The 121,896-nt window shown below is 47.1% G+C and overlaps 1 protein-coding gene across 1 annotated transcript; it reads right to left on the bottom strand.

The window, feature by feature from the left end:
• Window positions 1–272: 272 nt before the first annotated feature.
• Window positions 273–94,390, bottom strand: RALGAPA2 (Ral GTPase activating protein catalytic subunit alpha 2). The gene is made up of 41 exons (XM_058802672.1): window positions 94,280–94,390; window positions 89,222–89,332; window positions 88,710–88,759; window positions 81,680–81,737; window positions 80,384–80,427; window positions 79,745–79,919; window positions 78,348–78,463; window positions 77,014–77,152; window positions 76,386–76,585; window positions 74,088–74,324; window positions 73,194–73,367; window positions 72,230–72,367; window positions 71,495–71,643; window positions 71,204–71,315; window positions 70,318–70,555; window positions 69,639–69,803; window positions 68,355–68,495; window positions 66,957–67,094; window positions 66,365–66,447; window positions 65,448–65,538; window positions 65,146–65,325; window positions 62,927–63,120; window positions 62,363–62,461; window positions 61,972–62,127; window positions 54,086–54,214; window positions 53,145–53,273; window positions 52,414–52,472; window positions 52,007–52,115; window positions 51,542–51,652; window positions 51,136–51,204; window positions 50,843–50,980; window positions 50,207–50,393; window positions 48,690–49,461; window positions 48,360–48,431; window positions 47,281–47,404; window positions 46,303–46,458; window positions 39,844–40,002; window positions 35,606–35,733; window positions 11,107–11,228; window positions 4,135–4,173; window positions 273–1,984 (listed from the first exon to the last, which is right to left on the bottom strand). Exons 1-40 carry the CDS (start codon window positions 94,383–94,385, stop codon window positions 4,169–4,171), a joined length of 5,763 nt encoding a protein of 1,920 aa, XP_058658655.1. The 5' UTR covers window positions 94,386–94,390; the 3' UTR covers window positions 273–1,984; window positions 4,135–4,168.
• Between the last annotated feature and the right edge of the window lie 27,506 nt (window positions 94,391–121,896).

Raw genomic sequence — 121,896 nt, 5'->3', positions numbered from 1 at the left:
ATGAGCGTGGGTGCCCCTGTGCCAGTCGCAGCATGGTGAGAACTCCTCAAGAGCACTCCAGTCTGGGAGCACCACTGCCTGCTGCACACCTGGCAGCTGTTCCTGCAGAGAGGGACAGAACCACGTCCAGCAGGGACTGTCCCTGTCCCTGTGAGCCAGCCTGCACACCCATGGCACCTGCAGCACCACCAGTGTCGTCGAGTTCCAGCCCCAGCAGCTCCCACCGCTGCCACACACCACACAGGTACTGCCTTTTATTGCTCTGGGGAGAATTTTATTGTGAGCAAAGATTTATTCACTTTGTGATGGGGAACAGAGTGGCTTTGTCATCCAGTTCAGGGTGCAAAACCACAGTGGAGTTTGTACAAATTAACAGTTTTTTGACATCAGGAAAACATGATTTTCATTGATGTCTTAATTCTTCCCTGAATTAGAGGTACATATTGCTCTAAGGAGAAAGGGCTCCTTACTCAGAAGGATGCCTTTGAAATTGTTTCAGACCAGCTATTAGACAACTAAGTGCCAGACAGCCTTGCCTGTCCGGCCCTGAATGTAAAATAAATTAAAATACATGTTTTATTTTCTAGGTTCCTTCACTGACAGAAAATCAACAGAAAGCAAAACCCAACTGTGGGTTGAGGCAGAAAATCAAGCCAATTGTCCAAGCCCTCAGTGACAGAGGCTCCTTCCAGCAGCTGCACCAGGTGAGTTCCTGTCGGGCACTGAGGCTGAGCTGCTGCCCCTTGGGCACAGAGCACACTGGCATCACTGGCCATGGCTGGAATGTGCCCCACAGGCACAGGGTGGCCTCTGGCCAGGTGCTGGCACTCAGACGGTCAGACAGACAGATGGCTGTAACACCAAGTGTAAGTGCAAAAACAGATGGGGGCCCAACGGCACATTTCCCAAAAATGCAATCCCTTTGCTTAAAGCAGCTCCCATTCTGCTGGGAGATGTGTGTGTGTGTGTGTGTGTGTGTGCCCAGGAGCAACCAAGCAGCAGCAGGACAGGGCTCTGGGGCTGCTGCATCTCAGATTTCTGCTGCTTTAAAATACCTGGGATTTACTATAACAATTTTCACCCCATCAGCCTACGAAATGTGTAAACCCAAACAGATCAGCTACTGCCAACAGGAGCTCTGCTCACTACAGCAGGTGCCAGGAGGGCACACAGAGTCTTCAGAAGCCTTCAGCTGTGCTGTACTCTGGCTGGAGACAAGTCACAGCCTGCTGGGACAAGGTGAGGAGGTTACCCACTTGTTCACACTGTGCTGGGAAGGGGTCATGGCAGGAGTGTGGGTTTTGTTCTTCTAAAAGGGATTTGCTTGTTTTTGTTTCTCTAGGGAGCAGTTCCAGTGCACAGCCATTGCACACAGCACAGAAAGGCCATGGCACTCCCACAGTGGGACAGCACCAACTGGAGAGCTCCTCCCTCATCCACCTGTGCTCCAGCAGGGAACATCTGCTACCTGGCCAGTCACAGGAAAGCCTCTTTTTAGAAGAAATTCCCTGATGCACAGGTAAGTGCTGCCTGGAATGACTAAAGCAATGCTCTAAGGGTACATTAAATAACTACTTTCAGTGCTGGTTCACCTCTGGCTGCAGCACCTGCACCCAGGGGCTTGGGGCCCTTGCTCACCTGGTGCCAGTGCAGTGGTGATGGTGACACAGGTGACATCCAGTCCCCAGCCATGTCTGACCAGACTGGGGAAGTGCCATTTCACAGAGCAAACCCCTCACCCAGCCCCTTCAAGACGTATTCACCCAGACCGTTCTGATCTGTGCTCGGGTGCTGTGGGCTGCTCCAGCCACAGCTCTGTTATCCAGGGTCTCAGGTGGACACCTCAGATGGACACCTTGCTGAGGGTGCTGGCAGAGCTTCCCAGAGACCCTGCTCCTGGAGGCACGTGGCAGCAGGGGCAGCTCCACCAGCTCGACGCCAGCGGTGTCAGCGAGGTCGGCGCTTGCACTTGTGGTGAGGCAGCCTGGAAAACAGAGCAGGCAAGGAAAACCCAGTCAGGAAAACCAGCTGTGTCCTCAGAATAACTGTGTGGCACAGCTCAGCCCCTCCCCTGGGATCACTCAGGTGAACTTGACCTCCAGAGGAGGAATTTGCTGTAGGCAGCTGAAGAACTGCCCTACTGCGCTTCCCAGAGAAAGCAGGGATTTCTCTTTGCCAGATTGCTCCTCCCAGAAGTGAGGAGCCCTGAGAAGCCATGGAGTGTTCAGGTGAGCACTGAGCCCCCCAGCATCACCCCCTTTTGGTCTGCTCAGCCCCCAGTGGCTCTCAGGGCCCAAACAGCCCCATGGGAAGGAGGTGGGAAGCTCCAATCCTCCACAGTTGAAGCTCCAACATAAAATAGTTCTGTGTGGGTGATACAAAACTGTTTATTGCTGTGTGTCATTAAACTGTTCTTGTGTGTTTGGACTGTTACAGAGAGCTGGAAACAAGCATTCCCAGCATGAGGGCTGGCACAGAATTCTCCCTGGAAGGTGCCTTAACCTTTGGAAAAATTCTAGAGAATCACAATTTCTTCCACTACATAACAGGTACCCTTGTTACTGGTGCTCATGGTCACCACTGGGAAAGAGTCTTGGGGAGCTGTGGGTATGGGGGGTTATGCTTTGTTGTTGAGTGGAGTCACCTGTTGGTTATTCCCTGGAGGCCAGGCTGGCTGAGGGGGAACAGGTGAGCACATGGTCATTAAATTAGGCACTAATGACCAAATCCAGGTGCAGCTTCTGTAAGGGACACGCCCTGCTCTGCTCCTGAGGGCTCGACCTGTCCCAAGGCATTTCCCAGGGAGAGTGTTTCATCAGCTCCCTAAGGAAACAGTATTTTTTAAACCGGCAATTCTGTCCCAAAGTGTAAACACAAGTTTTTTATTACAGGTAGGAGGGAGGAACAGCCTTGGCACCAGGCAGGGAGAGCACAGGAATGTTCTGAACCTTCTCTGAAGGCTGGCACCTTTGGCATCCCTTCTGAACCTCCTCGAGGGATGGCTGTGTTTTGAAGCACAGACCCACTTCCAGTGCAGCAACTGACTCCATTCTCAGCTGTGCCTGGACAGGCCACAGCTCTTCATTCCTCCCTTCAACTTCCTAGCCCAGGTAAATCTCAAACGTGTAGAAAATGCCCCAAAATGCAGCAGGGCCTTGGCTGAGCTGGCCCTCGGGTACTGGTGAGCAGGGCACTGTGCTTGCAGGACAGGTGGGGCCATGGCCACAGGTCAGTGTGGCAGCAGGATGAGCCCTCAGCTGCTGCCTGAGGACAAAGACTCACCCTGGCTCTGGGCTGCACTTCCAGGGTGAGGTGTAACCTGTGCTGGTGCTTGAGCAGCTCTGGGTGCTTGAGTGACTGAAAGCAGGCGTGGAACAGCAGCAGCACAGCCCGAAGTGTGAACCCCCTCAGCCTGCCTGCAGCCCTGCGTTTGCATCTCAAAGACAGCCCTTACTTACCAGATTGGTTCTTTGAGAAAACTGACTGAGGGGAAATGGCACATTTTAAAAAGGTGGAAAGTGTGACTTAGCCTGTAAAGGCATTTTCTGTGAAAAATGGAGAGCTGTCAACTTTGGATTAAAACAAAACCTGTGGTGCTATTGGCTGGGGAGAAAAGCGTGGGGGAGGGAAGGGCTTCGAGGGAGGTGTTGTGCTTGACATTCCTGCAGTGAGGCAGAATGGCAGATGGTCAAAATAATAGTTTTCTCCAAATGGACAAGCTGAAGCAGCTTAGAAGTAAAAAATAATTACCAGGCACATATCGTGGGACGTATTACCCTGTGTGGATCATGGGAGGCATTACCTGGCACATAGAGAGTTTGTACTGTTCACAGATCATGAGATGGCATTACTGTACACATATTGTGGACATTAATGTACAGGAGGCATTACTGTGGTGTTTGTAGGAGGCAGAACTGCACCCTAGAGGCAGAACCACGTGGGGAGCGCAGGAGGCAGAACTGCATGCGGAGTTGAACACAAAGCGTGGGAGGCTGAGCAGAGGAGGTGTGAGCTGAGCATGGAGCACAGGAGATAGAGCTGAGCATGGAGCAGAGGCAGCAAGGGAGGAGGAAGGCAAGGAGAGTGTTCTTGATGAACCACAGCAGAGGGGCCTGCGGGAAGCGTCGCTCTTACCTGTGGATGTTACTGTACCGAGAGCATTAACACGCTAATCTAAAGGGAGAGAACAAAACCACATCAGTGCAGGACCAGAATGGGGGAACAAAACCATGTCAGTGCAGGACCAAAGGGAGAGAATAAAACCATGTCAGTGCAGGACCAGCACCCCGTGACTGCTGTGGTTGCATCAACCTGACACAGCACACCCCATTAAAGGCAGGAAGGGGAGCTCCTCTCAGGGATCTGCAGAAACACACACCCATGCACTTTCTTCTGGGGTCTGAGAATTAAATAACCAAGGAGGGAATGTTGGCAAAAATTGGAATGAATATTCATTGTGCTTCTGTCAAACGTGCTGCTGTGGGATGGTGGCGTGCAGCTCCTTCATGCCTCAGCTCCACATCCAGCATTGTTGCTGGTCACACCATTTAAAACTGACTAAAATTTGAGGCTTCATGGAGACCTAGATATCTGCGACACTATAGCCAGGTTAAAACTCCAGGAATTGAGCAGTGTAGCCATCCTGGTGTCAGAAGAGAAGTCCTTGAATGCATAAAACCTGTCCATGAGCAGTCACACACCTGCACTAAGGCACACACAGTGGAGGGCCTCTCACAGGTGATGCTGCTTAGAGAGCATTAAGCTTTTAAAATTCATTTCTTACAGGAGGGATTAAAAACAGAATTAAAATATAGATGATGGCACTTTAAATGCAAGGTTACCTTGCAGGAAGCCAGAGAGAGATGGTGTATTGCATCTTAAATCCAGTCCATAAAATAAACCTGGTTCCTTCCCCAGGGCATGTGCTCTAGGAATGGCATTTTAGCCATTGCTCATGAAGCAGCTGAACACCCCTGAAAGCAAGGGTGGGTAAGAGCATAACCTGTAAGGATGCTGAAGATTGGTACTTGAGAAGAACCATGAAGTTTTCACATGGGCTGTGAACTGTTCCAATCCCCTATTAACCTTTCAGCCAGGACAGGTCTGTGGAAATCTTTGTTTTCCTTCCTAGTAAATGCAAAGGTAATAAAATTCCAGAGAGAATCGTTGTCATAACTCTGCACAGTATTCCTGCTTCCAACTCCCAAAGACAGGCTTCAAGCACACTGTAAGCAGCATCCTGAGCCTGTGTAGAAAAACCCATGGATAATTGAAACTGGGTTAAAGCCACACACTTCCTCCAGTGCCCTGGAAAGCTGTAAGTGACACAGTAAAGAGAATCTGACACTACAAGTTAATAACTGGGGCAGAATGGGCCTTAAAACAGCACCCACAGCTCCCAGCTCAGGTGGGAGTGCCTGGCACCACTGTGGGCCTCCAGGGTTTGAGCACCTCAGAAATAAGCCTGAAATGTACACATTGAAGTTTAATGACTCTCAAGTTGGAGCAGCTGCTGATTAGTTTTGCAAGGCTCAGCCTCAGGCAGGGGGACCCCAAGTGCTGGGGGCTATGTGGGTGTCACAGGTGGGGCAGCCCAAGCCCTGCAGGACAGCTCTGCCCCATTTCTGCTCTGCCTCTGCTGCAGGTCTCTGCCAGCCCCTCAGTGCAGAGGGAAAATGCAAAGGGGCCACATTGCCTGGAGCCTTCTGCGAGCTGACAGCTCGAGCAGCTGGAGCTGTCACTGGGCAGAAGAGATGGCCCATCAAGCTCATATTTCTGCCCATCCCAGCCCTGATTGCTGGGATAAACCCTCCCTCAGCACCTCCTCTCCTGGAGAGCCTAGCTGGGGGAGCACCCTGTGAGCCAATTAATTCCATGGGAAAGGCAGGGGGCCAGGCTGAGAACCCTGATGTGGCTCTCACACCCCCCTGCACTGTTGGAGATCCCGAGGGGAGCATCAGGCTGGAGGGGGAAGCAGGCCCAGCACCTGCCCAGCCTCGGGGGACAAGTTCAGACTGTCCACCCTCAGTGGGGGCACAAGGGACAGCCCCAGCACACCGGGCAGGCAGCCACTTCCTTGGGGCTCTGCAGGATCGGGGCTCCTGGGCATACCCTGCATCAATCAGCCTGGGAGCCGGAGGGGGCAGAGCTGCTGCCCCAGCACTTTGTGGCACCTGTGACCCTGCCCTGCTTAATGCCAGAACATGCCTGACCCTCACAGGGACACTAAGGCAGGAAAATGATGGGAGAGCACTGATAAGCAAGAGCACACAGGCAGGGAGCAGCTCCCACCTCTGCCGGTGCACTGCAGGAACTTCCCAAGGGCAGCCCGGCCGTGGCAGGCTCCAGTCGGCTGAGGATGAGGAACTACCTGGACTGAACAGATGGAGAGGTCTCTGTGCCTCATCCTGAATGGTCCTCACAGGAAAGGAGGAACAAGAGAAAGCCCTTGAGTCCTGCCTCTTGTGATAACTGTCCTGGCTCCTCTGCTCCACTTCCCTCAGCTTTTCCTCTTTGTTCACTGCCTGGACAACCTGCACCACCATGGTGGCACCAACGCTGCACAGTGTCCCACCTCAGCCATGCTCCATGCTAGCAGCCATTCCCTGTTCTGCCAGTAACCAGGACAGTCAGGAATTTCCTAAATCCCATATATCAGGAACAAATTGTTCCGTTTCAGGCAAGGCTGACGCACGGGTTAAACCCAACCACTGGCACACACTGCACGTGCTCTGATACCATGGCACAGCTACTCAGTTTCAGATGTGTATGTTTTTAAAATTCCCAGGAAAACGGGCAAAAATCCTACATATCTATATATATATGTGTATATGTATATATATATATATATACACACACACACACAGGACATGGACACAGATCTGACAAAACACTTACAGAGCTTCAAGGAAAAAGACAAAATAACAAAAACCCCAAAGTAGTAAAAAAAAACCCAGAAAAACCAAATTAAAGCAAAATGAATCCTTAGCTCAATTACTGTTACTAAAAGCATCAGTCCTGTTTAAAACAAGAATTACTCTCTGGGTTTGGTTTTGTTTCTGTCAAAAATCTATTTTAAATCTGCATGTCCAATTCAAATAATCCTTTTGCTTTAAAGTAGGAAAGATAAAGCTCAGCACTGAACAAAAAGTGGTTTAAAATAAGCCAGATCTTGTTTGCTGTACATTCAAATATTTTCTACAAGAACTTTATGCATGCAAAAGTCCAGACACAAAAGGAAAGCATGTGTCACCTTTGCAACAAAAAGGCTGCAAAATCTCGGTTTTATGTAAATCAGCAGGCACAGCTCCCGGGGCTTTAAAACCAGGGAATGCTGAAAACCTCAATAGTTCCTCGACTCAAGTGTTGCGCTTGGGCAATGCCATAATATTCATTTAAGAATCCATTTATCAACAGATACCACATGTCCAAGTTTTCCAGCACAGCTCTTCTGATGATCTACTGAAAAGGATTCTTTAAAAACACTAAGCTGGAGAATCCAAGATGCTTTCTCTGCCCGTTCCACACTAGCCATTAGCAACTAAAAAAGCCAAGATTTACACTATATCCTCCCTGATAACGCTGAGCATTGTGCTTTATTTTCCAAGTCATTAGCATGCACAAGAATGACCTCATGGTGAACAGATGCACTTGGATATGGCAGTGATTAGATCAGTCCTCTCAGCAGTCAAGTGTGCCCGTTCCCATTAACCCCTGAGGCGCCGGCGGCGGCAGCGCTCCGCTAGGGGGTTCCCTGGAACGCAGGGACCGGCCCTGGCCACACAGACCCCTCGCACAGGATCCTCTGTGACTGCAGAGTTCTCCTGGAATACACTTCCAAAGGTTCACACCCTGCTTCTGGCTGCTGATCTTACACTAAAGCACACCAAAGCCCCAAGGAGCCACTGAGGCAGATGAAGTCGAGGTGCTGCTCTGCCCACTTCAGCTTCACCAATTTTTTTAAAGAACACACAAGTATTTTGTTGAATAATTATTTCTGGTTTTGGCTGAGAGAGCGAGAGCAGCAGCTTAAAGCCTGTCCACTAAAAGGAGAGAAATCTGCAGAGGGAAAGAATGAGAATAATTCAATAGTGTTGGATTATGGAGGATTTCCTGGGCTGCCTCTCAAACCCTGCCTAATTAAAATACAGCATGTAATGCACCAGTTTAACAACAAAGGGCCGTATTCCCAGCTTTTGTTCCTAATCTGCACATCCCCTGCATGAGTTTGGGGATGGCCATTCTGCCTGTGAGGCTGAAGGTATCAGGGCTATCTGTAATCCACACAGGGAGTATAAGGCTCTGCTCCACAAAACAGCAAAGGACACCAACTAGACAATTTTCCTGCAGAAAACGCAGCACCTGCAAGACTGGTGACAGGGAGACTAAGCCAGGGCAGGAAAACCACATCCCACATGAGTCTGGGGATGCATCCCCAGGGGCAGCATCAGAAAACACAAAAACATCCAGTTCCAAGAATTATCTCATAATCAGCGAGACCCCAGTGTGTCACTGAGAGCTGAGTTTGATTTCTCCCTGTGCTGGGGTAACTGCTGCGAACACTGCACTGGGATAAGCAGCACCCTTGCTCCCTGACCCTCTCTGCTGCACACATGCATTTGCAGCACTGAGGGGCATTACAAGAATCAGGTCAGATGAGAATTAATCTTAAATTTACCTGAGCAGTTCATGCTCAGCAGAGTCAGCGGTACCAGCTGGCTTGTACTGCCACCTGTGCCAGCTCCATGCATCCCACAGAATCATCAAGGCTGGAAGAGATCAACAAGTCCAGTGGCCAACCCAGCACCACCATCATCAAGATCATCTCCTGACATCTCCTGATACTTCCAGATATGGGAACCCAGTGCCTCCCTGGGCAGCCTGTGTCAGTGCCTGACCACTCCTTCAGGGAAAAGTGCTTCTTTTTACTAACTGCTCCCTGACTCCTTTTTTCTGTTTCAGAATAGAAAAATGCCCCCTGCATTCCTAAGTGGCAGACAGGTGATTCCTGCAGGTGCAGGACAGGTGGATCTATGCTTGGAGCAGGCCTGGCTGGGGAACAGTGGAGCTGCTGGGACTGCATCCAGCCTCCCTGCTGACTGCTGAGGGGCATCTGATGGAAAAAACATCCCCATGGCCACAGCTGACACTGCCCCTGCTCATCACTGACTAAATATGCAGGAGAATCAGCAGGTAATGTGAGGAGACTCTCTGAAGCAGAGATTCTGACACCAGAAGTGATGGCCAGCCTCCAGTTCATGAGCAGGAAATTAATTCTGAGGTTCACAAGTCTGAAAATTGGGATCTGACTGGGGGAGGCTTTGCACTTAAAAGCAATTAAAATAATGAAATCATACCCGGATACTCCTGATTTAACAGTGTTCTGAAATCCTGAGCTACTGGGAAACAGTTTAAATGTGTTTGGCACACACAGCTTATCCTTCAGAAAGTGGGGCTGGGGAGGGGTCTGCCCTGTCAAACCACATGTGACACAACACCATGTGCTAAGAACAACATGAAAATGAATCACAGCTATGCACAGAGCAAAAACAAATCACTATATCTACATTTCTATTTGCTGATACTTCGACAGATAAACGATTCAAGTGCTAACAACCAGCCCTGGGCACGCGCCGCACTCCTATTGAAATGGGCGATTTTTTTTGTCTCAGACTTTTGGCAGGGTGTATAAAAGAATTTAATGCACAGCTGTTCTACTTTTTAATGTAGGAAACATTAATCAAAGCTTTAAGTTATAAGCGTTCCTAGCGTTGTTTAGTATTCCAGTTGAGCAGAGATCAATAGATCCATCCCGTGTTCCCTGACGCCTCTCCAGGACGAGGAGGTGCGATTATGTAAATGGCCCCGGCTTCCTCCCCCCTCCTGCCAGTGCTTATCTCCAAAGCCTTCTGCCTGCTGCTCCTGGCCACCACTGCCCGGCCAGCACAGGCCTCTTATCTCCTCACAAAGCTCCAAGCACGCCAGGATTGGAGCCAGCAACGCCAGACAATGCTGCACGGCTGGTTTTATTCCTAAGTGATTTATGTGAGCAAATTTAATTTCTTCCTTCAGTGTTTCAGTCTAGATGGAAGATACCTGCTAACAAGTCAGGCTAAAGAGAAATAGAGCAGATGTCCTGCAACGTTTATACAGGTTGGAAATAATCTATTCAGCAATCCAAAAGAGAAGCAGGGAATGAGGAGAAAGTGCCAGTGTCACCCTAGCAGTGTCAACGACAGATTAAGGAATCTTTGTTAGAGAGTCCAGCACATGGTGACCACATACATGCTGGATGCTGGAAAAAAACACATTGTGAAGGCACTAGAAATGTGCATTTCAGAGCCAAAGCTCCCTTTCAGGAGAGGTTCACTTAAACTTAATCAAACCAGCCGGACAGTGACAGTGACTGCACACTAACCTAACCCTCCACAAAGCACACGAGGAGTAAATTCCCCGAGTTGGGCACGCTGCTGTCACCTCTCAGCAGGCAGATGACTGATGAGCACCGATGTGCATGCACACACACAGAGACACCACACAGCCCCTCACACTCACACCCCATCACAAACCCTGCTGCAGAGGCTCCAGGCCAGGTGCTGCAGGGCAGCCCGCAGCGCACTCGGTGCCTGCATCCCGCACGCCGCCGCGATTCCCCAGCAGCACCGATCCTGCGCTTCTTGTGCATTAATCCCTGACCCTGGTAGCTCAGCAGCATAATCCCCATTTAGCATTAACAGCAGCTTCCCCTGCGAGGAACTATTTCTGATAAGTGAGCCCCGATTCAGGCCTCACTTTTGAACAACATATTCCCAGCTCAGCAAGAACCTGGAGTCCTGAATGAGCCCGAGCCCATCACTGTGAGAAAGTTCATTAACCTTGCTGGAGTTGGAGGTTAACAGGATAGCTGAAGAAAGGAGCAGTGTGAATAGCTCTGATGCAAAACAAATTAAAATGAATGTCATCATTCCTTTTGATATTCATTAGTTGATTCAGGGGAAGAATAGTCGTCTTAAATTTGCAAGCATTTATCTACAAAAAACAGGTGTACATCTGCTGCTCAAGTGCCTCTTTGGGCTACAGAGAAGAAGAATAATGCACAGAACTCACCAGTTCCACCGAGGGAGTAGCTGGGAGAGGGAGAGAAGACCTGAGCTGCGAAATCCTCAAACGTCATCACTTCTTTATGGTTCTGGATGATGGCCTCGAGGTACAGAGCTCTCTCCTCGTAGCTGCAATGCCCCGTTAAGGAAAGGTGTGTGCAGAGCTCAAGGCTGTCCCATGGCATCCCAGCCCCAGCCCCACATCCACACTGACCAGGCTGGAATGGGCAGGGAGCCAGACAACTGCCCAGTGGTTCTGAATGGGAGCAACAAGCAGGGGATACATTCAGGGCTGGAAATTCAGGATAATACCTCTTGAGCTTCCTGACTGGGAACTGCTGAGTACAGGAGCAAAGCCCCAGATCAAAACCCTCCATCACAGACAGGCTGTGGCACTATGGGAAGATCCTGGCACTCAATATTCCTGTTCCAATGACCAGAAAAGTAACTAGATTGGAGAAAAAATGCTACAGGACAGAGGGATAACACCCCCCTCCCTCCACATTCATTTGATCACTGGACTTCTTGGAAGAAATTAAGCACAATAAACCAATTCCAAAAGCGTGACGGTTGTATTTAGGGCAGGTGCTAGAAGGTGCAACCTTATGTATCCCAAATAAATGATGCACAGTGGACAAACCCAGCCCACAACTTGCATGCATTATGGCCTGAATAATGCAGACAACAAAGCGAGCTAACATCGAGACTATTGCCTTTTAATTAAAACTCGGCAACCTGGAACACACAGCATTCAAATGTGTAATCAAAAACCAGTCACCAATAAAACTTACAAGCGTAACAAGCTGAAGCAACTTTCCAGCTGTCTTAATAGGACCCCTGCTTGCGGCAGCCTTTCACAGCGGAGAAAGCAAATCTTCCCCTTTTGTGTGCAGCTTCTGTCTGCTCAGAAGGTGAATCATACACTTCCAATAACAGGATAACGCCTGGGACAAACCTACAATGGGCTGGAGAGCCTCATGTATGACTTTATGAATTAGGGCTCGCAGGAGCCAGGATGACATCTCATTCTCCGTTTCCTCAGTGAAAACAAAAGTTTTCAGCGCCTCATTGTGTTTCTGTTATGGGGAAATGCACTCGAACTCCGCAAGGCTGTTCGGTGGGAGCAAAGGCCAAGCTGAATTTAGAAATTAGAAGCAGAAGAATAACACCAGTGACAACAGAATGCAGGTGAGGGTATTTAGAATTGAAAAGCATTACTAATTAATATTGAAGTGCCATTTGTGACTTGCAGTACATTAACAAAACCACTCTGAAACACTATTAAAAAAATCAGAAAAAAGCAGTGCTTAAAACCAGGAGACAGTGGTCTAGTGTCGACCTCGAAGGGAATAAGCAAAGCACTTTCTCATTGCAGGGCGAGTTCCTGCAGGCGTGGTGGCAACAAAGGGAAGAGAAAGAAAGGAAGAATTTTGCATTTAACGCTCGCAGAGGACGATTGATATGTGATAAATCTTCTTATAAACTTCCCGTGGAAGCCTAAAGAAAGAAAATCAATAGCCAGCATTTCAGCGTTTGCACCTGCTGACAGCGTTATTTGCTCAGTTTTCCTGCCTTGCCCGAAGCCGGGGAGAGAAGGCATTCCTGACAGCGCCAGCCCGCAGCGTGCGGGGCTGCCTCCCCTTTATGGGCTGAACTCCTGATGACTCTTGTTAATGAATAGGCTGCCAAACTTCCTCGGAGAGGAGGCACACGCCTGGGCCCAATTCTAAAGGGACTGATGGATGCCATTCACTCCTCATTATGGAGATGCCGATTCCTCGGCGCTGGGCTGTTGCCAGGGCCGTGCGGAGCCGCTGCTGCGGCCGGGCGGGCGCTGTCCGGGGGTGTCGGGCCCGTCTGGCAGCGGCCCCCGTGACACGGAGCTGGCACGTGCTGCCGCAACGGGAGCGGAGCCGGCCGTGACAAATCGCTGAAAGGGCTCGGCGACACCGGGGGACAGCGGCCACCTGAGCCTGCGGCCGGCCGGCAGCGCGCTCGATTCATCGCTCGGCCCCAGCCGGGGATGCTCCCAACCAGGAAACGGCTCTGCCTGATAATGCCCTGCTGGGTACAGAACGGCTCGGCACAGCTCGCATCGCTGCCTGCTTCAGATAAACGCTGCACGGAAACGCTGCCCAGGTTTGCTCTGCACCTGGTAAAATCCTATTGATGAGCCGGAGGATGCTGCTCGTATCCCACACAAAAGACTGGGAAAAACCGCCTGGACAAACAGCTGAGCAGCTACGGGAGAGGCAGCTGAGGAAGGACACTCCAAGGTGGGGAGAGCCCTGCAGATCCACCAGCGCTTTGGAGGCACGCAAGGAAGAGCCCAGCTCAGCACCTTCTCCTGCAGGCTGAAAAGGCAGAAGAGTGGGTGCAGACACCCCCAGTGCAGCGAGGCCTCTCCTGGCACCCCATTTCCACCCACCCGCCTTGGCTTGGCACTCCCCCTGTGCCCTCCTGGGCTCCCTGGAGCAGCAGAGCACAGCAGCTTCTGCCATACGGGCAGCGAGCGCGATGCCCCTGCTTGTTTGTGCTCACAGCTTAATCAGAAGGGAGTTAAGTGACTGCAGCAAAGTGAAATTAAACTCCCTGCTATCTCTGCCTCAGTATACACGCACATTTGGGATTCATTAAAAAAAGAAAAAGTCAACTGAAATTTTACTGAAATTTAGGAATTTGAATGCGGAGGTATCATGAACAAGCTGTAAAAAAACACACCTCCATTCTGTAAAAAAGCATCGCAAGGTTTCCTATTTATTGCCCTGTAGGAATGAGTCTATCCCGAAAATCTCTGGAGCAATACTTCTGTCGGGGCTGCCCTATAGAAACACGTTGTGCCTTCAGCCCAAGAGCCAACCACAAACTATCACTGAGTTACAAACATTCGAACCTCACTCTGAACCTCTTTAACCAGACCTTTGTGTCACAGCTCTCCTGCAAGCTCTGTCACCAAGGTGCCCTCAACACCAAGCAGGATTTAGATCAAGTGCCACACAAACACTGGTTTGATCAGCAACCCCTCAGCTCAAAGCCGAGCTGGGAGGGAGCCCCAAGTGCCTGCCTGGCTTTCCTAGAGCAGCCTGGGGCTGGAGCGCTGCAGGGAACACACAAATCCACGGCTGCAGCAGGCCTGGATGCGCAGGATGGGCTGTGAGCTTGAACCCTACCCCGGTGGAAAGCTGGACAGCTGGCTGCCCTGATTAACTAAGTCCCCCATTATCTGGGGGCTCGGAGCGTCCCCTGAGATCTGCAGATAAATGGAGTTATACCAGACCCTCAAAGAAGCTGATCAAAAGCTCCTCTTTTAATATGTACGGCAATTTGACCCACCCCTCCATGGCTTCATTATTTTACATTTTGCTTCTGCCAAGGCAAAACTCCAGAGCAAAATGTTTTAGACACAAACAGGTTTGGTTTTTTTTCATTTCATATGAAATAATGACATTGAGAGCCATGACAAGGTGTGAATTATTGATATATATTGACATATAAAACTGTGGGAGAGCAGGAATTTAGGTCCTATTTGAATACAGCAATCAAATCTCATTATTTGAATATTATGAGCTTCTAGTAGTGTTTTATCAGCACACCAATTATTTTAACATTTCAACCACACATTGAAGGCTGTTTGAAAAAAAACCCCAACATATTAAAATGTAAACATCAGCTATTTGCAAAAAACCACAACATCTTATTGTAGCAGCAGGATGACCTGCAAAGTGAAACACACAGGACATCCTTCCAGATGGAGGATGCAAAGGAAGACAAAAGGCAGAAGCTTTTGAAAATTCACTGGAGGGGCAGATACCAGCCACCACCAGCATCACTTCCAGGTTTAACCTCTACAACACAGAGCCAATTTCAGACACACAGTTTAAAACATAATGACCTTGAAAACCCTTCAAAGTCCTCAAAATCTGGGTTCTGCAGGTGACCTGAGCCATCCCAGGGCCAGGATCTTCCCACTGTTTCCCTCCCTACACACAAACACAGCACTAAACCATACCAAACTGCCATGTTGAGAAACTCAAGCAGATCCTGAAAATACAGAACTTTTGCTTATTAACCTGAACTCCATGCTGACCTCAAGCAAAGCTCTCAGGGCCCCATTCCTGCTGATGGTAATGGCCAGCCCATCCTGCCCCATGCTACTGTTTGAAAATAAAAACATTTTGGCAGCATTTATATACTGTCACTAACACATGGAAGGAACAGTGCACTCTGCTGAGGCAGCAGGCAAGTAAAAGACAGGACTGTTAGTGGGTTTGTGCCCAGGCTGGGGAGAAATGCCTGGCTGCTCTCCATGCCCACAGGTTGTGCCAACACCACAGGGCACCAGTGCCATGACTGGCACCCAGGACACCGCCAGGGTCTACGGGAGCTGCAACGCCTGTTCCTGCGGCTCCAGAGGGACCCTAATGCGGCCTGCTGGCATGGACCTGCTGCAACTCCCATCTGCGACGTGCAGCCCACCCAGAGAAGGGCTTTTGGGGCATCAGGCCAGTGGAGAAGCTCAAAGTATAGAGGGAGACAGCTCTTTCCAGCCCATCGGACATCAAGGCTGGATATACATCAACAATGCCAATTCCTTCTTTATCCAATTAGAGACCTGCAGAAAATCTTTGAATTTACTGTTAAATGCAAGAAATATATATTTCAGTTTCCTCCTGATTGTATCATGGTTCACAAAAAGGGTTTGCTCCTGACACTGCGACAGCAGTTTGACAAAAACAACAACATAAATGTTTGGGACTTACCAAAGCCAGGACCATGAAACTGAGGTTAGCAGAGATGTGTTGGCTGATGACCTTTCTGCACCTAATTGTCCTCCCCAGCTCTGAAGAGGATGGAGTTACTGTGCTTTTAAAATGTGGTATTAGGCAGTCTTGGTGTGAAACTCAATCTGCTTGATTGGGCTCGCCATCGTTTACGGTCTAGTGACCACCACCGCCGCACGAATTTCACCGAGAACTTTTGGGGGAATTTTAGTAACGTATATCCCTCACTAAACAGGTGCAATCAAACTGTACCTGTCAGCCACCACAGACTTGTGTGCTTTTTATAAACCAAAGCATCTGAGATGGAAACTTTCCAGCGATGCCTGCCTTGAATCGGTCCATGTAACACACGAGATACATGAGAGCAGAGGCTCTGTGACCGAGGGGCTCTGTGGGCCCCTGTCCCCATGGCCAGCCCCCATCACGGCCATCTGTCCCCACTGCAGTCAGGGGAGCCAGGGCTCCCTTGGCGGAGCAGGGCTGGCCGGTGCCAGGGCTGCTGTTCCTCCTCCTTATCCAAAACGGGCAGATGATTCTCTGCTGCCAAAACCAAGAGCTCATCCTCTCTGCAGCACAATTTTCTGCTGCTGTGCCACCAATCACGCTGACAGGCAGCCCTCTGTGCTGGGGGGGATGGCTGGAGCCCAGAACACCCTGGTGTGGAAGAGACATGACTGTCCCTGAGACCCACAGGCACAGAGAGGCCTGCAAATGGATTCCTCATTTGTGGAGCGTTTGTTTTCCCAGCGCCTCAGCATGATGCCCATAGCTCTGTCACCTTCCACCCCACAGTGGGACCTGGGTCCATCACAAAGATCACCAAAGAACCTTGGTGCTGACTGATGGAGGTGGGCCTCAGGTCTCAGGGAACCTGTGAGTGCTCCGAGTCACAGGGAGCATTTCCCAGCCTGCACGGTGTGAAACGGCGGCTCCCACGCAGACGGTTGCCACTAATTGCTTTAAGGGGGAAACTGCAGCAAAACAACAACAGGAACACGTTTCACACGGGTTCAGAGCATCTCTGAGGAAATCAAGCAGTGTAACAGCAAAGCCATACTGAAAGTGCCCTGAGGCTAAAGGCTCCAGCACATGCTTGCCTGTGGGGAGCTCCATGCTGGCGCCTGGCTCCTGATGCTGCTGGCCAGCGCGGGGCCCAAGGTGTGCTGTGAGCACCTGTCTGGCAGAAGCACTCGCCTGCTGCTCTGGGATAGCAAGAATATGTGGCACATTAGTCATGCCAAGTGCTTCAGGGGAGAACCTTGCATTTATTATGCATAAGGCAGAAAAGAAGCTTTCATCTTAATTTCCAAGCACTCCTGCAGGCAGGGAGCCCTCGGGAGCAGACACACGTACCACGACAGACCAACTGCCCTGCAGCAGGAACAAAGGGACACCGGGTCACCCCCTGCTCCCATACCACTCTGTACTGTGACAGCACCAGAGCTCATCCCTACCCAAAGCTCTGTAATTCTACCAGAGTCCTTGCCATGCTCTCCTCCCAGCTAGAGCTGTGCTTGTACCTGCTCTGTTGAAAAAAAAGCTGGGCTGGCACCTCATTCCCTTTATTAACTTTGTTCCCATTAAGCATGTTCCTCATGTGCTACAGAGGTGACAAACCACACACAACTGTGCCTGAAACATGGCACTCTACATTTTGTATGGTGCAACCAGCCCTCTGCCCATCCAAGGTCCAGTTGGCCACTGCATTCCATGCTTACCACTGTACTAACACGGCTTGGATGAAAATATTTCAATTACAATGATGACATAAAGGCCTGTTAGCAGTTCAGAGCTGCAGGAGCCCTCACTGGTAACTCATTCTGCAGGGCACACCAAGATCTAACCACCAAGAGGCTGCTTATGAAAGAGGTCTGTATTGTGACACCTGGCACAAGGTTTTAATCAGCAAATTAGTGGGGCATGATTCCCCCCAAATATACTTTCTCTGGAAATAGCCATACAGTTCCCTACTCAATTCTGAGAGATAAAGGGACAGGAGTTGCCCAGGTCCAATTGGAAACCACCTTCCTAATGCCCCAGAGCAGTGATGCTGAGCTCCTCTCTCCTGAGGGCACCGGGGAGAGCAAGAAGCCATGCTAGGACCACAGCAAGCCATTCAGCCAGGATGCACACTAGCTCCACTGTGAAATCCAGGTGGAGCTCATAGGGATCCAGACAAACTCCAGATCCCAAGGTGGTGCAGCCAGGAGAGCTGGGCAATGAGATTCTCCCACTATAAATGAAGAGGAGCTGCTGGCAGGGGACGCTGGGCCAGCTACACCTTCCTGTCCTGTACCCAGACATGTAGGAAAGGCACAGACTTGCCCACAAGGTTTGTGAGTTTATTTTATGAATTATATCCATTGATGAAAAAATGCTGTTGGTGTTCACTTATATCTTAAAATTTTATAATAATTATTTTATATAATTATTTTAAAAATTATATAATTTAAAAGAAACCCAAAACAGAGGGTTATAAAGGTTTTTGCACTGGTGCTGTTATGCTATGGTCATTGCACATACACAAACACACAGACTTGAAGTATCTCCAATTTAACAGCCATATGTATTTAACATTCCTACATTTGTTGCCACTCCTCTCCCTAAACACAAGGATATTCTTGTCCAGAAGAGTTCACATGCCTCATGAGATCTGCTCCATAGTGCACCTGGAGACAAGGAACAGGTCAAGCTCCATCACAGCAGTACTCAGGTGAAAGTACAGTTGGGAATCTCCTGAGATAATGCCATACTCCAAACCATTCAGAACCTGAAGGTGCCAGCCTCTGGAATTCCCAGCTTTGAACCTAAATTGCCAGAGACAGGGGGAGGGGAGATAATGCCAGACTCTTTCTAAATGAGAATATGCCACAAAATTGTTTACATTCAGTCTAGAACAAAATTATCTGCGCTGCCATTCATGGGGTGTGATTCCCACCCCATGGAACAACTGCAGTGACACTAAGGTGGCTTTGTGTGCTCAGGAGACCAGCCTCACTGAGCTGCTGCTGAGCAGCACACTGATAGAGGGATTCCTGGAATTATATGGAATATCAATGCACATGCCAAATGAATTTGTTGCTAAAAGAAGCTCAATTAATTTAGTTTTAACTGAATCACAGCCTGTGGAACGACATCTCAGAAAGAGGCACCTCTGTGCCTTGGATATAACTGATTGACTGTCAAAGCTCACTCATTAAGGAACAAGTCTTTTCAATTTATGAATATATTTTATCACCTACTAAATGTTACCAAACCCTGTCAGTTTGATAAGGGTACGATGATCGGGCAGCTACAAGCAGAACAAAATACAATTACACAAAGTAATTTTGCCCCTTCTAGTTTATTACAGACCTTTTCATTATTTCTGGGTCTAGCACTAAATGGCTCAGTTTCAGGTCTATTATAGGTCTATATATTACATTTATTACAATCAGGGACAAGTAACTGGGGCTTATTATCACATCCATTATGAGTGACACCATTTGCAAGATGCTTAACACGAAACAGACTTGTTGCTGTGGTGAGACAAGCTTGGAAATTGCTCGATGTTAGAGGGTAGGAAGGAAGAACAAATCAGAGAAAGCCAGCCAAGAAACAGCAGGGATTTCCCAATTTTAAACTAAAACCACTGTAAGGAGCATGGAGGTTTAAAATTATCACCTGAGACATTTGTGGACATTCCAAAGCAGGGAATGAGCGTGGGCTGCCCTGAGCACAGGGCTGTGGGTGGCACAGACAAACACCTCCCAGGGCTGAACAAGGGCTTAGCGAGGGCTCCATTTTTAGTGTCCCTTTCCCTGCTGTACCTGTGTCCCACAGAGGGTTCCTCTGGCCACCCTGACCAGTGGCTGGTCACATCTATTATGAGTGACACCATTTGGAAGACACTTAACACAAAACAGATTTATTGCTGTGGTGATACAAGCTGGGAAACTGCTCGATGTAGGAAGAACAAATAAGAGAAAGCCAAGCAAGGAACAGCAGCGATTTCCCAACTTTAAACTAAAACCAATATAAGGAGGATGGAATATGAAAATTATCACCTGATGCATTTGTGGATATTCCAAAGCAGGCTCTGAGCATGGGCTGCCCTGGGGATGGGGCTGTGGGTGGCACAGACAAACACCTCCCAGGGCTGACCAAGGGCTCAGTCAGGGCTCCATTTTTAGTGTCCCTTTCCCTGCTGTACCTGTGGCCCCAGCAGGTCCCTCTGGCCACCCTGGGCACGCTGACCAGTGGCTGGCACTGCACAGCAACACCTGGTGCTGCCTCCAGCCAGGCCCTGCAGCAGCTGAAGCCAGAGCGCCCTGCCAGGTGGCTGCACTTCAATGACACTGACTGTCATTGTAGGGTTAACAAGGAGCACGGGGAAATCTTTTATTCATATAACACAGAATGCCTTCTGTTGATCTTTGAATAATGTTGCTTAAAATCCATTAAATGAACATACCCTTCCAATAGACAGCCCACAACAGGTAGAGCAGCACGCACTCACTGCCGGCTGCCTCGGCCAAACAGCATCCCCAAAAGCAGATGATTAAGTCAGCATTTAAAATAACTTTTTTTTTTTCCCCTGAAAGTGATCTCCCAGTAGGGAAACTGGATTCCACTCCTACAGCACAGCTCAGCCAGTGTGTATGCTGTGATGGCTCCCCATTTTCCCAGAGGAGTAATTAAAATTCTGGTGCATAATTATAAAATCTGCTTTTTTTAAACTTCTGAGGTGGGATGTTTAAACTTATGAGAGTGGAGAGGGAGCAAAGTTGAAAATATAAGTGACTCCTTCACAAAAAGGCAACTCAGTGCATTGCTTTCACTGCTGTTAACTTCCTCTAAATGTTCTATTGTTTCTGAAAAAAATTTCCTGTAAGTTTCTAGTAATTCAGGATGGCCATGAAGTCTTAGCATTACAGTTAATTACAGGATAAGTTCCTGAGTGAGCAGTGCTATACACTATTAAACAACCAAGTTCTAAATCCAAGCACAAGAGAAATGATGGTGGAAGTGGAGAGAGGGCAGCCAGTGTGCTTGGCTGGCTGCACACCTGAGCTGCCAGCCTGCTTCAGCACCAGGACTGGCCATGTTCACACCAGCTCTGAAAAGGAGTGAGAATGAGACCAGCAACCAGACTGTGGTATACAGGTACATATTGGATATACAGGTACATATTGGATATACAGGTACATATTGGATACAGGTATTAACACACAGGGGAAGGGGAAAGGACGTGTCAAACCCCAGAACAGTGCAAAAGAAAAACTCCTGACTATTGGAATAAATATGGCAGAAACAAGAAGTGACAAATCACAGGGCAGTCTCAAAGAAAAGCTCAGATGCTGCTGGAGCCCTTCCCAGCTGGGGGCATTCTGTGTATTCAGGTTAAAAGCTTCTGAAGAGCAGTGCAGGAGCAGAGCAGGCTGGGGCTGGGCCCTGCACGTCACCAAGTGAGATGTGCAATGGCCTGTGCCCATGTGAGACCCCCAGGTGGGTGGGCCTGTGGGGATCACACAGGTACACACCAGGGAAGAGCATCAGTGAGCAACAGTGCTGTGCAAGCACTGGGCTCTGCACTCCTGCATCCCCGAGGTGTCTGGGTTATGGAGCACCCACTTCCACCCCGATGAGATTACGGCCGGCTCGCAGAGCGGCAGCACTTTGTTAAAATGGACAATTAATCTGATTTGAGATGGCAAATGAGCGAGGCAGTGCCGCTGCACAGACAGCTCTGATGGGAGGGGGGGAATCCTGCAGGAAAGTCACCGGTCCCTGCAAGCCAGCGCAGGCAGGAGAGGTGGATGGCAACTGGTGACATGTGAGCTGCTCCAGTCATTTTTCCAAGGCTACCAAAAAGCTGCCCCGGAGCCCCTGGCGACAGGCACTCTGCTCCGCACAGCCCCTTCCATCTGCTTCCTGCCAGGCCCCTGTGACACGTCTCATTCTGCAGCCAGCACAGAGCCGCTCCTTTGTGAGGGCACCACAAATCACAGCACAGGCCGACCCTTCCCCGGCACGTGCCTCCCAGCACCGTCTGCAGCTCCACAGAGCCCAGAAAGGACCCTGGGGCAGCAGCCTGTGTGTGTGCCCAGCAGCTCCATCCTGCTGCCACCTGGGCACTGCCTCCACGCAGAGCCAGCCCGAGCACAAACCTGGGAAGCTCATCACTGCCTCAGTGTTATCACTGCTGCTTCCAGCCAGTGCCCTTTAAGCTAAACTTCTGAAGCTCTGTGACATCCTTAACTGCTGAGTCATGTTGGGTATAAAAGGAGATCGTGAGCATCCCAGAGAGAAGGCTCGGAGCACAGGATGAATTTTTAATGAAGCATCAAAGTTGGTGGAAGAGGAGAAGGGGGATACGCAGGGACAGCGACCCAGGGAAGAACCTACACAGCAGGAACACTGCATGCTGCTGTCAGGTTTTCCTGTATTCAAGTTTTATTCCAGGTTTTGTTTAACTTACTGTCTCAAATTTCACCCAGTTTGAAAAGAAAGGCTTTTATCATTCAAATACCAACTAATCCGTCTTTTGCTGGACACAACCAGCACTCACTCACTCCTGCCCAGTTACACACTGTCCCTTCCCATTCTTACATTCTGAGGAACTCGGGAAATCATTCCTTCCCAGTCAATTACAAAAGGAGAATTGGTTTCTTTTGGCATTAGAAAGGCAGTTCATAGCTGCTCATTCTCCACACACCTTTGTCACTATGACTGTCACCACTCACATGAGGCCCCTGCTACATCAGCTCAAGCTGGCCCTGTGAGCAGCCTGCAGGATTTCATCCATTAGCTGGAAAATGCCCATTGCAACCCAAGATGAGCCCATCCAAATAATTTCACTTGCCAAGTAACTTTGGAAATACATGACAGCCTTGTCTTGGGTGTGATTTCAGAGCCTACAGTGAGCGCCTCTTGCACTGCCAAGCTTTCCAGTTTGGGCTTGCGGCGTGTGACTCGGTGTAACAGCAGGAACACTGGCACACAGAAGTGGGATATTGGATATTAAATATTTGGCTGTTTTGGCACCACCTCTCCTCACTGCCTGCCCTGGTGTTTATCTGAGCAGGCACACTGCTATCTGATCCCTGGACAATGCCAGCAGACAGTCTCCCTGCAGATGCTGCTACCTTGCAAGGTTGGGCTCTGGGGCGTTCGAATCTGCCTCTCTGAGGCAGACACTGCTCTGCAGCCCGAAACAATGCCCAGCACTTCGCCATGAAAAGAGAGAAAGTGAACATTAGCACATCAAAGGCCCCTTTCTGAAAGAGGAAAAATTGCACGATGCACACTTTAATCTTTCTGACAATCTATGCATAGCCTGAGCTGAATTCTATTTTTCACACAAATGGGAATGCTCCATACGAGCACTTCTGTACCAACAGCAACAAGAACAGAGAAGCATGAGCTAGCACAGACTTTGAACTTTTAAAATATGGATTAACATGCAATAATATTTAACAGCTGATAGAACAACATCCCTCTTATCTCTCTTAATAAACCCAAATAACATCAAACATTTTAAAGGCAACCTAAAATAGCAGAAAGGCTGCTAAAATATTTTAATCTTTTTAATCTAAAAATAAAAATAAGTTTGTATTAAACAAAATACAGGCAATATTAAAATCTTAATGTAAATGCCTATTGTATAAAACCAGTTACCTGACAGAGAACAGCCTTAAGTGTAATTCCCTTAATTAGCACTTCCATTCCAGGGAATGCAACCCCTGCTTACAGATATAAAAGAAAATATTGCTAAAATACAAATGCAGCATCTAAACTCATTCTGTTGCATTAAAGCAGAGATTTGTGCCTGTAGGTGTCCTTGCAGTGGGAACAACATCCATCAGCCCCAAGAAGTAAACACTGGGGACATCTCTGCACATCCAGAAAATCAGAGCACAGGCAACAGCAGGATCCCACCAGAGAGGGGCAAGAGGTCCTGCTCTCATTCCTTCACCTGGATGCCCCGTTTGCTGCTCAAACCTTACCAAGATTGCCTGCACATTTTTTCATCTGAAAATGTGTTAAACAGAGTGCAAATGCTTGTGGAGAGCAGGAGAGGGACTGCCCAGGAAGAACATCCCAGTTTTCTTCATGTAAACAGAAGTGCACCCCCTAGAATATCAGCTGTAATGGAGTGGTATGATTTAAAAACACACCTTGGTAAATGCACACGCTGAATGGATTTGTTTCTGACTAAATATCAGCCAGAAGAAGAACATGTTGGAAAAGCTTCAACAAGATCCCAGCCTTGGACTTGCAGAACATCAGCAATGGAGCAGAGGCAGCACCATGACTGAGCCCCACACACCTGACACTGCACACAAGCCAGCACATTTCCAGACAAAACACCTGCACTTCCCAAAATGCTTAAGAGAGAAATCCATTTTTCTTGCAGATCTGCCAGTCACTTAAAACACTTCAGTCCTAAAAGGGAGCAGGGGAGCACACATGGATTTGCCAAGCAGACTGTTTGAAATGTGGGGATCAGTGGTGAGATGAGGATCTGGCACACAGAAATACTGGAAGAGGAATTAAAGTAGCTGTTCTGGAAATCTCTTCACAGAGAAACCTGCCTGTGCCTTGGACACCCACCATGCCACAGACCAGCACACTGAATACCACAGAACCAGGGGCTCTCTGCACTTGTTTCACAAAAATTATCTGCAATTTACAGGGTTTGCATTGCTAAACATGGCCCCAGGCCCAAGACCTTTATTTCCCTTCATATTTTGCTTGTTCAGGATACAGCCTTGCTCAAAGCACTGGCTAAAACTCATACTGGGGGAGGAAAGAATGGCTGCACTGGACAGATGGTTGGCCTTTGGATGCTGAAAAGGGATTTTGAGGGAGTTGAGCAGTATGACTTAATTCTTGTCCTGAATATTGAAGGTAAACACAGATCAATCCAAATGAGGCAGAGCACAGCTACAGCCCTGCACTACAGTCCTGTGCGTAAAAACCAGCAGCAGATCACAAACACAACTATGCACAAAACCCCCAGCATTTTCTTTAAACTCCTGCCACTGGAAATGCTGCCTCTCCTGTCTGCTCAGAAAACAGAAATGGAATGAATTTTTTTAAAATGCAATGATTTATTCTCTGCACACAGATCACTGACTCAGCATTTACTGCACAGTCAGAATGCACAGAGGTGAAGCAGAGAAACTCTCAGAAGCTTGGCTCCTGCTGATTTCTCCCAGTCCTGGACCACAGCAATCTCTCTGACAACTCCAGCAGCAGTGCTGGATTCTGCTCCATCCTAAAAATCTCCTTGTAATGAATGCTACATAAAACTAGCAAAGCTGTCTCGGGCCTGATGCTCAAAATGTAACAAAAGGATGAAATATGAGGGCAGGAAAATCTGTGTCTGTAGGTATCACGTTTCTAATGTTCTTCCAGTAAGTACTGCCATGAAAAATGAAACATTTGGTTTACTGATGTCTGTGTATTCTCTTTAGCAATACAGCAGAAGATTCAAACCCGTTGGTTTGGGCAGTAAAGAACACTGGAGACCCTGTGAGGCATTTGTTTGCAAACTCCAGTTTCACAGATACTGTAATTGATGCACAAAGTGGGAACAGAAAGTAAAATCTCTCCACTTTGCTTTCCGAGATCCTGGGACTTCGTGTGTTGACTTTTGGGATTCCAAACTGCACGTTGCTGTGGTATTTGAAACAAACGGAAATGCTGGCATGCAAATCCTATTCAGCAACTTGAGAATACTGAGGGCTTTTACAAGGCAAAGAACACGTTAAAAGTTCATTAATTAACCAGTGCTTGGGAACAGATGGAATGGCTATCTGGGCTCTAATTACTGCAAGTTGGGACAGAGGTTCACAGACCTTAATGAGGTTCAATAAAATGAATGATTACACATCAATCACAATTAGAGAAACCTGTAAGATGAGCTGAATTATCATGGCAACAAGTCATAAAACACGGGAGCACAAAACCCAACAGGTTCTGCAAAAGCCTAGAAAGGAAAGGTTTCTGAATTCAAAGAGTTCTCCTGGGGTGGAACAATCCCTCTCTCCTGCCAGGCTTGGGGAGTTAACAATGAGGGTTGTGCTCTCCCTCAATCACTCAGCCTGGCACATGTGGGTGTAACTGCTGTTCCTACAACCTGAAACATTCAGATAATACAGACTTGTATTTAACAGTTAAGGACAGAAAAATCTTCTATTTCTTACCACCAGAGCTGCATGTGGGAAAAGGTGTTTTCAGAGCCTCACATTCCCCAGCTTTGAGAGAGGCTTGCAGTAGGGAGAGGAAGGTGGTGGGCTGGACACAGAAATTCAAAGTGCAGAGCCCTCTTCACTTATGATCTGGGGGCTGTCTGAGCATCAGCCTCAGGGCTTGTGCTCCAAAGTGCTCTGGGCCTCTGTGATCCTGCCTGCCCTGCCACACGGCCTGAAGGGTGCCACTGTGGCAAGCACAGTCCTCACACGTCCCTTTCAATACCAAGAAGCCAGTCAGGGTCATAGGGATGGCACAAGTTCAGGAAAGAGCTTCCAGAAACACAGGGAAAGGGCTGGGAGCTTGAGCTCTCTCCCTAAGCTGCAATGGATTCACTGTCACAGCACATTTTGGTGTCAAGGCTTTGCAGGACTGAGACGCTGAGAAATAACTGCTCCCCAAACAGCCCTTCAGGGGTTTCCAGCTGGAAGGTGTGCAGGGGAAGGCCAGTTTTACTTCAGGAAGCCACAAACCATAGGCCAGCAAGGTGTTAGATAATCCACACTGTCTCACAGGTGAAAATCAGCCAGATGGAGGACCCTAAAGAGGTGCTATAAATCCAGCTGTTCAGCACAAGTTATAGATACAGTTCTCCAAAAAACTGGCCCAGGCCAATTCAGAGAAGTACTAAAACCCAGAAAATTACCTGAGACTTTGTTTAACAGGAAATACTGTACATGCAGCACTAGATTGTTCTTAAACATAAGTTTAAGAAATCATTAAAAGCCATCTGCTCCTGTTTATACAGTAGAACCTGACAGTTAAAAGCACTGGGAAATACACACAAAACTACAATGCTGAGGAGAAAAACCCCATAAATTGAATATGCCAGCCAGAAAGCCTGCTACAAAAAGTAGCTTTCTCCTATTCCTCTCAGTTGATGTCACCATGTTCATGTCCCCAGTAACAGGATGGCTTTCAAAGCTTTTCAGATGCAGGTGGAGGGGAAGCCTTCCTTCTCTAAAGGACGATGTAGGATTATGGTGCTGCCCATCAAAGTATGTTTTATATAGCAGGCACAAAAATTTCTGTGCCTGCCTCATTTTGGTATCAGCTGCACAGAGCCAGTCAGGCTGGAAGGGAGTCAGATCTGTCTCACCTCCTCAAAGCATGGCCAGCACTCAACTCAGCCACTCATTTTCAATAACAGAGAAACAAAGTCATAACGAAAATACAACTCTAAGCCTAAAAATGTTTTTCCTGTTTAGAAAGTTATTCCTTAACTTTTCATTAAGCAATTTCAGCATGCATGGCTGATGAGAACCACACACTGAAGTCAGGGTCTCTTCAAAAGAGAAGTTTGAAAAATGACACAAACCTGTACTGGTGATTGCATGTTTGTGTTACCACCAGTCCCTGGAGTGCTGGGAAGTACCCATGGAAATGCCCACACGTGGATCTGCTCTCCTGCAGCCTTTGAGCCTTCCCACCGCTGCTCCTGGGACGAGGGAACAGCCCTGCTGGATGGAAACCACCTTTCCAAGGCCAGCACGTGGGCTTTGGCCTGCCTAGAACACAGTGCATCCCACCACAGGCCACCATGGAGCCCACCAGGAGCCCTCAAACCGTTCCCTAGCAAAGACCCTTCCTAAATCCTGCCGGCAGGAGCCTTCACCTGCTGCAGCGCTGCCCGCGGGGGACCCTGTAACAAGTGGCTCCCGGGGAGCCTGAGCACCAAGCCCGGCCACCTCGGAGCCTGGCCACAGGTCCCTTTGTTCCTTTGTTCCGCCGGAGGGAGCGGAGCGGGCGCTTCCCGCACTCCTGCTTCCCGCACGCTTTTTGTCTCGGAGCCTTTTCATGACCTATATAATTCTACAAAAAGCAACGAGGATCTGCTTCAGTTTGCCTCGAACTTCGCAGTTTAATTTGATGATTGCGCTGCAAGAACTGAGAGGCAGCCTTTTAATCTAAACGACTCGGGGTAATTTAACTTGATTTTATTAAAACATCGGAACGATCGCCATACGTTCCGCACAAAGGAATTAGACTGGGAGGTTAAGAATCAGCATCAGGGATACCAGCAGCTCCCTCTAGTTAGAAAGTGCATTATTATTGTCCCTGAAGAGCCAGTAAATAGCAAAGATCCCCAAATACTACAAACTGCTTACACAGAGCGGCTTGGGAACTTGTGCTGGAATACGTAATCCTTGTAGATCCACTGGGTACCGTGCTTGGATTCCCTCCTCTTAAATGAAAATAACCTTTTATTATCTGTGGTGGCAATTTCAGATTATTTTTTTAATACGTTAACTACCGAAAAATTTAAAAACCCCAGCATTTGACATCGAATCCACTTTGGAACAAAAAAACCTGCCGCACGTTGTAGTGGCAATTTGCAAACCGGCTTTCACAGAAATTTAAAATACGCGTTAGAGCGTGCATATGCTTTAAATAAATATAGGGTTTCAGATATTGATCCAGAAGCCACCTCCTTACATTTCCATGGCTTTGAAACTAAAGAAGAGGCTTTTTAGCCTGAGGGGTTAAAAGTGTGGGTGTGGAAGTGGGCTTTTGTTGGAAAAATTAGCAATGCTATGAGTCATTGTGCATTAGCGGCAGAATAGTTTTGCATCTTGTATGAATCCAGACACCATATGCCATGCGAGGCCGGCCGGCGCTGCGGTGCCACGTGGGCATCCCCAGCGGAAAGGCTGTTGGAGCGCAGCGGCGGCCGCGCAGCGCGGCCAGCCCGGCCCGCCGGACATTGTCGGGAGCAGCAGGAACAGCTGGTAAGCCAGCAGAGCCCCGCTCGCCCGGCCCGCATGCTAATGAGCCGGCCCGGCCGCACAAAGCCCCGCTCGCCCGGGGGAGCGACCCCGGGGCCCGCGGGAGCCCTGCGAGGGCTCGGCCCGCGGCCCCGCCGCCCGCTCCGGCTGCGGCACCGACAGCGGCACCGCTCCTGCCAGCGCCCCTCGCTCAGCCCGGCCACAGAAACACAACTCTGCTTTTCACCGACCCGTCTGTGACAAAACCCGGGCGGGAATTCACAGTAAAGTTCCTGAAAGACACAATGGAGCTTTAGCTACGCGCATCCCTTCAAAGTTAATGGGGGGGGAAACGGCAAAAATTGCTTTGCAAAGACACAGAATGTGAAGCCCTCGCAAACCGGCAAGAACTACCACAACTACTTCATCCCGTCTTGTTAGTAACCCAAATATACCAATTTTGCTTCGGTCAAAGAACCAAAGAATGAGCGCCTCTCATGAAACACAAATTGGAGGCTCTTTGTGTAACCCAGGAGAAAACACTGAGCACCGTGGTAGGACAGGTGTTTGCACCTCTGTGTACACCTTCTCGTGAAAGGGATATTTACTGCTCATAAACAAAGCCCTGTCCCGCATTGTGTGCTCCTGCAAGCTGCCTGCAAGGCATCCCCATCCCGGGCTCCTGGACAGGGCACAATTACACCACCCAAACCACGCCATTTCCAGCAAGATCAGAACTTCCCAGTCTCTGGCAGGGCTTAAAGAGGCATGGCTGTGTGGTTCAGGACCCTTGTTTGCAACCAGCACACACATACGAGTACACATGTCATTTAGAAATCCAGCATTAACTTTGTTTTGTTGGGTTTTTCCCCCTGACACAGTGAACTCACTTTTCATTTAAAAACACGTTACATTCTCAATGTCACTTAATTCCAGGTTTGTCTTTGGAACTCTCCATTATATCAGCCAGCAAAGAAGTGCCTCTACTACTGCTGGGGTTTATTTAGTGCTACTGAAGAGCACAGAAACTCCGTGCCAGAATCAGCCTGGGACTTTCTCAACATCCCTCAGCAAACTTGGCAGCTCCCAGCCATGGGGGAGGATATGGCAGCTCCCAGCCATGTTATAGTGACAAAATAAAGCGCACCTTTGCCGTGCAGCCCCCCTGGCTGCTCCCTGCTCCCCCAGCAATGCGGGTACAAGCTGTGTGTCTAACAAGGGCCTGCCAGCAGGTTCAGGAATGGACACGAAACAGAAAATAGAGAAATGTGATCCCATTGTGTGTGCATAGTGCAGCAGCATGTGGAGTTTAGACCTGCAGAAGCATTTCATACTCTTTAGATATGCACCGAGGGGACGCAGTGGATTCTCTGTGAGTCCATGAAGAGCTCTATGAATGAGAGCTGAGGAGCCGCCTCCACAATCCCATGTAATGCCACCTAAAAGCTTTGCCTCGCATGACTTATTACAGGCTGGAGCAGATTAGAGGCATCGATCGCTGCCTGGAGAAGGTTCTGGCTGTGAGGAGGGAAGGCAGAGCACACAGCCAGCCCGGCCATTGATCGGCTGCAGCAGGGGCCGTGCAGGATGAAGGGCAGAGCTGCCAGTGCCTGACCCCCCTCGGGTCTGGGCACCCCTGGCCAAGGGCAGGGAGAGGGACCTGCTGCTGCCCACAGACACTGGGCACTGACAGGCACTCCTGCCAGCCAGGGCTGGCCGCTCGCAGCACACCGTCAGGTGCCATGTCACATAAATTGTCACAGCTCCTGTGACACATGCTTTAGAATTTCATAGCCATTCCTATCAGCATCGATATAGCTGGAGGGCACCACTGCTTGGGATGAAATAAAGGGGACAAACTGTGAACCCTCTCTGAAAGGAGTAACAGGCTTTCCATCTCATTTCCCTGGCAGGATCAAACGCTGCCTTGTACCCACAGCAGAGGTCCAAATGCCAGTGCCACGAAACACACACTGAGAGGGACACAAAACGTGTCTGACACCACACGAGCCTCCAGAACATCTGACAGCCATTCACACAATTAAGTCCATCATAGCAAATACCTTTCTTTCACAGATAAAGCAGGTAAGCAGATTGGGCACTCTCTATTAGGTTAATCAGAAATTGGCTTAAGCCAAGAAAGGGATTTAATTCAGAATTTGAAGCTGATGTTCTTTGCTTAATCTTCTTGGTTCCAGATATTAACACATCTAGGATATATTAGTATGTCAATATCTGGATGAGTTGTAATGAATTAAAGTTATGAATGTCTTTTTGTTATGTGTTTAGATGGAGTTTTGGCTTTAGCCCAGTGAGCTGCTGGCTGGCACAGGTCAGGAGGCACACCACTGCCACTACAGTGGAGAAAACAGTGAGAGAGTTACTCATGTATCAAATTACTTCTCCAGGGTAAGGGCTGTGTTTTCCTCAGGTCCTCAAAAAGGAGTGCAAACTGTGAGCTGGGAAATGGTGACATCCAGTGCTCAGACATTACATAAGGAGCTCTCATCCCCACCATGCTAATTTGTGCCTGTCCTGATGCACGGACACCTCCAGAGCCCGATGTCACAGCAAAGTGGAGTGCAGGAGTCAACAGGCAGCATGAGATCAAACCCCTCTGCTGCCCATAAGAACAAACAACTCATCCCAAAACTGAGATTGTGCACAGAGATAATTTTATAATCAGTGCCTTAATAAACCCCAACAAGAACTAGCTCCCTATTTACCCATTCACAGGAAGTGCATGTAGTAGCTTGAATTGCTAAGAACATAACTTGAAGACTACCAGAAGTCACTGAAAAACACACACAGGGAAGAAGCCCACTGGCACTGGCACACAGGACACATTCCACTCTCCCCAGGGCAGATTACAAAGAGTACCTCAAAGCTGAGGTAATGTTTCAGACACATTGAGGTATTTCCTACTTTTCTCTAAATTCACTTAGCATCCCAGTCAGGAAGGACTGAGAGTACAAGAGTTATTTGAAATGGTGGAGGAAATAAAAAACCAAAGCTGTAAGATACTCAAAATAACACTGAAACAATTTTTAAATTAAGCCAATTCAATCCAAGGAGAAAAGAAATGGCTCCATTTGGAAAGATAACCTGGGCAATGAGAACTGCATTTCCCTGGGCGTTCTAAGAGGATCTTTTTGCTCAGACATCGCCACCTCCAAATCCCAGTGTCTTTCTGGAGACCAGGACTGAATTGTGGGCCAACCAAAAGGCCTGATACCTGCCAAACCAGCTACATTTTCATGTCTGAAGGCTGACAAGCACCTGAGCTTAGGAACTGTCAGCTTAGACAGCAGCTGCCAATCAGAGCTGTAATACTTAAATCCAAACCCTGTTTCACCCCAGTATTTATCCTCAGACGAGAGCAGCTCCCAGAGAGGAGCTCTGCTGCAGCTGAGTGCCATGGCACTCCAGATCACACAAGTGTTCAGAAATCCTTCCCAGCACACAGCTTGTTTCACACAAGCTGGAAGAGCATTCAGAGATGCACTTTTACAGCCCCACTCCCACCAGGTTTTGAAAAATTCAGCATTGCTAGAAACAGAACAGACCCTTGCTTAGTTATGACAAGTAATTAATTGTTTGCAAGAGAGGTTGTTCCTTCCTTTCCCCAACACATGCAAAAGAGGCATGGATGCACTCAAAAACCTGCATAAATATATTCCTTTCAATACAACAATTATAGTAAGCTTAAATATTATTTATTGTTATTGTAAAATTTAAGTAATCTTATTTCTTATGATTTCTCTAAGTCCCAGTCACATTAAAAGTCAGACACTGCCTGAAAAAAGCAGCCTGGAGAGGCTGCTGGAGCACATTGCCTCATGCTCAGCAGTTACTCAAGGATGGCAAGAGTCCCAATTAGCAGGGGCTGCAGCCACTCAGCCGCTCTGCTCCATGGCACCAAGGAGGAATAAAATGGGAATTTGGAACATAAACTGATGCACAATCATCCCCGCCCATGTAAGCACTGCAGCAGCAGCAGAGACAGCACAGCTCCAAAGACAACTGAGCTGTGCATGCAGCACCCTGGGAGTGCCATCATGTGCCCTTCCATGGACACAAAGAACCTGTAGCCACAATGGCTCTAAACTGAAGTTTAAATATAGTTAATTGTTTTTTAACTAATCTCTTGCCCTACTGAATTCCTTAAAACCAAAAGCGTTACATAAACGTAAAAAAAGAGATTAAAAAAAAAATCTGATGTGGTCTGCTGTAGTTACCTTCCTAATTTTCGAAGAGATTTCCAACAGAAATGTGTATTTGGGCACGGCAGTGGAATTTGTGTCATCGTGACCAAGCGGCTGCGGGCAGCGCGATGCTCCCGCGGCTCTGCGGTCCCGGTCCCCATGGAAACCAGACTCCGATATTGTCCTCCGCTCGATGGAGCACCAAGTCGGGAGCCTTTTGTGCCTGATGAGATTTCTTCCACAACCTTCCAGCAACAGACCCTACAGCTTCCTCCTGACTCTTTCCTAATTGAGATGCAAATTAATCTCTGTGGCTGATTACACTTCCCTTACAGCCCCTGACAAGTGCAGCTGTAGCTGGAGTTTACAGACTTTCCAACAAGTGACTTCAGCTGTCACTGCTGGCAAGACGCTGCCCCGGCTTCCCAGCACCACCAGGGCAGAACAGGGATGACTCCCTGCAGGTACTTCACACCCTGCCACTGCTCCAGCACGGATGCAGCACCTCATGGAACCCACACGGACACCAGATGAAGGGCTTGTTCCGTTTGTGACCACACCAGAGTCCAAACAGCTTCAGCCACTGACCCTTAGCAGGGATGTTGCCTTTTACCATGACCCATGAGCCAAAGGGAAGCTGCAGATCCTCCTCAGCTCTGCCTCACTCCAGCCTGCAGCCCTCATTCCAACTGCAGGTATGACTGGTGTGTGCCAAACATCATCCTCACTGTGCCAGGGACATTGCTTTCTATTTCTCCCTCTCACTGATATTTTTTGAGTTATTTCCATCTCCAGCCTGACCATGGCACTTCCATTTACTGTTTGCACTGCTGGGTCTGCTTGCCTCGTGTCCTGCTCACAGCAGCTGGCACAGCAAACACCAGACCTGAGTCACTCACCCTTTGGGAGCTGCACTGGACAGGCCCAACACCACCTTTACACATCTACACAGACTCACATTCCAGCTGCTGGCTGTAGTGCATCTCAGAGTCTGCACTATCTGGGGAATGAATTACAGATAGCTTTCTCTCCTGCTCCAGTATGGCCCCAGAGGGACCTGCCCACCACATCCCTTTGTGCCATTTCAGGAGTTTCTCAATCCACTCCCATTTATCAGACAGACAAGTGGCGGTTGATTCACTATGGACAGCACAGGTGCAAAAGCAGACGCAGAAAAAGGCGGAAAAGAACGTGGGGACAGATGCTGCCTCGGACCTGTGCAGAGCAGTGCCCTGTGCTGCAGGGTCTGTGCAGCTCTGTCCCCCCAGGGATGCACAGGGACCCTCGGGGACACCCCCCTGGACAGCAGGAGCACGGCCAGCTGGTGAGTGCTGCTCACTCACAAAATGCTCAGTGCCAAAACATGGGAGGGCTCCAGCTGGGAGTGAGAGGATGGGACAGCTTCCTTCCTATAACTACTGCTACTTATATCTATTTTAATACACTGTTACTTTACTATTAAATACTGAGAAACAGATTAAGATAAATTCTGCACAGCACAGTTTCAGGAATTTGTTAGATTTCTCTCAAGAAACAGAAAAAAACAGAGCGAGCCTTGACTCACCTGTCAGGCATTGCCACAGTCTGCACAACCACCACCATTTGCTTTACAATGAGTAAACAATTAGTTATTAACACAAATCTATTTAACTGCAATGGTACTTTTAATTTCTGATGACTTTTGCAAAGCATACTGGATAAAATTTATTTATTTCAGTTTAATTTTTTAAAACAAAACCCTAGCAAGTACTTTGAGGATATTCCATGTTTAAAAAATATGCATCTTAAACTAATTCCTCAAGGTTCTTTCAGAGATCAAAACATTTCACAAACTCTTTCTCAAAGTCATGTGATTAGAAAAATACTCAAATCAAATGCTGCCCAGAGAAAGCAAAGTGCAGTGAGTGTTTGTCCTGAGGTAAGTGACGTGATTAGCAAAACAAGCTATGAAATCTATGATGGCATTAGGAGAAGACCCCAGCATGGGTGAACACCAGTGCTATCACTGTGGGTCTGTGTAGCACCCAAGAACCACAGTCTGTGTCACAACTCCTGTCCTAGAGAAGCACATCTCCAGCTGCCTTCCAGCCACTGGTGGAAAGCAGGTTCTGAAAATGCCCAAACACGGGCGTGACTGTAAAGAAACAGGAATTTGGGACCTGAAACATCTGTATCTGAGGACAAATCCCATCTGCCTTATTAATGTAATGACTCCAAGTAAAGTTAATTGGATAGGATAAGAACATGGCTGAGCTCTGGCTACCAGCCTGACATACACAGTCCACAACTTCTATCAGTGTGAAAGCAACCTTTCCTCACAGATCAAAGCCCAAGCCCACCAGCAGCGAGGTGGAAGCTGCTGGTGAGACTCCAGTGCTGCTACCACTCCATTTTGAAAACACCGGATGGCACCTGCGTGTGAGCCACTGAGAACATCCAGCTGGCATGCAAAGAAAGCTCTGACCTTTCCCAATGAAATCAAACAGGAGGATTTTCATCCCAGCCTACCTCTCTGCAGGATGATGCTCCAAGTGAGAACCCTACCAAGGGCAGCCTTGCCCTGTGGAAAAGGATACAAGCTCTGGTAGAGTGGGATGAGGGACTTGACGGCTCTGCTGGCGTTGATGCACGTGGCACAGATCAGGCTGGGCAGCAGCTTCGCCGTCACGATGGCGCCGTCGAAGAGGGGACCAAAGAACGGCACCTGGGCGCCCAAAAGAGAAAAGCAGGATTCAGAACCACTGCAGGAGACTGGTACAACATTTTGCTACAAAAACAGTGTGACCACATTGTTTCTCACACTGAGACTTGCAGTGTGACATTCGTCTTCCAAGCTGGTGAGTGTTTAAATTCCCCATGACTGCCCTCAGCACACCACACAGACACACACAGGACTCAGAACATTCTGCTGGGTAAGCACAGGCTTGCTACACGTAGAAACTGGGGCCATCTATGAATTTGCAATCAATATGCCTTTGGCAGTGAATGTCAGGAGCTGTTTTCCATCTGGGATCCCAACAGGAGACCCCGATTCACTGGCTGACTTCAGCATTGGCAGGAGGATTTGCAAAGACGTATTTACTTCAGATAATCCTCTATAAACTCCTTCCATGGACTTCATAGAAGAGAAAAAAACCTTGAGCTGGTGCAAGATCAGGCGTGTGGAAGGCAGAGGCGATGGCAGAGCAGGGGCTCTGCTCTGAGCAGGGTGGGGACAGGCACAAACGGGCCCAGTGGGTCAAGGTGCCCAAATGCTGCTCCTTCAGGGCCACCATCACAGGAAACCCCTGTGTGACATCCTCTGGTGACCTGAGGCTCTGCAGATAAAGACAACACTACAAACAAGAGATTCTTTCTAAAAATAAACCTTCTCCACAACTGCAGACACAAAACAGACCTGAGCCTGCCCAACCCAGAAAATTTTGATGTTTAAATGCATAACTTTCAGTACTTGCAGGTACTCAAATTCATTTCCCTCTCAGAGACTCAAAATGAAAAAAACAACCGCCCAACTAAAGCCCTAGACAGAAGCCAGCAACAATTATCAATATTTAAGCTACGGATTTTTTCCATCTGTACAGAGGCTTATCACATAAATAAATACCCTCTATTATTCTTCTCCAACTGCTTGTGGGTGACTGTGACAGTCATTCAATAAATGGACAAAGGGAATAATATAAATCCCCTGCATCTAGGGAATTCCTCTAATTAGAAGTGGCAATGAATTACAGAAGAAATTTTGGTTTAATGTAACATCTGGAAATGACAGCTGTCTCTGCGCACACTTATTCTGTCATTCCTTTACTTCAAATAATTACCCACCCCCAATAAAACAGAAAAGTGTAAAATGTTTCCATAGTGGTTTTGCCTTCTTTTCATTTTTTTTTAATTTACTGCTGGCATGACTACCCAGGCAGTTGGAAGGAAAGGGGACAGAGGAAAATCAATGCCACCAAAATGATAACATTATGGGGCGTCAAGTTTTGTCTCTCTAGGCAGTAATGTTTTTAAGTGAAATTTTTATCCCATGCACTGTCTAGAAGCACTGACAGCAAGAGAAAAGAATGCAAAAGTACAGATAAGGAGGTTAAGTACATAGTAGTATTAAAGTGATAGCACCACACAAATACCAGATATGTAAAGTCAGATCAGCAGATGCTACTGGGGCAGGGAAATTCCCTGCTGGGCTTTTTGGACAAGTAGGTTTTGCTTACAGCACTTGCATTCACAGTTCACACTCACCAGGAGCTGGGGAGCGGGGCAGACTTTCTCACCACTGCCCCACAGAATTTACAGATGTAACCCAGGGACAGGGTGAGAGTACCCTGGCTAGGGAGAGCAGCAGCAGAGCCGAGGGCTTCGGAGCCCGCCGCGATCCGAGCCGGTGCACGCAGGGCTCGGAATTATTCATTCCCCAGCACACACAGTGGCCTCGCCAAGGGTCATTAAAGTCACTGGAGCTGCTTCTCCTCAGCTTCCATCTGCACAGGGGCCCTGCCCTAACAAGGGTTGGGGGGAGGCCAGTGGAACGTGCAGGGCGCGCTCCCCGCTCGGCTCCGCTCCCAGTCCGGCACCCAACACCCTGCCAGCAAAGCAGGGCTTCAGTGGCCACCACAGACAAACAGCCTGCTTTGACAGGAATCAATTAAAAAAAAATAGAGGGAAAGATCCCCTTCTGTGAGTACTCCAAATGTCACTGCAAGTTATCCGTGAAGCAAAAATTAATATTCAGCCCACTGCAAACACCTGCTTCGTTCCAATTTCCAACAGCAAAATCATTATTTCTGTTGCCTGCAGTAAAAGTAGGCAAGGTTAAATAAACCTTCTGAGCACAAAGACTTCCCCTCTACAGCAAGCAGCACTAGTTAAAAGAGTGGGGAATGGGTAAATTATTGTACCAAATGGCTGAGAATTAATCTCTGATGACGAGCTGCAATCTAACGAGGCATCTGTGTCCCAGGGAACCCGCAGCATGTCCCTGGCGGTATGTGCAGTGCGGAGCTTGCCTGGCACGCTTTGTCCCCTCTCGCAGGCAGCTTTTCCTCTCATTGTTCCCAATATCCTCGTGCATCTGTGACGCGTGGAATGCATTCACACTAACAGACTTACTATTGTCTTCCCTCCCAAGCTTTGTCGGGCAAAGACTGCAGCACAGTTCCTGATAATTATATTGCTTAATTAATCAAGACAAAAAAATTTGCAAATCATTGCCGGGTTGCCAAGCAGGGAGATCAAAAATGAAAACAATACAAGCTGAAGCAATATAACAAAAGTAACAGCTATCTGATCAGAAATTCTTCTATAATGAAGCTATTAATGCTAAAGCGGTTAATGTTAACATTGCTCCAGGTGTCTCTACTTGGCTGCAAACAAAAAGGCTAACATTATGGATATAAAAGGCCAAATGTTGCCATGGATTCTGTAACCTGATAGAGAGGACAGCCTTTTCATTCGATTAGGGAATGCAATTTAAATGCCAGGGACTGAAGCCAAACAACAGACATTTCTCTCTGCAAGGCTCGTTCATTCACCCCGGGGTCAGTAGCTGGTGAACAAAAGGTCAGCCACACTTGCCCTGGAAATGTCTGGATTAATTTTATTACATTGTAATGGTTTGTACTTTAAATGTAGGGATAACACTAAATTTCCAGTTAGCTCTTATTCTGGCTGCCCGTTGGGTGGTTTTGACTAATATGTAAGATGACACAGCTTTTCTCCATTGCTCCAGAGAAGTCTCAAGCGTGTTCCTAACGCTAAATTCTCATTTCCCTGATGGAACATGAAAAAAAGCTAAAAGCGAAAACGCTCAAAAACCAAACCGCACAGCTCAACATTGAGCGTAAAAAAACCCCAGCAACCCACTATTATAAAATTTTCAAGTTTGAAATGTCTACTGACAAAGCACTGTTGTATCAAACAACTCCATCACGCAACTCAAAAAATAGTGTCTACACCTGGTCAATATGGGATATGATGGAGGCATTTACCACAGTTGGCTACCCCTTTGGACAAATATTGTCCCTCCTCTAAGGCAAAGGGAATTTATCACAATGACTACTTTCACAAAGTATATTTTACACGTATTTTTGCATCCACAATGTACCAGACGAGCATTGACTGCAGTGGCTTTTTCACACACATGCACAGATGTACATACACACACCTCTGACATTTTGCAAAAAAATGCATTTTTTTCCAAAAAACGTCTCAGCTGTGAACCTCCCATACTTTGTTTGATGACAGGATGCCCAATGTCTGCATCATCCCACCCAGTCAGGTGACAATGACAGTGCCACAGACGTGTGAGGTTCTGCGTGGTGCCGTGTGTACAGCAGCGATCCAACACCACACAAGGAGCTCAAATCGTGAATGGTTTGCCTTCACTGCCTCAGAGGACATTCACAGTGGCTTAAATACTGTTCTTTGCCCAGTAACTTCTGTAGGTTGATTATTCTGGAGTGTTTCACTCAGTGCTAAGTATGGCTATAAAATGAATGAGCAATCACTCCGATCACCATGAGTAAAGCCAGTTTTAAAGTCAGCTCATTGCTCAGCTTTTCACCTGACATGCACAGACTGATTTGGGCAAAAACAGTTCTCAAACTCTAAATCCTGAGCCCTGCTGAAAGCAGCAGAACTGCTGCTCAGTGGCACAGTAGAGTCAGCAAGGCACTTTGCTCAGCTTATCCTTCACCTGACATGGACAGGCTGATTTGGGAAAAAAACAGTTTCAAGCTCTAAACCACTGAGCCTTGGTGAAAGCAACACAACTGTGGCACAGCACAGCAGGGCCAGGGAGGCACCCAGAACGTACCTCGGGTTTCTTCATGATCTCAATGAAGAACATGTGGTTCTTCATGGGGTAGATGACGATGAGGACGTCGCCGAAGTCGGTGGGGATGATGCCCCTGCGGTAGTTGCGCGTGTGCTCGGACCACACGATGTGCACCTCGTCATTCCCCAAGTGACGGAGCTGCAACAGCAAATTGGCTCTTTATTAATCCCTGTGATAACCACGCTGCACCAGGGGTCACGGCTCACAAATTGAATTACAATGCTCGATAGCAGGAATATTTCATTACGGAAAAGTTAAAATATTGTTTTTCTCCAGTTGCTCATGAAAGCATCGGCTCAATAATTTGCTTCATTTAGAACTCATTGTTGTCTGATGGCTTAATTAAGTCATTATCAAACTAGCCATTAGCATGATATGTAAATGTACATTACCTACAGTGATTTAAGATGGAAAACTGAATTACTGGAACAAAAAGCATTAACCAACAGAGCATTGTATTCCAGCTAAAATAAGGCAGCTGTCACAGAAATATGAAAATGCCTTGACTCAGAATGTCAAGAAACTGCCTGTCATGAACCACTATAACAGAATTTATTATCCACAAACATCTCCTCACTGACTCTGTCTGGAGGGGTCTCCTGCCTGAAACGTCAGCAAAATATCTGGGCAGTGTGAAGTACAGGAGAATGGGAAATACTGTGGGAGTTACACCTTTTCATTTGGAGCAGAGCTGCATGAAATACAGAAAAAAATGAAACATGACATACACAGAAAGCCTCTGAGAGCCTGTGTGTGTGTGTGTTTGCTCTGCTGCTGGAGGAGCTGGAGGTGATCTAACAGATGGCAAAAACTATTTGGCAATCACGTACAAGCCTCACACAATGGTTTCAACTGTAAGCTTTAAAGTTAAAATGTAATCCACACACACAATGCCAGCTCCAAGCATAAAGAGACTTAAAGTCCCACTTAAAGCTTAAAAGACACTCCCCCCCCTCCAATTTGGTGCTACCCCCAGAACAATGTGCACAACAGAGCGAACAAAGAAGCCAAAACGAAGCTCTGCTACTTCACTCTGTGTAGGGGGAGAGAAAAAAGGGAAAAGAAGGTGGTGATTTTCACTGGTAAATAACAACTAACCCCAACACGCTTTGGATCAGCCCACACTGTGCTGATGAGGCTTCCCTAGTCAGAGCCAGGCAGAGCCTTCAGAAGGAAAAACTTTCACTCCTACGTATTGGTGACAAACTGGACCCCTCAGTCACGAGAGAAATATGGCAAAACCAACACACTGTGAAAACATTTTAAAAGTTACAACTGTGAACTTGGCTTACAGTTCATGCTCCAGCAGAATGAAGTAAAGCTCAGTTCCCAGAAGGGCTTAGATTCTCAGTTTATTTTAAATTAAATAGAAGATAATAATGCTGTTTTATTTACACCCATGAATAAAGGTAATTTTAGCTCTGTTTGAAGAAAACATGAACCATTTTTATCTTGGAAAAACATGGGAACATGAACAATACTATTACTAGAGCTTCTTATATGTACAAAGCAAACAGAAATTGCTGTTCTTGTGGTCACCTTGATATCTGTGCAGAAGCTTAGTAAAAACAAAGCAACACACAAGAAAACACTCACATTGGGAATGTCACAAACTGACACATACCAAAGGCAGCAGGAATTCACCCACAGGACAAAACCCTGATCTCACTCTCTGTGACCAGCTGCAGCCAGGTCACCTCCAAAGTGATCAGAAGGGAGATGTCAGGTTTAGTCAGATACACCCCAAAACCCATCTGGGTGAGCAGACCTTGTGCACAGCAGGTCCCAGATGCTGAGGATGCCTGGCCAGGCTGTCCCGCTCCAGGATGGGCCCAGCTCAGCCCAGCTGAGCTCAGGGAACTCCCGCCAGGGATTTGGAAGTGCCCACGTTTGCCAGGCTGAGCCCAAGCCAGCTCTGGCACTGGATCCCCTGCACAGAGAGCCTGCAATGGTGGCACCCAGCAAACCTTCCTCTGCTGAAGGAAACCCAAAAAATAAACATGGAATAAATTCCATAAGGCAATTTTGTTGCCCAGGTGTGGAGAGCAGCTCACAAACGCAGCTCAGCTCTTCTGAAGAAAAGGCTCTGTACTGTTGTGCCTCCTATGGCTTCTGGGGTGAGAAACAACACATATTGCTATAAAAACAGCCATGAAAATATGTCCAAATACTGCTTGAGGGACCCTTTGTAAAATCCCAAGGAACTGTTCTGATAATAAACAGTTTTTACTGATATTGTACTGATATTGCACCCTTCAGAACAAAATTCAGTGAAGAAGGGAACTTAGCTGAACCAACACTTGCTGTGCTCATGATTCTGCCACAATCCCCAGTGCATGACAGCAACTTGTTTCAGAGCTTGAGTTACTGCCCTTGTTTTGAAGCCACACATCCTTAAGCATCACAGTCTCAAGGTATAATGTTATAAGGAAAAAACTGGCATTAATAAAAAATATTTGTTACTGAGAGGTAACTCCATTGATAAAAAAGCCGTTACAATAATCTCATCAGTGACAATAAGCCAGCTGCTATTTTCCTGGGTTGTTTATTCAAAACAGCAGCTGTGGGGCAAACTCAGTGCCCTGAAGGACTTCAGCAAGAAATGTCGAAAGCCCCATGGTTGATGTGTGCGGAGCCAGAGCTCCAGGCTGTGCTCCCATCCAGTTTAGGGGTGGGGGGAATAAAGAGATAAACTACATTAAAAAAATCCCAAAGCAGACATGAAATCAGATTGGCTTTAGAAGCAAACCCCAACAGCAGTGTGGAGTGATGTGCACACTGAGGGAAGGCAGTGTGGCACTGGCAGTGTCCTCCCCTGTGCACAGGAATTCTTGGTGGGCGCGGGAATTGGCCCTGGTTTGGTAATCAGGGTGCTGGGACACAGCCCCAGCCGCAGGCATGGGTCAGCCCTGCTGTTCCTGCCCGGGGCTGCACTCTCCAGCTCTGGGAGGGCAGGGGCAGCTCCAGCTCCAGTTCCAGCCCCAGCCCCAGCCCTGGGCTCTGTGGGTGACACTGGTCACGGTGCACACCTCCGGCATGACCTCCTTTCCCTCCTAATTGCATTACACAGCCAGCTGGCTCCAGAGAGGAGTCGTCTGTTTGACTGAAGAATTCCTGCTTTTGGGGAGGCATGGCTGCTACTTTTGCTAAGTAACAGTGGGGCCTGACATCCCCATTGTCTGGCTGACTGTGTGCCCATCCTAAAATCTAAGTTTTATTTGTAAATTAAGCAAGAAACTTCCTGCCAGAGCAGGGCTGCCTGGAGACTGATAATGTGTGCCTTTCATTCCCTTTCACTCTCACTGTATCACTGCCAATTTGTTTTTCTGCTGCTCGCCAGCCCGAGGCCATAAAAGCCTTGTAAGACATAAGTGCAATTATAGTCCTGGAGTCAAATGAATTGGACAAATCCAATAGCACAGCTCTGTCCCCACTCTGCAAACCCCTACAGCAGTCAGATTAGCTGCTAAAAATCTAATCTAGCCCCAGCTAACAAATTTCTGCAGCAAAGGAGCAAGAGTTCAGTATGGGGTTGCAACCAGATTTCTGAATTGAAAAAGTTCTGCTCTGACAATGGAGAAGATGAAATAAATCACTGGGAAATTCGGCAGCACATCTTTAAAGTGTTAAGCACAATTTGAGCAGAATGAGACAGGGACTGTAGGATGCCATTCCTGGAATTGATTTTCACTCTTGCCACAAGACAGGCAGATAAAGTTTGGAACCAATGATGCTGAGCCCTACAGCAGCAAAAGAGACCAGCTGAATTTTGTTTACTCCACTAGGAAAGATTTCTGTCAGGCCCAAGACTTATTTGGAGAGGGGTTTTTCTTTCTTCTTTTTTTTCCTTTTTTTTTTTTTTTTTCTTCCCTCCTGAATTAGCAATATAATGTCAGCATTTACCTCCAATAAAAAAATGCAGACTGCAAATCACAGCTCTACTGCACAAAAACAAGGGGCCAAGCTCATCCCCAGTGGAAATGCACTTATTCTGGGAAATTCATACCAGAACTTAATTTATCCTTGAGTTCAGTAAAAAAAAAAGAACCACAATAACATATTTAAGTAAAATTACTACATCTGCTGAATTCCCCAGCCCCCAGAATTTATGGCTTTGCTGTGGCTCCCCAGGGCAGCAGGTGGTCAGTCCTTCTGTTCAGCTGGGAGTGTGCTGACAGGGATGAAGCCTCTCTTGGTCTGAAGCAAAATAAGCAGAGAAGAAACCTCAGCAATCACAAAGATTTCAGAGATTAGAGGGACCTTAGATCCCAGAGTGAGGGCAAGAAAAAAGAAGCTGTGGCCCCCATTGCATCCTGATGAACTTTTGTCTTCCCAGCACCACTGTCCTGGATCACCAGGTACAGTTCAGCTGTAGGAGCAGGAACTGAATGAATACCATGGGCTTCCATCTTTCTCTCCACACTCCCATAAAACAAAAGCATTGATGGCAAGAAGTAATAAATATGAAGTTAGAAATAATCTTTGTAACCTGGCCATTCTGCCCCAACAATGTGAGGCAAGGACCTAAGCCCAGAGAGTTGTCCACCTTCCAGAAAGTGCAGTGCTTCTGAAATGCACCTTTTCTCCACTCACAGCTGCAGGTCTGCAAAATCTGTCAACAATCCTTGCTGATCTGCACAGAACTGCATGTGTGCTCACAACAGAAGCTGTGACAAACTGCACGAAACTGTTGTGAGTGGAACCATGGATGAGTACACACTGAAAAGTCCTCTGGAAGTAATCTGATGTGAGCCACTCCTCAGGTCCATGAGCCTGCTCAGAGATTTGTCCTTCACTGGAATTCCCAGTCTGATCCCTGCAGGGTTCCATTCCTAGAGCAGACCTCAGGTTTTCTGAAAAGGTCCCAGAGCAATTCCTTTGCAGTTATTTTCTGCAGACAGCATGTGCTGGAGCTGGCCTGGTTTCCTGGCACTACAAAACTTGGAGACTGACAGCTACTAAATGCTTTTGGTTTCTGTTTCTCAGAGAAAGAATTCTCTTAGAGCAAACACAGGGAAGACAAAGAGAATAACGAGACCCTCAGTGCCTGTGATAACCCATAACATAGATGAAAATAAGGAGAGTAAGTGGACTGTTTGCAGCTAAATCCCTTTCTTCTCCTTGTGGTAGCCCTGCCACACTATGCTCTCCTCTCCCAGGTGATGAATTACTCAACAGCCAGACCATATCCCAGTGCCTTTGCCAGGCTTCCACAAAACCCAGGACTTGCAAGGGAAGGTTGGACTAAACAAATGGCCATGGTTTGTGTAGGAAAACTAAGTCTGGGAAAGACATGGCAGCAGTTCTCAGACATGCACAAGTGTGCTGCAAAATAATCTGCCCTTCATATCCATGTGCAACAGGATAAGAATCAATGGACTTAAATTGAAGCAAAATAGGCACTACCAGAGATTTTTTTGTGGTACAAGAAGTGGAGCACAGGAATATGGAAATATGTTGCCTAGGGCAACTGTAAATCATTCATTTTGGTCTAGCAGCTGGACAAATACTGGTCAGGAATAATGAAAATACAAACAGTTCTACACTGGTATGGTCACAGAGACTCTACAGCCCAGTCCTACACACCACTACCTCACTGCTCCTTCCCGAAGCACTCAGAATACTTTACTCCATAGCCTTGCATCCATGAAGAAGAACATGTCATTTTGTTGATTTTCCTTTTTTTTAGTGACAGATATCAGAATAAAAAAGACAAGGTCTGACTTCAGTACAAAACGCCAGGCAATTTTTCAGAACCAGTAATCAGAGATTCCACCTTTATATTTCAAAGAAAAGCACACATCATTCTGAAACCAACTGGATGGCTGCTGCAGCATTACTGATGCATGCTAACAACCTCTGCAGGACAAGTTACCCATCCTAATTAAAAAGGTAGAGATTTTATTTGCCCCAAAAATCTTTGAGTCTAAGCAGCAGCTGGCAAACAGCATAACCTGAAACTGCTCCTCGCTAGGAAAGATGAACAATTAAGTACCAATACCAACAGACTTTTGGGCTGAGTTCTGGCTGTCTGAAGCAGAGGCTGCCTGTCAGACTTGTGCCTAACTGGCTGCTGCCTTGAACTCTGAGCTGGCTGCCTGGGCTCCTGAGCCTGTCAGCCCTCTTTCCCTTCACTGTTCCCCATAGGACAGTTTGATGATGCTGCATTTGGTTGCTTTGTTCTACCAACCTACAGCAGTTTTGGCAGGCAGACAATGTACAAATGAAATTATTGCTAATATTATTACCCACGGTGGCATTTGAGGCTACCATGGAAATGTTAATTGTGTTTCAGAACCCAGAATTTAGATGCCATTTAATTCAGCCAGCCCAGCTGCAGAAGCACCACGTGGCAACGCAGGCACAGCCTGCCAGGACCAGTCAGCTAAGGCTGCTTCCAGCCCAGATTTTGATGGAAACACACTGCAAAGCCTTTACCTTTTTGGTCAGTGAGTCATCTGAGTCGGAGGGCATCCTGGTGGACACGTGGAAGATGATCTCCACGGTGGAGGTGGCGTAGTAGGGCGCGGTCTGCCCCGTGCTGCCGTTGCGCTGCAGGCCGCCCATGAACCCGCCGTGCGTGGACAGGTCGACCTGAGGGAGCCAAAGGCACAAACAGCAGCCACCTGAAAGCACTGACACATCACCAGGATTTGCTTCTCTATCAAGGTTAATGAAATCACCACCCTAGGTTTCTGTAGCCAGACAAAAAGAAGTCTTTCCATCCCAGACAAAAAGAAGCCTTCCCCTACAGCTCGGCGATCTTTCCGTTAGATTTGTCTTTCCCGTGCCTGTATTTGACATTTACTGAAAGCAAATCTCTCTGAACTAGGTTCTGAGTCATTATCTATCCAGCTATTTTACCTTCCTCCAGCAAACAGCAGCAAGGAAATAACAGCATTCTGCCACAGACTGCTGGCTAAGGGCTCTGTGGGGCTGGCAGCTCCCACTGCCAGGAGCATCACAAAAGGCAGAGAGAAAAAACCAGAAAAACTGCAAAAGAAACTGAAGATTTGTACAGAAAAAACACCCTTAGAATAAATTATTCCAGAAGTTCATTCAGAAGAAACACCTCTCTGAAGTCAAGCCTGAGTCCAAAGGTTTGTTTGTTTTCCCAACAGCACCAGCCTGAGGATGCTGCATCTCGCTGTGGCACTTGGATCCTTAAATGTGACATGCAGCTACTCTGGATTTCCCAAACACCAAAACGTCCATGGCATTTAGATTATGACACACCATTCTGACAAAGCAAATTAAACTCACACATGTCATAAAGAACTCCTGTGCTGAGTGTGCTCTGACCATGGCAAAAGCTAAAAGCAGCTAAGCATCAGTGTGTAGCAAATTTTTTTTTTAATTAAAAACTGCATAAGTGTCCTCAGCAACAAGGTAGCTTGTCTAAATTATGGCTGTTACCTCCCAGCCCAGCCCAGCCACAAAATCTTCATAGGCCTGGCTTCCCCTGGCGTTGGCCAGGATGGAACACTTGTCCTCCTGTCCCTCAGCGATGTAGAACACGGCGATCTTGTGAGTCTCACGACTGCCACAGGGTAGAAAAAGAAATCAAAATTAAACAAGCTTCAACTCAAAACTATTTTTCAGATCCCCCAGCACTCCAAACAAACATATGACCCACATTTAGCTCTGTGTGTCAATTTCTTTTATGCACACAAATACATCAGTCACTTTCAGATTTCCTCCCCCTTTTTGCCACCAAAACCTCACTGCAGAGACACCCCAGCTTAGAGAGCAGAGTCAAGCCTGGTCCTCCTGTACATCAGCCACAGAACTGGTGGCCAAATTGTAATTGCAGGGTTAATGACTCAGATCTGTGCAGCATTGCAGAGACAGTGAGGTGGCACAGGTGTTAATGGGAGCATAATTTGACTTACAGAATTTTAATTACAGGGTGATGACATACTAGGCAGAAGAGGCATTATTGACTTTCAGACCCTGGGCAAAGTTTTACAAGGCTGACAAGGACAGTTGGCTTATCTGAAAACATGCAAAGTGCATTTGATGTAGAAACTCAGAACTCTGCAATGCTTCAAACAGCTCTATGTTTTTCAAACAGCTCTATGTCAAGTAATGAAAAGGAACCCATAACATGCAGAACTTCATTCTGCCACTTCCTGGCTGGGGAGCAGTTCTGGGTGGATCACTCCTCAAAGCACTGCTCCTGAGACAGAGATCACTCTGTAAAAAATACTGTTTTGTACCCAGGTCACAATCAATTTGATTCCCTCCCCTCTCAGCTAAAGCAGACTTGAAAAAAATCTCTTATTCTTTGCCACTGATTTGGAGTTCTCTGTACACAGAGAATGTGCCAGTGCAGGTGGCTTCTCCATTCAGGCTACAGAACTCTGGAGAAACAAACAGTTCAATTTTCATACCAATATTTGGATTCAACAGGAATGAAGTTTTGGTTCTGGTGACTCATTCTTCCTTGGAAAACACGAACCTTATCACTGGTGTGCTCAGTACGCATCACCTACCATTGGCGGGAATCCAGATTTTTCAGCTCTCGCAGCAACTTTGAATTTTTCTTCAGCAGATGAAAGCTTTTCCTAAAAATAAATAGGAAAGGTTTGAGGGCAAATGCAACACAATGGAGGCACAGTATTTCATCATCCAAACAGCTAAGAGAATTAACATGACACGATTTCTTAGAATTATTGTTGTGCACAATCTATTGGTGTGTATTTCGAATCATCACTGAAGTTCAAAACTCTGCTCTTACCCCCAGCTGTATGATCCTCGTTTTCTTAAGTGTGTCAGGGGTAAAAAGTGAGGAGGGTACCCTAAGACTGTTCCTCTCTCCCTACCTTCTGTCCCAGGAGTTCATTCCCAAGTCGTTCAGCAGAAGCCGACAGAAATAAAAGGAGGCCTGGGGCTGGGCAGGAGGCGGTGGCTCCTGGCGGGCCACGCTCATGCTGCAGTCCGAGCTGCACTTGAGGATGAACTCCCTTTCCTGGGCGCTCTGCTGCAGCAGGGCCTCGGTGATGGCACGCTCCTGCTCGGCGCTCATGCCGCAGGGCGGCGGCGCCGGCTCGTTCAGCTTGCGCTGCGGGTGCGGGAGGCACTCGGGGCTGCTGCTCCCGATCCTCTCCAGCAGCTGGTCCAGGGCGTCCTCTCCCTCCTCCAGCTGGGAGCCATCGCTCTGGGAAAGGCCCTGCTGCTGCTGTGGGTCTCTGGAGATGGCGAAGGCAGTGGCCGTGCTGCGCTGGGGCAGGCAGCCCTCCAGAGGCCCGTACAGGACGCGGCCATCCCAGGAGTACTTCCCTGAGATATCCCGCACGATCACCCGCACGTCCGACGGCGGCGCCGGCTCGGCTCCCGCCTTCTTCTCGGCGGGGATCTGGAGGTAGGAGATGAGGGTGCTGTCGTTGAACACGAAGAGCTGCAGGTTGGGGCTGCGGAACACTTCCGAGCACAGCTCGGAGGACTCCACGTAGGAATTGTCGTGGTTCTCGCTCAGGAGGCTGTGGAGGATGGCAGGGCCCCCGCTGAGCGGGTAGTGGCTCAGGTGATTCACCAGGTGAGTCATGACCATCCTCGCCGTGAGGGGGATCAGCTCCAGATTCCTCCTCCTCTTCTCTGAAACCATCAAGGAAAACACAATGGATCAGTAAGAGCAGCAAGAGGCAACACAAAAGGAGCACCTGCAGATTTCTCCCACTTTGCAGCCCTATGTGACCTGCTGATCCTTCCTGTTCAAGGAAATATTTCCAACAGCTTTCCAAGAAATCCTACCTATTCCACGGTTTTATTTTACTTCACCACATCCCCAGAGCTATCAGAACAGGAGGGTGGCACAGCAGAAAAGCCAAGGCAAACCAGAGATGTCACTGCAAAGCAATGCTGCTCCATCCCTGGCAGGTGGGAAGTGAGGCAGGGAGAGACCTCCTGGATGCTCAGATGGCTCCCTCAGCCCAGGCACATCCATCAGGTATTTCCTTAAGTGACTTTGCTCTGAGCTACTGCTGTGCCTCCATTTCTCCCATGAGAATGTTACTCCTTTTATGGCCAGAAACCTCCTCATTTCTAGGTTTTTTCATATTCAGCGTAAAACTATTTATCTGTGGTTTACAGTGTTTCTCCTTCCTTTTACACCTTCTAAACATAAATTTGTTCTAAGGAACAGCTTTGGCCATGAACTCAAACATCCTATCACAGAAGCAACCGGAATTCATCCAGAGAGAGACGTTCCCAATTCTGAAGGAACAGTTGCTACATGCAGTAAGGAGAAGCACGTTTCCAAGGCAGAGATGGAGCCTGGAACTCTGTTTCCCACTGCTGCACACACATGCTGGCCCAGCCCACACTCTGGGCACGCCTTTACCTTCAGCCACGGTCAGCAGGTCGCCCAAATCGGTGGAGGAGGGGCACTGGGCTGGCTCTGAGGAGCTCCTGACGTTCCCCAGGGGCAGGAAAGGGTCATAGTCTGAGGAGGAGAGGTCGGCCAGGCTCAGCACATAGTGGCTTTGCTGTGTGTAGGTGCTGGAGCCATTGATGCAGCAGTGCAGGACCTGCAGGGACATGGAGCCAGTGACAACCTGGGACAGTCCCCAACACACCCAGCGAGCAGGACCCCCCGTTCTGACACACTACACAACCCACCCATGTCCAAATTCAGCATTTCTAAATCAACAGTCTCCATCTGCACTGATTCTGTGCTTTTAACAGCTTGCTTCAGGGCTTGTTCTGTATTTTAACAGCCCACTTCAAATAATCCAAATACTACTGCAAAGATTACTTTGCCTGGCTTGTTGTTTTAAGCATTTTACCTTTGTATTCACCATCCTCTGTCTGTTCTACATCTCTAATCTTATCTTCTTAACATTTTCCATTTGTAACTTCTCACCTGGATGACATGATTTTCTAGTGCTCTACAAAGCTGCTTCTGTGCCATCTGGATGTGTGAAAGGCATCTTCAAACAGCCAGGCAGAGCAAATCACCTTCTTTTCCCCTACTCACTCTGTAAATATAATCCAGCAAAGGAGCTCTGGATGCATGTTGATCCTCCACAGCACCAGCAGACACAGGCTCCAGCAGCATTTTCATGGGCAGTGCCATGCACCAGTCCAGCAAGCAAAGCAGCAGTGAAACTATGAACTGAACAAGAACACGGTGCTTAGGTACACTCTATTAAATTCATATTTAGGGTATGAATTGGAAAGGTTAAAATTCAGCTCTGGTTAGGAGCAACCTCATTTAAAACCTCCCTCAAACAGCACAAGGAATGGAGACAGCTCTTTTCAGTGACACACCTTTTTATCTGCTTCCATGGAGGAGTATTCAGCACCGGGCAGGAGGAACGCGATGGTGGCCACCAGGATCTGCAGACAAACAAACAAGTGTCAGAAAGGCACTCAGCTTCTTCCTCTGCAAAGACAGACCTTCCACAGAGTGTGAAGACAGTTCCACAGGGCGTGGAACAGGTTAAGTTCTCATAGGAGCACCCAAACTGCCCATGCCAATCAATGAGAACATTTTACTGAGCACTATGCAAAGAAGTCGCTACAAACAAGAGACCTACACCGGTCCAGGGAGTGTAGGAAGTACCTCCCTCACAATTAAAAAAAAGCAGTTAACAAAATCACAGCAGCCCAATGAAGGGATTAAGACAACTTTCCATATGATTTTCATACAAACATTTTAAATAATCTGACGTACTTCCGTAATTTTCCGGCACAGGGAGGATTCGTACTCCTGAAGCTTCTGCCAGTAAGACACCAGCAGCTGAAGGACATCACAGGCTACCTGAGCTACCAGCTTGTTGGAAAACTGGAAGAAAAAAGGTGATTGAAAGCCAAATGAAATACTCAGATACAATACACTGCATTTAGATTTTCTACATTTCATTATTTTGCATCTTTGCAAAGAATAAAAAACGTTAGTATTGTGAGATCACATGGTCAGCAATAGGAACCAGCAGGTTTGACACTCACTGTGTGATCTTTTATGTGAGTTTGCTGGGGAAGGAGTCTACAGGCACACAAGCTGTTTTTGCAAATATTCTGCACACTTGTACAGGACACCACAGCAGCAGCCTGTGCCTCAGATTATCAGTGATTATTTGCAAAGCGGAAACACCTTTTTTTCCCAAAGCACGCTGATCAGAGCCCACCCCAGCAATACCTTCAGTGTCACACCTATGACATTGATGGCTTTCTTCACGTGGGGGTGGCTCGTGCACTCCGTGAGCTCCTCGCAGATCCACACGCCGAGGCCACAGATGGCTATGCATCTTTGGGAAAAGGAAAAGAGAGCTGGGCAGGAGATTTAAAGCAATATTTAGGGGTAAAAAAAAGAAATAAATGCACAAAGATGAGATCTCTCTTTCCCCTCCAGCACGACAGGCCAGCACCTTGGTGGTGCAGAGTAAGGCTTAACCTCACAGGACCAAACCACAAGGCAGCAGCAGAAGATAAGCAGCAAGAAAGACTTTTCCAAGCCATAAATGGTTGGACTTGATAATGTTAAAGGTCTTTTCCAACCTAACAAATTCTATGATATTTTCCCATTTCTTTTACTCAGTATTTTACCTTGCAGCTTCACATGGCTCCTCTGTGGCATTCTTCAATAAAATATTTATGAGGCAACACTAAAATAACAAAATAAATTAGAATAAGCATCTTTTTCGTACATCTACTTTAAAGTTGTTGAATTTGGACATAGTTACAGGTGAAGTGACTTAATTCCCCATCTGTTGCTAAAGCATCTTTACCTCATGCCAGTTGTATTTTGTCAAGGGAGAAACATTGATTACAACTCAAACATACAGACCCTTGAGGACAAATCAAATCAGCTTACAACTAATGTACAGGCAGCAAGAGGAAATCAATTCATTTACAGTGTCAAGGGGCAGTTACAAACAACAAGTGGTGGTCACTCCATACAAACTAGTGTTCAGGCTCTAACCAAAATATGTCATGAAAAATTTAGTGTATTATTTAGTACACAAAGCTGGTCTTAATTTTAGAAGTAAGACACCTCCAGCAACTCTCCAAGGCCTGATGAAGAAGCAAGAACAGGAGCCAAGCATGTGAAGGGATTTCTGCATTCCCTTTGGTTCTGCCTGCTCAGGCCACACATGAGGAACTCAGAGATTCCTCCCCAGCCATCCCTAATTTTGAGCAGTGGATCACTGTGGTGCCTCACATTTATCAAAAGCAACAGAGGTTTGTGTGAGGGCAACCACTTGGGCAGGAATGAAGTCACTGCATAGGGAAATCAGGTTAGGCTACCTAAGGATTTACAAAACATGTGGCTTTACCTTCAAATCTGCACTTCCTGTGATGCTCTCACCAGCTTCTGAGATGGGTCCCAGCTGTGGGATTCCTTGGTAGGTGTTGGGAAAGCACACAAGAGCACCAAGGATGGTGTGAGCTTCGGAGCGGGGAGCCTGGCAAAGGGCAAGCAGGCAGAAATAGTCACAAAAAAAACAGGTGATATCAATGTGCAGAGAGATCCCTGCTCCAACAGAGCCATCAAAAAGCACCACAGAACAAGCTATAAACACATTAACTACTGTGTATATGTTAAAAATGCAATGCACACCCAGTGGAGTGTGCACACAGGAGAAATGAAGAGGGTGTTTTGGTTTATGGCTTTTCCCTGGAAAACTGAGCATCCATTTCTTATTAGCATTTAAGCTTTGGATCAACAGGAAGGCTGACTAAGCTATTTAAGAGCTGATGGAAGAAGAGTGGCTAGAAAACCATTCCAGCCCTGCTGTAACAGGAGAGGGCTGTGGCCCTGCACAGGGCCACCTGCTCAGCCACACAAATGTCAAGAGCAGCAGCAAAAGCCCTGAGCCCGAACAGACCAAAAGGTCTCCCGTGAGCTGGTGCTTCACATGCAACAGAGCTTTCCTGTCTCTCCCAGGACTGCCAGACCTTTACCTTTATTTTGGCAGCCCTTCATTGACTTGCTATTTGACTTATCCTTCGATAATTTAATCGTTTAGAGTCACATTTCTGTTAGTGCTGACATTTAGCCTGAGATGCTGCCTCACCCCGAGAGTTCCCTGCTCTCTCTCAGTGTCTGCTCGCTGCAGTCGCACTCACGGGGCTCTACAGGTGTACAAGACACGCTTTCCTCATGCTTCAGCCTTTGCATCAAACACCTCTGCAGCAGCTGTGTGTTGCCTTCTCCCAGGATTTCCCAGCCCAGCTGCCCCAGTCAGCGTGGCTGTGCCGAGCCAGCCGCGCTCACCTCCGGTGTGTCCGCGCTCAGCACGCGCGCCGCTGCTCCAAGGAAGTCCCCGATCAGCATCGTGAAGCCAGGCAGCCCCAGGAAGAAGAACCACGGCAGGCAGTGCTTTATGACAGTGTTCAGGATGTCCTGCAAGAGAAGGCATCTTGAGAAAAGCCAGGACACCCGAAAACAACAGTGAGAGTATCAGAAGATTTAACTTTGAGGTTTGAGAAGATTTAACATTGAGGTTCCCTAGTCCCACACTGATTGAGGTGCAAATTCCCAGAGCAGAGCACCGTGTGCAAACTGACCTCCATGAAATCATGACCTCCCACTTCATGGGTGTGGAGTAGCCAAAGTGCATTTGGGATTTTGGTAACATTTGTACCCCTAAATTCCTGTTCAAAGCCCACACCGCCATTCATGTCTCTTCGTGCCTAAACAAAATCATTCTGTTAAACAAGACTTCAGAGTGAAGCATCCAAACACTGAATGGACATAAGATGAAGCACTGCAGCAGTCCAGAGGACTGAGTTCCTCAAATCTCTCAGAATTCCATGCCACAAGAAGATGAGCTGCCCCTCCAGGCCTGCTCCCTGCTTCAGGTGCCCTGAAGGAACGGAGCAGCAGGCCCAGCTTTGCTCGCCATCACCCTGTGGTACAAAACACATTCCAGATAAGCCTTTCATCTCTAATCCTCCCGCATTTTAAGTCTTCACAGTCTCTCGAAAACAGAGCAAAGTTTATATATTTGCGTTAAGATTTCTTCCCTGCAAGCTTTCAGCAGGTTTAAAATTAGGCATAAAATCTATATAATCCTTTACCTGCAACACTGTATTTGCTGAAGAGTTACATCAACCTATTTCATATACTGAGGAGATAATTATTTTCCACTCAATAAAATTTTGAAAAGTTGCAAAGGAAAACCCTTTTCCATGTCCATCCTTACTGGTTTCATGATGTGTCAAAGACAGCCTGAGCTAGAGACCCCCATAATGTCCTCTCAATCTCATGCAGAAGCTAAAGCTGACAAACCCAATTTTCTCTTCACAGAGAGATGCTTGAACATCACCATTTTCTCAAAGCCCTCTGAAGACCTGCACAGCTCCTACTTCGTGTTCCACTAAGCGTTTGCAACACCAGTATCCCATGAAGAAACTGCTATATATTCAAATAAACAGTATTAGTTTTTAAAATAGTAGCAGATAATGCTTTCACTTTCCTGAATAAGATAAAATGCCACTCAAGTTAATGTTTAAACTTGTTTTAATCACTTCCTTTGATACATTTTAAGTCAATATGGGTCAATGCAAACATTGAGAAGCAGAGCAGATGGGTACAGCCGCTCATAAAGCGGGTGGTAAACTCTCGGTCGGCGCAGAACAAAGGACATACCTTGTTATAATTAAGGGCTGATTAACGCTCCGTGCTGCTCCAGCACAGCACACCTGTACAGCAGGGCCAGGTAAGGCTGGGCTGGCCCTGAGCAGGGCAGCAGATGGGAGCAGGCTGCTGCTGACATGTGCCACAATAAAAGAGCCCGGGCTAACCTGGCCGGGGAGGCGGCACAGGGAGCTGCTCCAAACAACTGCATTAACTCCTGTCCTCACCCCAGAGCTCCCATCTGTCACACACCAGGACATGGATCCCTGCACACAACACTTCCCATAGGGAGGCAAGGAGAACCACAAAACATTACTATCACACACGAATGCTGTGACAGCACACATGGTCCAAAAATGCTGCAGGGATTTACTTGCCAGTTATGAGATGCAGTGATACTAAAAAGAAATAATTTTCCATTGAGAGAAACTTTCAAAAATTCCTTTTGAAAAGCTCTTGAAGCAGTCCTTAGCTTCCCTTCAAATTCCCAGTGCAGGCACACACACCCAGAGGGAAGGCACAACTCACGTCTCCCAAGGGAGGACAGGAGACAAACCTGCTCAGCCAGGCTCACCCCAGGCACTGAGCACATCACCCTGGCCATTTTGGGTCACTGCACCTCAGCTGGGGCTGGGCAGGCTGTCCCCTGCCTGGGGAGGGTCAGCACCAGCCCAGGACAGCACTCACAGGTAGCCTGCCAGGCTTGTCCCCTCTCCCAGTGAGCAGAGAGCCCAGCTCACAGCACCACAGGATTTGGGGCAGCAATCTGGGGGCTCAGGGAGCTTATCAGCAGAGAGAGGCTTGTGAGAGGGCAAGGGAGCCAGGACATCTGTGCTATCAGTGATAGGGCAAAATCAGGTAATTCAAACAGAGCCGGGCTTCCTTCCCTCCCTGCAAACGTAAACTCCGGGTAGCAGCTCCCAGGCTGGTCAATGAATCACTTTAATTGAATGCTATGTACACAGCAACTGGAAAACACAAGCCATAAGAAAAACATATGGTGATGGCCGTGGAAATTGGTTTACTCATTCTGCACAGTGTTGTTGCTTTACTTCTTTCATAATTGACCTTTAGAACGATAAATGTGTAAAATAATTTTGGTTTATTATGGCTCCAAACCTTTCAGCAATTACACAAAATGAAAATTTAAAAGGAAGTATTCATTCTGGAAGCATTTCCATTGTTTACATAATTGCACAGCTATAATTTAGTGTTCATGTTGTTAAAGAAAAGTGAAAAAAAGGACCATTATGGACTATTTCAATTCAGAATGATGCTCTGTGGTGTTAAAGCTGGGGAAGAGGGAAGAGGAGGGGGCAATCGCATGCATGTCCTTCTCAAATGCATTAACCCTATAAATGGCATCATATTTCAGTGTAGGTTAATCTAGTAATTCAAATTATAAGGTTGTAAACATCCACTGAGTACGCGAAATAAATATATGCAAGTTCACTGAAAGGTCAATTGCAAAAATATTCTTCACCTAATTTTTGTTGAAGATTTTGCAGATTACAGGTGTAACCAAATAGCCTGCCAGCTGCCTTCCTCATGTTTCCAATTGTCCCTCCACAGGAACAACATGGATTTTTCACTGAAAGTTCACTCTGTTCCTCACCAACAGACACCTCACTGGCAGCTGAGATCTATGGCACGGGAAAGATTATTAATATACAGAAGGCTTAAGACTTCCCTTTTCTACTTTAAAGGAACAAATTTACTTCCATTTACTTATGTCAAGTTTTCCTACCTACCATGAAGATTCAGGTAAGAGTTAACTTGTCAAAAATTAGGTTGCAACACAGATTTATTAAGTATTTTGACAACCTCAAGAGACCCAGGATTAATTTATCAGAAAGATGCATTTCAAGGTGCCAGGTAAAACCAAACCCCAAGACAGTTACATTTTATACCCCAAGTCCCTCAAGGCTGGAATATAACAGAGGGAGGTTTTTTTAATTTCTCCCATTTTGGAGCATGTTTGATACTTTCACAAGTGGGGAGAGCAATAGGATAAAGGACTAGAATAAATATTTTGGTTTGTGCACACACAGAGCATGCAGTGGTTGCAGGTACAAGGGTGTGGGTGCTAAGCCATGACACTGCCTGGAAAGTGGAGGTGGCTTTGTGTCCCCACACACATCAACCCCAAGTGCCTGTGGCAGCACTGCTCCAAGCTCTGACAGACCACAAGAGCAGAATTTGGGTGGGATGGAAGCTTAGGAAGGACAAATGAATTACAGCAAAATAACAGAAAAGAACAAAACTACCAAAATCACTCCAGAGCGCACAGCTCCTGCAGTTGGCAGGACCTGGTTCTCCCCTGCTTCCAGTCAATCTTGCAGCTTTTTTATCCAGCACTTCCCACTCAGCCTGGTCTGGGCAAGCAGAGGGGGATGTGAGAGTTCCTATGAGACCCTGGCATTTGGACTTTTGTTTGTCCCTACTGGAAACATGCTGTCTGTTAACACTTTTTTCAAAGCACTCAAAGCACATAATGGGAGCACACAGGCAAATTTTCCACAGGAAATGAGATAAGGGGTGGATTAAAAGAGGGAGAAAATCATGGCATCCATTGGAAAGAAGTCTCGAGAAGCTAAAATAGGGGAATCTAAGCCTTAATAGACTGCATTAAGGTTATTTAATTTTAAATGGCAGTTTAAAGAATCTAAACAGCATGATGGTTTCTGTACAACACCATCAGGCAGAAACCCAGGCAAGGAGCACCCGTTCCACAGGGGACAAAAGCAAAGCTACTCACTACTTACTGCACCTTTACACAGCTGCTGCTGCTCCTGGCTGCTGAGTGACACCTGGACAGATGCAGGCACTCAGTTTGTGGCGATGGGGAGTGGGGCTGCAGCCCAGCCCCATCCCCAATGGGCACAGCTGTGACAAGAGGTGACCAGCACTGACAGCAATGAGCCATGGAGTGCCCAGGTGCACTGACCAACCACCAAAGGGAGCAGAGGGCACACAGTTGTAATGCACGTAAGATGAAGGGTATGAAAGGTTCTACCGAAGAATAAGAAAGTGCTGATGCTTGCAGCCTTCTCTGCTCTCAGTTGTACCTCCATCATCAGGCAGAAAGATATAAAAGCCCACAAATGCTGGGTGGTTTTTTTTTTTAAATGTCAGACCAATGTTAATACAAACAGGTAATTAATGCCTTCTCTGGTAGCAGCTCTGCTGAGAAATGCTTCCTATTACAAATTAGCCATTTTCCACACAGAGAGCTCCAGTGGGTGTTTCTACAGAAGCTTGGAGCTGCTGCAGCAGCCTCCTTTCCCTCATCACCTATAGTGCCTTTGGAACAAATAAAGAGGCTTTGGGACAACTTTGGGACAATGGGCACTGGTTATCTCAGCACCTCTACTGACAGAGCTTCTCACCCACAGCATCCTTGCACTGCTAAAAGGAACTGAACTAAAACAAAGCTGCTGAGTGCCCTGGCTGCAGCCAGGCTGTGCTCCACAGGCAGGCCTGCTGCTTGTGCTGACATTTAATCACCCAGGACATCTGCCAGCTTGGCTGGACTGCGGCAATTTTCCTCTTATTCCATATTTAAAGTTTGTTCTGCTCCTTGTATCACTGAACTGAAAAAGCCACCAGCAGAGTCTCCCCCTTTGGCCATCCACTGTCCTTTCCACACAGAACCTCTGAAATCTCTACCTTTGATTATGTTCTCCAAAAACATAAGTGTCCTACTCCAGAGGTCCTCTGGCAAGTAAGCATGACTATAATTCAAATTTATTTGTTAAACTCACTCCCAAAGTCAGGAATACAAGTGACCCCCTTGCTTGCTTTGCAGGTAACCTCTGAGTGCCAGGTGACACCCCAGCGTTGGTGACAGGTGGCACCAGGCACAGTAACTGATGCTCACCATGGTAATAAGGTGAGACTGGCTAAAAAATGACACTGAGCAACAGAGGGTTGAAACCTGAAAAAGGATTGACAACCTGCCTCTTTTTACAGTGTGCCTACAAGGTAAGAACCTCACCTGCACTTCCTTCTCCTCTCAGACTATGAGCAGAAATTTAGATAGAAATAAGAAATGGCAACACAAAAGTCCACAGAATTCTCAGGAGACAGCCAGCAGCAATCTCAAAGGATTATTTAAGTGCCAGAAAGACTCAAGCTGAAGAATCCCAATTATGCCATTTTCTGAGAAGTGCTGGTAGCTTTTTTGGGATTGTTTTGGTCCTTTTGTTATTCAGCAAAAAGGAGGAAGCTGTGGAGCAAGGAGATGCTTATTAACTTTTTCAGGTGAATGAAGCAAAAAGTAATGTTACAGTGAGCAGCCAGCAACAGTAATATAACAGCAATAATAAAATACATTTCTATTCCTGGTTCAGGTATTTGCAAAACTTGTGCACTGCAGTGTCAAATTTTGGGCTGATTAACAAAGCTGCATTTATTACCCAAACCAAAGGACACACCTAGTTGCAGCTGCTCCAACAAGAGTTTTCTGACCATCAGGCTCACCTGGCAGCAGAAGGCAGCTATGCCCACCCAAACTGCAGCAGGCTATCCCACAGCATCCCTACCAACCACTCCCCAGGAACATTTCCTGATTTTCAACCCCCTAACCATAGGTAAAGTACCTTCCCTAGCCCCCAGTGTGGTAGTGAACATCCCAGTTCTCTTTCCTTCATGCCGGAGGCCAGGGAGGGAAGGCTGTGAGCCTAAATGAATGTCATTCATAAAAAACCAGGAAAAAAGCCCAGACTAGGCCAGCAGCAGAGCAGTGCCACAGGCTGGAGCAGTTCAGGAGGGAGGCACCCCACAGACGGTCACTTGGCCCTTGACCCCTCCTGTGCTCCCTGACTGCGGCTCGCTCCCTGCAGCCGGCTTCTCCCACCTGGAGAGGTGATGCAATTCTTGCACAGAGTTGTTCACTTCTCCAGGGATGTTTGTTGTTAGACACTTCCACATGGACAAATTAGCTGCAGCTCATTACCCTGCTGTCTCCTCTGCTGAGCTAATTGCTACATCCCGGTCTCGGAGAGCCAAGGGAGCCTCCTATAAAATACACCCTCCTCACTGCTCTTTTATGCACCCCCCAAGAGCAGGCTGCAAAGCTGGGCTGCACTTGCTGGAATAATTCTGTACTCATTTACAGCATATTCAAAATTGGATTATTTTGTTTTTCTAGCAGCACCAAAAGCTACACAACATAACAGCAATTTCCTGGTTTTGCATCCTTAAGTGAGTGAGGAGCAAAAAGAGAAATACAGTTCAAAAAAACACTTGTCATGCAAACCAAAATATTGAAAACCATTCAGGTTGAAGAGGTTCCTGACTGTAATACTTTTAATTATGTAACTACCCAAAAAAGCTCTTCTGAAGTAGCCAAGGTGATTGCCTGGAGCTGGGCTGTTTTTCTGTGGCTTTCCCACATAAATGCTAGAAGTTGCACCAGTGATCCATACAGAAGGAAAATTCCTCCATGAGACACCTCCTACCCTTCCTTCTGTGAACATTCCTTACTAGGGAGAAATTTATGCCTGTGCTTAGCAGACAAACCCACTCTGTGTTAAAAAGGCCACCCCAAGTTTACTTTATTTCTGAAATCCTGGAAAGCATGCTAGGATCCCTGTTCCAGTGATCCCACACTCTCTCTGATAAAGAGGCTCCCACTCTTTGAGCATCCAATGGAAACACAGGAGCAGGAATAAGGATCCTGCTTCCCATCAACACCTTGCTCCAAGGCACTGCCAGTTAACACCTCATCCAGTTCCACAGCTAAGGAAAGCAGGCGGGAAGGACACACACAGAGCAGCCAACCTGTGGTCAAGTGTGCCACCAAGAGGCAAATGCAGCCACCAGAGTGGGGAGCAAGAACAAAGAGCAGCAGCAGCCTGCAAAACAGACAGGGAAACCATGGAAGGATTGCAGTGTGGGGCTGCAAAATATCCAGGGAAACCACGGAGGGATGGGCAGTGCAGGGGATACAAAATACCTGGGGAACCCTGCAGTGGTAGGCAGCTGCAGCAGGACTTGTAGGATTTTCCAGGAGAAAACCCCTGTCTCTATTCTTATCTATTTAAAAGGAGTGTTTTCCAAATGTTCTAACTTTTCAGGAGGGAAACCAGGGGGCAAGAATCTGGTAACAATTCCTTCTTTCCCTCTATCATCTCAGAAACAATCAAACCTGTCTGGTTTCCTCAAGGGACAACCAGTAACTCCCAGGATTTCCTGAGCGGTCCCTGTGCCCTTTGTTGCTAAGCCCAGCAGAGCTGCAAGACCTATTCCTACAGCTATAAAAACATGCAAGTGCTCTTAGATAGTCTTTATTTTGTCCAAAGAATATTTCTTAAGAGTTTCCGTGAGCACTGAGCTGCTTCTGTGAGACAACCATCATTTAACGGCCCGACTAAGTCTGTCCCTCACCTCGCACCGAACGCTTTATTCCTGAGGACAGGGAGACCCGGAACAACTGCTGTGCCCACAGCAGCAGATTTGGGAGCATCTCCTGCTGCCCTGGCATGGCTCAGCAGTGGCACAGGAAGCAGAGCTCATACCTGGTCCTGGCTGGTGAGCCCCAGGCGCATGACGAAGTAGAAGTGCACCAGGAAGTCCGAGTTGGGCAGCAGGTCCTGGCGCCGGCTCATCATGGCGCAGAGCAGCCGGAACGCCTGCAGCTTGCCCTCCTTGTACTCGCTGGGCAGCATGGCTGCCTGCAACAACAACACACCCTGCATCACTCCCTGCCTGCCCCACCAGCCAGCCCATGCCATGTGTGCCCAGCAGCCCTCCCACAAAGCACTAGCTCAACTCCAAAGAGCCTTTGGAGGCCACGCGCTGTCTTGGCCAGCAGCTATGGTGGAAGTTAAAAATAAGGCAACTAAAGGCACACCCAATTCAGCTCTGATATAGAAGAAAATACTCCTGTGGGAGAACTTCAGAACTGACCTTGAACAGCCATGATGCAAATATCCTGAGAGGAGGGATCAGGACGGGAGGAGAGGGAGTTGACTGATTGTCAACGCTGATAGCGAGGTTGTCTCGGATCTGATGGTTTTTAAAGAACAGCGTTAATAAAACCAATATCTCTTCTAACACTCTTTTTTTTCTTCGCATTATTACATTTTACTTTTACTTTATATACATTTAGGTACTACACCTGGGGCTATACAGAGCTCCCACTTCAGCCAAAGCCACCAGGAAAGCTTGGTCTATGCTGCTGCTGCTCCCTGGCCAAAGCAAACATTGCCAGTTTGAGTCACACTGTGGGCCTTTACACAAATACCAATGTCTGTACTACTTTTTTCTTTGCTACTGTTTCCTTACCCCATTTAAATTCTCTTGTCATTGGACAGGATTCTCTGCTGGAAACCAAACAAGACAAAGCTTCCTTTACAGCAGAGCCCTCCCATGCCATGTTTATACTCCAGGTGCTAACACTAAATCCCATTTAATAATCATTTCCACAACAAAAGAAACGTGTAATTATCATTAGCTGTAAGTACCACATACCTTTGCAAGTTTAAACCACAGCTCATAAAGGTAGCCAAAAACTTTTGCATGGATTTTAGGTGACTGTATGTTGTTCACATCTCCAAGAATTCCCAGGATTCTCCTCCACAGCACAGCAGCAGAATCAGGATGCCAACCAATAAGGCTTCCACCAGCAATTATACTGCAATCATCAGCCAGGAACTCACTGCTGTCTGTAAATTTAAAGTGTGCCATTTCCACAAGTTAGAAATGCAGCCTAAGCATTAACTTAGTCAACAAAATCTGGTCTTTACTCCTCCTAACCATCTTCCACCTCACAAGAATTCTCTCCCCCAAATCTCTCTTTTATTGCTGGAGCTGCTTTTGAGTCAAAGAAAAACATGACAGCCAAAGGGGCTCACAAGTGACAGCACCACAGGGCACAGCACTGCCACTCCACAATGTCCCCACCCCAGAGGGCTTTTCAGCAGGGAGGCAAATTCAGCTAAATGCAATATTCAGGTACCTGAGGGATGTATTCAATCAATAACTCACTCTTACAGGTAGTATTCCTATATTTAAAAAGGTCCTTTCTTTCTTTTTTTTTTTTTTTAAGATCCCACAGTGTATCAATGTACTTGGATACCTGGCAATGTAACTGGACAAAGGAATAAAAAACACATGGCTGAAGAGTCTTGAGGAATGTGCTCAGGCATCACCACTGATGCAGAGCAGCTCCTGAGAGAGCAGAGCTTGGAGAAGGCTGTCAGGGATTTGTAATGGGATTTGTGCTCTTAAACAGTACAAATCCACACTGAAGTGCACATTTTAATGACAAGAGCTGGTAGCTGCTCTCCTGTCACAGGCAGCAGCACAGCCATGCTGCTCCTGGCATACCTGCAGCAACCAAGGCATGAAGGGAAGTTGCAGGAAACCTCTACACAGCCAGAAGGAAATAACTCATGTCTTCTGAGGACTTAAGGAAGGTTAGTGAAATAAAAGGCATTTTAGATGCTTTTATGTTTGAATATATTTAAAAAACAACATTGGGGATTTTTCCTCCCTTTTGTTTTGTAGCATTACAAAGTCCCAAAGTGCTAAACCACATGTTATTTATTCAGCACATTAGAATGCCCTCCTACAGACCTGTGCTGAGGGAAGTGGCATCTCTGCTGCCCAGTGGCAGTGTCAGTGCTGTTCTGCCTTACCCTATCAGGTTTCCACAGCAGAGCAAGCTGTGACTTGGCTGAGGCAGGAATGCAGTCAAGGGCACTTTGGCTCTGCTGGGCAATGACACATCTGTTACCCACTTCTCCTTTCACTCCACATTACCTGCCAGGTTGCTACATGTGGGTCTTCCTCTTTGTACCCCCAAAGGAGCAATTCTTGCACCACACCAACAAACAATGAATTTATCATACACGATCGTTCTTACCATGGGCAGTATTACCGTTTTGTAAAGCAGCAGTCCCAGTTGGACTAGGTGTGTGCTGGTTCATTAAAGCACAGATATTTCAAAGGAAAAGTCAGCATGAAAAAGTACCCTTGAAATTGTGCATCCATCAGGAAGGCAGCCTGTAAGATATCCCTACATTACTGCACTAAGCTCCTGACCTAATATCTGACTTGCACTACCAGATGAAGGGTACCTTTACAAATGGCAAAGAATGAACCATTTCTTTCCTATCAGTCAGAAAATACAGTGAGACATTTCCTAAGACCACGCTGCTATGAAATAAAACCTGTTCACTTGAAACAACTATTAGTGTGCTAATGGGCAGGCCCATGGGTGCCCACCTACCACTGTAAGAAGCCCAGTTATCTTCAGCTGGGTGGGTGGTGACCTTCTGGATCATCATTTACTGGCAAATCAATGGATGATCCAAATCCCTTCCACTCTGAGTGAGTATGATGAAGGGTCCTTGGTGCCCTGTGCCACATAAGCCAAGAGAGGGGCACAACTCCTCTTGAGAGGACACAGTCTCAAGCTACATCAGGACAGGTATAGGTTGGATATTAGGAAGAAATTTTTCACTGAAAGAATAACAAAGTACTGGAACGCTCTTCCCAGGGAGGTGGTAGAATCACCCTCACTGGATGTGTTTAAAAAAAGACTGGACACGGCACTTGGTGCTACAGTCTAGTTGAAGTGTTAGGGCATAGGTTGGACTCCATGACCTTAAAGGTCTCTTCCAACCTCATCACTCTGTGATTCTGTGGGGCACAGTGTGAGCTCCCACCCTGTGGGCCCATGGTACCTGTGAGGTTGGCGGGCTCCTGCGAGGGGCTGAGCTGGAGCCAGCGCGGCGCCGCAGGATCCCCGCCCGCTCCCGCGGCCGGCCCCGCCTCGGGCTCATCCTCAGCCGCCTGCCAGGCCACCAGGGCGATGTCCACGTCAGCTCCACAGCCCAGGGACGTGTCACTGCTCACGCTCTCACCTGCAAACAGCACGGTGCTGCTCACACCTGCAGCAGCAGAGCGCCCCACAGAAGCGTCTCGGCTGGCTGCACCAAAATCACAGCAGATTTCAGGTGCTGCCCTTGGCAAAAGGGGCACTCACTTTTCTCCCTCTCTCTGTAATACCCGTGAGATTGCTGCAAGTCTGCTTTCAGATCCAACTCAGCTGTACTGCTGCTCCTCTGCATTAGCACCTGCAGGGAAAGAATCCATCTCAGCTTATACGGCTCTGAGCACTACACCACACTCCAGCAAACTTCACGCCCACACAGTCATTAGAAATTAGCCACAACCCGGTCAAGACATCCTCATGAATATTCAGAGTACCCAAGTGCTTGTCAGTGTCCTTAGGAAAACATCAGGCTTTCCATTTCATTCCTTATCCTCCCTTTCACAACCTCAGTTTTCACACCAACAAGCAAGATTTTTTACCTATGTTTTTCAAACACATCTAAATTTGTTAAGGTATAAAAAAAAAAAATCTTTCAGCCTTCATATTTCACAGAGATGTTCAAGCTAAGTCATTTAGTGTTTCAACTGTTCAGTCAAAAGTTGCCATTAAAAATGTATGAAGTTTGCCTGTGCCGACGTCAACTCACACTAACATCTGCCATGCACGGCTGGTGATAGGAGCTGTGCTGAACAGAAGCATTTTCATCAGTGCTTTAAACCATCAAACATTTATTCCAGTGAACTGTAGCTCTGTAATAGCCATGAATTATTTATCTTTTAACAGTTACAAACTTCTTGTTGATATTTCAAAAAAAGACCAAAGCCTTGTGTAAGACTAGAGCAGAGATGCAACTGCAGAAGCAGCTGATGAGATCAGGAGGCACAAACTGATCACAGCCAGCAGGACAATAACATGCTACAGGGCTCACTTCCAGATGCCACACCAGAAATGGGATTAATCACTTTTCACACTTTCAACTCCTAGAGTTTCTGAATGCTAAAAGGCTTCTGATTAGAAAGAAAATACTGCTAGGATCTTCACAGACATTTGTTTTGGATTTGCCTTACTTGCTCAGCTTCGTGCTCCTTTACATATCCCTTATTTTCCTGAACTGATTTGGAGTCTGAAGTTGAATTTCCAGCCTTTTTACCTAGAAGTTTCAGAAAGGAAACAAGAACTATAAACATTTGCAGGACCAAAACACACAAGAGATCTCATGTAAATTTCAGCTATGTTTACACATATTTATATTTAAGGGCCATACAACACTTAAATGGGATACAAGAAGCTTTGAAAAATCCTTCAGAAGCATAACATACTTACAAGAGAGGAAGCGAACTCCAACTGCAGCTTGAATACACAAAATTCAGATGCAAGTCAGGTGAAAAGTCAAAGAGTTACATACAAAGTGCACACACATTCCAGGTTTCATTTTCCCTGCTTTACAAAAGGTCACATCCTGCATTGACAGTCTCTAACTTCTTTAAAAAAGTTCTTTCAACAACTTGCCAACCATGCAGCAACTAAGAAAATGAGCTAAAAACATATTTTAGAGGAGAGTTGGAAACCAAATTAATTTAGAGCAGCATTTGTGAGGCTGAACTAGTCTCAAATCTTTTCCTTGAAAAACACAGTATTGCTGCACTTTATTAGCATTACCTTGGAAAAAATCAGATGGAATCTGATCTGCAATATCTGAAGTGCTGCTGCTTCGAGTTAGCTGCTGCTCTTGGTCTGCAAATAGGCCTGCAGCTTCTGTTCCTTCTGAATTTTCCAGCTGCTGAGATTCTTCAACTTCTGTTGATTTAATAACAACACAAAATATTTGCAGGAGCTCATATGTGCATCTGTGAACTCCTCACCTAAGCTCTCTGAAAAAGCAACCCTTGCAAATATTTAAAAATTCCCAAGATAAAATTTACAAGTTATAACTTAAGTTCTGTAAAATATCCTTAGAAAAACTGTAAAGTTTAGAGATGCATGATCAGCACAAAAGGTCTAGAAAAGGAGAGAACTGATTTTGGGAGTTAACAAAGAGGAGCAGGTCCCATGAACAAAACTGGGTTTTCAGTGCTGGAGACCCCAACTGGGCCCTGTTCACTCTCAAGACAGAAAGAGCAGAGGCAAAAGAACTCCCTCAAACGCAGTGTGGGGAGAGGCTGGCTGTGCTCCCTGAGTGCCTCCAGAAAGAGAGGAAGGGAGAAGGAATAAAAAAGGCAAAAACTTAGAGTAAAAAAAGCTCTGAGGTACAAATAACTTGGGATTAGCTTGTGAGGACAAATCCAACCAGGCAACTTTTGGTTTGGCTGTAACTGCAAATGAGAAACAAAAGGAGGAGACAGAGGCATGCAAATGCCCAAGAGAAAATAAACTGACATGCTGGGGAAGGAGGAACAGGAACTCTTGAGATTGCAGAGCAACACAGCACTTTTAGAAATTAATTTCTCTTAGCATTTGGGAAAAAGAAACCCAAAAAAAACTAGTAAACACTGCAGTGTTTCCATCCTGCAGTGTGCAACTTTTAATATTGCTTTACTACTTAATAAACAGGTATTTCAGAAAGTTATCTCAGGAGGCACATGCACAAAAACAAACCTTTCTGGTATTGACTGACTTCAGCAGACTTTCAATGTCTTACAGAAAGCAATAAAATAAAACACTCAATGCAATTGACCAACTGGAACAATTTTAGTGTTTCCCCCAAAATAACTTGAGATGAAAACACAGCAAAGATGTTTCACTGAGCAGGAATCCCCAGAGGGCCCCAAAGCACCATGTACAGAATTCTCTCTTGCTACTGCAGGTACTGAGTCTGGGCAGGACTCGGGAATCACAAATCCCTCCCAGGAAGCAAAACATGGGAATTTTTACTTTAGTTACTAGGCAGCATAGATCTAACTGCAATTGATGGCAGTCTTTAATATCAACATGAACAAAAATTGCTTTGCTTGCAGTGCTGCAAACATTCTGAGAAGAACCAACCGGACAGAAAGGGAACAGACAGAGTTTAAAAATATAAAGAACATTGATATCAAAGATGACTTTAAAGTACAGTACCTGACAGTCTGTGAGAGCAAGAAGTGTAAGAGATACCAGGGAAGAGAGAGCTCACAGTGTGAAGCAGAAGAGGTACACTTTTAGTGGCTGGCAAAGCCTCATAAAGATGGACACAGTTGCTGATAGACTGGCTTCGCTTAGCTTACAGGAAAAAATAGAGCAATAATTATATCAGGAACACAGTGAAATATTGCAGTTCTGAGTGTCACAACACAACAAAAACCTGAGTTTTGGGATAAAGCTTTCCAACAGCAAGCCCAGGGGCTTCTCCCCGAGATGCAAGTTAATATTGTACTACACTCTCCCACACTGAAAGGGTAATAATCAGGATTTCTGACCCACAGCAAGTGTGGAAGTGCCTTTTATTTGAACACACACAAACAAGAAATGTTGTGGATCAACACATCCAGGCTCTCCCTACTGCTCTGGCAAGATGTCAAAGGGGAAAATGCTGCAGTGGTAGAGAGAACCCTTCACTGGAGTACAAACAGGGACTCGCTGAGTTTAGAAATAAAACTCACACTGAACTGACTTTACTGCCAAAGCACTCTGTGATCCAGGCTGGAGGCCCTGGCTCAGCCATGGAGCCACAAACCACCCTGAGTGCTCTCCCTCCTTCCAGCTCTCCTGGTAAGGAACTGGGGAGGGAGCTGCGCAGCCCAGCAGCTCCTGCTCAAAGCAGGGGGCTTCCACAGGAGTCTGCCCCAGCAAACCAGCACATGGAAACACGCTGACATGACATAAAGAAAGGCCAGGTTCAGGCTTGAACAGACTGAGATCTGTTCCATGTCTGGGGTCTCAGTCATTACCCCGACATTCCCCAGTATCCCTCCTGCTTTCCTCTTTGCAGAAGTAAACATGAGAGGAAAACTTCATCATGCCAAGAAAAAGAGAGTACATAAATAATATTATCTTTTGATAGCTGCTTTATTATATATCTGGCTTACCTTGTGCTCCCAGAAAACAGTTGTATCAGTATCTGCTATCTGCCTGTCAGTAATAAATGCTCTTAGGAACTGATAAAAATAGCCATGTACCTCTAGAAAAACCTCTAAAGCGAACAGGTTTAACTCACACTTCAATGTCCTGTAACTAAAAGCTTACACAGAGAATTTCCCAAGATACTTTGTGATTCACACTGGCCAAGACATCACGGACGTGCAACCTCTCTGCTGGGGCAGTAAATTATTGAGTTGCTTTTGGCAGCAGCCACCCCTCAGAGGGAGACGTAAAACTGAGTGTGCCTGAGTGCCTGGGTACCAAAGCACCCAGCTGAGGTCTAACCTGTGGCTCTCTGACGGACAATGTTTCTTGCTTTCTCCACTCCAGGGGCCCCAGAGGTTGTGGCACTTCTGAATCTCATTGGCTCCACAACTTCAGGGTGACTTTTCCAGCTTAAGGAAAAAGATCTTCCTACTACAGCTGTCTTCTGAGGCTCTAAAACACCACCTTAGGACAAAGAACACAGAATTTTCAGGCACTGGATGCTTCAGTATGTATTTTTGCTGAAGTATGAATGGACTCAGACATGACAAATATTAATACTTTACAGAACACAGGTTAACTTTCACTATTAATCAAAACCAACTGGCAGTTCAAACTATGTGCATTGATCTCAAGGTGGCATGCAAATGCAGCTAAAATACTGTCAATTAGAAACTTTACTAAAAATACACAGAAAGGAATTTTTACAGAGTTGCCAGTGCCAGCCAACAGCACAGGAAACCACATTTAATCTCTGCCATCCAAAAAACCTTGACTGTAGGTGCAGACCCCATCCTGCCCCCAACTACCTCTCCTCCCCCATGAAAGATGACAACACACAAATCCCAAGTGCTTCACAATTAATTAAACAGGCTCTTACACCAGATTAGGTAGCATTTATCATTAAATTAATTTTTAAGGTTAAGCTTCAATTTTTAATCGGTTTGATACAAAAAAGCACCGAAGCACAAAGACGAACCTTTGCCTCTCTGCTTTTTTTCCTTCTGCTCACTGAGCTTGTCCAGGGGCAGGTTTGTCATCTCCACACCATACACAGTCCTGGCCAGCACGGCTGTCAGGGAGTCCATGATGTTGGCCCACTCGTTGATGAGCTCCTCCCAGTCCGTCAGGGAGGACAGGACACTGAGCAGCTCATCCCACAGCTCCCGGGAGATGTAAACACTCAGGTTGGCTCTGATCCAAGCCACAATGAGGGTCTGAGGGGAGAGACACCAGTGGCACCTGGGGCAGGGCTGACAAGATGAGTTCAGCACACCAAGCCCATCCCACAACTCCAACCTGCACATCAGCAAGGGCTCTTGGTGCTGCACATCAGTTGTGCCTCACCATTTTCCCTCAAAAAACACTCCCAGAAATAATGGGGAACGTTACTGATGAAGGAAATTTAAAAAAAAAAAAAAAATCAGGCTAAATGTTGTCTGGCAAACTGAAATAAGACACTCTGTAATAACAGCAGAATGAATGACTGTCCTACAGCCACAGAATGACTGAGCCCTGGGGCAGCACTACACACCCAGATACACTATCCAGGCTGGAAGTATAGCAGGAAGCATAAATGTCTCTTTCACTCAGCGTGACTCAGTTTTGACTTGCCAGCTGGACGTTTGGGAAAACAGTTATTTGATTCTTACACTTTAGAGACACTCACTGAAAATATCCCATCTGTGCTACCACAGTTTGTAACAGAGCAAACCCAACTCTCCCTCCATCAGTAACAGTTTACAAAATAATTACTAGCAAAACATGAGAAACCCCTCCTTCACTGTAATACAAGCAGGTTTCATAGCACTCCACTAAAACTGGGCAGTTGTGACAGAGCAAACCAAGCAGCCCCACTCACTCACTCGGAACAGCAGCCCTGCCATGCTCTGAGCAAACATGTCCTTTGTCTGGTTCTCCTTTGGCTTCTGCATCACAGCTTCTGTTATTCTGAGGAGTATCTGCAGCATCTGTTCCCTGATTCCAAAACAAAATATTGTGTTCCATTAGTTGTACCTGTTCATTAATTCTGCAGCAAAGCCTTACTTACTGAGAACGCAATCACACTTCAGACTTCACAGATCATTCGTAAAATAGCTTGTTTGGTTGTGGGCTGTAACAACTTTTTCTCTTAAATGACAGTGTGTTAACCTTACCATGTCTTTCTGTTCATGGACAGCTCCATTATCATGCGCCTGAAGATGCTGAGAACAGCTTTGCAGGCATCCACCTGTTCCTTCAGCAGCAAAGGGACCTCAGTGCATGGCTCCAGCAGGAAAACGTTCGCTGAGTTTGTCAGGAATACCTGGCATTGACAGTCCATTTGCACAGTGTCAGGAATGAAAACAGGCAAGACTTACAACAAAACACCTGTGCTCCTTTAGTTAAACCTTCCCCTTTCCTTAGAGGAAGTTTCATGTTTTACCCATCACTTCATTTTTCTGTTATTCCAACAAGGAGCCCGGTGGCTCCCATCACACACCCACCAGGGCTCAGTATATGATTTGTGGGTGTCTCCTCTGCTTGGGCAGGCAAGAGGACATTCCTCCAGCAATTCTTTTCCTGCCATCATATGCTTAAACAGCCACCAGTATTTTCAATAAATCAAGTTCAGAAAAAGTAAATGCATGGTTCTGATTAATTCCTAGTACTCCCAGGAGGAAAAAAATTACCCTTCTATGTTAAAATACAGATTTCTGGCCTTAAGACACAGTCACGTGGTTTAATATACATGTCTTAGAGTGACACATGAAGTCCAAATTGTCTCTTACAGAACCAATCAAGCCCTGGTAGTTCTTTTCCTCCATCCCTGAGAGTCTAATGGCACTTGCAGTGCAAGTTCTGTGGCCAGGCAGATCACAGCCCCCGTGTCCCCCTCCCACCCAGCTCACCTGCAGTGCAGCCTGAGCTCCAGCCTTCACGTCCCTGTCCTCATCCTCCAGCACGCAGCCCCTGCTGACGGCGCTGGTGAAGGAGTAGGTCCTGCCCCAGCTGGAGGAGCGCTTGTGCCCGCAGGGCTCTGAGGAGAGCTGCCAAACACAGCCTGGTCAGGGGCAGGGCACAAAGGAACACACCACAACTCAAACAAAACCATCCCTGAGGTCAGCAGCAAAAGCAGGGGAACTGGCATGGCATGCACTCATTTCCACAGGGAATTCCTGGCTATTATTTCTTCATTTCCGCACATGGAATTTGAAGGCTCATAAAAGTTTTAGAAGGTATGTTACTTAAAATATTTTTCACCATTTTTCATGGTCACTGATTGTCGTAATACGCAGATTTAAGTGTGGCAAAACTTTAAATTCTCTACAAAACAAAGTAAAAACCCTGTAATTCTCACTGTTTTATAAATCAAACTTCTTACTCAGTACTAGAAAACTTCCCTTTAAACAGTGTCAAAGAACTTTTACTGATGGTTCAAAACAGGATATTAAAAGATGATGCACAGGAACTTTATCTACAAATAAATTTTCTAGATTAAGGCATCCAGTTACAATATACAGAAATTAATACATATTGTCAAGTTTGTCACCACCAAAATGAAATAGCTCTCCGTGCCTTAGGCCACCAGCCAGTAAATTTTAGCACTGCAAAACCCATCAGTGTTTCTTCCATTAAGTTCCTGCTGTCATATTTACAAATGCAGGGAATAACCACAAATGATGTTTCTCAAACCAGCGGCAATTGTCTCTGCACTCTAAGTGCTACTTAGTAAGTATTTCAACTGTGAGTCCTTAACTGAAAGCATTTTTTAACTTCTATTTTCCCCCCACACTTTAAAATGTTACTCCTCTACACAGTGAGGTGAAAAGCCCCATATTGCAGCAGACAAAGTAAGGAACAGGGATACCATACATGTTTACCGTCTGTTTGCACTGAGGAGTCTTCCAAGGGAGCAACAGCATCCTGGCTGTCCTCCTTCTTGTCTGGCTCCTCCATGAACACAGGTTTCTCCTGCAGTATCCACTTCTGGTACACTTTCACCACCTTCCGTGTTGCTGAGATATCAGAAGGCGGCAACAAAAAAGCCTGAAAAGGAAAGTTCACAGATTTCACTCCACACAGGACAGATGTGGTGCATACAGGCGCACACACCACCACCCACACTGCCATTTAAAGCAGCAAGCTTCAGTTCCCTCAAAAAGTCCATAATCTGGCTGTTAAACTAGACCTAGGAAAGAGCCCAATCTCAAAGGCTGCTGTTGTGCCAGTGTGGTATTTGCTGGTGCGTAAGGAATTGATTAATCTGACTCCATGTTCTTAGAAAGCTAATTTATGATTATATGATATGACATTATATTATATATTATATGATATATTATAGAATGCTGTACTAAAACTATACTAAAGAATAGAGAAAGGATACAGACAGAAGACTACAAAGAATGATAATGAAAACTCCTGACTGCTTCCAGAGTCCTGACACAGCTGGACTGTGACTGGTCATGAAGTTAAAACAATTCACATGAAACCAATCAAACAATGACCAGTTGGTAAACAATCTTCAGACCGTATTGCAAAGCAGCAAAACACAGGAGAAGCAATCAGATAATTATTGTTTTCATTTCTCTCTGAGAAATGAAAGAAAGAATCCCAGGAGAAGAATCCTGGGCAAAAAGGATTTTTCAGAAAACTTGACAGTGACAGACCAGCAAGTTTTGTGACAGACCAAGTTTGCCCAGCACCAGCCCCCCAGGGTGTGTCTCACACAGAAACAAGAAGCAGGGCAGCGAGCGGCCGCGGGCAGACCTGGCGGAACACCTCGTTGACGAAGTTGACGTATCCGCGCGTGGAGAGCAGGATGCCCTGCACCATCTCGTAGACGCCGCGGTGCTGCTCCTCCACGCTGCACAGGCTGCAGCTGCTGAGCCTCCTGTCCGACAGGCTGCTGCTGCTGCTGCCGGACTGGCCGCGCTCCTGCTCGCCCGCCGGCACCGCCGCGCCCGCCTCCAGCTCCGCGCTCTTCTCCTGGCCCGCGGCGACCGTCTGCAGGCACAGCACAGCATCACAGAATTGGAAAAGACCTCTAAGATCATCGAGTCCAAGCTATGCCCTAACACCTCAACTAGACTATAGCACCAAGTGCCATGGCCAGTGTTTTTTTGAACACATCCAGAGATGGTGATTCTACCACCTCCCTGGAAAGAGCATTCCAGTACTTTGTTATTCTTTCGGTGAAAAATTTTTTTCATAATATCCAACGTATAACTTCCCTAACATAGCTTGAGACTGTGTCCTATTGTATCAGAGACCAACCCGCAGCTGTCTACAACCTTCCCTCAGGAAGCTGTAGAGAGCAATAAGGTCACCTCTAAGCCTCCTCTTCTCCAGGCTAACCAGCCCCAGCTCCCTCAAATGTTCCTTACAGGGCTTGTGTTCCCAGCCCCTCACCAGCCTTGTTGCTCTCCTCTGGATGAGCTCAAGCATCTCAACATCCTTCCCAAACTGAGGGGCCCAGAGCTGGACACAGCACTTGAGGTGTGGCCTCACCAGCACCGAGTACAGGGGTAGAATGATCTCCCTGCTCCTGCTGGCCACACGATTCCTAATGCAGGCCAGGATGCCACTGGCCTTCTTGGCCGCCAGGGCACACTGCTGGCTCATATTCAACCAGCTGTCAACCAGCACCCCCAGGTCTCTTTCTGCCTGAACACTGTCCAGCCACACTGTACTCAGCTTGTAACACTGGAGGGGATTTTTGGGGCCAAAATGTGATTTTTGTCACCCCCTGCAGCAGCACCCACCACACTCTGGGATCCTCACGGAGAGCTCAGGATAGCCTGTCTGGCACAACACTCAAGAACAGATTTCAGTCTGCCACTCCGTCCAAGAAGGAATTTGGTTTTTGCAAACTGGACACTTCCTGACGGCACACAACAATTGAATTGTCCATGACACACTACGAGTGTAAAGGAAGGCACGTGGAGAGGAATCCCCAAGTCCCCTTACCTTGGGGAAAAGACGGATTATAGCACTACACATTATAAAGCCCAACACCTTTCTGCCAGGTTTTGCTCTGGCACTGCCTGCATCTTGCAACCTCTCAAACTACAGGAATTTGCTCTCTGTTGATGGAGTGACAAAACTATCTTTTATCTTCTCAAAAAGGAAAGGAGCTCAGAAGTTTCTCTCTTCAATTAAGTGAAAAAGATACTTCATAAGACTTTGGAGACTTCACTTCAAACTTAAGGACAGCTAATTAGACAGAAGCTAAAAAGTCCTGCTTGGGCAATTTACTAGAAAAAGAAAAAAAAAAAGAAATTAATCACTTTTGTGAGGTGTTTTACCAAGAGCAAGAACCTCTTGCCATTGGCTCAGTTTTTCTCTGTTTGTTATTTTGCCTTTTATTAAACGTTTTTGTTTCTAACACTACAACAGAAGCCATCCTGCTGATTTTATGCCTCCAAAGGTAGCTGAACTATCCTGGGTGAGTAAAAGACCTCCAAGAGCTTATGAAACCTGCTCAAGAAGGCTAGTATTACTTCAAACTGTGTTGCTTCTCTGCTGAGCCCACAGCTGAGACTCACCTATGGTTCAAGACCAAATGTAAGCTGAGATTGATTCTAAATTCTTGACAGGAAGCTGGAGAGTCTCTCAAAAGCATCGATTTATAAAATTCATTGTGAGGCATCTAATGCCAGAGGAGTCTCAACCATGAGTTTATAAATGAAATATTTCTCTAATATCTCACTGCAAACAGCTGCTATAACTGAGAGGAAAACAAAGCAGCCTTTGATGTCACTGGGAAATGGTCCATGGAACCACCAAGTATGACAGTTTACAGAGCAAATTCCAAAAGTCTAAATATAATACTGCTGATGCTGGTAATGAAACAAGTTATGAGGGTAAAAAAAAACCTTCTAGTGAATTACTAAAGGGTTTTGCTTGGAGATTCCCTCCTCCATCAAAGGAAAAGAAAATCAAATAAACAGCTACATCATTAATTCACTACGGGGTAGCATTTCTTTGTGCTTCAGCTGTCAGTGCAGTGAGATCACCTGTAAAGTTAGCACACATGCAAGAAGAGAGGTCAACTTTAAAGCCCACCTGAATAATTTTAGGGAGCATTTCTCCTCCATTTTTTGTATTCTGAACAGCAGTTAAATACTTCTTTTCAAGGAAGAAGGTAACGAGCCACTTGATAAAAACCACTCGAGCTGCCATGTAGGGGATTTTGGTGCAGTAGACACTCTCATTGTTCCGTGTTGCAGTGACATACACCGGCCTTGGCCTGACATCAGGGATGTCTGAGGGGGGAACAAAAAGGAAGAGAGAAACAAAGTGGAATCTTAGCAATTGCTTCCTAACTCCAGCTAAATGTACTGAATGTATCACCAAAAAAGTAACAGATGCAATGACTGACTGCTTTTATTTTATTAATGCTTGTATTCTATCCAAACTTTATCTCTCCTCAAGAGAACATAACAGCACAGCTCCTTCCTGAGGTTATCACTCGTATCACTCAAAACAAAGGAAAGCAAAAGAGAAGGCTGCAAAAAGAAGGGCAAAAGCTGAAACAAAGAACCAGCCCTGCTACAATGTAAGTTAGTTTTACACAAAACCAGGGAGAAAAAGCTCCTCATCCCACAGAGCTCTAGTGATACACCAGCTGAGAACAGAGATGCTGCTGAGAACAGTAACTTTTTCTTCTTCAAAGGCAAAACCCACTACTTACCCAGCACAGGCTTGTAGAGGTTGGTTAGCTTTGTAAAAGATGGGAACAAGTGAGGAAGATAGTATTTTCTGAACAAAGTAAAGAGAAACTTAAACCCAGTGTCTTGGTTCTCCTTGTTCTTCCACTCCAAGCTGGCAGCCTTTGTCAGAGTTAAACAAACAAAAAACTTTAAGTTAATGTGTTATACTGACAATTGTTTCACCCAGAACACAAAAAAACCCAAGCAACTACACTTTAGCAAGAAAAGAAAAAGCAGCACAGCTCCAAAACTACCTTTACAAACTGCAGTAAGAATGGAAAGTAGGAACAGAGCATTCCCCCAAAGCCAGCAAGCTCACTGGAAGCCAGTGGATTTGAGCTGTTCTAACCAGAGAAGAGCAACTGTCCTGTTTTGCTCCCAATAAATTTGCATCTTACATTTTGACGAAGTCGCTTTGAGCTCTACTTTTATCATTAATATTTTCTTTGTCAGAATAAACACAAATAAACGAACACTGGAACCACTATGCAATGGGATTTGTAGAGTAAGCAGGTTTGTTTAGACCCCACACAGGTAACAAGAGTACAAAAAGAGTGACATTTTTGTCTTTAAATGAAGTGTTGCGAGACTCTGATATGTAAAACAAAGGGTGCTGTGGAGGAAGCTGATAATTTCATACAGCCACTTTTTAAAATAAAGCATTTATTCAAGATGACAAAACCCTTTCCAAATATTATTTTGGTCTTGCCTTTTCATACTAAAAAGTGTATCTCAAAGTATTTAATTATAATTTATCTCTTTTTAATAACAAGGCTCTTTAATGTTCATTGTCTGCACAGCTTCCACTTTATTTCAAAATGTTGCTTAATTTGTACTTTTAAAATATATACATTATCTTAATTTATTTCCTGTACAGATTCATCTGATCTACTTCTAATTAAATTTTATGTACATGTTACTTGCATCCTTTTAAAAACATCACAGAAGCCATCTCTCTTTATCTCTTCCTCCAGTGGTCCTTTACATTCCTTTTCATCTAGGTATGTGTCCAAAGAGAACAAACTGAATCTTTACCCCACATCAATTTTCTAAATGCAACCATGAGCACATAAAACAGCCAATTATTCTGCAAGTTTGGATAACATTCATTAACTCTTATCACAGAAGTGTGACAAACTGCTTATTTTCACCAAAAATGGCACAAGGAAATACCTTTGGGATGATTTTCCACTTAAGAGGAAAAAATGTGCTGGGGAAGGGCAAACCCAGCTCTGCACAGATGTAGTGTAGGCTTAATTTCTACCACAAATACATCCTCCAAATATGAACTGTTTCAAACATCCATCCTCCTCACCTGAATTACCATATATTTTAGCAGGAGCTGGAGAAAATAGCAGGTCTGGTCTTCTGCAATTTTCTCTCCAGAGACAGCTGGCAAAAGCGGCGTTATTTCTTCTGGAAATATCTTAGCTAAAATCAAATATTTTAAGTATAGAACACATTAAAACACTGAAATAAAAGCTATTTTCTGTAAAAGATTGACTTGAAAATACCCATTAGGGCACTACCAAGCTGCTCAAGTCCAGCAGCTGATTGGATGTCCAAAGTGCTGGCACACCCCAGTGAGGATGACACCAAATTCCTGGCGGCTTGGAAGGGCTGACACCAGCAATTTTCTCTGTGAAAAATTGTTGTGGTGAGCCAACAAGGAGGAAACCTCCACACCTGCTCGAGGGGCAGTAAAATGCTCCTGCTGCATCTGAATTAAAACCACTCAAGAGCCAAAGAGCAAACCCTCAGAGGGACAGGAGTGGGCAGCTCTAGAGCCACATCAGCCCAGCAGCCGGACACACTCAGCGGCCAGGTCAGAATTCTAGGGGCAGCTGGCAGCACCCACTGTCCCCTCCTCCAGGAGAGGCACACCAGGAGGTTTACCAGCAGCACCCATTGTCTCCTCCTCCAGGAGGGGGACCTGGACGTCCCCCTGGAGGATTTGGAGGTCCTATGTCGCAGACATCTTTTTATGAAAAATCCTTTCCTTAGGATTTTTCCTCCTGAGAAGCTGAGAGGCCTCAGGAACAAAATGTAAACAATGGTTATCTGCTGCTGTGGAATGCAACAGGATGTTTGTAATTAATGGCCAATCACAGCCCAGCTAGCTCGGACAGAGAGTCTGAGACAGCTGCCTTTGTTATCATTCTTTTCTATTCTTAGCTTAGCTAGCCTTCTGATGAAACCTTTTCTTTTATTCTTTTAGCATAGTTTTAATGTAATATATATAATAAAATAATAAATCAAGCCTTCTGAAACATGGAGTCAGATCTACATCTCTTCCCTCATCCAAGAACCCCTGTGAACACCACCACAGTCCTAGGAGGATTTCACCCTATCATTGAAATTTCGCCCGATTGGCGGGAGGAATGATGAGGAGAACTCCATTGCTATCAGAAGGCCAATTAATTACTTTATGATACTATTGTTCTATACTATATTACACTACATCTAAACTGAAACTGAAGAAGAACTCAAGTGAACAAAACCTCCTGACTGCTGACCAACAGTCTGGACACGCCAACGAAACAGAACACCATCGCTTTGGGTGAACAACCTCCATATTGCATTCCACTTTGGCACAACACAGGAGTAGCGGATAAGAACTGTTTGGATCACTCTTTTCTCTGCTTCTCTCACTGTTTCAGGGAATGAATCCCAGAGGAGAAGGGGTTGAATCTCCCCTCAGAGCAGGCTCACCGTCGGGCGCGGCCGGGGGGCTGACCAGGCTCTCCAGCGTGCAGGGCCCGCGCGAGGACGGCAGCGGGGGGAAGCCGGGCACCAGGCAGGCGAACATCAGGATCTGCTCCTCGCCACAGTTGGTCTGCAGGGCTTGCAGCCACAGCAGGAACAGGCGGATTCCTTCACACCTGAGCTGCAAGGGGGCCAAAAAGGGCAGTGACACAGGTCTGTAAGCACAGTAACACTGGTAAATAGTTCACAGCAGGCAGGGCGAGAGCTTCATCCCTGCTAGGTGCTGCAAAGTCTTACCATCGTACCAAGGGTATTCACATTATTAATACAATCCTAGCTCTAATGCCAGAGAAAGCTCAAAAAGTTAGGTATTAAGTAATATCAATACCTAATTAAGCAATTAGGTATTGAGCAGAATTAGTTATTAAGCAATATCCTTCTCCAGGTAACTTCACAAAGGTCATGAGAGCAGCAAAATGACTGAAAGCACATATTAAAATAATCGAGGATAACAATAATAAAAAGGTGAGCAAGAAAAAATTACAAAGCCTAACAATCTGGAAAACACTGCTACTGGAAAGCTGCAAGGTAGCATACTTCACAGGAATTTAAGTGAAAAGAAATATGAAAACATCAACATGATACCTTGAGAGAATTTCCAGTGTGCAAAAGCTTCTTCAGAATCGACCCTGGATTAGGAAAATTAAGTAGACATTATCAGACATGTCCCACCACAATGTTTTCAAAAATATTTCATAAAAACCTACTTTAAATTTATTCTGGGGCCACTGCACTGAGTATTGAGACACCTATAGGGGAAAACTCCCAACTGAATATAGCTACAATCACCACCACCCAAGATTAACTGTGATATCTCTTTCCTCTGGGTTTTCTTCAGAGGACCATGTCTCAAATTATTTTCATTATTAGTAAGATCTGTGAATTATACACATTCCTTAAATGGGCTCCTTCCCATTTAAGGAGTGCGTATAATGGCAAGATCTTGCTATTTCACAAGATTATGTAAAAATTATTAACATATACAGGAAATTCACATTAATGCACATGAAATGTTAAGCAAAAGGAAATCACATGGCAAAGGCGTAAATAAATGCTCTGCCAAATTTCGTACATCACTTTTTGGACACAGATAAAAAATTTTGCCACAAAGACCACTCAATAGAAGCACAGAGAATGTATCAGCTACAGAGCAACCAAGTGGAACCAATTTGGTCTGGACTAGTGCAGCTGAACCGTTGTGAAGTGGCCAGGCAGATGTCTCCTCTTGTTTTTGTCAGTGCTGAGTGGAAATGTGACAACAGCCCTTCCCTTGACCTTTAACTTCCACTCATTGTTCCTCTGCAAAAGCAATTCCTTGTTTTGATGACAAAAATGGCAGCTGGTCAGACAGTGCTGCAAACCAACCCCAACCAAAAAGCACTACTTGGAAGGAATAGAACACCCCCATAAAATTTTAATAAGCAGCATGAAAACCCATTGTTGCCACACTGGTGGCATTTGGAAGCAGAATTTGAAAAGCACTGACGAATCCAAGGCATTTGATTCAGAGGAAATTATCAAGTTAAACCACTTCAGTGGATTTCAAGGTGTTCTGGCCACCCAAGGCTGCTCTCTGCAAGACTCCTCCTATTCCCTCCCTTCTTCCAGAAGCTTCCATAGCACTGGAGCATGGGGAAAGAACAGTCTTGGTTTGAGGAAGCCACCCATGAGTATCTTGTGTCTGTCATGGCCAAGGGCATATTCTAACAGGATGCTGGGAAAATCTCCCATTTCATGAGAATCTGGGAAAGACAGCTGGGGACAAACTTGCACAAATACCATGTATTCATAACTCTACTCATATATTGCTCATTAAAAGAAAAATTGATGTGAAAAAACTACTAAAAAGTCCATATTTTTTAAAAAACAATTTCTTCTTACCTATACTGCGAAAATGCCATCGATAAAAAATCCTCTCTGGTAGCAGCTGCAATATTTTCTGCAGGAAACAAAACTAGTCAAATTCTCTGCAATAAAATTGCTTCATCAGAGGATACAGAGAAACAGATGCACAACATACAAATGAGATGGGAATACACACAGAGTTTATTTTAAACTACTGGCCACATGGACTAGGGCTTGACCACGGGTGTGGCAGCAGCACAGCTCACCTACTGCTGCCTCAAAGGTCTGGCAGTACACAGGGCTTCACATAAATTCCACACAAAAAACCATCTCCAACTTACAACTTTACAGCCATTGAAATAATTAGGAAGATAAACAGGAAACTAGTTTTGAACACTCTTCCGTTTGGAAATCAAATGAAATTAAACAATGCTATGAGTGACTGACAGTCAGAGCTCCTCGCAATTATCAAACAAAATGACTGGCACGAGTTTCTGCACAACAAAGCACCTCTAAGTTCTCAGTAATACCACATGCAAGATGGAAATGGATGATAGGTCACCTAAGCAACAGTGACACATGTGAAGGTGTTCTGCACAGAAGCTCACAGGAAAAAACAAAGCATCACAGCCCAGAAAGCAGCTGGCACTGTGGGCCACCCCTGGGAGGAGGGTGACAGAGTCACAACCACTGCCAGAGCGTGTGCTCGAGACATGGAGCAGGACAGACCTCTTGATTTGACAATAAAGGGCTTCAGAAATTATTTTCAACACTAAGAACACTCTTGTTGGACACAGAACATTCCTTTCTCCACAGCAGAGGATGGTAGTCATGACAAGTTTGTGGACACAGAGAGCTAGACCTCGAGTCACAGACAGGCTGGTCCTCCACACCTCCACATAGCATGTGCTCCCCACACAGCAAATAGCACTTCTGAAAGGTTAACCAGAATACAAATGCAAACCAGGCAGGTCCTTCCCACGTTCCTTGTACTTTGTTTCAGCGTCACTCCCCCAGCACACCATGGCAGCAGGACCCCAGGAGCAGAGGGTCCAGAGGTCGAGCTCCCTGTCTGTGGGCAGCAGGAATGCTTGGGATGAAGGATCTGACTGGCTAAAAATGAGGCCATGACTCACACTGTGGCTTTACCTGTTAGTTAAGCACCAGGCTTCTGCCAATCAGATTGCAGGATCCACGGACAAAGAGTTATGGTTATCCATCTAAACACTAAAACACTGGCAGCTCACCATTTCTCCAGACTACTTCTGGCATTAATCATTACTCAACTTGGCACAGGGCTGGAAGGACTCCTAAGCTAACCCAGGAGCACTCCTAACCCAACCTGACCCAGGAACTCTGCGTGGGAGCTGGGTCTGTGCCCAGGCTCACCACAAGCCGTGTGCCCGAGGTGTGAGAGAAAGAGCTCCAGGAAACAAAACCCTACGGCAAACCAGCCACAAAAACTGGGCTGGGTTCAGGTGTCACACTGCAGGAAGGAAGCTTCACACACTGGCACATTTATCATGGAAAATCAGACAAAAGCACAAGTATTTTGTTTCCATTGTTTTAGTCTGTTACACAGTTTCATCTAAATTTGAACACGAAGTTCCCTTCCAGAAAGTGAGCTGTAATGAGGTACGAGCTGCATAGGCTGCAAAACTGCAAAGCTCCATAATAAAGACTCATTTGAAAAAGAATTTGGTAACAATTTCCACATCCAAGTCTCAGAGAACTTCAGGTTGTATGCAGAGAAAAGCAGAAAACAAATGCTGCTGCACAGTTCAACAACGAGCAGGAAAAACAAGCCTAAACTCTAAACTGCACGAAAGTGGGGGGGTCAGGGCAGAAAACAACAAGCTTACCATTTACAAAACACAGAATCCAACACCCTTGTCAGGTGACTGAACCAAAAACAATCCAAGGGTTCAAACCATCAGAAAGAGGACAGAAGTTCCTATCTGAGAAAAGCTCCCATATTCCAAAGTCTTTTCACACAGCAAAAAAAATGTGGGCACTTGAGTCACTTCCCTTGTGTTCTCCTTTTCAGCATCTCAAGACCAGGAAAACAATAAATATATGTATTTTAGAAAAATGCAAGGGTGTGACTGATCACCTGCATGGTCTTGCCCCACAGCAAGGCATTCTCAAAAAGCAACCTCATCCCCCTCCTGCACTGCAGACAGCACAGCAGCAGAGCAGGGCCACTCTAAATGACACAAATGCAGAGCCCACCTCTGCTCTTGCAATGCAAAAAGAAGTCACCCAGGTGCAAAGTCTGCATCATTAAACATAAACTCTGAAGGTTCCAAGCTAAGCCCCAGTCCCACCAGCACAGCTTCCAGCTGGTGATTTTTGCCCTTCACTCCCAGACTGAGGTGGTGTTGCAGCACGACAGGAGGCTGCACAAATCATGAACCAGCTCCAGTTGTTCCCTTTTCAACTTCACATTTCCAGCAACATTTTGTACACCCTCCCCACCCCTGGTGCTCCAAAGAACATGCACTGCTATTGCTATGTAACAAATGAGAGTTTCCTCCCCTCCAGCCCAGGCTGTCAGCCACACCGCTGTGAATCCGAGCTGGCTATTGACATCTTGTTCCTGGTTTCACACTACACTAATAAGAAATATTTTAAGAAACCCCACAGTGCAAAATAATATTGCTTTTTCAGAAAACACATAGATCTATTTAATGCTCAGTGCTTTGCTGCATCTATATGGTAATCCATTATAACACACTTGAAATAGAAATTAGGTATTACTACTGATCAACACATCAGGGTATCTGTCAGTTCTTTTAACTGATTATCCATAGTTCTTTTTCGTTTGGACTTCCTGCATGACTAGGAATAATGTTAACTTTAAATCTTAGTTTACACAGGATGCTGCTTTTTGAAAGCTGTGTCTCTCTCTTTTATCGAAGCAAAACAAAAACCACTGAGGCTCATATTTTGACAGACTCCCTCTGATTTCACCAAAACTGCTATTTCTTTTTAAACCCCTTCACTTTTGCCCCCCTGGCTGAATCTCACCGTGACTGGCAGCTCTGTGCCCATCACCTGCTGCAGGACACAGGGCAGGCTGAGGCTGGCCCAAGCCTCACCTGGATCCCAGAGGATGTTCCCCAGCTGCATGGCCACAGGGGGACAATGAGCAATGCTGTTCTGCTGCTCTGGACATGCCAGGATGGTCTTGGATCAATGACAGCCACCCCCAAGGTGCCCTCACTGGGCAAATCCACCCCTGGAGGCAGAATCAGTGCCAGTGCCAAGCCTGCACCATGTCCCCTCTGAGGGAATGGATTCACAATTTCCAGGAGTCGGTGGCAGGTGGATCTCCTTCAAGCCAAGCCCAGGCATAAGAGCTCTCCCAGGCCTCTGTGCTCAAGGGCTGATGGTGGTTTCAGGGTGTTCAACTACCAAAGCTTGCATGAATTTAGGAATTTTCCATCTCCTATTCGCAGACTCAGACAAGCCAAGAGAGTGCAGCAGCTCAAGCTCTATGGAGGGATACTCCATTTATTGCATTAATAAATTATTTACAGTTATTTGTTGAGGGAAAATGTCTGCCCAAAGCACACAGGGCACTTAGCACTGCCCCTGGCATAACAAGAAACAGTAAGATCCCTGAATGTAAAACATGTAAAACATACAGCTAGAATTTACCACAGAATGCTGTAAAAATAGCAGCAGTGTTATAGGAATTATGGCAGAACAAACTATAAATGGCTCCAAAAGTAATTTTCTATCTGTAGAAAAGTAGAGCTACAAGCACTTTCACTTTTATAAACAAAAAAGCCCCTTTGTTATTCTACTGAGCTTGACACTCAGCATTCACATCTGCACCAGGCTCAAGAAAGCACAAACTCCACACAAAACAGAGACTTGGGGAAGCTTTTCTACAGCCAAAAAATTCTGAGCATAAAACATTTCATCCAGTGAACTTGTTGGATCAATGTAATGAATTTTATAACACCACCAGCACAACAGATATGACTGTTCTTAACTAAAGAAGAGAAATTATAGAGAGTGGGAAGAAATTGATCTATGTATCTCAAAACCATCAATCTGCTTCTACTTCATTGGAGATTAAAAAACCACAGTGTCAGAGGAATCAGTATTTTTTTAATTTATTATTTTTAAAAATCCCCAAACTTTCACAAACAGATATATATATATAAAACCAATATATAACCAACACTACTGTTATTGGTGCCAGAAAATGGACATAAACACAGTGCACCTCCTGGCAGGTCTGTGACACAGGACTCAGAGCTGCCCTCAAATCTGAGGTTTTGAGCTGCTCCCTCAAAAGGGAACAGGGACACAAGGAACAACAGCAACCTGTTCTGCAAATGCGCTGCAAATAGAGAGAGCCATGCCTCAACAGAAAAAAATTGTGTGTCACATAATTCTGGGCTTTTAGCTGAAACAGGGAAAAATAACAGTACTGCTGCCGTATCACTTCACAAATATCTATCTGGGAAAAGGCCAAGGCACCTTATAGAGTTAGAGCCAAGCATTTTGCAGTATTAATTGCAACAGTTAACCCTTGGCATGCCTCCCTGCTGGTTAACATTTCTTCTTTGAGTAACATGCTGTTTGAAGTTGTTGCTGTGTGGTCAAGCTGTGCAGCTTATGTGTAAAATTAGAACTTCCATAAATTACTACCAAGCCAAGTCAGTTTCCAGAGGATTTGTGGGAAAAGCTTTGCTGCCCAATACACACACTAGGTGTCACTCCACAACAGCAGCACAATCCCACTAAACCCCCAGGAAAGGCAAAGGCAGCAATTCCCTCATAAATATTTTTATTGATTTTTAAGCTGTTGACCCTCAGCATGGGGACTCAGGATTTGTTAATCCTAAGTAACTACCCATTTAGCTAATTAGCAGAAAATGCAGCATCCCCCTGGCTCCTGCTGACATCACACTAAATATGGAAAGCTTAACAATCAATTAGTTCTGTTTCCTATGGCTTAGAGTATGAATGTTTCATCACTTGGCATTTCTGACTCCCTGTCCTGCGCTGAGGCTCTTGGGCTGCTCTCACCCAGGGTTAGCTATCCATGGACTGCACACTGAATCCAGCAGATCCCCACCATGAAGGGAATCGCTCTGACTCCCACACAAACACTGAAAGCATCTCCTCTCCCACGGGGTGACCAGGCTGCTGCACAGCTCTCCTCCACTGGGACCCCAAGCAGCCCCTGCTTCAGACATAACCATTGATTTTGCTCTCCTTCAGACAGCAAGTTCTCCCACTGCTTTTAAGGAGTATTAAGGGGTGGTGATTGGCCACCCCTTTCCAAGCCCTGGGAACGCCCAGTTATTCCCTCCACCCAGATGAGCAAGCATTGGCTACTTCCTATTCAATGTCACTCCTTATTCAAAGCCCCAGCCTATTAACGAGCTTCCATAAACCTGCACAGCCTTGCTCAGCTACACAGCAACACCTTCTCTGCTGGGCTGGGCTCTGAGGAAGAGGAGGAGGAGGAGGAAGAGTTTCTCCTGCCCCAAACAGTCCTGGCAAATTTGTGAGCTCGTGTTCTTTGCCACTGCCTCGGGCACAGCCCCAGAGCAGACCTGTGGTAATGCCACGAGGAGCAGAAAGCACAGCTTAGATCTCAGGGTGAAAATCTGGTCTCACAGAGGGGGAAATGAGGGAGAAGAGGAAAAGGGAGACAGCAAAGTGAGAATTCAAGATCACAAAGCCCCAGGATTCCATGTCATCATTCTCATGGCCATTTTCCCCACAACAGGCACATTAGGCTAAACAGCATCATTCCTCTTGTCACTATAAATTCCATTTCAACCACAAACTACTCATTAATGCAAAACCATGAAGCCACATACTTCTGAGGGTCGGGGGGGTGTGTTTCAGAGGGAGTGAGAGGAGTTGACAACAATTAACCTTTAGCTTCAATTTCTAGAGTCCCACCGAAAGTTTGAAGGGCTTTTTTCAACCAAACAAACCCCAAAATATAAACAAAAATGACATTTCTGTGATGCAATACTCGGGTAAAACGTTAGTAGTTGGAGTAACAGAGAAAGAAATAAAGAAAAGAGAAAGAAATCAGTAGAAGAATCAGTAGAAAGAAATAAAGAAAAGAGAAAGAAATCAGTAGAAGAATCAGTAGAAAGAAATAAAGAAAAGAGAAAGAAATCAATAGATTGTGTGTTTAACCTTAAGAGAGAAATCTGGCCAATTATTTACTTAATTAACTGCCAGAGCTATTCAACTAGAGACAGGCAGAGCTTAAGCAGAGAATTTCAGTGTGCATTATAAGAATACTTTTATATGCCAGGCTTTCATCTGGTCCAGTGATATTTTCTCACATCCAAATACATTTAGGTAATAACTCTAAAGAGGTACCTTGGAAAATGATCTATCCCAGACTATTCTTGCTTAAATTAAAGTAATCCTAATTTGATTATGCAAAAGTTAACTAGGTAACACTTCTTCCCCAGACACTGCCAATGCTCTGGTGGCCAGTGCTGGGCAGGAGGGAAGGATATGGAAATGAAAGATGTTATAGTGAACAAAAAACCCAAATTAGCAAATCAGCATTTCACACACTCAGATCAAGCTGATGTGCAGTAGCTGACAACTCCTGTCCTTTTATTCCCCTCGAGCTGCAAGACCCAACAATGCCTCCAAGGGAGGGGGGCAGAGCCCAGCCTCCTGCTGGGACACAGGCAAAACCAACACAGAGGAGGGGAAAGTGCTGCTGCTCTGAACTGGCCCTCCTGAAACATAGGAGCAAACTCTTGTTTAGTTAAAGCAGAAAAGAAACAGCAGAAAGCAGACTTTCTGAAAGCCTCAGCCTAAAACAGAACCAAATACTGATTGCATTAGCGCTCCCAAATTCCACCTGGCTTGTTTTCAGAGCATCAGCTCCCAGTTCCTCAGGACAGAGGTGTTCCTGGATTTCCAGGGCATTCTGATAACATCTCTTAACCCAGGTGACTGATACCTGCTTCCACCCCTCACTGCAAAGCTCTAAGCAAGCACAGAATGACAGTGAGATTTAAAACACAAATTAGTTTTCATGGTATGGAAAACTTACTTCAAAAAGAAAGAGGATGGAGTCCAGCTCCTCCCTTTGTGATTTATTCCCTGCAAGAAGACACAAAACAACGTTGCTTGCCAGAAACATACAATAAAAGACAGCAGAATGAGGCTTGTTCAGCTGTAGTCAAAGATGGCACTCAATTTATTTCTCATATTAAATAAAGATCCCAATTGCCAGGCTGCAGTGCCCCTCTCTGCTCTGGCCGTGTCTCAGCTGAGCAGAGGGAGCTGCAGGAGCCTGGAGCAAGCTGAGAGGATGGGCATGTAAATGCTGAAATGAACCCAGAAATGTGATCAGCTGCTGCTCTCATTTCAGAGAGTGATTTTCCATGCTCATCTCTCCTGCTACCATAAAATTAAAGTGATTAACACTCACGCTGTACTGCAGGAAACTATTAGTGTAAATACAGAAAACTGAGGACTAGACAACCATTGGACAGGCTTTAATGGAATGCCCTGGAGCACAGCTATGGAACCAACAGCTGCTGGAAAAACTCCAAAACTCACCTTTTTGTTTCAGGCTGTTTTCCAGCGTTATGAAGTTCTCATAGAATATAAAATAAATTTGAGAATAATTGTTGTCAAAAAACTGCTTGAGGTCACTTCCATCCACAATATCTGAAATGAGGAACAGAGCAATTACACAAGAGCAGAAGGACAAGAATTTCAGGCATTCTGCAAATTTAGAATGAAATAAATGCAATACAAAACTATTTTAGTGAGTTCACTGAGTATTCTGCACCAAACTGCTGGTCCATCCTTGCAAAGGATTTCACTGAATTTACAAAAGTCTGCAGTGGGGCTTTGGTTCATTTGCTTTCCACTAAAAATAAATTTAAAAAATAGGAAAAGAAAAAGAATGGAGGAAAAAGAATGGAGGAAAAAGAATGGAGGAAAAAAAATGGAGGAAAAAAAATGGAGGAAAAAAAATGGAGGAAAAAAAATGGAGGAAAAAAAATGGAGGAAAAAAAATGGAGGAAAAAAGGAAAAGAAAAGGGGAAAAAAAGGGGAAAAAAAGATGGGTTGAGTCTCAGCTGTGTAACCAAATGGCCTCTGTACCATCAAAACAAGCAGGTACTGCTGGAGAAAAACACCAGCAAAAATTTTTGGATGCAATTTCAGCTTTTGCATTCATCAGGCAAGCAGATCAAACCAGAAAACAGCATATTATCAATTCATTTCTTAGTATAATGGCAACTCGAGCACACAGCACCTTCCTAAGTGTTAGCTTGGGTCTGAAATTTGAAATAAGTTTATTTTCTACAAAGAAAGAAGTCCACTGTTTTCTAAGCCTGACACTTGCTAAACACACATGAATTTCCTCCCTTTGGTCCTTACTGCAACTGATTGGGTCAAGGAAAGTTGGGTCATTTCCCCCAGAAGATGAAGAGCCAAAATTAATAAATTAATATCAATATTAATATCCTCATTGAAGCCTCACCTTGCAAGAAACCCATCTGTTACCCAAAATAAAGCTGATTCCAGCAAGAAGGCTCAATAATATCCCACAACTAGAGAAGAAAGAATAACTTTAGCCCTGGACAACCTGATTTTTATTTAAATTAGTACCTTTCCAGCAGTAAGGCTCTGCTTGGCTGCTTGTACTATGGAAACAATTAGAGCAGGGAAACTCTTTAACGTGATATTTGTTTCCTGCAAACTACTGCTCTGAATTTGCAAGCTAAGAGCAATTATTCCTCTCCATGAATGCATCCTGTTAAACACAACTCCAGGGGAAAACAAGGCTTTCATTTACAGGGATTTCATATGAGGGAATGAGGTCATTAAAATCTAAACAAAAAGGAAACTTTCCCTCTAAATTGCGACGGGAAGAGAAAGGAACTGCCTCACCAAGAAAGCAAATCCTCCTTTTTTTCTAAATGTGGAATCTTGATGGTGACTCAGGGGTGAGTGTGATTTGAGCTGCATCCCTACAGCCACAGCCCTTTCCCACAGATGTGTTTAACTTCCAGCAGGGCTCATTCCTGCTTCTGACATGGAAAACATCGGGGAAAGTTTCCTGTGCCATTTCTCACTTGAGATAGTAACAAGATAAAACCCTGACTTTGGGGAAGTGCACTGCCTGAAGGAGCTGAGAAGCACCTGAGGAAATGAGGCAGCAAGCTTGGGGCTGAAGTGCAGGAATTTGGGTTTGTTTTTATCTTTACTCCCAGAGTAAGTTAATGGAATTATCTCCCAGGTTGTTACAGCTGCACACAGGCACCCAGAGCACTCACCCCCTCAGGCAAGCACCAGCAGCCACCCCAAACCCAAATAATTTCCCCCTTTCCCACACAGGACAAGCCCTCAAGTTGAGCTAATGCCTGACAGGAGCTGCTGCAGCACACTCAGGAAACACTGAGACACTCACCAGGGTCACACCCTATTTCTTCTCTATAAACAGGACATGTTGGCTCACCAATAACTGCCAGTCACACTGAATTGCCTTACTACAAATTTAAAATTTAGGGTAACACTCAGGTACCACTTAAGAGCCTGAGTCTATTGCCAAACCCTCATTGCTCTTCCTCATACTAAAAAAACCCCAGAGGGAACACTAAGCATGTCCCTACCACACAACTTTGCCTTTTATTTTTCTCTTAACTGCTAAATGTTATTACAGACACCTGTTAGAAGTCATCCCTTAACTCCATGAACTCCCAAAGTCACTTCATGCTATCTTCTCAAAGCTCTCTTAATCCTCAAGTACTTGAAAAATTAAAGGAGATGAAGAGAATTTTGCAGCCACACCCTGGTTAATGATAAACCTTTATGACCAGCCTCACCCCAGAAATAATGCACAATTCTCACTTATCTTCAAAAAAAGTATGTCAGTGTGAAACAGCCCGTTACCAAAACACCCCTCCAACTGGAACAACTTCCAAAATGATGTTAACACCTCCAATTTCACAGCAGCTCCACAGAACAATCCCAGCCCTGAATTCAGCAGGAAGTGTGCACACATCCCCTTTTGAGTGTCAGTAAATGAAAGTTTCTACCCAGCCAGCATGGGTCCTGCAGCTGTGCAGAAAACTACACGAGGCCAAGCAGTGCCAGAACCAAAACCCCCTAACTCTCCTTTGTTATCCCATCTCTGATCAAGGCACTTCCATGGAAAGCATGGGCTTTCCTAACAGGTACGTTTTAAAGGCAACAATCAAGGATTGTACTTGGTAACCTCACAAATTCCACATTTAGTCTTAACTCTGCGTGTCTCCCACGAGTTTGCTCACAGAGAAAAGGCTGAAAGCACTGGACAAAGCAGCATCCCACATCTGTTTGCAGCAGCACTTCTGACTCCTGTGCCCAAGGAGAACACACTATTGAAAGAGAAGTTTCAATATAAAAACGGTATTTTTACCCAAGAAGAGTCACAGAAAAACTTCTTAAGGAACAGTGTGGTCTGGTTTTGTCCTAGAAAAGTCCCACAGAAACCACTCTGGGAAAGAGCAGAAGCTTCATTTGTGGCCAGGCAGTGGGGAAGAGCCAAATCTGTACATCCCCACCATTTTTTGTCAGGCCATTGCTTTTTAAGTCTATCTTAAAAAAAAAAAAAAAAAAAAAAAAAAAAAAAAAAAAGGCCACACTACTAAAAGGCACTTCCACAAACTGTATTTAGAACTTTACTAAGTTAACAGAAGTTCTGGCCGTGAGAACGTCAGAACATCTCCATAGCAATAAAGAAATAAGGGAAATGTTCTGGTCATTTCTCAAACACAACTGAACAGCCAATTTTTAAGTCCTGTTGTTGATCTGTGTAGCATCTTGCCCTGCCATGTGGACAGGGCACCCCACAGAGCTGGAGCTCAGATCCTAAAGGCCATTGGAGGCTTGAGAGATACCAACATAACCAACACCAAATTAACTGGAATTATTTTCTTTCACTTTGGGCACTGGACAAACTTACAGAGGTGCCACTAAGGGACCTGAGGCAATCCAAAGCTCGCATGAGCCCTTATTTATGGAAACACACATTCCTTTTGCTCATCCCTCCCCTATGATCATCTTCCCTCTGATCTGTATCCTCCTGCTCCAGTGGGATCACAGAGGAGTAACTGACATTTTGTTTACAATTAAATTCCCATGATTTAAACTAACAAAGGAAGAGGAGCTGGCATCTCCCAAGGAAACAGGAGTGCAGGAACAGCTATTTGGGGGACTTGTGGCACTGTAACATGAGAGAAGCAGTTACACACACAATCCTACCCCTGGCCAGGGCAAGGAGAGACACATCTGGGGGGAAGGAAAAAAAAAGAAATCCAACTACTTTTGAGCCTTTATATAAAAAAAAAAAAAATAAAAATAATTTAAAAAAAAAGAAATCCAACTACTTTTGAGCCTTTATACCAAAAGCTTTACATGCTGGAGATTTTTTTTTTTAACAACTCCCACGTGTGGAGGTTTTTTTTCTGTGGTGAACAGAAGACACCCAGGCGAGGGTATCTATCAAGAGAGCATCTTCCAGAAGCCACTCCCGTGCTACCACGAATGTTTACACCGGAATTGCCAAGAGCAGACGAGTCAGGAGCGTACCCAAGGCAGCTCGGACAGTGCCTGCACTGACCAGCCGGGCAGCTGGACACACCACAGCCCCACAAAATCCTTTAATTGAAATCAGCGCCCACAAACACCTTTAATTGAGAATTCCAGGCCAAATCTACCCCACGCTCTGTCCCCCAGCGGCTGCTCCCAGCCAGCTCCTTAAGGAGCTCCCAAGGAACAAGTGCGGCACCCGCATCTGGAACAAACCGGCATCACCTGCAAACCAGCGGGGTACAGCACTAACCCAGCACAGCCTCTTCCCCTCACGACACCCTGCTCCTCCTGCCGCCTGTGAACGACCAACAGAGGCCACACAAACCCTCCCGAACCGCGGCTCGCAGCCGAAACTCATCGGCGCCTTTCCACCTGCAGCAGGATCACAGCCGAAACTCATCGGCGCCTTTCCACCTGCAGCAGGATCACAGCTGAAATTCATCGGTGGCTTTTCCATCTGCAGCAGGGTCACAGCCGAAACTCATCGGTGGCTTTCCACGACCATCAGGGTGGAAGCCGCCACCTGCAAGGCGCCCCTGGAGCCGTCCAGCCTTGCCCCAAGCATGGAGTCACCACAAAACGCCACAGCGCGACTTCTCTCAGAGTTCAAACACCCCGAGTTGACGATATTGACAAGAGCGGAGTTTCTGCGAGCTTGTCTCTGAAACTGACCAGGGCTGAGCATTTCCCCGCAGCTCCACAGCGAGCCTAAGGCGAGCCCCGGGACAGCGGCACACGCGGCTTTCCCCGGGCACCCCAAACTTTCTCCGGCAGCGCCTCACGGAGAGCGCGCACCGGGGCCGCCTCTGAGGCGGGGAGAGCCCGGCGCTGGCTGGGGAGGCTCCCTGCCCACAGCACGGAGAGCTGCTACCCTCGGAGAGCTGCTACAGCTCGCTGCTGTCTCCCGGACACGGCAGCGGAGGGCGAGCAGCGCTCGCAGACCCGCCCGCGGCCGCGGCTCTGCCCGGGCACCCCCCGAGGGTCTGAGGGCCCCGGGGCCGGCTCCCCCCGCGCCCACCGCCCGCTCACCCAGCAGAGCGCGGAGGTGCTTCAGGCGGGTCAGCACGTCCCGCTTGGGGTCCAGCGCCTTCTGCGTGGATTTCCTGACGTCGGCGTGGCTCTTCCTGGAGAACATGCCGGCGGCACGGCGGGCAGGGATGGAGGCGCAGCGCCGGGCGCGCTCCCCGCGCCGCCGCCGCCGCTCCCGCCCCCCGCCCTGCGCGGGGCGCGCCGGGAGCTGCCGCCCGCCCCGCTCCTGACGTCACCGCGGCGTGGCGCTGACGTCACCGGGGCGGCCGCCGGGAGCCCGCGCGCCGGGACCCCCGGGAGAAACCACCGGGAATTACCGGGAATTACCGGGAATTACCGGGGGCAGCTCCGGGAGGAGCCCCCGGGCACGGCGGGGCCCCGCGCGGCTCCAGGGACCGCCGCGATGCGCAGCGGAGCATCCCGGGAGAGGCGCGGGAATGCCCCGGGCAGGGCAGCGGGAATGGAGCTGGCTCCTAGGTAGGCTCTGGGTTTGCCACGGAACCGCTGAACCACAGGTTTGGGTGGGAAGGAGCTTAAAGCCCTTCCAGCTTCCACTGTCCCAGGGGGCTCCAAGCCCCGTCCAGCCTGGCCTTGGACGCTTCCAGGGGTTCTAGGGCATCCTGTGCCACCCCATCCTCACAGGGAAAAAATTCTTCCCCATATCCAGTGCGGATCTCCGCTGGAAAACACTCAGGTTTTGAATAATCACTTGCACTGTAAGTATATAAATATATATAAGTACATAAATAATACGTCTTTGCACATATTCTGTGTAAAGACATCTTATTCATTTCTTCCCTGTCTTTACACCCAGGGAAGCTAAAAGAGCAGGCTCGTAGTTAGCAGCAAAAGCACAATCCATCCCAGAAGCAGAAGCCAGCAGGGTTTCAGTTAAAGGCCCTCAGATGCCCCCAGTAAAATTCCTGGGCTAAAAAGTAAATTCTAGTAAGTTTCAAAGCAGGCTGTGGTCCTAAGAAAGAAAACAAGCAAGGGGTTTCAGGGAAATGGCTTGCATATATGCTTGTTAGTTTTTAACAAAATGATGTAAAAATCAATTTGCACATCACATAGAAATTGCTTTATCAGCCATGAATTGGTGTATAAAATAAAACGTCACAGGAATTACTATTGTTAGAAGCAGAAATCTCACTTCCTCTGAGCCCTCTTAGCAATCATTTCTGCTGCAGAGGCCTGAGGTCACTGAAACAACAGGTCGACAAGCCCAAAACACATCCCCCTGGGGACAGGGCAGTCCCAGCTCCTGTGCATGCAGGAGCAGGGAAAGGCTCTGCTTGGAAGTCGCAGTGGACAAATAAATGCACAAATAATGGAGTAGGGGGCTCTAGGCAGTGCTTGCCCTGCTTTAGAGCATGGCACAGCTCTGCCCCTCTGCAGCACAGCTGGGTTGTGGAAGGGGCAGAGCAAGGGCTGGCTGTGCCACCAAACCCTGTGGTAAGAAGTGAGGAATCACTTGCTGGAGTCAGGAAGGTGGGTAGAGATGATGCACAGCGTTAAAAATGAAAAAACTGATTAATCCCATTTCTTACACAGAAAGGCTGAGTGCTTGGAGTCAGAAAATTCCCTGCTGTCACATCGTCCCTTGCCGTGGAACCGGGCTCAGGCTTACAGTGATTCCTGTTGCACACCCTTCCTGTCCCAGGTAATTCCTATTGCACACCCTTCCCATCATTGGGAATAAGTGCTATAGCACACCCTTCCCATCATTGGGAATAATTCGTATTGCACACCCTTCCCATCATTGGGAGTAATTGCTATAGCACACCTTCCCATCATTGGGAATAATTCCTATTGCACACCCTTCCTATCATTGGGAATAATTCCTATTGCACACCCTTCCCATCATTGGGAATAATTCCTATTGCACATCCTTCCTATCATTGGTAATTCCTATTCACACCCTTCCCATCGTTGTTAATTCCTGTAGCACACCCTTCCCATTATTGGGAATAATTCCTGTTGCACACCCTTCCCATCATTGGGAATAATTCCTGTAGCACATCCTTCCCATCATTGGGAATAATTCCTGTAGCACACCCTTCCCATCACACCATGACACACCATCTCCTTCTGGAGCAGTTCTCATTCTCCAGCAATTTTCTCAAATTTTGGATCATGTGGTGTGATTTCAGCATCAGCATCTTCCTGAGAGAGTGAATTGGGCTGTTCTGGCTCTCCCCTTCCATTGGCACAAATCAATTTCTGCAGTTGGCTGAGGAGGCACATGGCTAAAGTCTTGGCTTGTTCTTATTTTTTTTCGTTCCCTTTTATTTTGATTGATTTACAAAACTAACAGCTTCCAATTTGTCTCTTCTGTCAGTTTCTGGTTGTTCCACGTTTTTTCCATGTTCTGCTTTGTTAAGAAAGGAGCCATTGCAGATTCAGGGATTGTGGTGCTTCTGATGTCTGATAACTTGTGTGATAAGCAGGGCACGGTTGTGGTGCTTAGCACCAAACAGCATAGATTTAGGCACTCACCGGTTTGAGGTGTGCTGGAAATTCTGCCTGTGAAAAGCTCCAGGGAGCAGAGATGCCATGCCTGGAATCACCGTGCTCTGGGATAGTCCTTGCTCTTCCTTTGAGTTCAAACATCACCAAATACAACTTTTCAAATGATTCACTTAGGAGCTGGTGTAGGACAGCACAAGCCAGAGAATGCCAGTAAACCTGCAGCAGTGACTTCAGCCTGTGCAGGAGAACCACTTGTGAAGCCCTGTGACTTGTGTTTTCTGACAATGCAACATTTGCAATTTCCAGAAAGTCAGATGATGCATTTCCGAAAGCCAGTGCTTAAGGTAGAATAATTTCCTGAAAGAGATTTGGTCATTCAGCTTTCAGGATCTGAGGTAAAATCTATAAAAAGCAGTCACTTCAGGCAGCAGAGCAGCGATCACTTGTGGCAGAATTAAATTGTTAAAGGCCCCAGCACTGTGTGGTGTCCTGAGGGAGGTGACAATGCCAGCACAGGCATGGCAGCACTGGGCAGGGGTTCAGTATTCCTTGGGAAAATCCTCCTCGTGCCTCCTGGTTGGGCTCACAGGAGGACAGACCAGCATCCATCAGTCTGGGGGAGAGTTCTGGGCTGTCACAGCTCAGCCAAGGCTCCCTGACCAAAGGGAAGGGCTGACCTTGCAGAGGCTGCCCTGCAGTGCCCGCCCCGCCAGGCTGCTGGCACTGCCCTGCCAGGCTGCTGGCACTGCCCTCGGGGCTGCTCCTGCTGCAGCTTCTATTTCAGGCACTGCCTTGAGCAGTACAGGTGAGGGGCAGTGCATTCCCAGTCCAAAATAGAGTGGCCTGAATTATTAATATGAGTTTGCACCGCAGGCCAGCACGCTCTCCCTGAATTACACAGCTCATGCCCTTCCTTCCTCCCCGCCGTGCTGGAAGGGTTCGTGGAGTTTGTGGAAATGTGACACCGGCTGCCACCTGAATTTCGCTGGACCTGATGAACAGGCAGGGTTTCTTTTCCCGTGGAGCCTGAAATTTTAATGGCAGAGATTAAATTACGGAACTCCTCCGCTTGCTTGTGTCAATACAACACTTTATACTGAGCCCAGGAGAAAAGGTAGGGGAAAAGCAAACACAGGAGGCAACCTACAGGTGAGGTAATGGTTTCCTTAGCATGGAATGCCACTGCTGACTTTCTGCCCTTCAAGCCAAATGCCTCAAATTGCGTTTCCAAAGTTGGTTTTGTGTCCTCTTGCATATCCTTGGTCCAACACATCCATTAAGGAGCTGCTTATCCCTGCATTGGAATCAGCTCCCTGGATGCTTCCCGGCTCAGGTGCAGGGCTTGGCAGAGCTTTGGTGCTCTATAATGAAATGAGGCTCTGCCCTCTCTGTCCTGGTATGACTAAGCCTGTGGAAAAGACTTTTCCCATGGGCTCCAGAATTGAGGGGTTATTTTCCTAGCAGTGTTCCTGTAGGACATGCAGGCGTGGATCCCTGCTCCTGCAAAGCTCTGCTTCAGGCTCAAACCACACAGAAAGTGCTGAATTTCTGCTAAATTATTTCTTCTAAGCCTGGATCCTCTGATCTGATTTCCATGGATCAACCTCTGCAAAGGTTTGGAATTTATGGAGGCAAAGGTGTCTCATCCATTTAACCCTCACTGAGAGTCTCCTCCAGCCCTTCTCATTTGGCACCCAAAGGAGTTCTCACCATCCCTTGGCCTGTGGAGGTTTATTTAGGAAAATCCTGCTGGAAAATTTTTCACCCATTGCAGCCTAGGAGGCAGTCAGGTGTCATTCTTATAGTAACAATGACAGACAGGAGAAATCCACTGTCAAAAATCCCTGTCAGATTTCCTTCTGCCAGAATATCCAACTGTGCAGAGGGGAAAAGGGAAGGATTTATGTCTACTGATGGAAAAAATTCCGAAATAGAAAGAACAGGGATTGCATGTCCCTGAAGGAAACAGTCTGGAGGAAGTGAAATTTTCATGGAGTAAAAATATCAACCCACCAAGGAGAGCTCAGAGTGCCTTTGCCAAAGGTTGAACTGCACGAAGGAGTTTGTGTGGCACATTGTGCAAGCCCATAACCCACTGCTCCAGGAGAGATCTTTCCATGAGGAAAAGTTTCAGCTCAACTTGAGGGCTGTCCTAAGAGATGGCTTATGTGGTAAAAACAGGAAAATCATCCCTGTGCCTCCCTGCTCCTTGTGGTGTGGAGCAGAGATAAAGCGCTGCTTTTCTCGGGCGCATTAAATCCCAGATAAGTGTTGTTTACTTCACCCCCTCTCCAAGAGGAAAGGTCACTTGTGAGCTCGCTGGAGCTGCAGCAGCAATTTCCTCCTGGCAGCGTTCACCTCTGGCCGGGTGAGGCAGAGCCCCGTCCCCTCCTTTGGGGACGCTGTTAACCCTGTCCCTGCCAGCCCTGAGCACGCGGGCTCAGCGTGTGGGGTCTGAAACAGCACTGATGGGCTGAAACACTTCTGGTCCCAGCAAAGGATGCTCAGAGGGGGAAATACGGGTCAGTTGTTCCTGCAACTTACAGAGGAAGGGTCCGGCCACCTGCAGAAAGAGTTTTTGTTGTCCTCTTGTCCCCTCCTCAGCTTTCTTGGGTTTACATTGGTGTGTATTTAACCTGAAGTCTCTTTTTTCTTTGACTGAATGTTATGTTCATACTTTCATTTTTGTCTCATCTGGCTTTGGGTCTTTATCACTCGGAGGAAAAATGAATGAGGGAGGAAGCAGCTGACTGGGATCACCCTTGAGCTGGGCTTTGTTAGCACCCAGAGTGACCACTCTGACTGGGATCACCCTTGATCTGGGCTTTGTTAGCACCCAGAATCACCACTCTGACTGGGATCATCCTTAAGCTGGGCTTTGTTAGCACCCAGAGTGACCACTCTGACTGGGATCACCCTTAAGCTGGGCTTTGTTAGCACCCAGAGTGACCACTCTGACTGGGATCATCCTTAAGCTGGGCTTTGTTAGCACCCAGAGTGACCACTCTAACTGGGATCACCCTTGAGCTGGGCTTTGTTAGCACCCAGAATGATCACTCTAACTGGGATCACCCTTAAACTGGGCTTTGCTAGCACCCAGAGTGACCACTCTGACTGGGATCACCTCTAGAGCTGGGCTTTGTGAGCACCCAGAGTGACCACTCTAACTGGGATCACCCTTGAGCTGGGCTTTATGAACACCCAGAGTGACCACTCTAACTGGGATCACCCTTAAGCTGGGCTTTGTTAGCACCCAGAATGATCACTCTGGCTGGGATCACCCTTAAACTGGGCTTTGTTAGCACCCAGAGTGACCACTCTGACCGGGATCACCCTTAAACTGAGTTTTGTTATAGCACCCAGAATGATCACTCTGACCGGGATCACCCTTAAGCTGGGCTTTGTTAGCACCCAGAGTGACCACTCTGACTGGGATCACCCTTAAGCTGGGCTTTGTTAGCACCCAAAATGACCACTCTGATTCTCTTAGTGCAGTTTATCCTGACAAACCAGGCTGTGTGGTATCTTCAGTTCTCCTTCTGAAGAGAAGATCTCAAATGCTTTTTTGTACATGAGAAGGAGAACAAAAAAAATCCTTCAAAATGAAGCAGTATCACACAAAGCAACCACTGGCCACTGATGTTCCACACATTCTTCCTTCTTTTCTTCCTTTGCAAATGAACAACTGCAGAAAGCAGTGCAGTAATTACAGCCTGCAGAAACAGCTCGGGTTTTCCTCCATGGGCAAGCATGACAAAAACTAACAAAAAAATAATTTTTTACTGACACAGCTGGTGTTCAGATGAAATTATGTGGTTGGCTTTGAAACAGTATTAAAAGAGAAATTTTAATTAACCTGTACCACTGAGTCAGAAGATAATATCTGATGCATCTAACAGGCCTACAGACAAAATATGATAAAATAATTATTTGCAATTAGATATATGCATTACAGACAATGTTGTAATTAAAATGTACTTAATGTCACAGGAGGTCCCTTATTATCAAAATAATTTGTAGGACGACCGTGGAAACAATGTGATGATTATCCATCCCCCTGGCAAAAAACAATCAGAATTTGCCAAGAGCCCAAAACATCTCTGGATTTGGAGCAGACACCAGCATAGTGTAACAGCCCAAGTCCTTTCCTGAGTTCTGCTTGTCACCAGGGTGGGCACAGGGCACCCATTTCTTGCTGTGTTCCTCAGTGCCCTGCCAGGTGATGTCCCTGTGCTGCCACACAGCTCCAGGAGTGGATGCAGAGCAGGTTGGATGAGGGAGAGATGCCCCAGGTGCTGCACTGTTCTTCTGTGGGGAAAACTGATGTCTGTGTTCCATTATTTGCTTATCAGCTGCACTAAAAAGGAGAGATCAAATTTAGTGGGACTGGTTGTTTTCCTGCTGTGGCCACGAAAGGACTCAAACCCAGGGAAAAATTAGATTTATTGATAATGATATTTTGCATTTACATCTCAGGAGGAGTGAGAGTGAGCAGGCAGCCTCTGAGAGCCCTCCACCATCAGAGCCACCTCTGCCTGCTCCTTGGAGCTGCCAGGGGACAGTGCCAGTGCCAGCTGCCTGCTCCAGGCCCTGACCTCATCAGGGCTAATGAAAGCCTTGGCAGAGCTCTCCCCCTGATTAACATTTCCCCGTCAGAGCTGCTGCTGCACTGCAGTCAGGGGCTGCTTGGCTGTTTCTCAGGCTTTTTCTCATGGCCACGGTTTGGATTCGTGCCCCCCACACTTGGAAAATGCCTCTGGACATGGATGGAGGCTTTGTCTGAGCACAGAATGAAGAGCCAACCTCATCACAGGGTGCACCTTATCCTAGGGACACGTCCTTGTGCACCTTATCCTAGGGACACGTCCTTCTGCACCTTATCCTAGGGACACATCCTTCTGGGAAGGATGGGGAGCAGCCAACAGTGGTGTTAGTGCTTCTTTATGGAAATAGATATTTCTTCAAATCTTAAATAGTAAGGAAAATTGCTGCAAAGTGTATTAATGGCTCAAGGAGAAAACAATCCCCCCCCAAGTATATCATCAGCTGTGTCTTTATCTTCCTCAGGCTCCTCCACTTCCCCGTTTTCGAGAGAACAAAGGGAATGTGCCAAAGCTGCTTTGGGATTTCAATGAAAAATAATGAGAATTCATTGCTAATTAGGGCTCCAACTGAAAAAAAAAAAAAAAAAACCCTGATGTTTGCAGGGACACTGTTAATGAACTTGTAAATTGGAGCTGCAGGCTTGCATCCCTGTAAACATTCCCTGGGTGGATTCTGTGTGTGTGTGTGCAGGAGCAGGGAGCAAAGGTGTCCAGAACTGTCCATGGCACTTTGGAAGTAGCAAGGTTTAATGTAAGGAGTTGCTGAAGGCTAAGCTGAAGGCTTAGATGGCAATGCATTCATCTCACAAAGTGTTTGTCTTTGTAAAAGAGAAGAATGGGAATTCATTGTGTATTTTTGATCAGCCTTAATCTAATTAGAAACACCTTTATTTATTCCTGTCGTGCACTGTTGGGAGTGGTGGACAGCCACAAGTGCTTGGGGCACTCAGGTGTCACTGCAAACAGCCATGGGGTGGGGATCTGCCCCTTTATCCACTCCCCGGGCATTTTAACCAGGATAAGAGCCTGCCAGGACTGTGGAATTTCCCACAGCCTGGGCTGTGTGCTCCAGCTCCCTTGTCAGGAAAGGAGAGTTAAATAAAATGGGGGTTTTGTTTGTTTATTTTATTTTATTTTATTTTATTTTATTTTATTTTATTTTATTTTATTTTATTTTATTTTATTTTATTTTATTTTATTTTATTTTATTTTATTTTATTTTATTTTATTTTAATTTGCCAGCCCTGTTTTTCCCTCTCCCAGGAGAACAGTGCGAAGCCATTGGAGGACAATGAGCAGGAGAGCGTAGGACACTCTTGAAACCTGATCAGAGGTTGGAGATGGCAAGAAGCAGATAAAATTCATGTTGGTTGTGCACATTTTCCAATGAACTTGCAATGAAACAGGAGCCCACAGAGTGGGTGATGCCAGCAGGTGCCTCTGGGATCAGCTCAGGTAGGGACATCCAGGGCAGGGAGCTCAGGACTGTGCCTGGTTGGCTTTTGGAATATGTCCAAGGATGGAGCCTGCACAGCCTCTGCAGATAACCTGGGCCACCTAAAAAAGGGGGATTTGTATGCTTGAATGGGATTTTCTGTGTTGCACTTTCTGTGTTTTCCTCTTTGAAGGAGGTTTGAAGAAAAGGTGCAGAGCATTAGGGATGAAGTGCAGCATGAATATGAGGGGCACAGGAGGGAAGTGAAACAGTTCATCCTTGTTCTGGTATTAATTTTTTCTGTTTCATCCAAATGCATGGATTTTATTTCAGAGAGCGTGTCACAGCTGATGAGATCCATAATGGAGCCATTCAGGGCCATCTCTGAACATGCACTTTTCCCACATATAACAATGTACCTGAAATTTTGAAAGATGGAATACTCATTTGCCAATTTAAAAAGAAAATGGAGAGAACAAGAGAGAGAGGGGCTTGTGGAGTTCTGAGTTCTGAGGAAAAGGATGGAAAAACACATGTACATTTGGAATGATGTTGACATTTCTGAAATCAGAGATATGGTGTTTTATCTAAATTACACCAAAGCCCTCCAAGATAATGTGCCGTGTAATAGCTGCAGTTCTAGGCACTATTTCATTTTCAATTTTCTGTACAAAAAGCATGATTCTTATCCACAGTTCCAGTTCAGTGTTTGACAAATTATTCCCATGCACTGCCCAGCTGCTAGGGGAAGCTGTGTTTGAGGGGAAGAGGCTGCAGCTCCCCCCTGCTCTGCCCTGGCTTTGCCAGCATTCCTGGTTACCTGGGGAGGAGGTAAAACCCAGGGCTGGGCTTGGTGTGCTCTGGAGGGCCCTAAGGCACAAAGGAGCAGTAGAAAAGCCTGGGGTGCTGGAGCAGGTCCTCAGGAGCCTGTGGAGGAGCTGCTTTGGTGTAAAAATCAGGTAAGACCTAAAAATCAGGTCCTGCTGTGTGCCTGTGTACCCCAGTGCTGCTGGCTGTGAGCGCTCATGCATGGAGTGTGCTGGGTTTCCATTACAGAGGTGTTTCCTTCTTCTTGGCAGCTGGAAAGGTTTAAATCCCTTTGGCATCACTGGTGGTGCCCCTGGCGAGGCCTGGTCTTTTCCTGGGAGTGACCCACCGTGGGCTGTGCAGAGCAGGATACAGGTGGAGCTCATGGGCATCTGCAGGGTGAGGGAGGTCCCTGCAGGACTGCTCTGACTCAGGGGTCCTGTGCTGGGGTGTGAGAGGTAAAATATACCCCCCTGCCTTCAGGAGCTCCCTCCTTTCTTGTGGGTATCCACAAAAACCAGGATGTGCTGGAGCAGGACACCCTGGGAGGAGAAATGTGATGGTCTGACCCCCCCCAAGTCCCTTGGCCCAAAGCTCTTGCTTCCAGACCAAAGCTCTGCTGGGCCAATATTCTAGAAAAGTTCAGCAGTGTGGGAAAGTTATTTCCCTTCTGCAGGTGTGCCAGTGGTGCTGAGTGAGGGAAGCTGGAACCCGAGTCAAGAATTCTGTTTGGTTCCCACACAGAGTGCAAGGTGCCCTGATGGAGCTGGCAAGGGACTGCAGATAAGTTTGGTGACAGATGCTTATCTGAAAGGAGGGATTTCCACTCCCATCCCTGGCTGTGATGGGATGGAGAGCCTGCTCCCTCTGCAGGGAGCTCCAGCTGCATGGGTTTGTCCTCGGTGTAGAGGCAGGAAAACTCCTTTCTGCTGAGAAGTCTCCTGTGAGATACCAATGGATGAAATCCGAAAAGTTGTTGTTTTTGGCACACATGCTGACAAGTGAGTGATCCTCAGCAAGCTGTGGGTGCAGCCCCAGGGATGGAGGTAGAAGCTGGGATCTGTGGAGTGGGAGCAGGAGGCTGCAGAGTTCCTTGTCATTAGCAGGGAAAGGAGGGTTTTCATGACAACCAGAAAGCATCAAAATATAAATTAAACTCTGCTAGGAAATGAAATTCAGGGGACAGAAATAGTTTCCTTGGCAGGCCAAGAATAATTCTGGCAGCACTCAGACTGGTTGCTAAGTGAGGGGGCAGAGCGGGGGAAGGGTAACAGTGGCTGTGATTGTGGTTGCTGCCTTAACAAATATATGCATTAAAGGTAGCAAGAGCCTGCTTTTAAACCATGCAGGATTTCTGTGTTTGGAAACAGAGTCAGGGAACCAAGGGTCAGAAGAGCCTTGGCATGCATCTCAAAGTTTGTCTGTAGTCAAAATAAATGTGTCTGTTTCAGCTGGTCACTGGGAATGAATTTGTATAAATATCTAAAATTGTGCTAGGGCTCCTGAACAAGGTTTAACTGAGTGTCTGTGCCTTGGCAATGGCGGCACAGCATCAGGAGAGGAAGCTGCTGTGAGGAACAGCTCATTGCAGACACGTGCAAGGGAAATGGCTTTCATTAATTCCTGCCTTTACATCAGGCCCTGATCCAGGTTCCCCTGGGATCGAGGCAGAGCTTCCCCTGGACTGCAGCAGGTGTGGGATTGAGCCCTGCAAAGAGCCCACTGGAGGGCACAAAATAAGATGGAAACTGCAGTATTTTGGCCCTAGGTGTAAATGGTTGCTGGTATTTATTTGTCTTTGTCAAACATTAAGAGTCATGGCTGGAGAAGCATGGCACGTGTTTCAGGTAGTTCCAGAAAATGCAGTGGCCACAGCTCGTGCCAGCCTGCCCCAAGTCTGGTTTTGTGCATTTTGGGCTGGTGCAAGAGCCACGTCACTGTCCACAGCCAGGGCATAGCAGAGACGCTTCTGCAGTGGAAGTTGCTGACTAAATGGAGGGAGCTGCTATTTTGGGGCAGCTATCCCTTTCAGTAAGCATGACAGGGCAGAGATCCCTAGGAAAGGATGTTAAAGGTGTAGGTCCTTCTGAGCCTGCTTGGCTCACAGGCTTGGGTGCAAACTTGGAGTAAAAATACAACTGGTTTACTTGGGGAAGCTTCTCTGTTCCAGTGTGTGTTGTGATCTCTCTTTCATACACACACCCCTAATTTTAGGGGTAGGTTGTGCTCAAGCATTCACAAAAGTAAAAAAGGCAGGAGGAGAATCTCTGGGCAAAAATGAGATTTCAGTTTGTCAGGTCCTACCCCTGCACCTGGTCTGAGGTCTTGTTGTGAACATTTTGGCTTGAGGGATGTTGTGAACATTTTGGCTTTGGTGTGCAGCAAAGAACTTTGTGTTTAGGGCAGCCAGCTCACAGCTGGAAAGGGGTATGTTCATATTCAGATTTATCTCTTAAAGAAACCAACTGGGGTAAAGCCAAGCTCATGTGTCACAGAGCTCTCGAGAACTCTTCTCTGGAGGATTTGTACCAGTCTCAGGATCAGTGATGGATTTGTTCCCATCCTCAGGAAAAGGAAGGTATTATGGGATGACAAAATGATTAACCCACAGAGAGAACTTGCAAAATTAGATCTCTCCTGGGTCATTAGGCTGGACACTTGTGCAGCCAGAAAAGCTACAAAAATTGCTGTGTAAAAGATGATGCTCTTTAACTACCTGCTATAGCTGGTACTGCTGTAGTACACTGTAATTTGATTTACTGTTGATTTTCTGTCCTGCAGTTGTTGGCAGCAACCATACAGACCCCTTGGTTTAATGCTTATTTGCATGTTTAATTACTCTATAATAGTGCAATAATTACCATGTAGCTACAGAGGAATTACATGCTTGTCTGTACTCTGTAAACCAGTGTCAACCTCCTCTGCAAACAAATAATTATGCAGCTAACATACCTGTTTAACTTGCCCAGGAATTAGCAGAGGAACAGGAGAAATGCAGAATATGCAGTTGCTGGGGGGGGGGGGGGGATTAATTAATTATTTATAATTTTTCTGTGTGAAATTCTTTACTTGCCTTCTTCTATCTCCTACCATAATGTCAGACAATACAAACTGGAACTGGGGAAAATATTGGTGTGGAATTAAAGCTGCTGAGGTTGAGCTCTATAACCATAAACAGTGATATTCCAGAGCCTGGTCATTCTGCATCTGCAGGTTGTGATGGAACAAATGGAAGTATTTCCAAACAACTTCTGACTCGTGCAGGCTCTTCTGGAAGTCAGAGGAAAACCACGAGGTGGCAATGTGCACCAGGAAATAAAGCTGGCACTTCTCAGGGATCAATCCCTCAGCCCTGAAATGCGGCTGAATGGACACTCGGCCTCCCACAGGAGCTGTGGCAGGATTCCGAGCACCTTTTCCCTGTAAAAAATGCACATTTGTTTTCCCAGGACTCATAAAAAACGCTGTAGGGCTGAACATCTCCTCCTCCTGCATTGTTTCTACTCAGTAAGTTTGTGTTTGTTTTAGGCTCGGATGCTCCCTGCGGATTGTTTGGAAAACATCTCGCCTCGTGTTTCCCCTTTCCTCCCTGGGGATCTGTTTTGGTTTCAGTGCATCCAGCGTTGCTGGTGCTCATGGCAGGAGCTCTCCAGCTTCTCACCCAGCCACTCATCTCTTCCACTTTCCCTGGCCTGTGGTGGGGAATGTTTGCAGAGCGTGGTGAAGGAAGGAGTGCATTTCTGGGGTACAGCAGGACCTACCAGTGTGCTGTCCAAGCAATAGTGCACTGGTGATGGGGACAAACTGGTTTTATCCAGTGTAAATCAAGTGGCAGATCCAGTGTAAATCAAGATCTTGATGATCCCCAGGGATGCTGGGAAACAGCATCCTGCAAGATCTCCAAAAGGGTGCAGAGTTTATTTCCTGTTGTGTTGCTTTGGTGATGGCAAAATGGGCTAAACTTAAGGGAATTCTGGGTTCTCTCAGGACTGACGTGTCCTCAGCTGTGCCTGCTGCAACACCCAGTACAGGGAAGGGACCTGTGAGGTGCTGAGGGGACCCTGGAGGGTGACAGGGCCAGTCAGAGCAGCTGTCCTGTCTGTGGCACTGTCCTGGGACAGGGTCTGCTGGCCACCGGCTACAGCACAAAGCTGCTGCTCTCAGGTCCTCCAAAGCCCACCTACCTCATAATCAGTCTCATTTCTCTGAGGGAAGGAGGATACTTGGCTCCCTGCTTTTCTTTATGAAGTCAACTCATTTATTTGCTCTTCAGAAGGGCTCTTTACAGCCCCTTCAGGACCACTGGTATGTGGCTGTGGGGTGGGCGGCTGCTCTGGGGCTGCATGCTGTGCCAGGGCAACTCTCCAGCAGTAGGGATGGATGTCTGCAGTGCAGCACTGCAAATCCCCATCCAGAGGAGGCAGCAGCAAAATTGGGAGTGACTATTACCCCATGTTCTCCTTGCAGCCCAGCCTGAGCCATTCAGACACACTGCTGCAGTGCAAGGGCGGTGTTAATCTTCCAGCAGAACAAATGCTGTGAGTTATTGCCTGGGCACTTTTGATTCCCCCCTGAACATCTCCCAGATCTGCCCAGGAGAAGCTCTCTGGCCGTTCTGCCTGTGGGCACCAGATGGCATCATGGTGGAGCGCTGGGAGCTGGCAGCCAGCACAGGCAGGAGGAAGCTCAGCTTTGAGTTTTTCTGGGCATGGTTCCAGGCAATAATATCTTTCCCTACCAGTTGTGAAGGATCTGAACTTTGCTTCACACCAGAAGCTTAAAAAAAGCAACTGTTTAAAAACTTGAATCCCTTCCCCAGCTTGCAGGGTGCTTGAGGCATCCGAGGCCTCGCAGGCCGCGTCCCCTCACGTGCCATGTCCCCACAGCCAGCCCGTGAGCACAGCAATGCCTTGGAGCTGCAGGGCTTGGTGTGGGACTCTGGGTCTCCCAGATGGACTCAGAGTGGAGGTCAGTGCCTGTGTCACTGTCACTGGCAGCACAGGGCTCTCAGGACATCCCAGCACAGCTTGGCCAGGAGGAGAGCAGGACTGAGCACAGTCTGTGCAGAGTTTGGGCAGTGCTGCTTTGGGCAGTGCTGCATGGCCTCCCTGGCACATCTCCCACACCCAGCTCTGCCACCTTCTGCCCCTCTGGCCACTCTCTTGTGTTTTTCAAAATTTTTTCATTTTGCTGTTTGAACGGTTTTTTGTGTAGTTAAGTGGCTTTCAAATGCAAGGTGGTGTGTCCCAAAAAGTATTTAGGGACACACCACCTTGTGAGGGTTTTTTTTCCCTGTGGAACAAGTCATCCCTTTAATTTTGGCTCTCTAGAGTGCAAAGCCAGGATTGTCCCTATGTGGCTCCTCAGAGGGATGAGCAGAAGCTGCCAGTGCATCCCCAAGCTTCCAGCCCCTTGATTTGAAACAATTGTTTTTTTCTGCAGGTTGATAAGGGCTCTGTTCAGCACAAGGACAAACAGCAAGGCTGATGTTCTCTCCCACCAGCTTTGTCCCACGACAGGAAAGCGAGCTTCACCAGCCCAGATGATTCCCAAGGGAATCACAGGGCTGAGTGGGGAAGCCAGAGGCGCTTCCCTGAAGAATAGAGCCTGCAGTGTCTGCACCCCAACACTGCTGCTGTTCTGTCTGTCTGTCTGTAGCTCTTTGTTTTGTCAACATCTGTAGCTGTGAGTAAATAGCGGCAGGGCAGAGCGCAGCTTGTGCGGCCGCAGCGCCGGCTGGGCCGATGTCTGTCCCTGTGCCACCTCTGTCCCGAGCAGGGCACGCAGGGGACAGGGCTCCCAAACCCTCAGCCAGCATGGATGGTGGTGCTCTGTGCTCCCCTGACTGGGTGATCCACAGCAGCCTCTGGGGAGAGGTGTTGGAATTCAGGACATCCCCCTGCCAGGGGGCTCAGAGACCTTGGCACAGAGCCCAAGACATCTGTGACTTTGATTATGACCCATGGAAAAATTTGCCAACCTTACATGAGGATCTGCAAGCCACTAAAGTCTAAATGGAATAATAGTTTGTCACGGGGTGAAAAATAGATTTTTTGGGGGTTTTTAGAATGGGGTTTCAGGAGGTAAGATGGAGGAATCTGGGTGTGTCCAGCCTTTCTTCTTCTTCTTGGCCTCCGTCTTCTGCTGTGATGCTGGCACTTTTGGATTGGTTTGAGGTAGAAGCTCACTGTCTAACATAGGTGATAGGTATTGGGAAGTTATTGTAAATAAAGTACATGTAGTTATTAGTATAAAAAGATAACACCACCCCAAGGTGGTCAGTGTGCCTCTGTCTGACCTGCTGAATGGACCTCGGCAGGCCAGGAGAAATAATTTTATAGATAAGAAACAATAAAAAACCTTGAGACAGAGAACTGAAGAGTTCTGACTCCTTCTTCGAGTGCCAGGCTGGGAAAAGAGACTTTCTAAGGCATCTCGGGGTCACTCTGAGCAGCAGAAGTCCCGAGAGAGAGGCTGCTTCACTGGGGCTGAGCCCCTGAGCCTGCAAGCACAGCAAGACCCAAGTGCTCATCTGGTCAATCTGTGGAAAACATTCCTGTTTTCTCTTGTCAGCCCCCACCAGAAATCTTTTAGGCAGTGCTGTTTTATAAAAAATTGTAAGTATCTGTAAGTGTAGAAGTGCTCAGAACTATTAGGAGAGCTCATTTTATCAGGGGTAGCTTTAAAATCCTGCTCTCCCTGCCCAAAGGCACCGCCTGCTCTTGGGCAGCTCCAGGCAGAGTAGCTGTAGGGATGGACTTGGAGCAGAGGATCTCAGTGTTTTGTGAGGAACCAGAGGGGCAGGGCTGGGAGGGCATGCTGCTGTCAGGGGCTCTTACAGCCCCCAGGGATGCAGAGCAGGAGATTGACAGCCAGGGGCTCTGTGGCTCAGCAGCTCCCAGGGACTGCTAAATGTCACCGGCCGTAGGAGGGACACAGTCTGGGCAGCCACCTTCCTTCCCTGTGAGCAGCCTGGCAGTGCTGGAATCACCCCGTGGCATTTCCCTGCTCAGGGACCTGCTAATGAGCAGGTGATGTCTGTGTCAGTGAAACCTCAGGGCTGTTTCCGAAGGAAAAATAAGGTCACAGCTGCTTGCCAAGGAAGTATTGTTGTGAGCTGTTAGTTAGGCTGCAACAGTAAACTTTGGGAGTGTTGCTTCATCTTTCTTCTCCACTGGCTGCTGTTGTATCTGAAATCAAAATGCTGTTTTCCCTGGAGCTGTGTAAGGCAGCCCTGGGCTCTTGCATGCCGGGGGTGTTTTCCCTGGGTCCTGCAGTGTCCGAGCTGTTTGGTTTTCCAGGCTCAGCGTCCCTCCTGTGGGAGTTCCCATTCCAGGTGGGTTTGTGTCTTTGCAACATCCCAGGGCTGTGTAGGAGAGGGGTAGGAGCCTTCTGACCCCATAGTGCCGAGGAACACTTTGGGAAAAGGGCAGGCAGGATCCCGAGCACCTGCCTAGGGTGATGAAATGTCCAAGCTGAGGGCTGAGGCTTGGCTGAAACATGCTCAGATCAAGTTTTGCCTAAGTCTGTGATCAAACGTGCCCGGGAGCTCCCTTTGAGCAGAGCCACAGTGCCAGTGGCTGGGAGGCTGCTTGGGGAGCAGCTTGTTCCAGACACCACGGGGAATGCAGGCTGGATCAGCTGTGCCTCCATGGGTCCTGTGCCACCTGTCCTGCCTGGCCAGGTGAGGAGCCCCCTCCAGGGTCCCTCTGTGCTGCTGAGGTGCACAGCTGGAGGAGTGGGCTCGGGTAAACACGCTCATGTTGCGCTGTTTGCACAGCACTCAGTTATTTTGGATGGCTAATTAGTGTTTTCTGTGTTTTGCTGGTTCTGCATTGATCTGATACATGGTGCTAAAGGCTGTGCACGTGGGATGGGGTGTCCTTCACTTTGCCAGGAGCCTTCACCTGTCTTTGTTCTGTCGCGTTCGGAAATGCTGCGCCAGGCCCACCGACCATCTCTTGGTTGCAGCTGATTTTTTTTCCTCCTTTGTAGGCTTGGCAGTAGATTTTGCTTCCATTGAGCATAAGGGGAAGACTTAAAAGCACAGAGGACTGTAAGGAATCTCATTTCACTGGAAGGTTGGGTTCCTAATTGCCCTTTGTGCCATTAAAAAAAAAATCTCCCCATATGCGTTTTGTTTTGTTTGTGGGCTTTTCCCTCCCCACGCGGGCAAAAAATCGATTGATCAATGTTTGTTACAAAGTTATGAACAAATGTCTCAGGGCTCTTTGCTGCATTGATGTCAGGCTCAGTGTGTTCTCCTCGCTAACAAAATTAGTTGCAAAGTCAGCAGGAGGTTGGGAGAACAGAGCGTGGGGTTTGTTTGCATAGCACACAGTCTGGCTGCCGCTTAAATAACAAACCCTGCCTCGCCGCGCGCACATCTGACCAGGGGCTGGCTTTTGGTTTTGTTTTAGGAATTGTTGTTTGAATAAAAGGTCATTTACTGCCTCACTGGGGGGGAAACAAGAGCGTAAATGTACAGTGGTGTGCTGCACACTGCGGGTTTTCAGCGGGGCCACAAAGGAGACGGTGTGCGGGAGCTGTAAACAGGGCACACCACGGGTGTGGGGCTGGGCATGGTGTGACCTGGCAGGGGGACACCTCCACGGGGCCCAGGGACACAGAGAGGGGCTCTGGGAGGGGTCACATCTCCATGGATCCAGTGACACAGAGATGGGGTGTGTGAGGGGTCACACCTTCAATTAGGGTCACAGAGATGGGTGTGAGGGGTCACAGCTTCATCCAGTGACACAGAGATGGGGGTGAGGTGCTCACACCTTCACCCATGGTCACAGAGATGGGGCGTGAGGGGTCACACCTTCACCCATGGTCACAGAGATGGGGCGTGAGGGGTCACACCTTCACCCATGGTCACAGAGATGGGGCGTGAGGGGTCACACCTTCACCCATGGTCACAGAGATGGGGCGTGAGGGGTCACACCATCACCCATGGTCACAGAGGCTGGGTGTGAAGTGCTCACACCTTCACCCATGGTCACAGAATTGGATATGAGGGGGTCACACCTTCACCCATGGTCACTTTCAATGTTTGCATGTTGTTCCTAATGTATGGAAACAAACATCTCAATGTTTACCTGTTATTTCTAATGTGTGGAAACAAACGTGTGCAGGGAAGATGTCACAAATTGCCCTTATCACTTCCTCCCACCTCTTTCTCCAGCGCTTCCCGTGGTTCTGCTGGAACAGCAGGAACCCAAAATGTGCCAAATGAAGAGATATAATTTTAATTTATGGGAGTTCTTAAAAGGCTCCTTTAGGTTCAGATTAAACCCTACTGCAGGTTCAAGGGAAAGTTTAAGAAAATCAATTTTCCCAGGCTAAAAAGAGCAAACCCACTGTAGTGTATATAGTGCCCTTTGTTACTGGAATCAATAGCTCTGTTCCCAGGGCTGAATAATCACTTTTTTATATAACATTAGTACACACACAGACTTATCTCCTCCAGACTTTGTTGTTGAACTGGCAGTAAAATATTTTTGACATTTAACAGTTTCTTGCTCTTATCCTTGTTTAATTTTCCCTATATCTGAGCCTTGCTCTGAGCTTGAAATGGGGCGATTATTCCCTGCTGTGGCACTGGCGTGGAGTATAGAAATGTTTCAAATTAACATTTTCCCAAGAAATCATAAGAAGTATCAAGCATGACCGTAGCTGAATGCAGCATCATTTGGGTCTGGTTTTGGCCAGGAGTGTTTTCAGGCTGCCTGTTCCAGAGTGCTGGGGCTAGAGCACACCTGGACAGGAGCTGTGTTTGGAAGCAAATGATGTGAGGAGGAGCTGATTGCCCCTGTCCTGCCCTGGACCAGGGGGTGTTTATTCCATGGGCTGCGGGTGCTGTGAGGAGCTTTGTGCTCCTTTGCCCTCAGCAGGATTTTCCTCCCAGATGCTCCCACCCCTGGATGGGGATGGGAGTGCTCACAGAGCAGAGTTACGGACCCACAGCAGGGCAGGTGTGCAGGTACCTGGGTGCAGGGCTGGGACAGGAGGCTTTTCATGCCCTTAATCTTAGTTAGAATATTGCAAATCGCCTTGCGAGGACACGAGCCCTCCGCCAGCCTAGGAAAGGCTGACGGGAACAAAGGGCTTCGCTGGTTTGTTTCAGTAATTCAGGCTGATTTCCTCTCTGTGTTTTAAGCATCACCTTTCCCACTTACAGCCAGCAAGGCCATGATTAGGAGGGCGTTGTGCGCCGGTGGCGCTGGCTGTCGCACATAATGGTCTGACATTTCGGATCACCCGCAGCTAATCAGCCGGACGTGGCAGCACATCCCAGCCGGCCATTAGGGACGTGTGGCTGCCAGTCCCCTCGCTGCCAGGGCAGGGGCAGGACCAGGAGGGTTTCCACAGGGCTGGGGAGCATCCAGCTTTCAGGGCTTGAGCCCCGTGCCCTGCTCTGGGCACCCCGGCTTCACTGCCAGCAAGGGGCTGCTCCGTCTGCTGGAGGACTGGAGATCTTCCACCCAAAATAATGGGAACCAGTGCTTTCCACAGCTTCCTGATGTTCAAAGAAGCCACATGCCGTTGCCAGTTTCTGGAGTCCTCCAGTGTCCAGGCCTGGCAGCCCAAAAAAAAGAATAAAAAGGAAGAAATAACTGTCTTGCTTCTCAGGCTTCTTGCATGGCAGAGTTGCTTGGGATATTTCTTAAAGCATTTGAGCTTGTCCACTGCTGAGGAAACAGGATTTTTGCTGAGGTGCTGGCCAGGCCTGGGAAGAGCTGGGCACCCTTTGGGAGCTGCCTGAGCAGCGGGATCTGGCACATGCCTCTCCAGGCTCTGATTTTGTGACAGAAACCTTGTTCTGCAGATTGCAGGGCTTTGCCTTCCAGGGGCTTTGCTGCTGCAGAGCATGCCCAAAACATGCTGAACTGCCAGAGACAGATGCAGGTGAGGTCTCTGCTAATCTCCACTTAAACCTTCAAATGATTGAAGTATCCAGTGTTAGCGATGGCATGAAGAAGTCAATGTTGAGTGTGGTTCCTCCAGTGCCCACTTAAAGATAATGTGTTTTCATGGACACAGTTCAGCATATAAAAGACAAGTTTCTACCTGGTTACAGCACCTTGGAGTAAATGATGAGTGCTAGGACTCCTTTTTTGCTTTATTTTTTTCCCTTCTTCAGAAACAGTGAAATCAAAGTCATTTACTGTGGCTGCTGCTCCTGTCAGTAAACATTTGCTCAGCGCCCAGCTGAGGCTTTGGGGAGAAGGTGCCAGTTTTTGCAGAGCTGGCTGGTGTCTGGGACAGGCTTTGTCCCCAGGCACTGCCTGTAGGTGACACTGGGGCTGGGGCTGGCTCACCCACAGCACAGGTATCCTGTAATGCCATTTTCCTGCTCTGCACAGGGAGGTGAAGCTGTGCTACCTGGCTGATGTCCTCCAGTTACATCAAAATGCTCCAGAGGCCTCTGGAGCTTGGGCTGGGAGAAGGAATCTTTGGGTGGGCGCTGAGGAGATGAGGAATGAAAATTTCTGGTGTAATTGGTGGGAAATCCCCTCCAGAGTGCCCTGATGTGTCCTAGTCCATCACCACAATGATGCCTGGACTGCTTTTGGCCATTCCTTGTTCCTCAGAGCAGTTCTCCCTCGTGTGTGCCATAGGGAAATCACTTGTTGGCTGAAATCCCTGTGTGTCCCCGGGGCTTTGTGCTGCTCCCATACTCCTGCAGCCCCTCCAGCTCATGGAAACACTTCTTCCCCTGCACTGCCCTTCCACAACTGCTCGGCTTCTGGGGAGAGAACGCGGAGAAAGCAGCGACGACACATCTTTGTTTTCTGGGGTTTCTCCTCATCGGCTTAATTGCAATAACATTTATATCACATAATATAGTGCAGCAGGGTTGTAATTTTCCTATCATCCAAATTGCAGGCTGAAAATGCTGTTAGGAAAGGAGTGTAGAGACTGAATTGCTGCTTTCAAAATGACTCCGTTTAACTGACAATGTGACCGGCAAATGGCTCCCAAAGGCGGCGTGGCTGGGAGCAGCCCGTGCAGCTCCAGCCTGGCGTGGCTGGGCACACACTGAATAAAACATCGGGGCCAGGGAGCAGCTGTGTGTCTGCAAACACTCCTGCTCCTCTCAGGGAGATGCCAGACCTGTGCCTGCTCCTTGCTGAAGGAAATTCTGTTCAAATGGCACTTGTGGAATTCAATTCTTGCGTTCGTGAATGCTTCCGTGTCCCTGTGAGCCCCATTGGCTTCCCCTGGATTTCCTGGGGCTGGGATTTCAGTGGTGTGTTCATGTGGGATGCGAGGGGCTGCCTCCCAGCAGGTGCACAGCCAGCAGGATGAGTTAGAGACTCGTTTGTGTAATTTAGGTCCTTGATGAAACGCCAGCACTTCCGCTGTGACCTCTTAAATCCCTGTCTGCCTTGGGAAGCCCTGAGACATGGGCTGCAAACTGCTGGGCCAGGTGGTGACATTTTCTTCTACCTATACCTCTGACTCCAGACAGGCTTTGGAAGTCCAGATGCCAGCAGTGCATTTGGGTTTCGCCCAAATTAATCCTCTCTGGTACTGGGCTTTCAGAAAAGCTTGTGAAAAGGCATTTTTGTGGGTTTTGAGTCAATAGCTTCTGGCTAGGGTTGGGATGTTTATTTTTTTTTTTACATTTTGGCTGCTAATAGAGGGTTTTGCTTGATTTCCCAGTGAATAGTCCCACCATGTGTGCATTAGCATGTGTCATAATCTCTGTCTTGCTTTCAGATTTAGTTTTAGCTGTAAGGAAAATAAATTCTGCTATTTGAGTCTATTTTGAATTGTTGTATCCTGTTCCACACCACCATCAGGTTTTCTTTTTTCTCCTAAAGATCCCAAGCAGGGCTAGTGTAGCACAAACATTGTGGCAGCTCTTGCTTGTGCTCCAACTGGTTCACAAGTTAGTTCTGTAAATGTTACTTACAGTGGGTATTAAGCTCTTTTTTCCAGGCAAAGTAACTTTCCTTTCCTTCCCTTCCCTGCCCTTTTTCCTTTTCCATTTCCCAGTTCCCATTTCCCTTTCCCCATTCCATTTCCCAGTTCCCATTTCCCTTTCCTCCATTCCTTTCCCATTTCCTTTCCTTTCTTTCCTTTCCTTTCCTTTCTCTTTCCTTTCCTTTTCCTTTCCTTTTCCTTTCCTTGTCCTTCCTTTCCTTTCCTTTCTTTCCTTTCCTTTCCTTTCCTTTTCCTCTTCCTTTCCTTTCTTTCCTTTCCTTTCCTTTCCTTTCCTTCCGTTCCCTTCCCTTCCCTTCCCTTCCCTTCCCTTCCCTTCCCTTCCCTCCTTCCCTTCCCTTTCCCTTCCCTTCTCCTTCCCTTCCCTTCCCTTCCCTTCCCTTCCCTTCCTCCCTTCCCTTCCCTTCCTTCCCTTCTCCCTTCCGTGCTTCTCTTCCCTTCCCTTCCTTTCCCTTCCCTTCCCTTCCCTTCCCTTCCCTTCCTTCCCTTCCCTTTCCCTTCCCTTCCTTCCTTCCCTTCCCTTCCCTTCCCTTCCCTTCCCTTTCCCATCCCTTCCTTCCCTTCCCTTTCCTTCCCTTCCCTTCCCTTCCCTTCCCTTCCCTTCCCTTTCCCTTCCCTTCCCTTCCCTTCCCTTCCCTTCCCTTCCCTTCCCTTCCCTTCCCTTCCCTTCCCTTCCCTTCCCTTCCCTTCCCTTCCCTTCCCTTCCCTTCCCTTCCCTTCCTTCCCTTCCCTTTCCTTTCCTTTCCTTTCCTTTCCTTTCCTTTCCTTTCCTTTCCTTTCCTTTCCTTCCTTCCCTTCCTCCCTTCCCTTCCCTTCCCTTCCCTTCCCTTCCCTTTCCTTCCTTTCCTTTCCCTTTCCTTTCCTTCCCTTTCCTTCCCTTCCTTCCCTTTCCTTCCTTTCCTTCCCTTTCCCTTTCTTCCCTTTCCTTTCCCTTTCCTTTCCCTTTCACTTTCCCTCTCCTTTCCCTCTCCTTTCCCTCTCCTTTCCCTTTCCTTTCCTCTTTCCTTTCCCTTTCCTTTCTTCCTTTCCTTTCTTCCTTCTTTCATTCTTTCTCCTCCCTGGAAGAACTTTTTTTTTCCCCCTGCACGTCACCAGAGCCGAGGCCTTAAAGTTTTGAAACCCAAGTGAAGAAAGCAATTTCATGCTTCACGTCACCGCTAATTTGTCCTGTTGTAATCTGCAGCCAGCAAGCCCCTTCCGCTGAAGTTGGGGGGGGATCATGAAGGGTTTAACTTTTCGGTTCTGTCAAATTAGTTTGGGGGGAGAAGGAGGGGATGGGGGGGCCCAACGAGGAGGGCACTTCCCTTTGGGGCTGCGGAGATTGTGTGTGCGGACAAATAAGTGAGCATTACAGTGATTCCGTCCCCGCGCCGAGCAGAGAGCTCCCATTTATTATCGCCATCAAATGCATTAAGCTGCGAGTCAAAGACCCTCCGCTTTCTGCTCGCAGCGAGTCTGGACCAGAAGGCAATCAAGCCATAAGGGTCATTTTCTGCATGAGCTAACCTTTTCCTCTCGTAGGGTTTGAAGCCTTTGTTGACAATGAGATGCTCAGTGGGAACATTAAATTAACACTTCATATTCGTGGCTGTAAATTTACTGGCAAGCTGAGGAAAAGTCAGGGAAAACAAACACTCCATCATTTCTGCTTCATTTAGCTGCTGAATGGGGACACTCTCACCTGCAGAGAAAAGAGGTCAGGGCAAACAGGGATAATTTTAATCTGACTCTCAGCCTAGTCTTTAGTGGCGGTGGATTGTGTTGCGTTCTGCGCTGAAAGTAAAGGTGAGAGCGAGGTGAGAGCAAGAAAATGGATAAGTACTATGTGAAATGCTTCAGAGACCTTGCCACGGGCAGGCAGGGAGGGATGGCAGGCTGGTTACTACGGAAACTAGCGGGCTAAATATTATTAATTTTGCAAACTACAGAACCAGTTTGCTCTCAGATAATGGCTGCACCAAGATTTCCTTGTGCGGGCCGGGAGATAACCTGGATAACCTAGAATTCCGCCGCCAACAGCTTTAGAAAACGAGCTGTTTTTCACTTCGATAAGGATGCTCTGTGTGACTCCATCCAAGCCATGTGTTCCCTGTCTCTGTCTCTTTCCCAGGTCGTGGCGATAGCTTTCAAGGCTGATGGGCAAATAATGCTTGTCTGCTGCAGCGCTGACTAATGTGACAGCGCTGGGCTGTCACCAGCTGTTAATGTGTGTGACATCGCTGCCCCGGCTCCTGAAATGCTCTGGGTGTCTTAAAAATGGCTGTTTGCGGGTTTTGCCTCATTCTGTCGGCAGATGAGCACAATAAATTCTGTGGAAAGGGAAACCTGAGTTCCGGAAAGGTGTTTGGAGTCTGACCCGCAGCAGCGCTTGGAACTGCTGGGGCTGCCGGGGCCGTTTGTGTCAAAGAGCAGTTCGTAACGGGGTTTGGATATCAGAATTATTTTTGGTGGGAGTTTCTTCTCTGGCAGGAGGTGATGATCTTGTTAGGGAGCTGAGGGGGCCGTGGGCTCACCCAGAGCATCCCACTGGCCTGGCCAAGAATTCTGGAGCAGCGGGAGTGACGGGAGGGAGGCGAGGAGCAGAGGAGAGGAGGAGATTAAAGCAGGGACGGTGACAAGCCTGTAGTGAGGAACCCTTTCAATAGTCATAGTCCTTGGTGTGCAAGGACAAACAGCACTGCTTTTGTTCTCAAACTCAGATTAACTTTTGGTTCAGGAGTGGAACTTGGAGTGACTCGGTGCAGCCACGTCTCCTAGAGGGAAAAGCACGGGCAGGTAACGGGTGAAGTGCAAAGCACAAGGTGACTGTCACCCATCTGTTCCTCTGACTCACACTGGGGTGGGTTGTCCTCTGCTGCAGCTTCCCCAGCCTGCCTGTTCACCCCCATTCTTAGCACAGTTTTTGGGGCACTTGGGAGAAAACAGCCTTCACCGGGAGGTCAGGTTTGTGTGAACACACAGCCCTTCAGGAAGGTCTGGGAGAAGAGACTTCCATGGAGTGGGGACATTTTTGTGATAGAGATGTTGTAGGGAGTGGTGCTAAAGGGGTAAACTGCATACAATAAAAATACAATAAATTCAAATATTGCTTATTTTTGGCCAGACAGCTTTCTGATCCAGTTGCAGAGGATTGTAATGCCATCCAGCAGTGCTACCAATGCTTTAATTAGCTTTCCTTGCCTGCTGACAGGCTGGAATGAATGTCTGTTTACCTGTGCTCAGGAATTTGAAGTGTGGGCAAGGAGAGGAAAAGATGGTTGGAGGGGGAAGATTTTAAGATCCTGAAAGCAAATAAGGAGGAGGAGGGTCAAATAGCTAAAAAAGTCTCTCTGAAGGAAGCCAAGTGTGTCTGGTGATGCTGCCCACAGCTTCCCCCCAGTGCCGTGCAAAGGGCGGCTGTGACATGGGCAGCCAAGAGCCGAGCTGCGTTGGGTGGACAATGAACTCACAGATTGTCCATGGAAAAGGGTTCCTGACACACTCACTGGGGAGGGCAGCAGCCCCACAGCACGTCCCCCTGCCCGGGCATTCCTGCTGGTAGCCAGGGAGATGGGCTGAGGTGCCCTTACAGGCAGCTGCCAAGGGAGGGGAGAAGAATGTGGGCAGGCGAGGTGGTCTGGGCACAGCTGGGGCACGGACAGTGTCCCTAGGCTGGCAGGCAGGCAGAGAGCCTCCCCTTGGCAGGGCTCCATGCTGGGGCCTCATCCCGGACAGCTGACATCCTTCCCAAGCTGCTGGGGACTCTCCCTGTGGAGGGAGAGAGGAGAGAGTTCCCCATGGAGCAGAGCATTCCTTCCTCTCTATCCTCCTGAGGAAAGGGGAGTGGGCTGAGGGAGGAGAAGCCATGGGGCTCTCTGGTCCCATGCTGGATGTACCTGGATGTTGGAGATGCCTGACCCAGCCATGGGTGCAGAGCATGGGTTGCTTGGCCTCTGTGAAATATTTCCATTTATTTTACTGGCCTCTTCAAAGATAAGGCTGAAACACCCAGTCCTGCAGTTGGGAAGGGAAAATAAAATAAAAGAGGATCAGGCACGACCCCCACGCGCACGTGGTAATTTCTCGTCTTGGCTTATCTTGTAAGAATTATAAGATACTGAGTAAGAAATAAATCATGATGTCAGGACCAAATGCCATTTTCTTGCTTGGTGTGATTTGCAGCATGGCAGTCAAGCCGATAGATTTCATTGCCTGGCGTAGGGTTCTCCCCTTTAATTGAATTATACCCCGGCGAGCGAGTGGGATTCATTCTCTGCGATACAAGGAAATTACCATTTGATGAAACAATGCTTTACTCCTCGCTCACCTGCACAAACATCCTTCAGGAAAACTATTATGCAGATATCCTTGATTGCAGACTATTGTTGCTTTTGATCTCCATTTGCTGTGGCAGCACCCGGGGATTGCACCATGGAGCATCCGAACGGCCCTGGCAGGGTTTGCTGCCTGTTCCCCCAAACCTCAGAAGGCTCTTCTGGTTCCACTTAAAATTCTCTCTGCTGCAGGTGGACAGGCAGGTACATCAGTGCATCACTGGGTGTGTCACAGTGTCCTCAGTCTCTCCTCATGGGCAAGGCATTGCAGAATAATTAATGCTAATGACCCACAGGAACTCCATTTCCTACTAAATTATTAACTCAAAAGTGACAGAAAGATTTCTGTGCCCCCACCTGTGTTGCAGCCACAGCTGAGGTGGTGAGGGCTGCAGTTCTAGACCTGGAGTATTGGCTCCTGTCCCTGCAGCCACAGGCCTTTGAGGTGCATTCCTTGGATTTGGAGTGTTCAGTGGGCTTTGGAATTGAAACTTTCACTTAATTCCTTGAGTTCAAACCCCAGCAGGCAAGGGAGAGAAGCCAATGCACGTAACCATGAATTTCCAGCTGAAGCTGTGCTTTGGGAGGGGAAAGGCTGATCCCTGAGCTCCTTGGGGCCCGCTACACCGAGATGCTTCTGCAGCAGCCTCGTGTTGTCAGCTGGCTTGTGCAGGAAATACATAATGCTCTCAAAACGACAGATTAATTACCTTGAATAAACTGGCCTTGACAAGCTCTGAAGGTTTTCAAGCCATTTTCTCTCAGTTCTGAGCATGTGCCCAGCACTGCAGGTCCCCCCTTCTGGATGGGCTTGCTCGAGTGGGCTTCTAGTGGCGTTTGAAATGTGAGCTGGTGACAAAATTACAAGGTGGAAGGATGGCAACTAATCAGAGCACAGTGATGCCATTCCTAATTAATTTACCAGCAGCAGCCACTGATCTGTGCAAACTTATTAGTGCTGTTTGCAGGAGTTGCAATAAACACATGGAGCCTCTCTGGGAAAATTCCACCACTGCCTCACCACCCTCACGGGGA

This window comes from Ammospiza caudacuta, chromosome 3 (genome assembly GCF_027887145.1).
Source record: "Ammospiza caudacuta isolate bAmmCau1 chromosome 3, bAmmCau1.pri, whole genome shotgun sequence".
Classification (NCBI taxonomy): domain Eukaryota; kingdom Metazoa; phylum Chordata; class Aves; order Passeriformes; family Passerellidae; genus Ammospiza; species Ammospiza caudacuta.
The sequence above is the reverse complement of the archived record's forward strand: the minus strand, read 5'-3'. Positions and strand labels throughout refer to the sequence as shown.

Excerpts from the sequence above, each read along its gene's own strand:
- RALGAPA2 (XM_058802672.1), bottom strand. The coding sequence starts at position 94,385 with ATGTTCTCCAGGAAGAGCCACGCCGACGTCAGGAAATCCACGCAGAAG. Across the intron at positions 65,539-66,364 it reads AGGAGCACGAAGCTGAGCAA|GTGCTAATGCAGAGGAGCAG; the intron begins GTAAGGCAAATC and ends CTTTCCCTGCAG. Across the intron at positions 52,473-53,144 it reads CAGGAAGTGCAGATTTGAAG|TGTTGCCTCATAAATATTTT; the intron begins GTAAAGCCACAT and ends TTGTTATTTTAG.